The sequence below is a fragment of the Saccopteryx leptura genome, chromosome 2 (assembly GCF_036850995.1).
Source record: "Saccopteryx leptura isolate mSacLep1 chromosome 2, mSacLep1_pri_phased_curated, whole genome shotgun sequence".
Classification (NCBI taxonomy): domain Eukaryota; kingdom Metazoa; phylum Chordata; class Mammalia; order Chiroptera; family Emballonuridae; genus Saccopteryx; species Saccopteryx leptura.
Window position 1 is genome coordinate 158,023,726 of NC_089504.1, and position 144,179 is coordinate 158,167,904.

Consider the following 144,179-nt stretch of genomic DNA (forward strand, 5'->3'; position numbering starts at 1 on the left):
CAGGCTACAAGGATTTTCAACACACATTAATATCACCTGGGCTACCGCCTCACGTGGGCAGCGTAATCTTTAACAAAGTGAGCATAATACATTTTATCTGCCCAACAGGGTACAGCTTTTCTGAGTCCAGGGAGGGGCTTCTCTGAGGGAGCTACTGAGGCTGGTGATAGGAAAGAATAACACCAACTATTGGGCAAGGACAGACTAGGGAAAAGAGCATGGTTTAATGAAAATCAATAGTGAGTTTTATTAGCAGTTACCAAATCTTTTTTTTTTCTTTTTAGTGAAAGAGACATAGACAGAGAGAAAGAGAGAAGGTGAGAAGCATCAACTTGTAGCTGCATTCACTTTAGTTGTTCATTGATTATTTCCTTTTTAATTTTTATTAATTTTTTTTTTTAAATAATTTTTTTTTTGTATTTTTTTTGTATTTTTCTGAAGCTGGAAACGGGGAGAGACAGTCAGACAGACTCCCGCATGCGCCCGACCGGGATCCACCCGGCACGCCCACCAGGGGGCGACGCTCTGCCCACCAGGGGGCGATGCTCTGCCCCTCCGGGGCGTCGCTCTGCCGCGACCAGAGCCACTCTAGCGCCTGGGGCAGAGGCCAAGGAGCCATCCCCAGCGCCCGGGCCATCTTTGCTCCAATGGAGCCTCGGCTGCGGGAGGGGAAGAGAGAGACAGAGAAGAAGAAGGGGGAGGGATGGAGAAGCAAATGAGCACTTCTCCTATGTGCCCTGGCCGGGAATCGAACCCGGGTCCCCCGCACGCCAGGCCGATGCTCTACCGCTGAGCCAACCGGCCAGGGCCATTTTTATTAATTTTTAATTTATTATGATTATATGGATTCAAATGTCCCACTAAATATAACTTCCTCACCCCCACCCCTGTATCCCTTTTTATATCCCTTCACCTCCCCTCCTCCTAACTCTCTCCCCCCTTCCCTCTAGGATTTGCTATGCTGTTATCTATATCTCTGTGTTATGTATATATAATTTCACTAATCCCTTCACCTTCTCTGATCCCATCCCCTCATCCCCCTTCCCTCTGACTGCTGTCCCTCTGCTCCCTGTGACCCAGCCTCTGCCTTTATTTCATTCCTCAGTTCACTTTGCTCATTAGATCCAGATATATGTGAGATCATATGATATTTTTCTCTTTCTGCCTGGTTTATTTCACTTAGCATAATAATCTCCAGGTCCATCCATGCCGTCACAAAAGGTAAGATTTCCTTCTCTTTCACAGACATGTAGTATTCCGTTGTGTATATGTACCACTGCTTTTTAATCTACTAGTCCACTGATGGTCATTTGGGCTGTTTCCAGATCTTGGCTATTGTAAATAATGCTGTCATAAGCATGGGGGTGCATTTCTCCTTTTGAAACAGTGCTATGGTGTTCTTAGTATATACTACTAAAAGTGGGATTGCTGGGTCAAAAGGCAGTTCCATTTTTAATTTTTTGAGGAAACCCCATACAGTTCTCCACAGTGGCTGCACCAGTCTGCATTCCCACCAGCAGTGCAGAAGGGTTCCCTTTTCTCCTCATTCTCGCCAGCACTTATTCTGTGTTGTTTTGTTGATGAGCGCCATTCTGACTGGTGTGAGGTGATATCTCATTGTGGTTTTAATTTGCATTTCTCTGATGATTAGTGATATTGAACCTTTTTTCATATGCCTATTGGCCATTTGTAGGTCCTCTTTGAAGAAGTGTCTATTCAGTTCTTTTGCTCATTTTTAAATTGGATTGTTTACCTTCCTGGTGTTGAGGTTTAGAAGTTCTTTATAAATTTTGGTTATTAACCCCTTATCAGATGTATTGACGAATATGTTCTCCCATTGTGTGGGTTGTCTTTTTATTTTGTTCATGGTGCCTTTTCCTGTGCAAAAGCTTTCAGTTTGATATAGTCCCATTTGTTCATCCTATCCTTTATTTCACTTGACCGTGTAGATAAATCAGCAAAAATATTGCTACAAGAGATATCGGAGAGTTTACTGCCTATGTTTTCTTCCAAAATGTTTATAGTTTCACGACTTACATTTAAGTCTTTTATTCATTTTGAGTTTATTTTTGTGAATGGTGTAAGTTGGTGGTCTAGTTTCATTTTTTTGCATGTACCTGTCCAATTTTCCCAACACCATTTATTAAAGAGACTGTCTTTACTCCATTGTACACTCTTACCTCCTTTGTCAAATATCAATTGACCATAAAGGTGTGGGTTTATTTCTGGATTCTCTGTTCTGTTCCATTGATCTATCATGCCTGTTCTTATGCCAGTACCAAGCTGTTTTGAGTACAATGGCCTTTTGGTATAACTTGGTATCAGGAAGTGTGATACTTCCCACTTTACTGTTCATTTTCAAGATTGCTGAGGCTACTCGTGTTCTTTTTCGGTTTCATATAAATTTTTGAAATATTTGTTCTATATCTTTGAAGTATGCCATTGGTATTTTAATAGGAATTGCATTAAATTTATAGATTGCTTTGGGTAATATAGACATTTTAATGGTGTTTATTCTTCCATGAACACAGTATGTGCTTCCACTTGTTTGTATCTTTGATTTCTTTTATCAATGTTTTATAATTTTCTGAGTACAAGTCTTTAATATCCTTAGTTAAATTTACTCTTAGATACTTAATTTTTTTGTTGTTGTTGCAATAGTGAAGGGGATTATTTTCTTAATTTCTCTTTATGACAGTTCATTGTTGGTGTATAAAAATGCCTCTGATTTCTGAATATTAATTTTATATCCTGCCACCATGCTGAATTCATTTATCAGTTCCAATAGTTTTTGACTGAGACTTTAGGGTTTTCTATGTACAGTATGATATCATCAGCAAATAATGATAGTTTTACTTTTTCTTTTCCAATTTGGATGCATTTTATTTCTTCTTCTTGTCTGATTGCTGTGGCTAGGACTTCCAGAACTATGTTGAGTAAGAGTGGTGAAAGGGGGCACCACTGCCTTGTTCCTGTTCTTAAGGAGATTGCTCTTAATTTTTGCCCATTGAGTATGATGTTGGCTGTGGGTTTGTCATAGATGGCCTTTATCATGTTGAGGTATGTTCCCTGTATTCCCACTTTGCTGAGAGTTTTGATCATAAATGGGTGCTGGATTTTATCAAATGCTTCTTCCGCATCTGTTGATATTATCATGTGATTTTTATCCTTCCTTTTGTTTATGTGATGAGTCACATTGATTGATTTGCAAATATTGTACCAGCCCTGCTTCCCCAGAATAAATCCCACTTGATCATGATGTATGATTTTTTTCATGTATTGCTGGATCTGGTTTGCTAATATTTTGTTGAGAATTTTAGAATCTAAAATCAAGAGGGATATTGGCCTATAGTTTTCTTTCTTTGTATTCTTTTTGCCTGAATTTAGAATGGGAGTTATGCTCGCCTCATAAAAGGAGCTTGGAATTCTTCCCTCCTCTTGAATTTTTTGAAATAGCTTGAGAAGGACAGGAGTTAGTTCTTCTTTGAATATTTGGTAGAATTTGCCTGTGAAGCCATCTAGCCCAGAGCTTTTGTTTGTTGGGAGTTTTTTTGATAACTGTTGTGATCTCATTTCTTGTAATTTGTCTGTTTAAGTTTTCTGATTGATTTTTGAAAGATTATATGTTTTAAGGCATTGTCCATTTCACCTAGGTAGTCTTATTTTTTTTTATACTTTTTTTTTTTGTATTTTTCTGAAGCTGGAAACGGGGAGAGACAGTCAGACAGACTCCCGCATGCGCCCAACCGGGATCCACCTGGCACGCCCACCAGGGGCAACACTCTGCCCACCAGGGGGCGATGCTCTGCCCCTCTGGGGCGTCGCTCTGCCGAGACCAGAGCCACTCTAGAGCCTGGGGCAGAGGCCAAGGAGCCATCCCCAGCGCCCGGGCCATCTTTGCTCCAATGGAGCCTCGGCTGCGGGAGGGGAAGAGAGAGACAGAGAGGAAGGGGGGGTGGAGAAGCAAATGGGTGCTTCTCCTATGTGCCCTGGCCAGGAATCGAACCCGGGTCTCCCGCACACCAGGCCGACGCTCTACCGCTGAGCCAACCGGCCAGGGCCGGTAGTCTAATTTTTTGGCATACAGTTCTTCATAGTATTTTCTTTAATCCTTTGTGTTTCTGCTGTGTCAGTTGTTACTTCTCCACTCTCATTTCTAATTTTATTTATTTGAGTCTTCTCTCTTTGTTTCTTGGTGAATCTGGTTAAAGGTTCATCAATCTTGTTTACCTTTTCAAAGAGCCAGCTCTTGGTTTCATTGATCCTCTGTATTGGTTTTTTAGCCTCTATTTCATTTATTTATACTATGATCTTTATTATTTCCTTCCTTCTACTTCCTCTGAGCTTTATTTACTGTTCTTTTTCTAGTTCTTTGAGATACAGGGCTAAATAGTTTATTTGAGATTTTTCTAGCTTCTTAAGGTTTGCCTGTAATGCTATGAACTTCCATCTCAGGACTGCTTTTGCTGTGTCCCATAAATTTTGAGTTGTTGTATGTTCATTTTCATTTGTTTCAAGGAAAGCATTTATTTCTTCCTTGATCTCATTGTTAACCCATTCATTATTTAACAATATGCTATTTAGTAACCAAGTGCTTGAGTGTTTTTCAGTTTTTCTACTGTAGTTGATTTCTAGTTTCATGCCATTGTGATCAGAGAAGATGCTTGATATGATTTCAATCTTCTTACATTTATTGAGACTCATTTTTGTGTCCTAACATGTGGTCTATCCTGGAAAATGTACCATGAGTACTTGAAAAGAATGTATATTCTGCTGCTTTAGAGTGAAGGGTTCTGAAGATATCTGTTAAATCCAGTTGATCTAGTGCAGGGGTTGGGAACTTATGGCTTGCGAGCCAAATGTGGCTCTTTTGATGGCAGCATCTGGCTCGCAGACAAATCTTAAATAAAAATAATAATAAAGTTAAAAATATAAAACATTCTCGCCTGACCTGTGGTGGCACAGTGGATACAGCATCGACCTGGAATGCTGAGGTCGCCGGTTCAAAACCCTAAGCTTGCCTGGTCAAGGTACATATGGGAGTTGATGCTTCCTGCTTCTCCCTTCTCTCTCTCTCTCTCTCTCTCTCTCTCTCTCTCATTCTCTCTCTCTCTCTCTCATCTGTGTAAAATGAATAAATAAAGTCTTAAAAAATATATAAAACATTCTCATGTATTACATCCATTCATTTCCTACCGGTCATGTTCATGGTTACGGGTGGCTAAAGCCAATCACAGCTGTCCTCTGGGACAACACCAAATTTTTATTGGATAATGCCTAATGTATATGGATCATTGTGAGGTCAAGAAGTAAACTTGCCTCCTTTTAATCAAGTAGTCAGCTAGCTAATTGCAGAAATCCTTTTGACAAAGAAGATGGCTAAAAGAAAAAATGATGAGAAGTATCGTATTTTTAGCAGGAATGGACAGAGGAATTTGCCTTTGTGGAGAGTGCAGGTTCTGCAGTGTGTCTAATATGCAATGATAAAATTGCATCGATGAAACGGTCAAATATAAAGCAGCACTTTGACACAGGCCATACTACATTTGCATTGAAATATCCAGTAGGGGACAGCAGGAAGAAAGCATGTCAAGAGCTAATGTGCAGAGTGCAAGCTAGTTAACAGCAACTCCGTGTTTGGACCCAACAAGGTGACTGGAATTCGGCTAGCTTTGCTGGTGCTTTACTTTAGCAATTGTGAGAAACAAAAAGCCATTCACAGATGGGGAGTATGCCAAAACATTCATGCTTGATGTTGCCAATAAACTTTTTGATGACTTTTTGGATAAAGACAAGATGATCAAACAAATAAAAGACATGCCTCTGTTGGCAAGAACTGTTAACGATAGTACCATTCTTATGGCAAACCAAATTGAGGCAACACAAGTAAAGGACATAAATGCAGCACCATTCTTTTCTCTCACTTTGGATGAGTCAACAGATGTAAGCCATTTATCCCAGTTCAGCGTGATTGCAAGGTATGCTGTCGGTGAGACACTATGTAAGAAAAGTCTTGCTGTTTTTCCTATGAAAGAGACAACAAGAAGGGAGGATTTATTTAAGTCTTTCACTGAGTTCACTAAAGAAAACAATCTACTGATGGATAAACTTATTTCGGTGTGTACTGATGGTGCTCCGTGCATGGTGGGGACAAACAGGATTTGTAGTGCTTCTTCATGAACAGAGAACCATCCTAATTTTCACTGCATCCTACATCAGGAGGTGCTTTGTGCTCAGATGTGTGGCGAGCAGCTTGGTGAGGTGATGTCGCTGTTCATTCGGGTGGTCAACTTTATGGTTGCCTGAGCTTTAAATGATCATCAGTTTTAAACACTGCTGGATGAAGTTCAGAATAATTATTCTGGTCTGCTTCTGCACAGCAATGTGCATTGGTTGTCAAGAAGGAAGGTGCTCAGCCGTTTCACGGCTTGTCTGAGCGAAATCCAGACTTTTTTTGAAATAAAAAACGTCGAGCATCCTGAGTTAGGTAACACAGAGTGCCTCCTGAAGTTCTACTATCTCGTGGACATGACTGAACATCTGAACCAGCTCAATGTGAAAATGCAAGGCATTGGAAATACAGTCTTATCCCTTCAACAAGCAGTGTTTGCATCTGAAAACAAGCAGAACTCTTTATCGCCGACATTGAAACAGGTTGTTCACTACACTTTGCTAAACTGGGAGAGTTTAAAGATGCATGCACAGCAAGTGACCCTGCTCAACATCTTGATCTCCAGCTGCTAGCGGGCTTCGCATCTAATCTCCTGCAGTCATTCAGAGTGCACTTTGGAGAATTTCATGAGTGCACTTATGTTATTAAGTTCATCACACATCCACACGAGTGTGCAGTGGACAGTGCTGACCTGAGTGAGTTACATCCCCAGTGTCTCCGTCAGAGATTTTGAGCTATAAGCTGCTGACCGGAAGGCCTCAGACATGTCAGTGAATAAGTTCAAGTCACTGAATGAAGATTTGAAAAGACTTGCACGACAGCAAGCAGAGTTGGAGAGCAAACACAAGTGAGGAGGAGAAATGAAAAAACTTCAACCCGCAGACCAGCTGATTGTCAAAACTTGGAACGCGCTTCCTGTCACATACCACACACTGCAGCATGTGAGTATTGCTGTACTGACAATGTTTGGCTCTATGTATGCAGGTGAGCAGTCTTTCTCACATCTAAAGAACGTTAAGACCAACCTATGATCACGTTTAACGATGGAAGTCTCAATGCCTGCATGAAGCTTAACCTCACCACGTATCAACCAGACTACAAAGCCATCAGCAGAACCATGCAGCACCAGAAGTCACATTAATGGTAAGAAGTACTTTATTCATCATTTGTTAGCAACAGCATAACAACGTTATTAAAAAGAATTCAGAGACTTATTGTACTTTCAAAGTGTTGGTCTTACATAAAATGCACACATTTACTTGTATTTAGTGTTAAATATATTGTATGGCTCTCATGGAATTACATTTTAAAATATGTGGTGTTCATTGCTCTCTCAGCCAAAATTGTTCCCTACCCCTGATCTCGTGTGTCCTTTAAGTCTGCTGTTTCTTTGTTAATTTTTTTTCTTGGGGATCTATCCAGCGATGTTAATGGGGTATTGAAATCCCCTACTACTATAGTATTACTGTTGATTTTGCCCTTTATGTCCATCAAAATTTGCTTTATATATTTAGGTGCTCCTATATTAGGTGCATAGATATTTATAATGGTTATATATTCCTGTTGGATTGTTCCTTTCATCATTATTTAGTGACCTTCTTTATCCCTTACTATAGCCTTTGTTTTAAAGTCAATTTTGTCAGATATAAATATTACTACCCCAGCTATTTTTTCATTTCCATTTGCGTGAAATACTTTTTTCCATCTCTTCACTTTTAGTCTATGTGTATCTTTTGTTCTGAGGTGGGTCTCTTGTGGACAGAGTATGTACGGGTCCTGTTTTCTTAATTATGCAGCTACCCTATATCTTTTGATGGGAGCATTTACATTTAAGATTATTATTGATATGTAGTTGTTTATGTCATTTTATTCTGTAAATCTACATTCCTCCTTTACACAATCCCCTCCCTTTTGTTCTGATTACAACAGGCCCTTTAACATTTCTTGCAGCATTGGTTTGGTTATAATGAATTCCTTGAATTTGGGTTTTTTTTTTGTCTGGGAAGCTTTTTATTTTTCCTTAAATTTTAAACAATATCCCTGCTGCATATAGAAGTCTTGGTTATAGGCTCTTGTTCTGCTTACTTTGAATATTTCTTGCCATTCCATTCTGGCCTCAAATGTTTCTGTTCAAAAGTTGGGTGTCATCCATTTGGGTGCTCCTTTGTAGGTGATTGACTGATTTTCTCTTGCAGCTTTTAGTACTCTTTCTTTATCTCTTAGCTTTGGTATTTTAATTATGACATGTCTTGGTGTAGGTCTCTTTGGGTTCCTCTTTAAATGGAATTTTCTGTGCTTCTTGAACTTGTGTGACTTTTTTCTTCATCAATTTATGGAAATTTTTAGCTATGATTTCTTCAAACAGGTTCTCTATTCGTTGTTCATTCTCTTCTCCTTCAGGAATCCATATGATGCGGATATTGTTTTTCTTCATGTTGTCACAGAGCTCTCTTAGAGTATCCTCAGACTTTTTGATTCTCTTTTCTTTTTGCTGCTCTGCTTCTGTACTTTTTTTTTATCTTGTCTTCTAAATCACTGATTCAATCCTCTGCTTCATCCAGCCTGCTTTTAATTCCTTCTAGTGTAGTCTTCATTTCTGATATTGTATTTGTCATTTCTGACTGGTTCTTTTTTATAATTTCAATGTCCTTTTTGATGCTTGTTATCTCTTTATTTAGGTGCTCATTATGTCCATCCATTATTGCTCTAAGATTTTGAGCATCCTAACAGTCATTTTTTTTTTAAGATTTTATTTATTGATTTGAGAGAATGAAAATGGTAGGGCAGAGGAGCTAGAAGCATCAACTTGTAATTGCTTCTTGCATGTGCCTTGACCTGACAAGCCCAGAGTTTTGAACCAGCGATCTCAGCATTCCAGGTCAATGCTTTATCCACTGTGCCACCACAGGTCAGGCACAGTCATTATTTTAAACTCTGCATCCGGTAACTTGGTTATTTTCATCTCATTCAGTTCTTTTTCTGGGGATTTCTCTTGTTGATTCATTTGGATTGCATTTCTCTGTCTTCCCATTTTGTCTGTGTATAGACTTCTCCTCTGGGTGTGTTCTTTGTGTAGCTAGCTGAGTCTAGGGTTGGTGTTGTCTGCCTCCAATTTTCAGTTGTGTTTCTAGGTTTTCTTGGGTTGGCATCAGCTGTTATTTGTAATCTGCTGTAGGTTACTTATCTGCTATCACTGTTCTTTTTGCTATTTGTGTTAGCGTTTTTTGTTTTTGTTTTTGTTTTTGTTTTTTTATTTCTGAAGCTGGAAACGGGGAGAGACAGTCAGACAGACTCCCGCATGCGCCCAACCGGGATCCACCCGGCACGCCCACCAGGGGCGATGCTCTGCCCACCAGGGGGCGATGCTCTGCCCCTCTGGGGCGTCGCTTTGCTGCGACCAGAGCCATTCTAGCGCCTGGGGCAGAGGCCAAGGAGCCATCCCCAGCGCCCGGGCCATCTTTGCTCCAATGGAGCCTTGGCTGCGGGAGGGGAAGAGAGAGACAGAGAGGAAGGAGGGGGTGGGGGGTGGAGAAGCAAATGGGCACTTCTCCTATGTGCCCTGGCCAGGAATCGAACCCGGGTCCCCCGCACACCAGGCCGATGCTCTACCGCTGAGCCAACCAGCCAGGGCTTGTGTGAGTGTTTTTTATGTCTAAGCTGGGTTAGGTGTGAGGAACCTTTCCTTAAGCTACCACTCTAACAAGGGTTGTTAGGTCCTGAACTGATGCTCTGTGTATCTGGCCACTGGATGTGCTTGCCCTGGACCTCCCTGACTGAAGCCTGGCGCAAATCAATGGGGGTCACTGCCTATGGCTGGCTCTTATCAACCTTTTTGGAGCTACAGGTGATCCAGATCTTGTGGCAGCCTCTGCTGGGCCCAGGTGCTGTTGTAAATATCAGCTGCATTCCTAGGCTAGCTTTTATCTTCTCTTGGCCTCGGGGAAGTTTCTTTGAACTTTCTGCTGCCTCTTATTGCTGGCTACATGTTGGGCTCAGTACTGTAATTCAGTGACTAGGTACAGTATTGGATGTGGCTTGCCTCTTAACCTTAGGTGTCATTCTATCCAGACTTTTTATTTATTTTATTTTTTTCTTTTTTTTAGCACTCAGAAGGGAGTGGCCACAGGGGTCCAGCGGGTGTTGCTTCTGTGCTCCCAATGTGTGGTCTGTCCACTGGACTGCTGTCACCACTGATGCTGCCTTGGGCGTTTTGACTTGGGCACTGCAGGCACCAGCCCACCTTCGCTGCTGCTGCAGCTTTTGCTCACACCCGCCTGTTTGGACCACCTCCACAGTCATCCTGACCTCCATTACTGCGAATAGGCTTGCACACATGCGCTCAGGCCACAGTCACAGCCTCTGAAGCTTCCACCTTAGTGGGCTGGCTTGCTTGTGCCTGCTTGGACCACTTCTGAGGTGCACTGGCCTCCACTGCCTCCAAGGGTGGTCCCGTGTGTGAGCTCGGACCTCTGCAGCAGCTTCTGTGGCTTCTGCCTCCACAGGCAGGCCCATGCATGCTCATTTGGACAATCCTGGCCCCCGCAGCTGCACCTTGCCACCGCCAGCCTGCCTATCCCCGGCGAGCACTCAGCAGCATGGGGGGGGGGTGTAGTTCAGACTTCATCACTCACTACCTGTGTCCCTAACATGCTGCTTGCCTCTAAGTGACTCTTTGTTCTAACTGAAGCAGGAGAGCCTCTGGTGGGCAGGGTAATTTCTTCCCTTTGCTGGTGCTGCTGTGTTGTAAGGTACCAAAAAGCTGCAAATTAATATTAATATTCTAGGAGAAAAGGTCAAGCTTTCCTCTCTTTTCTTTGGAAAATGAAGGAAAAGGAATGTGGAGGTCTCCTGACTTACAAGGATGACTAGGGTCATTTGGTTTTAAGTTCTCTGAAGGGATTAAGGTTATCTGAAAAACTCCTTTGCAATAAGAGACAAGATTTAACATACCTCCCTACACTGATCCTAGCTCTCCCTCCCTTCCAGGAATCTGAGATTAATATGTACCTCTGGGAAAAGGAGGAGAGATAGATACTAAAGGGATTTTTGAATGACTGATTGTATTACCTTGAAAGTTTTAATGTTTCTTGTAAATCCCCTAGACCAGGGGTAGTGAACTTTTTTATACCTACTGCCCACTTTTGTATCTCTGTTAGTAGTAAAATTTTCTAACTGCCCACTGGTTCCACAGTAATGGTGATTTATAAAGTAGGGAAGTAACTTTACTTTATAAAATTTATAAAGCAGAGTTATAGCAAGTTAAAGCATATAATCATAATTATTTACTGTTGGGCAGATAAAATATATTATGCTCACTTTGTTAAAGATGGCGCTGCCCACGTGAAGGCCATCACCCAGGTGATATTAATGTGTGTTGGGGGCTGGCTGTGGGCAGGCAGAACCCTTGTAGCCTAGGGCTTGGTTTTGGGATTAAGCCTTTCCCACCCTTTTTGATGTGGGGTGGTACAATCCCATCATGTCTCTGATAAGTGACTTTGTATTAGAGACTTCCCTATTTTGTATATTAGATTAAAGGTTTGGATTTCTACACTATAAAATAGGAGCAGAACAGGAACTTGCTCTCTCTTGGTTCCTGAGATTAACATTAGAGGAGAGAGCAGAGAGGAGAGCAGAGAAAGGCCACATGGAGGAGGCCAGGAGAAGCAGCCAAGATGGCGGAGTGTTGAGTGAGAAGCCAGTTTGTGCAGAATTTGTGCAGGGAGAAGGAAGGAGATGGGGAACAGAGGTGAATAAATCTGGTGAGCTAGAAACCTTTGATTCTAGGAAACTCAGATAAGTCAGTAGCTTTGTGAGCATTGAATATGAGTGGGTTTAGGAGCCCAGTGTGTGTTTTTACTTGCCCATTGGGTGCAAGCTAGGATTAAAGATGATGGCCCACCAGTTCTTGGCTCCATTGTTTTATTACCATCTGTCCAAATCTAATGCAAACCTGCATGGGCCAGGCAGCTGTGATGGTTGCCCTGGCAACGGGCTTCACACTTGTTAATGATTGTATCATGCTCTCATGCCCCCCAACATGTATGTGGTCAAAGGGTATATAACCAGCCCCTGAAATATACTCAGCATGCATGATTTGGGCCTGCTATGCCCCGTGTCAGCTATATGCACTGGCATATTTAACAAATTTCCTCCTTTATTAAAACTCTTCAAAATTCATCTGGACTGAGTGTCTCTACGTGGACTCAATGAAGTGAGGTACAGTGCCTTTCAGAATCTGGGGTATAATACTTTATAACAGCTGCTACCAGAAAAAAAATGTTCATTTTAGATTTGGAGAGTGATTCAGTCCAGGTGTTAGGGTGGCCATCCCTCAAAGTGTCTCCCTCTATGCCTCCAAGACCACACTCTTCCCTAGCAACTCCAGACTTCCCAGCTCTTCCCGTTCCCAGAGCCCCAGGCAGGTGGCTGTGATCTAGGCTCTCCGTCTCCCTTTAAGACAGAGCCTGGGTCTAAGAGTTCTGTCTCCTTCTCTCAAACAGTATCTAGGCTCCTTTCTCAGCCAAATACAGTCCATAGGCCTCTTCCAGGTTACAGGGATCTAGGCTGGACTCTGGTTCTAGGGATGATGACCCACAACTCATCAGGCAACCTCTCCACCACAAGAGTCCCTCTGGGCTGCTGCTAGTTCCCGGGAGTGGGGCAGCCTTTTCTGCATCTCCACCTTTCCTACCAGTCTCAGTTTGGGTTCTTTGGTGGTCCTTGGCTATAGAATCCTCTTTGTTTAGTCCAAAGTTGGTCTTTCAAGATGACTGTTCTCGGCGGCAAGATGGCGATGGTGTAGGCCAGGGGTCGGGAGACTTTTTAGCTGAGAGAGCCTTGAACACCACATATTTGAAGATGTAATTCCATGAGAGCCATACAACAACCCATGTACGTTACGCATTATCCAATAAAAATTTGGTGTTGTCTTGGAGGACAGCTGTGATTGGCTCCAGCCACCTGCAGCCATGAACATGAGTGGTAGGAAATGAATAGATTGTGATACATGAGAATGTTTTATATTTTTAACATTATTATTTTTTTTAATTAAAGATCTGTCTGTGAGCCAGATGCAGCCATCAAAAGAGCCACATCTGGCTCGGGAGCCATAAGTTCCTGACCCCTGGTGTAGGCAGACGTACCAACTTCCAACTCCCAGAACCAAAGTGGATTACAACTTAATTTTAAGAACCAGGAAAACCAACTTTGAACTAAACTAAGAGGACTCTTCAACTAAGGAACACTGAAGAAGCCACTTTGAGACTGGTAGGAAAAGCAGAAATGTGGAGAGAGCTGCTCAGCTCCCCAGAGTGAACGGCAGCCCGGAGAGACTCACGTGGCAGGAAAAGAGTTTATTGGAGAGGGGAGGGACCTGAGCCCCAGGAACAAAGCCCCATCCTGCAGCCCCATAGCCTAGAAGAGGCGTATGGACAGTATTTAGCTGCAAAACAAGTCAGGATACTGTTTGTGAGAAAGAAACAGTTTTCTCAGACTCAGGATTCTTCTTAAAGGGACCGCAGAGAAAACCTCTTTCACAACCACCACCTGGGGCTCCAGGGGACAGGAGAGAGGAGAGGACTGGAGTAACAGGAAGAGAGTGTAATCTAGAAGGCACAGGGAGAAACACTTTGAGGGACAGTCACCCTAACCCCTGGGCTGTGTCACTCCCCAAATCTGAAGAGAATATTTCCTCTGGAACCAGCAATACCAGCAAAGGGAAGTAGGACACCAGCCAAACAAGCTCTCTTGCGGCACTCAGAGCAGAGCTGCTTAGAAGGAGCGAGCTTTCAGGACTAAAGTATGCAGTGTTAGGGTCTGACCTGCAGCACCCCACCCACACTGCTGAGGGCTTGCTGGAGGGTGGGAGATGGCAAGACATGAAATGAAAGTGCAGTTCCATTGGTAGGGCTGGCCATGCCTGAGGCCCAGGGTGAGCTTAGTCTAGCCTGGCAAGGGTGGAGGGGATTCTTGAAAGCGGTCCAGCTCGGCTGTGGGCCTCCTGCAACCCTGCCTGCAGGGGAAGGGCGGGAACCCGGGAATGGGTGGAGATCTGCCATTAAGCAAGGGCACACAGGTGCCCAGCCTTGCCCAACCTGTGGAGTTGAGGCTTGTGGCCCTACATGGAGCAGCTCTGCCCGCGGGAGGGGGGAAAAAGCCAAGGAAAAGGCAAAGATCTGAAGCTGAACATGTGCCCGCAGCCAGCCTGGCCCGCAGAGCCAAGGTTTGCGGCTCAAGGCGTGAGCCAGCTTTGACTGCCATGGCGGGGCATAAGCCCGGGAACAGGCGGAGACCCGCAGCTGAGCAAAGGTGCTCACCCTTGCCCTTGGTGCTGATGCTTGTGGCCCATGCGCAGCGCGCAACCCCACCCATGGGGGCGGGTTGAACGCTGAGACCGGCTCAGGCTTGTAGAGCCGGGCATGTGATCACAGCCTATCCTGTAGAGGAGAGGAGGAAACCGCAGTGACAGCCGCAGCAGGCCGGCACTGGCAACGCCCATACCCAAATGCCCTAGGCAGCGGCAGAGGGGGTGGCAGGCCTGAAGGCAGACCACACCTAGGGAATACAGAGGTCACATCCATTGGACTCCAGTGGCCAAACCCTTCTTATACCCAGACAAAATGGGCAGGCAGAGAAATGCAACCCAAATGAATCAAGAGAAAGCCCCAGAAAAGAACCCGAATGAGTCAGATATAACCAAATTACTGGATGCAGAGTTTAAAATAATGATTGTTAGGATGTTCGAAGAGCTTAGAACAACAATAGATGGTCATTACGAACACCTAAATAAAGACATAGCAAATATAAAAAAGGAAATTAAAATAATAAAAAAGAATAAGTTAGAAATGATGACTACAATGTCAGAATTGAAGACCACAATAGAAGGAATTAAAAGCAGGATGGATGAAGCTGAAGATTGAATCAGCGAGTTAAAGGACAAGATAAACGAAGGCACGGAAGCAGAGCAGAAAAAAAAAAAAAGAGACTCATAAAGTCTGAGGAAACTTTAAGAGAGCTCTGTGACAACATGAAGAGAAATAACATCTGCATCATAGAGGTTCCTGAAGAAGAAGAGAATAGGAATAGAAACTTTGTTCAATCAAATCATAGCTGAAAACTTTCTTAAATTGAGGCAGGAAAATGTCTCATGTTCAAGAAGCACAGAGAACTTCATTAAAGAGAAACCCAAAGAAATCTACATCAAGACACATCATAATTAAAATACCAAAGCTAAATGATAAAGAGAAAATATTAAAAGCTGCTAGAGAAAAAAAGGCTATCACCTACAAAGGAGCCCCCATAAGAATGACATCCAACTTCTCAACAGAAACACTTGAGGCCAGAAGAGAATGGCAAGAAATATTCAAAGTAAAGCAGAACAAGAACCTACAATTAAGATTAGTTTATCCAGCAAGGCTATCATTTAAAAGTGAAAAAGAAATAAAAAGCTTCCCAGACAAAAAAAACAAACAAAAACAAAACTCAAGAAATTCACTACAACCAAACCAATGCTGCAAGAAATGCTAAGGGGCCTGTTGTAAACAGACCAAAGGGGGAAGACAATATAGCAAAAGAGAAATACAGCTTTAAAGAATAAAATGGCAATACACAACTACATATCAATAATAACCTTAAATGTAAATGGATTAAATGAAACAAACAAAAGACATAGAGTAGCTGCATGGATAAGAAAACACAACCCTTACATATGCTGTCTACAAAAGACACTCCTTAAAACAAAAGATGCAGATAGACTGAAGGTAAAAGGATGGAAAAAAATATTTCATGCAAATGAAAATGAAAAATAGCTGGGTAGCAATTCTTATATCAGACAAAATGGACTTTAAAACAAAGGCGATAGTAAGAAATAAAGAAAGTCACTACATAATGATAAAGGGAGCAATCCAACAGGAAAATATAACCATTATAAATATATATGCACTTAATATAGGAGCACCTAAATATATAAAGCAGACTTTGATGGATATAAAGGGCGAGATCAACGGCAATACTATAATAGTAGGGGATTTCAATATCCCACTAACATCACTAAATAGATCCTCCAGAAAGAAAATTAACAAAGAAACAGCAGACTTAAAGGACACACTAGATCAACTCGATTTAATAGATATCTTCAGAACCTTTCACCCTAAAGCAGCAAAATATATATCCTTTTCCAGTGTTCACGGTACATTCTCTAGGATAGACCACACGTTAGGGCACAGAAGCAATCTCAACAAATTTAAGAAGATTGAAATTATATCAAGCATTTTCTCTAATCACAATGGCATGAAACTAGAAATCAACCACAACAGAAAAACTGAAAAATACTCAAACACTTAGAAACTAAATAGCATGTTATTAACAAGAAATGGGGGTAGCCTGACCAGGCGGTGGCGCAGTGGATAGAGCATCGGACTGGGATGCCGAGGACCCAGGTTCGGACCCTGAGGTCACCAGCTTGAGTGTGGGCTCATATGACTTGAGCAAAAAGCTCAAGCTTGGTGCCAAGGTCGCTGGCTCAAGCAAGGTGTTACTCAGTCTGCTGAAGGCCCGTGATCAGGGCACATGTGAGAAAGCAATCAATGAACAACTAAGGTGTTGCAACAAAAAACTGATGATTGATGCTTCTCGTCTCTCTCTGTTCCTGTCTGTCTGTCCCTCTCTCTGACTCTCTCTCTCTCTGTGTCCCTGTAAAAAAAAAAAAAAAAAGAAAAAAGAAAAGAAAAGAAATGGGTTAACAATGAGATCAAAGAAGAAATAAAAAAATTTCTAGAAACAAATGATAATGAGCATACATCAACTCAATATTTATGGAACACAGCAAAAGCAGTACTGAGAGGGAAGTTCATAGCATTACAGGCATACCTTAAGAAGCTAGAAAAAGCTCAAATAAACAACTTAACACTGCATCTAAAAGAACTAGAAAAAGACAGCAAGTAAAGCCCAGGGATAGTAGAAGGAAGGAAATAATAAAGATCAGAGTGGAAATGAATGACATAGAGGCTAAAGAAACAATAGAAAGGATCAATGAAACCAGGAGCTGGTTCTTTGGAAAGGTAAACAAGAGAGAGGACTCAAATCAAATTAGAACTGAGAGTGGAGAAATAACAACTGACACAACAGAAATAAAAAATATTGTAAGAAAATACTATAAAGAACTGTATGCCAAAAACTAGACATGCTAGATAAAATGGACAAATTCCTTGAAACATACACTCTTCCAAAAATCAATCTGGAAGAATCAGAAAACCTTAACAGACTGATTACAAGAAATGAAATCGAAACAGTTATCAAAAAACTCCCAACAATGAAAAATCCTGGGTCTGATGGCTTCACAAGTGAATTCTACCAAATATTCAAAGAAGAACTAACTCTTATCCTTCTCAAGCTATTTCAAAAAATTTAAGAGGAAGGAAGACTTCCAAGCTCCTTTTATGAAGTGAGCATAATTCTGATCCCAAAACCAGGCAAAGACAACAAACACAAAAAAAATTATAGGCCAACAATATCCTTGATGAGTATAGATGCTAAAATCCTCAACAAAATATTAGCAAACCGAATCCAGCAATATATGAAAAAAAATCATACACCATGATCAAGTGGGATTTATTCTGGGGAGGCAAGGCTGGTACAATATTCGTAAATCAATCAATGTGATTCATCACATAAACAAAAAGAAGGAGAAAAACCATATGATAATTTCAATAGATGCAGAAGAAGCATTTGATAAAATCCACCACCCATTCATGATAAAAACTCTCGGCAAAGTGAAAATACAAGGAACATACCTCAACATGATAAAGGCCGTCTATGACAAACCCACAGCCAATATCATACTCAATGGGCAAAAATTAAAAGCAATCCCCTTAAGATCAGGAACAAGGCAGGGGTGCCCCCTTTCACCACTCTTATTCAACATAGTTCTGGAAGTCCTAGCCACAGCAATCAGACAAGAAAAAGAAATAAAAGGCATCCAAACTGGAAAAGAAGAAGTAAAACTATCATTATTTGCAGATGATATGATATTGTATATAGAAAACCCTAAAGTCTCAGTCAAAAAACTACTGAACCTCATAAGTGAATTCAGCAAGGTGGCAGGATATAAAATTAATACTCAGAAATCAGAGACATTTTTATACACCAACAATGAACTTTCAGAAAGAGAAATTAAGGAAACAATCCCCTTCACTATTGCAACCAAAAAAATAAAGTACCTAGGAGTAAATTTAACTAAGGAGATTAAAGACTTATACTCAGAAAATTATAAAACATTGATAAAAGAAATCAACGAAGATAGAAACAAGTGGAAGCATATACTGTGCTCGTGGTTAGGAAGAATAAACATCATTAAAATGTTTATAGTACCCAAAGAAATTTATAAATTCAATGCAATACCAAATAAAATACTAATGACATCCTTCAAAGATATAGAACACATATTCCAAAAATTTATATGGAACCAAAAAAGAACACGAATAGTCTCAGCAATCTTGAAAAGGAAGAATAAAGTGGGAGGTATCACACTTCCTGATATCAAATTATACTACAAGGCCACTGTACTCAAAACAGCCTGGTACTGGCATAAGAACAGGCATATAGATCAATGGAACAGAGAACCCAGAAATAAACCCACACCTTTATGGACAACTGATATTTGGCAAAGAAGGTAAGAGCATACAATGGAGTGAAGACAGCCTCTTTAATAAATGGTGTTGGAAAAATTGAACATCTACCTGCAAAAAAATGAAACTAGACCACCAACTTACACCATTCACCAAAATAAATCAAAATGGATAAAAGACTTAAATGTAAGCCGTGTAACCATAAGCATCTTAGAAGAAAACATAGGCAGTAAGCTCTCTGACATCTCTCGCAGCAATATATTTGCCAATGTATCTCCACAGGCAAATGAAATAAAAGACAGGATAAACAAATGGGACTATATCAAACTAAAAAGCTTTTGTACAGCTAAAGACAATAAAAAAATAAAAAGACAAACTACACAATGGGAGAACATATTCGATAATATATCTAATAAGGGGTTAATAACCAAAATTTATAAAGAACTTCTAAAACAACACCAGGAAGACAAACAATCCAATAAAAAAATAGACAAAAGAGCCTGGCCTGTGGTGGCACAGTGAATAAAGCATTGACCTGGAATGCTGAGGTCACTGGTTTGAAACCCTGGACTTGCCGGGTCAAGGCACTTCTTTTTATTCTCTCCCCCCCCCCACACCAAAAATCAATAAATAAAATCTTTAAAAAAATGGGCAAAAGAAATAAACAGACACTTCTCCAAAGAGGACATACAACTGGCCAAAGGCATATGAAAAAATTCTCACCATCACTAATCATTAAAGAAATGCAAATTAAAACCCAATGAGATATCACCTCACACCAGTCAGAATGGCGCTCATCAACAAAACAACACAGAATAAGTGCTGGAGAGGATGTGGAGAAAAGGGAACCCTATTGCACTGCTGGTGGGAATGCAGACTGGTGCAGCCACTGTGAAAAACAGTATGGAAATTCCTCAAAAATTTAAAAATTGAACTGCCTTTTGACCCAGCTATCCCACTTTTAGGAATATACCTTAAGAACAACATAGCACTGTTCCAAAAGGAGAAATGCTTCCCATGTATGGCAGCATTGTTCACAATAGCTAAGATCTGGAAACAGCCCAAGTGTCCATAAGTGGACGAGTGGATTAAAAAGCTTTGGTACATATATACTATGGAATACTACTCAGCCATACGAAATGATGACATCGGATCATTTACAACAACGTGGATGGACCTTGATAACATTATACTGAGTGAAATAAGTAAATCAGAAAAAACTATGAACTATATGATTCCATACATAGATGGGACATAAAAATGAGACTCAGAGACATGGACAAGCGTGTGGTGGTTACTGGAGGGGGGGGAGGAAGGAGTAGGAGGGGGTGGGGGGAGGGGAGGGGCACAAAGAAAACCAGATAGAAGATAGAAGGTGACGGAAGACAATTGGACTTTGGGTGAGGGGTATGCAACATAATCAAATGTCAAAATAACCTGGAGATGTTTTCTCTGAACATATGTACCCTGATTTATCAATTTCACCCCATTAAAATTAATAATAAAAATAAAAGAAAGCTAGTAAAAAAAAGGTGACTGTTCTCAAATTTTAGTTGTAATTCACTTTAGTTCTGGGATGTGGGAGTTGGAACGTCCGCCTACTCCAGGAGTAGTCAATCTTTTTATACCTACTGCCCACTTTTGTATCTCTGTTAGTAGTAAAATTTTCTTACCACCCACAGGTTCCACAGTAATGGTGATTTGTAAAGTAGGGAAGTAACTTTACTTTATAAAATTTATAAAGCAGAGTTACAGCAAGTTAATTCATATAATAATAATTACTTACCAAGTACTTTATGTCAGATTTTTGCTAAGTTTGGCAGAATAAATCTTTATAAAACAACTTACTATAGTTAAATCTATCTTTTTATTTATACTTTGGTTGCTCCACTACTGCCCACCATGAAAGCTGGAACGCCTACTAGTGGGCGGTAGGGACCAGGTTGACTACCACTGGCCTACTTTATGGCTGTCTTGTCTCTCCCCCCCTCTGCTTCTTCTTATGCTCAATCCTCTGCTCCTGCATACCCTTATTGGGTTGCTTCCAGAGTCTCTCGCTCAGACTCTTGGAAATCCCTGCTCCAACAATCTTTAGATCAGGCTCGAAATATAGGAGAAACAATAAATGGCTTTGCCTGTTTTCCTGTGGTAGAAAGGTGGGACAATTAAGGGAATGTAGTGAAAAAGCATAAACCTCTTCGTTTTAAAACTTGGAAAGAATTTAAACTTGCTTGTGCTCAGTATGGGCCTACTGCCCCTTTAACACTTGGTTTATTAGATACTGTTAGTGCAAAGGCTCTTCTCCCAAATGACTGGAAGAAGATTGCTCTTGCCTGTCTCTCTGAGGGTGATTATCTGGTATGGAAATCAGACTTTTATGAAAATGCTGCTGAGCAGGATGAGAGAAACTGGCAAGAGCAGGTTGTCGTTACTGCTGATATGTTAACTGCTGGAGAAGGACAATATGGCCATATGGTGGCTCAATTAGAGTATCAACTAATTACTTATCAAATGATTAACCAGATAGCCACACAGGCATGGAAATGTCTGCCTACTATAAGGGCCAAAACAAAGAAATTGAGCAAAAGTAGGCAAGGTGCTGATGAGCCATTCCAAGAATTTATTTCACAGCTGATTCAGGCAGTTGAAAGAGTGAATAGTGGTAGACAAAAAGGTAGGAAGGATTTTAGTAAAACAGCATATGAAAATGCTAATTCTGTTTGCCAGGCTACACTTTGGCCTCACCACAAACAGTTCCTCCTTGTTGCATTCTTCTGTGGGTCCTTTGTTCTTCAGGGCACGTGTGTCGCGTCATTTGTAGGCAAGCGTATACTTCAGTAAGAAATCTATGTTGAAGGAGTTCTTTGTGGATTTAAAATAATGTGACGACTAGGTGGTGGTGGGGTTTCAGTGCTATTTTGAGATGCAACTTCAGCCATGTTTTTGAGACTGGAAATAGTAAAGGATGGAGGGGACTGTAACCACAACCATGATTCAGTCAGTTGTTTTACTGTGCAGACAGCTCTGTAGAAGAGATTCTTACTGTTCTATTGACAACCTCCGTGTACTCAAATTATATACTACTATGGGAAAAACAGTTTCTTAAACATTATAACATTAGAGTCATGTAGTATTTAAATGCCACTTGCCCACAACTACCTTGGGGAGGGCACTTTGAAGAAGAGAGTAGGATAAAGAAAGGGAGGGTGGAAGAAGAGCAAGATAGGAACCGAGGTGTATTCTGTCTGCTCTGAAATCCAAAGTGTACGGAGAATTGAAGGCACGTAGTATTATACTCATTGTTTCTCAGCTTTGCTCAAGACTGGCATGTGGGCAAAGGCTTGTGCAGGGACAAGGTGGGAATGCCTGCGAGAGAACATGTGAGCAAGTCCACTGAGAGAACAGCTCATACGAAAGCCGTGTGCCTGATGCCATCATGTCAAATGACCATGATGGGAGTCTGCTTTATGAAGTTGTGTTGGAGCTGATCTTTGAAAGAAGAGAGGTTTATCGTAACAATAGGGCACAGGGGCACAGTCTGGAAGGGGGATAGCCATGAGCTTCAGAAGTGATCCTGCGTAGGTAGCATATGAAGGACCTGGGTTAGACGGGCTGGGAGTGGGTTGGGAGGGCCGTGGGAAACCACACTTCTCAGGACTCAATACTGCACGTGATTAAAGCACCACTGAAGAATTTTAAACAAGAAAGCAATGTAATTGAAATTTTTATTTAGTTCTATTTATTTTCTAGATACTGTGTTTGTGAAGTACAAACTTGAAAGCAGGAATATCAGAAATGGTTTTATGATCCATTGCAGAAAATGATGACCCAAATGAAAAGAGATTTGGGGAATATAGAGGTGGGGGCCATGGAAGGGTGACCCAAGCCCTATGCAACAGCAGGGCTGGAACCGTGGGCACGGGAGAAGGCCGTTCCGCAAGGTGTATAACTTCTAAACAGAAAAGAGCACAAGCCAACATACAGATTATGGTTGAGTGTTTAATTCTGTATAGTGGACACACGATGATGACGTTCTCTTTAAAAGGTAATGTAATTTTTCCCTTTTTGTCTTTCCAGAAATGCCTTGCCTTGCAGAATATGATGACGGCTTATGGTATAGAGCAAAGATTGTCTCCATTAAAGAATTTAATCCTCTGGCCATCCTGGTTCAGTTTGTGGATTACGGATCAACTAAAAAGCTGTCGACAAAGAGGTCCAAAAAAGTCAACTTATTTGAATTAAGATTCTTAGTTTTCTTTTGATTGGTTTATACTAATTAATGGGAAGATTTTGCCTCTTAAAATATTTTAAAGCTGTTCGTATACTGGGAATATTTTAATGTAGGTTTTTTATTGTGGTAAAACATACAAACCTAAACATAAAGCTTAACCATTCTAGCCATTTTTAAGTATACAGTTAATTGGCATTGAATATATTTACAGTGTTGTGTAACCACTGCCACTGTCCACTTTCAGAACTTCTCATAAATCCCCAACAGAAACTGTGCCCATTAAACAGCAGCATTCCAGTCTTGTCCCTCAGCTCCTGACACCGGACTCGAGCTCGTATTAGCATAACCATACAATAGTTGTGCTTTATTGTCTGAATTAGTTTACTTAATGTTTTCAGGGTTCATCCAGTTGTTGCATGTATAAGAATTTCATTATTTTTCTAGATAGTATGCCATTGTGTGTATACACCACATTTTGTTCATTCATCTGTTGATGGACACTTGGGTTATTTTCATCTGTTAGCTGTTGTGAATACTGCTGCACTGAACATGTTCAAGTAGCTTTTGGAGTCCCTGCTTTCTGTTGTTTTAGGTGTATGCTTAGAAGTGGGACTGCTGGATCATACAGTAATTCTGTCTAATTTTTTGAGGATTGCCAAACTTTCTTAACAGACACATCATTTTACATCCCCACAGCAATGCACAAGGTTCAGTTTCTGCACATCCTTGCCAATGCTTTTTTGGGGAGGTGTAGGGGGATGTTGTTGTTATTTATAAAATCTTTTTAAATTGAAGTAAAATACATGCATCACAAATTTACTCTTTTTTTTTTTTTGCTGCTTTTTTTTAATAAATTTTTATTAATTTTAATGGGGTGACATCAATAAATCAGGGTAAATATATTCAAAGAAAACATGTCCAGGTTATCCCGTCATTCAATTATGTTGCATACCCATCACCCAAAGTCAGGTTGTCCTCCGTCACCTTCTATCTAGTTTTCTTTGTGCCCCTCCCCCTCCCCCTTCCCCTCTCCCTCCTTCCTCCCCCCATAACCACCACACTCTGTCCATGTCCCTTATCTCATTTTTATGTCCCACCTACGTATGGAATCATACAGTTTTTGGTTTTTTCTGATTTACTTATTTCACTTCATATAATGTTATCAAAATCCCACCATTTTGATGTAAATGATCCAATGTCATCATTTCTTATGGCTGAGTAGTATTCCATAGTGTATATGTGCCACATCTTCTTTATCCAGTCTTCTATTGATGGGCTTTTTGGTTGTTTCCATGTCTTGGCCACTGTGAACAATGCTGCAATGAACATGGGGCTACATGTGTCTTTACGTATCAATGTCTCTGAGTTTTTTGGGTATATACCCAGTAGAGGGATTGCTGGGTCATAAGGTAGTTTTCTATTTGCAGTTTTTTGAAGAACCACCATACCTTCTTCCATAATGGTTGTACTACTTTACATTCTCACCAACAGTGAATGAGGGTTCCTTTTTCTCCACAGCCTATCCAACATTTACTATTACCTGTCTTGTTGATAATAGCTAATCTAACAGGTGTGAGGTAGTATCTCATTATAGTTTTGATTTGCATTTCTCTAATGACTAATGAAGATGAGCATCTTTTCATATATCTGTTGGCTATTTGTATTTCTTCCTGGGAGAAGTGTCTGTTCATGTACTCTTCCCATTTTTTTACTGGATTGTTTGTTTGTTTGTTGTTGAGTTTTATGAGTTCTTTGTATATTAGGCCCTTATCTGAGCTGTTTGAAAATATCATTTCCCATTTATTTGGCTGTCTGTTTATTTTGTTGCCAGTTTCTTTTGCTGAGCAAAACTTCTTAGTCTGATGTAGTCCCATTCATTTATCTTTGCCTTCACTTCTCTTGCCTTTGGAGTCAAATTCATAAAATGCTCTTTAAAACCCAGGTCCATGAGTTTAGTACCTATGTCTTCTTCTATGTACTTTATTGTTTCAGGTCTTATATTTAGGTCTTTGATCCATTTTGAATTAATTTTAGTACAAGGGGACAAGCTGTAGTAGAGTTTCATTCTTTTGCATGTGGCTTTCCAGTTTTCCCAGTACCATTTGTTGAAGAGGCTTTCTTTTCTCCATTGTGTGTTGTTGGCCCCTTTATCAAAAATTATTTGACCATATATATGTGGTTTTATCTCTGGACTTTCTATTCTGTTCCATTGGTCTGAGTGTCTATTTTTCTGCCAATACCATGCTGTTTTGATTGTCGTGGCCCTATAATATAGTTTGAAGTCAGGTATTGTAATGCCCCCAGCTTCATTCTTTTTCCTTAGGATTGCTTTGGCTATTCGGGATTTTTTATAGTTCCATATAAATCTGATGATTTTTTTTGTTCCATTTCTTTAAAAAATGTCATCACAATTTTGATGGGAATTGCATTAAATTTATAAATTGCTTTAGGTAATATGGCCATTTTGATTATATTTATTCTTCCTATCCAAAAACAAGGAATATTTTTCCATCTTATTGTATCTTTTTCAATTTCCCTTAACAATGCTTTGTAGTTTTTGTTATATAGGTCCTTTACATTCTTTGTTATGTATATTCCTAGGTATTTTATTTTTTTTGTTGCAATTGTGAAGGGATTATTTTTTTGAGTTCATTTTCTAATATTTCATTGTTGGCATATAGAAAAGCTATGGACTTTTGTATATTAATTTTGTATCCTGTGACCTTACTGTATTGGTTTATTGTTTCTAGTAATCTTTTTGTGGAGTCTTTGGTGTTTTCGATGTATAAGATCATATCATCTGCAAAAAGTGAAACCTTTACTTCTTCTTTTTCAATATGGATGCCTTTTATTTCATTCTCTTGTCTGATTGCTCTGGCCAGAACTTCTAGCACCATGTTAAATAAGAGTGGAGAGAGTGGACAACCCTGTCTTGTTCCTGATTTAAGGGGGGAAAGTCCTCAGTTTTAGGCCATTTAATATGATATTGGCTGATGGTTTATCATATATGGCCTTTATCATGTTGAGATATTTTCCTTCTATACCCATTTTATTGAGTGTCTTAAACATAAAGTTGTGTTGTATTTTATCGAATGCCTTTTGTGCATCTATTAATAAGATTATCTTGTTTTTGTTCTTTGTTTTGTTATATGGTGTATTACGTTAACCGTTTTACATATATTGAACCATCCTTGAGATTCTGGGATGAATGCCACTTGATCATGATGTATTATTTTTTTAATATGTTGTTGTATTCGGTTTGCCAGTATTTTGTTTAGTATTTTAGCATCTGTATTCATTAGAGATATTGGTCTGTAGTTTTCTTTTTTTGTGCCGTCCTTGCCTGGTTTTGGTATGAGGGTTATGTTGGCCTCATAAAATGTGTTTGGAAATATTGCTTCTTCTTCAATTTTTTGGAAGACTTTGAGTAGAATAGGAATGAAGTCTTCTTTGAATGTTTGATAGAATTCACTAGTATAACCATCTGGGTCTGGACTTTTATTTTGGGGGAGGTTTTTAATAGTTTTTTCTATTTCCTCCCTGCTAATTGGTCTGTTTAGGCTTTCTGCTTCTTCATGACTCAGTCTAGGAAGGTTGTATTGTTCTAGGAATTTATCCATTTCTTCTATTTGGTGGCATATAGTTTTTTGTAGTATTCTACAATAATTCTTTGTATATCTATGATGTCTGTGGTGATTTCTCCTCTTTCATTTTAGATTTTGTTTATATGAGTCCTTCTCTTTTTTCCTTAGTGAGTCTTGCCAAGGGTTTGTCAATTTTGTTGATCTTTTCAAAGAACCAGCTCCTTGTTTTATTAATTTTTTCTATAGTTTTTCTGATTTCTATTTCATTTATTTCTACACTGATTTTTATTATTTCCTTTCTTCAGCTGGTTTTGAGTTGTCTTTGTTTTTCTTTTTCTAGTTCCTTAAGGTGTGAAGTTAAGTGGTTTACTTGGGCTCTCTCTTGTTTGTTCATATAGGCCTGAAGTGATATGAACTTCCCTCTTATTACTGCTTTTGCTGCATCCCTGAGTTTCTCATATGTCATTTTCATTTGTCTGTATATATCTTTTGATCTCTGTGCTTATTTCTTCTTTGACCCATTCATTTTTTTAAATTATGATGTTTAGTTTCCACATTTTTGTGGGTTTTTTCCCTCTTTTTTGCAGTTGAATTCTAGTTTCAAGGCTTTATGATCAGAAAATATGCTTGGTACAATTTCGATTTTTCTGAATTTGCTGATGTTATTTTTGTGGCCCAACATATGGTCAATTCTTGAGAATGTTCCATGTACACTAGAGAAAAATGTATACTCTGTCGCTTTGGGATGAAATGTCCTGTAGATGTCTATCATATCCAGGTTCTCTAGTGTTTCGTCTAAGGCCAATATATCTTTATAAATTTTCTGTTTGGATGAATGATCTAGAGCCATCAGCGGTGTATTAGTTCTCCAAGGATGATTGTATTTTTGTCAGTTTTTGTTTTAAAGTCAGTAAATAGCTGTCATATATTTTGGTGTTCCTTGGTTTGGTGCATACATATTAAGAATTGTTATGTCTTCTTGATTCAGTGTTCCCTGAATCATTATGAAATGACCATTTTGTCTCTGAGTACTTTTGGTGTCTTGTAGTCAGCATTATTAGATATGAGTATATTGCTACACCTTTTTTTGGATGTTATTTGCTTGGAGTATTGTTTTCTAGCCTTTCACTTTGAATTTGTTTTTATTTTTGTTGCTTAAATGTGTTTCTTATAGGCAGCATACAGTTGGTTTTCTTTTTTAATCCATTCTGCTACTCTGTGTCTTTTTTTAAATTTTTTTATTTATTCATTCATTTTAGAGAGGAGAGGGAGAGACACAGAGAGAGAGAGGATAGACAGAGAGAAGGGGGGAGGAGCTGGAAGCATCAACTCCTATATGTGCCTTGACCAGGCAAGCCCAGGGTTTCGAACCAGCAACGTCAGCATTTCCAGGTCAACGCTTTATCCACTGCGCCACCACAGGTCAGGCTACTCTGTGTCTTTTTATTGGTGAGTTCAATCCATTTACATTTAGTGTAATTATTGACACCTGTGGGTTCCCTATTGCCATTTTATAAATTATTTTCTGTTACTTTTGTATCTTGTTTGATTCTTCTCTTTCATTTTTCTATCACTTGTTTTGGTTTGTATTCCATATGTCTTTCTTCTGTTGCTACCTTTTTTAAGTCATGTGCTTCTGTGGTGGTTTTTTCAAGGGTGGTTACCATTAAGTAATGAAAAGGGTATCTACCATATTCATTGTAGTACCCTATCTTATGGGTGTTTCTGCACTCCATCGTCCTTTGCTACTGTTAATTTCTGTCCTCTCCCTTTTTTATGTTTTTGTTGTCACAGTTTAAATTTGGTTTTATTGTGCTCTTGGTGGAGCTTTTACTTGTGGTTTTGTTTTGTTTTGTTCTTTGTATCTGGTTGGAAACCCCCCTTTAGTATTTCCTGGAGTGCGGGTTTTCTGATGATAAATTCCCTCATCTTTTCTGTATTTGTGAATGTTTTTATTTCTCCATATTTGAAGGATAGCTTTGATTGGTACAGTATTCTTGGCTGAAAGTTCCTCTCTTTCAGGACTTTAAATATTGGGGTCCACTGTCTTCTAGCTTGTAGAGTTTCTGCTGAGAAATCTGATGATAATCTAATAGGCCTTCCTTTATATGTTGTATTCTTCTTTTCCCTGGCTGCCTTGAAAATTTTTTCTTTGTCTTTGGTTTGTGCCAATTTCATTGTGATGTGCCTTGGAGTAGGTTTGTTGTGGTTAAGAAAACTCAGTGTTCGGTTTGCTTCTTGAATTTGAGGCTTTAGTTCTTTCCACAGCCTTGGGAAGTACTCGTCTATTATTTGTTTGAATATATTCTCCATTCCATTTTCTCTCTCTTCTCCCTCTGATATACCTATTATTCTTATGTTATTCTTTTTGATGGAGTCAGACAATTTCTGTAGGGCTTTCTCATTTTTTTAATTTTTGAGTCTCTCTCTTCTTCTCTCTGTTGTGCCTGAAGTTGCTTGTCTTCTATGTCACTAATCCTACTTTCTATCTGGCCTGTTCTATTAGCTAAGCTTATTACCTCATTTTTTAGTTCATGAATTGAGTTTATCATCTCTGTTTGATTTTTTTTTTCACTTTTCTGAAACTAGAAACCGGGAGAGACAGTCAGACAGACTCATGCATGCGCCCGACTGGGATCCACCTGACACGCCCACCAGGGGGCGACGCTCTGCCCACCAGGGGGCGATGCTCTGCCCCTCCGGGTCATCGCTCTGCCGCAACCAGAGCCACTCTAGCGCCTGGGGCAGAGGCCAAGGAGCCATCCCCAGCGCCCGGGCCATCTTTGCTCCAATGGAGCCTCGGCTGCAGGAGGGGAAGAGAGAGTAAGGAGAGGGGGAGGGGTGGAGAAGCAAATGGGCACTTCTCTGTGCCCTGGCTGGCAATCGAACCCTGGACCTCCACACGCCAGGCTGACGCTCTACCACTGAGCCAATTGGCCAGGGCCTGTTTGATTTGTTTTTATAGTTTCAATTTCCTTGGTAATATATTCTTTGTGTTCATTGTTTTCTGAGCTCCCTAAATTGCCTTTCTGTGTTTTCTTGTATATCTCTGAGTATTTTTAGGATTTATATTTTAATTTCTCTGTCATTTAACTCCAAAGTTTTCAATATATTAAATTTTTTCTCCATAGATTTTTCCACATCTATCGGTGGTACTTCATTATTTTTTGTATACATGATATTTGATTTATTTTTTTTTAATGGCATCTGAGGGTGGTCTTGTTGATAGCACTAATGATAATTAATAAAGAATAAAAAGTAAAAAAAATGGAAAAAATTTTTGAAAAAGAAATAATAAAATAATTTATTATTTCCCCTTTTTTTTCCTTCTCTTCCCCTCCTCTCCCCTCCTCCTTGGGAAAATATCATGATGAACTGTGAATTATATTATGCTAAGTGGAACAAAAACTGCCTATAACAGAGGGCCTGAGTTGGGAGTAAGTGTTCAAGGGGCAAAAAGGGAGGTAGGGACCCACAAAATGCAAAAAAAGAAAAAATTTGGGTCAAGTATAAAATGATTTGCTTGTAAGTGATGGTCGACTAGGAGATATAATTAGAGGGATAAGAGGGAAACAGCAGAAAAGGAAAAAAAAATACTATTGTATTAAGTGGAGCAAAAACTAGATAGAATGGAGAGCCGGGGTTGGGAGGAATGCTAATGAGTTAAAACGCAAAATAAAAAGCACCTAAAGTGCCACACACACAAAAAAAATTTGAGTTCCAAATAAATAATGTGTTCATGATTGAGGATTGAATGAGAGGAAAAGTAAAAGGAGAAAAGAAGAAACTAACAGAGAGGGAGAAAAAAGAAAAAGGGGAAAAGGAAAAGAAGAAAAAAGAAAAAAAACAAAAAGAGAGAGAATTAAGGGTTTTGGAGTGTAACCCTCATGAAGAGAAAGAAAAAAGAAAAGAAAACAAATGGGAAATGTAACACTTATGGGTAGTGTAGTTCAAGAAGAAGAAAAAATAAGACGGGCAGAGAAAAAAAGGACCAAGGTGGAGGAAAAAGAAATAATAAGGGCAAGAAGATGAAAGAAACAAAAAATATATAGTGGAACAAGTTATAAAATCTGTGGATTTTTCTTGATTTTGAGAGGTTAACTTATTCCTTTTTCTTTCCTCTCCCTCTTTCTGGTCAGTGACTCTGTACCCCAGGCTCTGCCCCTGTGGCACGCATAGGTAGGGATTTGCAGTTGATGAGACTCTACGGCAATGTCATATATTTGGCTTCAGTCTCGTTGGTAGGCAAGGCTTGTTAGCATTTGCAGGTTCCGACAATGAGAGAGTCCATTTTCCTGGAGCCTCTCTCCTAGTCTCTCCTTCCTGAATTAGCAGCCTGATGATCCAGCTATGAGGCTGCTGCTGCCTCTGCCTAGGAGTAAGAGGCTCAAAGAGCTGGCAACTCCCCACTCTATCCCCACCCAACGCAGGGCTCTGGGTAAGGCTCTGTCAGTCAGAGCCGCCAGCGTAATCAGGCGGGACTGGGAGCCAACTGCTCTCAAGGTGACTTTCTATGAGCCTCCAGGCCTGTTCAGCATGCCTAGCAGTCTGCGGGACCACTCTCCCCAGGCTTTTTGCACTTTGTAACCTGTTTTGGCTGGGAAGAAGGTGCCCTAGTTGCTGCCTGCAGTACAGGAGGTCTTAACAGCTGCCAAGTCTCTCTTTTTAGTGTATATCCCTGAGTATGAAAGTTCTGCCAATCAGAAGTTGCCCCCACCCCTTTAGCAAGAGGCACTAAAAAATATCACACCTCTTGTCTTAGATCGCTGAACCGAGAGAGATCTTGTCAGAGCTGTGAAGGTCAGTGGGGAGGTGAGCAGACTGTGGGTTAAGCCAATTTCAGCGATTGGATCCACCGATCTGCTTCAGAAAGGATTGCAAGCTGCCGACGCGCCCCTCCCCCAACGCTTGATTGTTAGCTTGAATGGCTGGGTGAGGTGCCCCGCCCGCCCAGAGAAGGCGTAGGGAAGTTTGCTTTGGTGCACTCCCCGCGCACCACTGGCAGCTGCTGCTCGTCCATCTTTGCTGGGGACCGGAGCGGGCATTAGCTCGCGAGGGCTGAGTCGCGGCAGGCATACTCTTTCCTCGGCTTGAACGTCTGTGCCGCAGCCTAGCTTCCTCTACGCCCTTAGCCCCCCTGACTCTATCTCAGTTCCAAGTGAAAGCAGCCTTTGCTCAGGTTAGTGAGGAAGGTGGAGTGTTCCTTTCTCTGTCTTATTTCCTTCAGGGTTGATTATATTTAGTCAATTTTTCGCTCGATCATAACTTCGTTTTCAGTGTATGGGACTCCCAGATGCTCCAAGGATAGATTTTTCTGTCTCTGGTTGATGAACTTGTTGAAATTTTGGGGAGATCTGTCAGTCGTGCTCCTCACGGTGCCATTTCTCTGACATCACTCAAATTTACTCTTAACCATTTTAAAATATGTAGTTACGTGGTGTTAACTTACTTCCATTGTTCTGCAACCAATCTCCAGTAGTCTTTTCATTTTGCAAAACTGAAACTCTGTACCCATTACAAAAAAATTCCCACCCCTCCCTCATCCAGCCCCCAACAGCCAGCATTCTCCCGTGTTATGAATTTGACTGTCGTAGGTATCTGAGTATTGGACATTTGTGACTGGCGTGTTTTACTGAGCATGTTCTCAAGGTTCATCCAAGTTGTAGCATGTGTCAGAATTTGTTCCTTTTTAAGGCTGAAGTATATATATACTACTACAGTTAACGTATTCACTCATCACTCGGTGGGTACTTGGGTTGATTCCACCTTTTGGCTATTGTGAATAATGCTGTTATAGGTGTACAGAAAACACATTTTTAGACAAAATTTTTTTATTGGGGTGACACTGATTAATAAAATTATACAGGCTTCAGGCGTAGTACAGACATCTCTTTAAGACCATGCTTTCAGTTCTTTTGGGTATGTACCCAAGAAGTGCAATTGCTGGGTCATATGCTCATCCTATTTTTAGTATTTGGAGGACCCACCAAACTGGTTTCCATAGGATCTGTACCATTTAAAACTCCCAAAGTGTCCAAGGGCTCCAGTTTCTCTCCACATCCTCACCAACACTTATTTTCTGTGTGATAGTGGCCATCCTAATGGATGTGAGGTGGCATCTCATTGTGGCTTTGATTTGCATTTCCCTACTGATTAGTGATGCTGGGAATCTTTTCATGTGTTTGTTGGCCATTCATATATCTTCTTAGAGAGAGTGAGGCAGGGAGAGACAGAGACAGGAACATCGAGCTGTTCCTGTATAAGCCCTGACTAGGGATCAAACAAAATGTCTAATTTTTAATGTGTATTTCCTCATTCTGTAGGTTGCCTTTTCACTCCTTTGTGTCCTTCGCTGCTTTTAATTTGACGTAGTTTATTTTTTTCTCATTGCCCGTGCTTTTGGTGTCATAGCCCAGAAATCATTGCCAAATCCAAATTTCCCATTTTACAGTTATAGTTACTAGAGAAATTTAATTGTAACATTCTGAACAACTTAAGGATTTCTTTTGTGACAGACTACGTCAGATCCCTCTTCAATTTATGCAGTATCCGGCCCAAGCCATAAAGGTTCTATTGGCAGGGTTTAAACATCCCGTAAAAGATTCCAGAAAGACAAGAATAACATACTGTCGCAAATGGAGCATGGAAGCATTATGGACAATGATATAGACTGTCTTCAAGGAAAACAACTCTATGCTTCTTCCATGGTAAATATGTCTTAATTTGCCAAAATCCGTTTGAAGCTATTTCTAGGGTCCCTATTAACTTTTTTTTTAAGTGAGCGAGAGAGAAAGAGAGAAAGAGAGAGAGACAGACACAGGCAGTCAGGAAGGGAGATGGGAAGTATCAACTCATGGTTGCATCACTTTAGTTGTTCATTGATTGCTTTTCATATGTGCCTTGACTGGGCACTCCAACCGAGCCAGCGACCCCTTGCTCAAGCCAGCGACCTTGGCCTTCAAGTCAACAACAATGGGGTCATATCTGTGATCTCATGCTCAAGCCAGCGACCCTGCACTCAAGCTGGTGACCTCGGGGTTTCGAACCTCGGACCTCAACATCCCAAGTTGACGTTCTATCCACAACTGACATTCTATCTGCACAACCACCAGTCAGGCTAGGGTCCCGATTAACTTTCTAAAGTGCTTCTATACAACTCCAGGTGCAAAAATGCTTTAACTAAAGTATATAATGTTGTAAATACTAGAGGATTAATTTCTAGTCTTGTTAAAACGTCTTAGTGATGTCACAACTAAGATAAAAGTAATGAAGTTAGTCTCCTGTAATCAAAGAACTTTGTCAATGAGGGAAACATGTCAACCACTAATTCGTGAGGTGAAATGAAGTCAGTCCTATGAAAGGGATAGGTAACTTTGGAGCGGTGCCAGAAGCAGGAATGACGGGGGTACAGTGTTAGGTCCCCTTAGTAGGCACTCCAGTACTTACAGTGACGGACAGGAGAGGGCCTTTGTGCTTTCCCCTAGCAGATGAGCAGGAAAGGTCAATCATAGAAAGGCTGCAATGACACTAATGTCACAGCTATACTGATTTGGTGCAGCATACGTGATGCAGCAGAACCTATATCCTAACAAGACTAGGGATCTGTGGTATAAACGTGCTTTCTCCTTCAGAGCTCAGAGTGTCACAAAGGGGAGCCACAGGCAGAACCCAGGCTGCACCCGTGTATTATATAGTGCAGTGAATTAATATTGGAAAACTTGACCAAAAAAAATTCTGTACTTCTGACTTCTGAGTATTATAAAATCTAAGGACCCTCGCCCTCCCTTCCAAATGGCAGTCAGCTGGAGAGGTGTGGCAGCCCCTTCAGATGACAAATTCTCTTTGCTATCCCAACCCTCACACTGCTGTCTCAGCACAGCCTGTCCTGATTTGGGAACCCAAGATTTTGGGATTCAAATGAGCTTTGAATGAAAACAGTGCTGTTACGAGAGAGCCTTTTGAAAACCTGGGTAAGTGCCTGGTGCCTGTGTGTGCAGAATGGTGTAAATAGCTGCACCCAGTTTCACTCAAGCCTCTGACAGGAAATACAGACAGGTCAAGTAAGTGTTCTTACAGACACACATTTATTCACCTCTGTGAAGAACAAACATTCAATATTTAGTCAGTTTCTGCTTGATGTGTAGAATGGAAATGAATTTTAACAGGGATAGTAGTATTTAAAGCCTGCTGGCTCACTCTAGGAAAACTGGAGAAGAGTTACATTTTAACTAAAGTAGGAGGGTGGAAAGAATGTAGGTTAGCAGGAAACCATCACATACCTTTGAAAGTATAGTATAAATTATAAATAAGCTTGCAAATGCCTTTTCCGTCCCACCAGATATAGGCAGCAAAGACATTATTGCATTTTCCTGACAACAGTATCTTAATTTTAGGCTCAGGCACCAGAACAAACAGTGACATTATATGAAGATAAAACGTTACCCAGTTCATATGTCATTAGTAGAAATGGGGCTTGCAGACCTAGATGAATGATGTAAGTGTGACTTCTTGTTTACCTGTGTAGTTGGCATAAAGCAGGTGACTAAGATAGCCGAGATTAATGCTAAGTCACCCATAAAAACAGCTTTGGACTTTGCTCAATTTCTCAAAAGAATGACAACAGAGCTCAACAAGAATCTCTGCTCGATTTCTTCTTCATAAGCCTGCTCACCAGAGTGCCAGCAGCAGGGGTTCCCTAAGTGTAAGAGGGCTTGGAGTGGCTCGCACGACCACCCCCGTGCCAGCTAGTTCTGGGGTAAGGAAAGCAGAAGCAACAGGCGCTTTACTGAAGCACACAACAGTATGGGATGCGTCTGCACTGCGGGATAATCGTCCCAGTAACTTGGGTATCCACGTACTTGGGTATCCAGCTGTCTTTGTCCAGTCACATACTGTAACAAGTGATTCAGGAACTACATTAGATTTGAACATTAAGGTTTAATTAATACACATTTTGTTTTTCAGGTTTACCACCCACCCAGAAGAAAGTTTTCTGTTGTATGTTGACCGTTTCAGGTTTTTCTTGACTTGTTCTGCAATAATGCTAGCCCTTTTCTCTTTTCCCCTTACATGTTGAACACTGTTAGAAATTGTTTGAAAAATAGTTAATATTTGCTTTCAAAATTTTTTGCCTTCCTATAATTTTAAAATACTTTATACCCATAGGTGGAAAAACCATTTTAGTTCATTTGTAATGAATGTATATCAGCTTAAGAAATAAGATATTATCAGTAGTTATAGGCAACTGTAGTATCGCTTCCCCAATCATTCTCTTCCCTGTAGAAGTGAACACTACCATGAATCGGAGTTTACCATTCTTATGTAGGTCTTAATAATTTTTACTGTCTATGATGCACCCATAAACAAGACAGTGTTGCTCTGTGTAACTTTTTCATGTGCGCAGTTCACAATTAATTACCTTTACTTTTCGTATCTTATTTCCACTGTTTTCCCGTACTGGTAAACATAGTTGTTTTCTTTACTTTCACTGTTACACCATCTGTGCACGTAATTTATTCTATTTCTAGATATTTTTAGCTTGTTGACAATTTTTTCTCAGTTACAAGTATTATTCTGTAGGAACCCTTGTGTCCATGTGAGAGCTTTTCCGGTGTATATACCTCGTAGTACAAGGTGATGGGCCATTCCTTTCTGAAAAGGGTTTTACCAGTTTGCTCCATCACCAGTATTTGCTTGCCAACACGTGGTGTGGCCAAACCATTATTTGCCGTATATACAACTAGGTATAAAAAGGTAGCCCGTTATAGTCACTTGTTTATTCACGTCCCTTTCCATTTCTCTGTGCAGTTGTTTGCAGTCATCTTACTGAATTGTAGGACTCTCTATATTCAGATGTTAACCCTTTGTAGGTATATGTATCTTTTCCTAGCCTGTGGCTTATCACTCATTTTTGTGGCACCTTTAGACAAACAAACTTCACTCATTTATTAACCTTTTAAGGTCTGTGCTTTCCATGTCTCATTTTAAAATCCTTCCCTATCCTGAGGTAATATATATAACCTTATTTTCTTTAAAAAGTTTTAAACTTCATACTCAGTTCTTAAATCACCTGAAATTAAAACTTAAGTTTTTTAAAAATTGAGTCATTGCCAACACTATTGTCATGCCGCACTCGTGGGTGGCTTGCCCTTCCTTCAAGGACATCTTGCTTCTGTCAGCCGGCCGTCTCCTCCAGGTACCTGTGGCTGATCAGCTATGCCCCCTTCATTCTCAAGTGTCTCATTTTCACCAGGTGACAGCGTCACCTTAATTTGTAACTGCTGTCTTCTCACTGTGAGTTTATCTGTATTCTTAGAATAAATTCCACCTGTTTTTACCTTCCCATCCAATTACAATTAAAGAACTTCTGTAATAGATAAAATGCTTTAACTTTAATAGTACTTAGGCTGACTAATACTTTGAATGATAAAATTCTTACTCCTTGAATAAAATTTCTGTGCAAGTTCTTGTTCTATGGCTGATACCTGATGGAAAAGTTATGCCAGATTATATTTCTTATACTAGTTTTTTGTTGTTGATGTTTTTGTTTTAGTGAGAGGAGGGGAGGCATAGACAGACTTCCACATGCCCCCCGACTGCAATCCATCCTGCAAGCCCAGTAGGGAACGATGCTCTGTCCATCTGGGGCTGTTGCTCCATTGCTTGGCAATAGCCACTTTTTTAGCTCCTGAGGCAGAAGCGACAGAGCCATCCTCAGTGCCTGAGGCCAACTCACTCAAACCAATAGAGCCATGGCTGCAGGGGTGGGGGGTTGAAGGGAGAGGGGTGCAGACTGGGAATTGAACTGGGACATCCTGCTTTTTATAAGGATCTCCAACCAATAATGTACCCACTTATTTTTAATGTCTTTAAGTTTAATGTCTTTAAGTAATACTTTCTTTACGTGTTTAGCTGTAAAAGACAGAGTAGGTGAATTAAAAATGAAAGCTGTCCTTGTGCATTTTGAACATTATAAAAAGTTATAAATTTCATTTTATATTCCAAACATAATCTTGTCCATTTACAGACACACACACACAACATATAAATTAAACCACAAAATCCACAAGAAAGGTACATTTTTTAAGCAAGAAAATCAAGTTAGTGTTATTTCCTGATTAGTCACATACAGGATCATTACAATTTTGTATCCATTAGAACATTGCCATCCTTGTCTTTAACTCTTACTCGACCAAATGTGTATTTTGTTTCTTGATGACCGTTTGCATAAACAGTTTTCACAGTGCCATCTGGATACTCCCGTCTCTTGAACTGCGCAGTGTGCAGTTCTCTCTGTCCGTTAGTAAACTCGATGATTTTGCTGCCATCTCTGTAAATTTAAAATAGAATTTAATTTCCTGTCTTTTTCTCTGCAAAAAACCTTCTTTGCAAATTCTTCCAGTGTTCCTGCTGTCGATGGGTAAGCCCAATGATCAGATTAGCACTTACATTTACCCATAAAACAGTGTTGTTTTTTTTTAAATAAGTTGATGCTTTCACCACAAAATGCACAGGTTTCTTTGTTTTTCTAAATGTATGTGTGTTCTGCCTCTAAAAAACTTAGGCACTGTATTAAAATATGGCTTTCAGTTATTCTTGTCATAAAGTTAAAACCCACCTGAGTGCTTATTTGCATCAGGCTGGAGAAGGGAAAGCATGATCAGACTCGAGGCCAGTTAGGAGCCAAATATGGGAAACATTTAATACCATATTAACTAAGAGTGTTTGTGTGTCTGGGACATCCACACTGGACCCAAAACACAGGGCTGTGAGTGCAGATGAAGCAAAACTGGCCAGGAGTGAGCAGCACCTGGAGATAGAGAAATCCATGGAGTTCCTCTTCTTGTTTTTACTACTTCTGTGGAAAACTTCAAACATTCAAAGTATAATGTACACATAAGATTTCTCTCCAGTTTGAGAACAAAATGCTGTGTATTAAATAAGTACCAGATAAAGTACCAGACACATTAAGGGGAAAACATCATCATCACCGAAAGAAGTTCCTACATTATTTGAATTAGTGTCTCTACTTATTCATTGTGGCCAAGTTTATATCACAGAAGCCAAGTTACTGGGTGCTTAACTATCACTCTAGGACAGGAAGGGTGACAGACCTTCACCATGGTTTGAATTAAAATGGTGACAGAAGATGCTCATCACTGTGGACTGAAGAAGTCGCTTGAAGAAGGACACTCAAGGATAAAGAAGGTTGTTGATTTTAAAGGGGGGTCAGGGTGGCCAAGGAGTTCTTACAAGCTAGACAGGAAGGTCAAGAAAATGAAAGCATAAACAAGAGAGAGAGTCCAACTCAAACACAGTAGCCATTGTTCGATTATCCTTAAAAGTGACAAGGCAGCTTTTCCTTCTGTGTCTCATTCACTATTTTCAAATTTCACCAAGTTTCTAAGTCCTTGCCACTCTCCTTTCCTGCAGTGCTCTATAGACTCCTTTCATATCTCAAAGCGAAAGACTGTATTTTAGTACCTGTTTCTCTCAGACTACCAATAGTTCTAATTCCAAAATGCTAAGAACACTCTCAGCTACTCTTTCTTTGCTCACTTCTAAACTCACTGAAATTTTCAGTGATTTGTGCAAACATTTTAAGACTTTAAAAATTCAAATAATGAACCATGAAAACTGGAAAAACTAGAAGCAAATTGAACAGGTGTCATACCGTTGTATTCTCACAATGGTGCCGTCTGGGAAAATGCTTTCTTCTTGTCCATCAGCAAATAAATTTTTGACAGTCTGGTCAGGAAATGTGATTTCTTTCCTTCCATCTGGGAAATGTTTTTCTGTTTTAAAAAGGTTACTATAAATATTTTATTTTTAAAGGAAGGGCAGAATTTAATAAGAGGGTGGGGCTAGTTTTTACCTATCTGTCCACTTGAGAAGTGCAGGACTTCTAGTCCCTCAGGGTAAGTGGTGTGAATGGTCTGGGCAGCTGCGTAGTAGTAGATCTGTAAAGACAGAGTCACTGGGGCTTTGCTTCAGAGACGCTTATTCTACGGAGAAAACCAGCCCCGAGGAAACCTACCACTCTCTCATCTGGCATGACTCGCTTCACATCACCATTGAAGAACGTGATAGTGACAGTCTTCCCATCTGCACTCACTTCTTTTTGAGTTCCATTTGGAAACAATATAACACGGCACCCATCCTTCTTAATCTTTTCTATCTACAAGAAAGAAAATATCAGTATATAAGATCTCTCCCTGAGACCACATGACAAAAATATCCCTCATTCTCTTCTTTTCCTGATTGCCTACCTTGAAGTTTTTCATAATAAACGTAAAACATTCTCTCAGGAGAGAAAATTAATAAACACATAACAATCAACTTCAAGTATCAACACATCACCATCCTTCTGTCACTTTTCCCCCAAACAAACCTTTTGATGGAGTTCTTTAAAGCAAACTGCAGACACCACGTATAAACACTTCAACAGATATCTATAATTAAAGGATTTTTATTAACAGAACCAAATCATTCTCACCCCTATCATTCCTTCATCATATCGTAACCATCCAGTTTTCCCTAAATTCACACACAAAAAAGGATTTTTATAGTTCATTTTAATCAGGATCAAAACCAGGTCCACACACACTTAGTTGATGTCTCTTAAATCTCAATTTTTAACAGTCACGTCCTGTTCCCCCTTTTTAATATCAACTGTTGAAGGAACTGTGTCACTGACCATATAAAAAAAACCATGTTCCAGGACTGGCAGATTGCTTTCCCATGATGGTATCATCTAACAGTTCTCATAACCCCTATATTTCTTACAAAAACTAGTAGTGAGATCTAGAAGCTTGATCAACTTCCAGTTGAGTTATTCTGACAAAAAGACATTGTAGGTGCTGCTGTGAGCTTCCCATGGCCACCTGTTCAGAAGTTCCGTATGCAGTGCCTCTGGCCACACCAGTCAGTTCTACCAGGAACCCATCAACCTTTTACCTAGGGTTTCAGGAGGGGCTGATGACTGCTGCCTAAATCCTTTCCTTCACTAGAGGCTGCGGTCTGACGGGTCCCTGTTTTCTCACTCCCTTTCTGTCTCAGCTGGAATTGTCCCACAACAGAAAATCTTTCCTCGTCAACAGTATGTTACCCTAACACAGAGTTTGCACAGGAAAAGTCTACCTACTACTTCATTTTGACTTGCTCTTTGTCCCTTCTTGTTACTCAAGAATGGACTATGGCCTTTTAATTTCAATTAAAATGGATGAGATTAGGGTACTTGGAAAAATAAGTTTTCTATAAACCCGAGGAAGAAATTCCCTGATCATCTCCCCAGTAACAAACCCTATTTATGTCCCTTCCCTTCTCAATTCCCCCTTTGAGCTGGAACACCCAGCAGGCAGCAGCTTTCACGCTCAAAGCCTTCCCTAGGGATGGGGAGACCCTGCAGGCTGACCCGGGGACAGGCACCTGCTCCGGGCCCTGTACTCGGGAAGGCTGCGGGCGGCCGGGGGGTAAGGCTTTCCTCACCACGTGAGGCTTGCAGCTGTGTACGGAAGAAAAGGAAAGGTTTGGACAAAGGGACAGTATTCTTCCTTTTGCTGCACCTCTAAACTAGAAATGGAAACTAATGCATGTTGTATATTGAGCATTTTTAGAGGAGTTCAAAGATTCAAGCCAAGGTTATGCCCCAAAGTAGTCACATTCTTAAGCCCCCATCAACAGTCTTAAAGATCAATTATTTTAGAATCTAAGTGTTTCAACTCTATTTTAACCCATGTTTATTTTTTATAGTATTCTCTTTATATATTTGATTCTAACCTTTCCATCAGGATGACTGCTTTCTCCCTGAATTTCTTCTTTTTCCTCTTCTTCTTCTTCCTCTTTATATTCAGGATCTGGGAAATCCACTGATACAGGGTGCTCCCTGGGTGAGGCGGTCTGTAAAGACAAGGGGGTATCAGCTGTCCTGAAGGACATGTAATAACATTCAGGCCACTAAAATTTAAACTTCCTATATTTTCCCATGTATAAGTTGCACCTTTTTCCTGAAAAATTTGGGGTCTCACAACTGGGTGTGTCTTATACAGTAGTTGTAGGATTTTTTACTTGCATTTCATCCTTTTTTGTGCTTATTTTTGCACTTGTTGAAGATAGTGATTCGTCATCAGACACAGATAAGGACAAGCTAATGGATACGAGTTTTGACAGTGATGAGTTGTATAAATTTTATGAATAAAACTTGAATTCAATAACTTTATGTAATACATGTAATACATTTTTTTCAAATTTCAGGCCCCCAAATTAAGGTGTGTCTTATACATGGGAGTGTCTTATACATGAGGAAGTACAGTGTATCCATAAAGTCATGGGTGCACTTTTGACCAGTCACAGGAAAGCAACAAAAGATGACAGAAATATGAAATCTGCACCAAATAAAAGGAAAACTCTCCCAGTTTCATACCTATTCAGTGCAGTTCGATGTGGGCTCACACACAGATTTTTTAGGGCTCCTTAGGTAGCTATCCCGTATAGCCTCTACAGACTCGTCACTGACTGATGGCCTACCAGAACAGGGTTTCTCCACCAAACTGCCAGTTTCCTTCAACTGCTTATCTCACCCAGTAATGTTATTCCTATGTGGTGGTGCTTCATTATAAACGCACCGATATTCACATTGCACTTTGGTCACGGATTCGAATTTAGCGAGCCACAGAACACACTGAACTTTCCTCTGTACCGTCCACATCTCAACTGGCATGGCCGTGGGCTGCTCTGCTGTATATATGGTATTACGTCATCATCTGCGCATGCACACATGCTGCCACATCATCCTACAGAACCTGGGAGGATTTTCCTTTTATTTGGTGCAAATTTCACATTTCTATCATTTTTTGTTACTTTCTTGTGACTGGTCAAAAGTGCACCATGACTTTACGGACACACTGTATAGTACTTCCAAAAGACAGTTTCTACTATTATTGTATAGGATCTATGGCTAGTGTTTGGTGTTAAATAGAAATGATATATACAATTCTAAGTAAAAAGCCTCCTTAGAAACTTACATCAGTTACTTGAATTTAAACCTGAGTCATCTATAATACATTTGAATATATAAAAATATAAAGATATTTACTTGTCCTGTATTTGAACTGCATAAGTCACAAGAAGGCACAGATGGGGATCTCTGAGATGGATTGCCTGTTAGAATATAATTGTCAGAGTTAGTTTTTTGTTTTTTAAAGTGACAGGAGGGGAGATAGACAGACCAGGATCAACCTGGCAACCTCAGTCTGGAGTCGATGCTCATATCAACCAAGCTATCCAAGGTGCCCCGGGCCAAATCTTGAATCAATCAAGCCACTGGCTGTGGGAGTGGAAGAGAAAGAGAAGGGGAAGGGGAAGAGGAAGCAAAGCAGATGGTCACTTCTTATGTGTGCCCTGACTGGGGATCGAACCCGGAACTTCCACATGCTGGCTGACAATCTACCCACTGAGCAAACAGCCAGGGCCAGAGTTAGTATTAATATTTAACTGAAAGTTTTAGAGGGGTGAACATACAATACAGAGTTCAGAGATGTGTTGTAAACTTGGGCACCTAAAACCAGTGTAATTATGTTAATCAGGGTCACCCTAATAAATTCAATAAAAAGAAAAAAAGCTGAAGAATAAAATCAAGTAAATTAATCCAACAGTCTTTCTTAAAAAAAAAAAAAAGAAACATTTAAACTAACAATATGGTCAGAGTAATAATGGCAGTGAGAGATAACCTTGATGTTGAAATTTCAACAAACTGAGTAGCTATAAAAAGGAAAAGAACCCAAGCTGGCCTCACAGGCTTGCCTGAAAAGATCTGCATGTGGAATCGACTAAAGGCAGAAGGGTGGACAAGGGTGGCAGAAGATAAGACGCACTTGCAGTCAGGATCCAGAGAGGAGAGAAACCTGGACTGCCTAGGATTTGTCTGCCAGATCTCTGGGGATGAGAGAACCCCAGTGACTGGGTTTTCTGCCAGTAGGAGCAGAGAGTTTGAGGGCCAGTTAAGGAGATACAGCTGCGACAGAACAAGGGGTCACGGCCAGTGTTTCCGCAGGCAGCCGGCAAGCTCACACTTGGCACAGAGACAGAGAAAAACAAAGTGCAGCCCCCCCCCCCCCCCGCCCAGACTCCATATCCTCATGTGGTATGGATACTGGCAAAGACATAACCAACAGCTAGTTAGTTCTACAGGGCCACTCTTTCCCCTGTTGAGATGTGGAAAGGATTGCCCAGAGAAATAAGATCACCTTGCTAAAGCAGTAAAGACCCACTCAGCACAACTGCAGCGCTACCTCCATCACTGCAACAGCAACATCTCAGCAGAGGTCAGCCTGGGAATTTCACAGAGCTAAATCTTGTAATCTACTGCTACCTACTGGAAGAAAAGAAAAAACCTCTTGGAAGTGAAAAATGATTTTTCCTTTGAAATTTGTGTTTTAATTTTTTTACTTTATTTTTTTTGTGTTGTTGTTTTGTTTTTGATTATTTAGGAGGGTTCTTTGTTTTTTGAGGTTTTTCTCTTTTTATTATTTTTTTTCTATTCTTTTTAAAAATATTTTTGTAGGTGTTCTTAGTTTGATTTCTTAACACTATCACTCTCAAATGCAATCAAGGCAGAAGAAAACTAACATGATGGCTATCCAAGAGACACAGAGCAGAAAGAAAATGAAAAATCTGCAGAAAGCAATCTCAACCACATGGAAACCTTGGAATTAAATGAGCGAATTCAAAGTTGAAGTTCTGAAAAATATTCAATGAGATATGAGAAAACATGGATAGGCAATTTAATGAACTCAGAAAAAAAATTAATGAACAAAAATGAATACTTCATCGAAGAGAATGAACTTTAAAAACAGATGAAGAACTCAATATATGAATTGATAAATGAGTTAGGAAGTTTAGCTAATAAAACAGACCAGATCAAGGAGAGAATCACTGACATCGAAGACAGTCTACTAGAGATGCTATAGAGATAAGAGAGACTCACAAATTTACTGTTTTTAACTTTTTAAAAATTCATTTCAGCAAGATAGAAAGGGAGGGAGGAGAGAGAGAGAAAAAGAGAGAGAGACAGGCACATCAAGCTGTTCCTGTATGTGCCCTGACGGGATCAAACCAGCAACCTCTTCAGGATGACGACGCTCTAACCAACTGAGCTATCTGGACAGGTCAAGAGAGATTCACCAATTTTTTAAAAAGAGAGCACTAAGAGAATTGTCTGACTCCATCAGAAAGAGCCCTATAGGAATAATGGGTATATCAGAACAAGATGAGAGGGAGAAGGAAATGGAGAGCCTATTCAAACAAATAATTGATGAGAAATTCACAAGGCTATGGAAGGAGTTAGATTCTTGAATCCAAGAAGCAAACAGAACACCTAGTTACCTAAACCCAGACATATCTTCTCTGGCACATTGTAATAAAAATGTCAAAAATCAATGACAAAGAAAAAATCCTCAAGGCAGCTAGCCAGAAGAGAGTGGACACAAACATTCAAAGTACTGAAAGAGAAGAATCACCAACAAAAAATACTGTATCCATCAGAGTTGTCCCTCAAATATGAAGGACAAATAACTCCTCCAGACAGACAGAAGCTGAGGGCATTTACCACCAGAAAATCCCCACCGCAGGAAAATACTCAAGGGGGTTATTCTACCTGATACAAAGAACAAAACAGCATAAAACTAGAAGCAAAAGCTCCAACAAGGTTAAAATATAAACAACAATGACATAAAAGGGGAGAGGACAAAGCTCTGAAGTAGCTAAGGAGAATGGAGTTTAGAAGCACTCATAAGACAAAGGACTCGTATATAAAACTTTTTTCTCAACAACTTAATGGTAACCACTCATGAAGAAAACAAAACTGAAACACATTATGTAAAAAATAGAGGGAAGAAGCATAGAATACCACCAAACAAAAAACAACGGACTGAAACACAAAAGAACCAAAATAGACACAGAGCTGCTAGAAAACAAAACATAAAATGGCTATAGGAAATCCTCAAGTGTCAGTAACTACCCTAAATGTACCAATAAATACACTAAACTCACCAATAAAGAGGCACAGAGTGGCAGATTGGATCAAAAACCAAAACCAGCTATATGTTGCCTTCAGTGGACATATCTAAGCTGCAGGGACAAAAGTAGACTCAAAGTGAAAGGTTGGAAACAATTCTCCAAGCAAATAATACCTAAAGCAAGCGTGGCCGTACTAATATCTGACAGTGCTGACTTCAAGACAGCAAAGGTAACAAGAGACAAAGATGGCCTGACCAGGTGGTGGTGCAGTGGATAGAGTGTCAGACTAGGATGCGGAAGACCCAGGTTTGAGACCCCGAGTCTCCAACTTGAGCGCAGGCTCATCTGGTTGGAGCAAAAGCTTACTGGCTTGAGCCCAAGGTCGCTGGGTCGAGCAAGGGGTTACTTGGTCTGCTGAATGCCCGCGGTCAAGTCACATATGAGAAAGCAATCAATGAACAGCTAAGGTGTTGCAATACGCAACGAAAAACTAATGATTGATGCTTCTCATCTCTCTGTTCCTGTCTGTCTGTCCCTGTCTATCCCTCTCCCTGACTCTCTGTCTCTGTAAAAACAAAAAAAGAGACAAAGATGGACATTTTATAATGATAAAGGAGACACTATCTCAAGAACACATCACGCTTCTTAATATCTGTCCACCAAATCAGAAAGCACCAAAAAGAAGGGTGCTGTCCCTGCAAGGCCTTTAAATGACCCTTGGTGTGGGACCCAGGCGCCTGCACCTGGAGGGGCCCACACCTGATCCACAGGGAAGCTCGGATGATGGGACCCCAGTCAGTGAATCCCTCCAGAGCCCAATCTATGGGCCTGGGCCTCAGCCTTCTCAGACCCCTGGGGAATAGGGTGGGTCACCCGCCAAGCCCAACACCAATGGCACCACAGTGGTCGGGGATCACACAAAGCCTGATGAGTTTTCTGACTGTAATCAACTGTGCATGGCCCTGCTGACCATGGGAGCACCACAGGGGAGCTGCAGCTGCTTGCTGGGAAGGTGCTTGCCTGACGCTCCAGGGCACTCGATATAAGCAGGGTCACACAACCAGAGTCATGCAAGCAGGGTCCAGGGCTCTCTGGCCAATGCTGTGGAGATGCCCCTAGTTTGTGGCTGCCCTGACCCCACACTGCCCACACAGAAGACACCAGAGTCATTTCTAGGGACCAATGCAGCTCTTGTCGGCCTGGGCTCTGCTAACTTGGCTGGACCCCACACTGCCAGGAGCCAAGGCCTCCAACCCCTTCCTGCTCGGGGTAGGTAGGCTTGGCCACTGGCTCCTCTGTCACCAACGCTTTCCATCCCACAACCCCTGCTACACTCAACTGGAAAGAGCTCCAGCTCAGCTCTGGGCCTCTGGGCCCAGGGTGCCACCAACATACATCTCTCCCCTGGGCAGGGGCCCAGGCTTGCTCCTGTTGATGTCCCCAGGCCCTCTGGCACCCAACACTAACCCCCTTACTCTTATCAGCCAGGGGGGAGGGCGCTTGGCCTGCCGGTTCCCCTCTGCTCCCAGGGACAGCAGTGTTGTGAGTGCATGTGAAGTAGGCCCCAGCACTCTCCCTCCTGGGGCCACTCACACTGCACCTCTTCCCACCCCCCCACGGCCTCCCAAGGAGAAACTGGATGTGGGGGAGGGGAGGCTGCCCGCCAGAGGAGGAGCCTTCCTGGGCATTAGAAAGGAAGGGACAGCTGTGCCCTGTGCCCCAGTACCCCTCCTCCGACTTCTAGCCCCTCAATCAATGTTGGAGCTTCCTCCATCCCACACACCCTCGGTGAATCCTTTTTGATGATTTTGGCAACTTCAGGAATAAATGGTGATTCTCATGGGCGTTCCCAAAATAAATAAAAGCAAAAAGATCGTACAAGTTCTTACCTTGTGTGGGCAAATTATTTTTCTTGTATTTTTCTATGTGGGTTCCTGAAGAATTTTGAATCTTTTGAATTCGAACTAATAAATTCTATAGTAGGAGGTAATCAAATATAAAATTAGTGTTAGTCTACCTATTAGTATATCGAATGAAACTAACAGAACTCAGATTGCAATTAGAATGTTTTAAGTTTGTTCATTTAAGTTTTTTTTCATTTATCACTATAGATTAGTAAATAACATACACACTCTCTCTGTCTCTCTCTACCTCTGGAAATAGATTCATTCCTCAAGGTAAGGGCATAACCGACAATGTAAAAAGTCTTCTGTGACTATGACCAGATTACCCAGAGGAGAGGGCAGAAACTCATGGTCACTATCAGCAAAACCCCTTTCCTTGGTCTCTCCGGTGAATGCTTCCCCTCAACATCTTGCCCTAACTAAGCCCTAGCTCCTACTGGGAAGACTGTCCACCACTGTCCCTAGCAAGGATGGAGGTTTCTTGCCCTTAGAGTTCACTACCCTACATTTAGAGATAGGGCATATTATGTCCTCCTTGCTCCCCATCACTGCTTCCGAGTAAATTTTTCTCTCCTCCCTACCCACCCCACCCAGCTCCGAGTCTCACGGCCAGTACTCACCCACCATGTACCCCTCCTTGCCAGATGATACTCCAATGCCATAGCTTCGGCTTCCTGACCTACTCTCCCTCCAATCTCAAATTCTAAAGCTAGTTGTTATCATACTGCAACTATCAATAACTGTTCCATTTCAAAACGTTTAAATCCAGAATGTGAGGTTCTACAAAATAATGAGCCTGCTCTATTCAAAAAGCAAGTGGCATGTAGTGCAAGTAATTAGGAGTAAGATGCCACGATTTCTGCAATTACCTTCAAATGGTCCAGCAAAATACATACACTCAATAGACAAAACGTTAACAGTGGTTCAATCTAGGCAAGTATTCCCATGTTCATCAGACTTCTTTTAAATGCCTCTGTCTGAGAAGCTTCTGTAATAAAATGTTTGAGGAGGTGGGGAGGATTCCACTTTCTGACTGCCATACCTTACCCTTCAACTCATTCCTCTGACACCCTAACTCCAGCAATGCTTATACCATACAGGGTCCAAGTCATTGATCCCTGTGATCTATGTCCTGATCAACCTTGCAGGCTATGCCCTTCTTAAACAGGTTAAGTTCATAGGTCACTGACCCTGTCAACTTCCAAGACCTTCTCTCTCTTTGTGGTATTCCCCACCGATGACCACACCTCTCCTAAAACAATCTGTCCACCAACCGACACCCAAAAAGCCAAACAAGAACAAAATAATGTAAATAATGTAAGCCATTCTTACTGAAAGTAATGCTCTTTGACCTACCTGGGCCCTCAACACAGCCCAGGACTCAGACTACACTTCCCAGTCGCTTGGTTTTCCTCTCTCAGACAACCATTTCATGCTTGCGCCCATGTTCTCTGTCCCCATTCTCAGCCAATGGCTGTGCTTCCCGCTTCCCTGAGAAAGTGAAAGTGTCGGAGGGTGAGGGACCCTCCTACCAAGTGGTACCACATACCTAGCTCTCAGCCTGGGTCCAGACCTCAGACCTGTTGTTGGACTCAATCTGCTCATCCCTGGACAAGGCCAGCCCTCTATTCATTCCCTAAATCCCACCTCCCCTCACTTATGAACAATTATTCAACAACTCTCCTCTCCCCCTTTCTCCTGGACCTTTTTCCTCTTGACTGAACCAATTCTACCAATATACTATCACTTGTTAATTTTGCATCTCAAAAACAAAAACAACTTCTACAGCCATTCTCCCTTCTCTTTACGTTTACAGCAAAACTTTTCCACACAGCTCTCATATTCTGTCTGAAACTTCTCCCCATTCTCTCTTATCCAGTTGGGCTTTTATCTTGGACATGTCTCTGCTTGGTAAATCCAATAACCAACTTCAGTCCTCGACTGACTTAGCAGCAGCCTTTCATGCTGTTGGCCACACTCTGCTCCTTGAGGTCCTTTCGCAACGTGGCGCTCGGGACTCCACGCTGGTCTCCATTCCTTCCTACTCCCTGGTTGTTTGTTCCTGCCCCCCAGCTTCTCACACTCTGGCTCAGTAGCCGGACCTCTTCACTTATAGCCTCGGTCAAATCTCCCACCCCAAGGCATCACCACACATTCTGATGACCCAAAACTTCCAGCTCCGACCTGATTTCTCCTGATATATGCATAACTGCCCAGTGAACATCTCCACCTGATGTCAAGGCATTTCAAGTTCACCTTGTCTGCACCTGAGCTCCTAAGGCCCATGGTCCCGAGCAATATGTGGTGTCTTCTTGTGGACTCTCCTAACAAATGGAAACTCTCATATTAAGCAAAAAAACCTGCACTAAACTGGGAAGCCATTCCTGACTCCTTTCTTGCTGTCACACCCCCTATCTAGTTCATCAGTAAGTCCCCCCTACTTCTCACCTCTCAATGCCACTCCCCCTGTCTAAGCCACTATCATCTGTGGTCTGAATTACTGAAACAATACCCCCTGGTGTTTCTGAATGGGCCCATACTACATCTCAAGTCTATTATTTTTCTTTTTTAAATTGATTTTAGCGAGAGAGGAAGGGAGGGAGAGAGAGACAGGAACACGGATCTATTCCTGTTATGTGCCCTGACCAGGGTTCGAACCAGCAACCTCTGTCCTTCAGATGACACTCTAACCAACTGAGCTATCCAGCCAGGCCTCAAATCTATTCTTAAGTCTACAGAAGAGAGAGTAAGTTCACCAAAACAAAGGATTAGGCCAACCCAAGGGCTCCCCATTGCACTCAGAAAAAAAGCCCAAACGCTCACAGAAACTATTAAAGCCTTAAGAAATCTGTACCCTTTGTCGTATCTCTGATTTTATCTCCTATAGCAGTGGTCCCCAACTTTTTTGGGCCATGGACCGGTTTAATGTCAGAAAATATTTTCACGGACCAGCCTCTAGGGTGGGAGGGATAAATGTATCACGTGACTGAGACAAGTGTCAAGAGTGAGTCTTAGACGGATGTAACAGAGGGAATCTGGTCATTTTAAAAAAATAAAACATTGTTCAGACTTAAATATAAATAAAACAGAAATAATGTAAGTTATTTATTCTTTCTCTGCAGACCAGTACCAAATGGCCCACGGATTGGGGACCACTGTCCTACAGCACTCCCCACTCACTCTGCTCCAGCTTTATAGTAAGTCCTACTTGGTAAGTTCTGCAGCTTTAAGTGAAATGATGTATGATAAGAGCAATTTTATCAGGCTAATTGACATAAGTTCCTAAGCATCAACTTTATAACAAAGTTATACTATCCGAGGATCTGCTGTACCAGTCCCTGACCTTGTTCAGCCTCAGGCCTTCCAAGCAGACAGCCTCTAGGCCCAGGGCTCCTGTGCCTGCTCTTCTCTTCATCCAGTTCTCGCCTGGCTTAGCTCTCTTCTTCAGCTGTTATTCAAATGTCACTTGCTCAGTTAAGGCCTTCCCTGGCCATCCTACCTAAAACTACAACACCCCACTTTCCCCCTCCTTGCTGTTTCTTAGTTTCCACCACTGTGTCACACACCATAAACTTTATTTACCTATCTTATTTATAGTCTTTCTCCCATCACTGGAATATTAAGTTCTAAGAGGCTAAGGGCATTTCCCAGTTTTGTTTATTGCTTTATCTGCAGTGCCTAAAAGCAGTGCCTGGCTAATCCGAGTTGTAATCAGAGGTGAATGAAACACCAATTACTTAATTCAGATGGGTCACACACACGACTCTCTGCAAACACTTCTCTTAGCCTGTTTTAACTGAGATTGTCTGCCTACTGTGTGTAGTAATCCCTGTATAAGAATATAGAGATGCATTTGAAAACTTTTTGTATAGCAATACTCAAAAAATGTTTTTAATTGTGATAAAGTATATAAAACAACATTTACCATCTTAACCAGGTTAAAGTGCACAGGTCAGTAGTATTAAGTACATTCATACTGTCATGCAAACATCACCACCAGTCATCCACAGAACTCTTCTTCAACTTGCAAAACAGCAACTCTATCCCCATTCAACACTAACCTCTCATTCTCCCCTCCCCGCAGCCCTAGCAACCGCCCTCTACCTTCTGTCTCTACAAATCTGACTGCTCAAATATTTAACATCTCCCCATAAGTCGACAAAGCCACTGGTCTCCACACCTACCGTGGCCCCCTCGTTCTTCATGGTGGTCCCACAGGGACCCATCTTGGTGCTGCCCTCAGCGGCTTCCACTTTCTTCCAAGCATCGAGTCGGAATCTTTCCATCACTTTTATTTCTTCCCGGAGGTCTGTGTTCTCTCTGATCAACATTTCTATCTGGCTTCTAAGACGGCCATGTGTACTTGACCATTTTGCTTCCTTTCGTTTCAGATCTTCCTGTAAATCTGCTACCTGCTGTTTCAAAGCCTGCCCTCCCACAAAAAAAAAAAAAAAAAAAAATTACTAGAATTAAAACAATGCAATAGGAGGAGATAGAACAGCTAGCCTAGCACAGAGAACCAAAATGGGAAGGCTCAGTCACATTTCGATAACAATGGGATTTTCAGAAAAGGGAATAGGGCTTCAGGTGAGAGTCTCCCTTCATACCATTAGCAAAACTAACTCCAAGAATCAGGAGGAGGAGGCAGACACCACTTAGGAGTTCACTGAAATAACATGGCCATGAGATAATAAAGGTTTAAATTAAGATATTAATTGAAATAGAAGAGATAAATGGGAGATATCTATGAAGAAAAAAATCAATAGGAATTACTTAACTAAAGGAAAAAAAGCTGATGCCTGACCAGGCATGGCGCAGTGGATAGAGTATTGACTGGGATGCAGAGGACTCAGGTTTGAAACCCTGAGGTCACCGGCTTGAGCACGGGCACATCTGGTTTGAGCACAGCTCACCAGCTTGAGCCCAAGGTTGCTGGCTTGAGTAAGGGGTTACTTGGTCTGCTGTAGCCCCCCTTCCCCGTCAAGGCACATATGAGAAAGCAATCAACGAACAACTAAGGTGCCACAACGAAGAATGTATGCTTCTCATCTCTCTCCCTTCCTGTCTGTCTGTCCCTGTCTCTGTCTCTCTCTGTCTCCGTCACACACACACACACACACACACAATGGAAAAAGAGATGAGGTAAAGGGAAGGATAAATGATTCAAAGTCAAAACAATCAGCCCTGAAAACTGACTCTATTGAGAATTTATAAGAAATGGTTATAAATGGTATAGAAGGTTTTAGAAAAATGATTTAAAAAAATTTTTATTTTATTTTTTGTGACAGAGACAGAAAGAGACAGAAAGAGGGACAGATAGGGGCAGACAGACAGGATGGGAGATCCTGGAAATGTCTAGAAGCAATCTGCAACCGTACAAGAGAAATAAAGATCAATGTCCTAACTAAGGCGAGATGGTCAGCCAGCTCCACGCATATATACATGCAAGTTCTGGGGAGTGACAGGAAGCTGAGGAAAGGAGTGGAGACCAGAGCAAGAAGCATTCCCACCCCCCGCCTGAGAGCCCATTCAGCTATGAGACTGAAGGCAATGAGAATCCTGACTGCCTCATTAACACGCACAGATGACCTGACATCCATCTATGCTCACATAAACCTCACAAAGGACAACTGAGTACTGCTCCAGTGAATACATGAATGATAAGAGAGTGAAATTGCCTTATTGCTGACATGGAGAAAGTTATAGTGGTCTCAATAGAAGGTCAAACCTGCCACAACATTCCCTTAAGAGAGAGCCTAATCCACAGCAAGACTCTGTCTTCAATCCTGTGAAGTCTGAGAGAGGGGAGGAAGCTGCAGAGGAAAAGTTTGAAACTAGCAGAAGTGGGTTCATGAGGTTTAAGAAAAGAAGCCCTCTTCAAAACATAAAAGTACAAGGTGAAGCAGCAAGTTATCCAGAAGGCACAGCTACAATAATTCACAAAAAGTGATTACACTCAACAACAGATTTTCAATGTAGGCAAAACATTCTTATATTGGAAGAAGATGCCATCTAGTACTTCTATAGCTAGAGGGGAGAAGTCAATGCTTGGCTTCAAAGCTTCCAAGGACAGGCTGACTCTGCTGTTAGGGGCTAAGGCAGCCAGTGACTTTAAATTGAAGCCAACGCCCATTTACCGTTCCAAAAATCCCAGAGCCCTTAAGAATTATGCTAAATCTACTCTGTCTGTGCTCTATAAATGGAACAGCAGAACCTGAGTGACAGCACAACTGTTGAAAACATAGTTTACTGAATATTTTAAGCCTATTGTTGAGACCACTGCTCACAAAAATATTCCTGCCTTGGCCAGCTGGCTCAGTGCTAGAGCATTAGCCTGACGTGTGGATGTCCTGGGTTCAATTCCTAGTCAGGACACACAGGAGAGGCGCCCATCTGCTTCTCCACCCCCTCTACTCCCTCTTCCCCTCCTGCAGCCATGGCTCAATTGGAAAGAGTTGGCCCCAGGCACTGAGGAAAGCTCCATGGCCTCCACGCTAAGAGGAGCTCGGTTGCTGAGCAATGGAGCAACACCCCAGGTGGGCAGAGCATCACCCCCTAGTGAGCTTGTCAGGTGGATCCCAGTGGGGGTGCATGCAGGAGTCTGTCTCTCTGCTTCCCCTCCTCTCACTGAATTAAAAAAAAATTCCTTTCACAATATTACTGCTCGTTGCCATGCACTTGGTCACTCAAGAGCTCAGAGATGTACAACGGGAGTAATGCTGTTTTCACACCTACTAACATAACATTCATTCTGCAGCCCATGGATCAAGGATTTAAGAAGTTGTTTCCATAAGGCTATAGCATCCATAGACAGTGGTTCCACTGATGTATCTAAGTAAACTAAATTGAAAACCTTCTGGGAAGGATCTACTATTCAAGATGTCATTAAGAACATTTGTGATTCATGGGAAGAGGTCAAAATATTAACAATCACAGTAGCTGGAAAGAAGTTGATTCCAACCCTGATGGATGACTTTGAGGGGTTCCAGACTTCCATGGAGGAAGTAACCGCAGATGTGGAATAGCAAGAGAACTAGGGTTAGAAGTGCAGCCACTGAAGATGTGACTGAATTGCTGCACTCTCATGCTAAGGGTTGCTTCTTAAGGATGAGCAAAGACAGTAGTTTCTTGATGTGGAATCTACTCTTGGTGAAGAAGCTGTGAAGATGTTAAAACGACAAGGGATTTAGAATATTACATCAACTTAGTTAATAAAGCAGTTGCAGAGTTTGAGAAAACTGACTCCAATTATGAAAGAAGTTCTACTGGGGGTAAAATGCTATTAAAGAGCATACAGCATAGCATGTTACAGAGAAATCATTGAGAAAGGCAGAATCAGTCAACACAGCAAACCTCACTGTTGTCCTATTTTTGCCACACCAACCCTGGTCTTCAGAAACCAACACCCTGATCAGTCAGCAGCCATAAGCACTGAGGCAAGAACCTCATCAGCAAAAAGATAACAACTTGCTGAAGGCTGGTTGGCACTTTTTAGCAATAAAGTACCAAAATATTCATGTGACTAGCTTTATTGCAATATTTGCTTTATTGAGGTGACCTAGAACCGAACCCACATTATCTCTGAGTATGCCTGTACCATCTCTTTAATAATTTTATTATTATTTTTTTTTAGCAATAGAGATAGAGAAACAGACAGACAGGAAGGAGAAAGAGATAAGAAGCATCAACTTGTAGTTGCAGCACCTTAGTTGTTCATTGATTGCTTCTCATACTGTTCCTTGACCAGGGGGCTACAGTGACCCCTTGCTCAAGCCAGCAACCTTGGGCTCATGTTAAGCCAGCCTCCCCCGCACTCAGGTTGGTGAGCCCACACTCAACCCAGCAGCCTTGAGTTTTCGAACCTGGGTCTTCCGAGTCCCAGGTCGATGCTCTCTCCACTGCTGTGCCAATACCTGGTCAGGCCATCTCTTCAATCTTTTAATGATTTAAAAAGTGGAAGCGTATCAATAAAAAAAGTGTATCATTTTCAATTAAATATATACCTGTTTTTAAAGTATGTATCTGCATAGTAGAGGTAGAAAGAAGGAAATACAGGAAACTATGAATAAGCCATGTAATTTAAGAAAGAGGAGGAACTGTACCAACAACAGAAAAAAATAATGAACATCCATGATTACACACAACACCACATAATTAGAAAAGTGTCCAATACCTAAATCAACACTACAAAGCAGAAAGAGGGTTCAAGAAAAACTTGAAAATTATGAGTCTCAACTCCTAAAGAGGAAAGCTAACTTATCAACTCTCCAGATGAGTCCTATGCATTAACACTGTCTAGAACTTTCTGCAACAATGAATGTGTCCTGGACCTGCACTGTCCAGTGTGACAGCTACCAGTCACACAATAGCTACTGAGCACTTGAAATGTGGTTAATGCCACTGAGAAACTGAATTTTTCGTTTTATTTAATTTCAATTAACTTAGATTTAAATAGACACACGTGGCTAATGACTAGCTGACTTGAAAGAACAGGCTTAGAGAATAAGAAGATACACGGTTTGAAAGGCACAAGATGTTGCAATCAAGTAAAATCTACATGTTATACTCATCAAAGTTAAGTAGAACTACAATAAGAAAGCTGGTCTGCTATGGTTTAAATCACACTGGAAGAATCTCAGCTATGACAGAGAAAGGAAAGTGAGAGAAATCAAGCTTACAATCTTGGGTAATCTAAGAAGGTTGGTTTTCTTTCCTGCTAGGTACTGTAAGGTTTTATTTTATATTTTTTAAATTTTATTTTAGTGAGAGGAGGGGAGGCAGAGACAGACTCCCGCATGACCCCCAACTGGGATCCACCTGGCAAGCCCACTAGGGGACGATGCTCTGCCCATCTGGGGCCCTTGCTCTGTTGCAACCAGAGCCATTTTTTAGCACCTGATGTGGAGGCCATGGAGCCATCCTTAGCACTTGGGGCAAACTCGCTCTAATCAAGCCTTGGCTGCAGGAGGGAAGAAGAAAGAAAAGGAGAAAGAAAGAGAGAGAAAGAGAAGTGGGAGGGGAAGGGGTGGAGAAACAGATGGGCGTTTCTCCTGTGTGCCCTGACCGGGAATCGAACCTGGGACATCCACACACCAGGCCAACACTCTACCACTCAGCCAACTGGCCAGGGCCTGTAACATTTTCATAACATAGCAAAGTATTAAATCAAGTATTGGTCTACTTCTAGGAGACTCAGGAACAATAAAAATGAAATGACAAGCCCATTATTCAGATATTTTAGAATAGGTTATGGTTTTAAATTTAGTGAAAAGTTTATTATAGCTGAATTTGATTTTAACTATTGTTAAAAGTATTTGAAGTAGTCACAAAAAAATCATGCTAAATTTATATTATAGATTATAATAAGAAATTCAAGTAAGTTTAATATCAATTTTTAATCTTTTACAGGGAAAAAAACAAAAACACTCTTATAACTGCTAGTAGAATTAAAAACGGAAATGATATTTATGAAGGGATAATCTGGCAGTATCTATGAATGTACATATCAGCCCCTTCAACCTACAAATGTTAATTCCAGGGATTTATCCTACATATATACTTGAATATATAAGCTGCCCAGGGACAAGGATGAATTTGTTTTGTTCACTCCTGTACTCTCAGCACATGCCTGCTACACCACAGGTATTTGATAACCACATGTTGAATGACTAAGTAGTTAGTAGAAGAATGATTGTGAAGTAATGTCTGTACAAGATTATTCAGGACAGAACTCTTTATAGAGAGAAAAAGAACAGAAACAACATAAATGTTTACTTCAGTAAATTCTATTTCAGTGGTATATAATGCAATTCTATTCAATGGTAAAATAAAGAAGGAAGAAGCTCTTTATGTTAAGATATGTAATGATTTTGGTAAACTACCATTAATTATTTTAAAATTAGGACTATATATGGATTTATTTAGAATTTCTCCAGAAAGATATAAGAGATTGGCAACACTGGTTGTAACAAGTGAGGAAAATTGGGTACCAGAGCAGAGGTGACAGGGAGATTTTACTGCACATTCTCTTTTTGAAATAAAAATTTTAGTACATTGTTAAAATCTAAGAGATTTAATAAACCAAACATTAACCAAAACATGGCATATGTTTCTCCCAAGAAAAGTAAAAAAAAGAAAAGAAAGAATTAAAGCCCCACATGACATGGCATGTAATAGCCTAATCCAGTGGTTTTCAAAGTGTGCGTGAGGGTGCACTGGTGTGCCCTAGAAGATTTCCAGGTGCGCCCTATGGTATTCCAGAGAAATATGTGCCTGTTGGGGACCAAAACAATAAACAGGGTTTTTGGAGTTTAGATTTTTGGGGGACAGAGGTGTGGGGAATTGGCTGTAAGCTGACAGTCTGCCCAACCCCCCACCTCACTTGCCTGATTAGGTTGCAAAAGGCTGTTAAGCTGTGGTGCTGGATTGTTTACACTACCCCCCATGTTCCCCGGAAAGACTGGAGGCAAGTTTCTTCTATCCTTTGTTTGGTGTAAAGTTAAGATGATATGTATGGTGGGGGTTTTGGATTGATGATTAAACATAAGGAATTGTCTCTTGAAGCCTATTGGATTTCTATAAAAAAAGAATATGTGGCAATATCTAAAAAAGCTTTGAACATTTGACTATAATTTTCAACATCCTATTTATGTGAATTAGGATTTTCTACCCTCAACAAAATTAAGAGTAAAAAGACAGGAATTCGTCAATGTATTGATGAGGAAATGAGAGTTTGCCTTTCAAATATATGCCCAAACACTGAAGAAATCGCTAGGACACATTAGGCTCACGTTTCTCATAAACACAAGAATGAAAAAACTTAACACATTTGGGACCTGCTGAATTTACTAAATCTTACTAAAAATTATCTATCTATATATAAAAAGATAACTTTTTTGTTGTTTTTTTTATTTTTTAACCCCTCTTTTTTATGAATTCTAAAAAGCATAACTCAAAAAATGAGCCCTGGCCGGTTGGCTCAGTGGTACAGCGTCGGCCTGACGTGCGGAAGTCCTGGGTTCGATTCCCGGCCAGGGCACACAGGAGAAGTGCCCGTCTGCTTTTCCACCCCTCCCCGCTTCTTCTCTGTCTCTCTCTTCCCCTCCTGCAGCCAAGGCTCCATTGGAGCAAAGCTGGCCCGGGTGCTGAGGATGGCTCTGTGGCCTCTGCCACAGGCGCTAGAATAGCTCTGGTTGCAACAGAGCAAAGCCCCAGATGGGTAGGTAGAGCATCGCCCCCTGGTGGGCATGCCGGGTGGATACCAGTCGGGCGCATGCAGGAATCTGTCTGCCTACCTCCCCGTTTCCAACTTCAGAAAAAAAAAAATGTAAAAAATTTTTTTTAATGTTAGAATAAATTTAACTTTGTTGTATTTATTTCGTTTAATTTTCATAAAAGCATGCTTGGACTTTATATATTTTTTTAATATTTGACTTAATTATTATAACATATTTCTCAGAAATTTGTATATAGTGTGCCTACAATTATTTGCAGAATTTTAAATGCACCCCAACTTCAAAAAGTTTGAGAATCACTGGCGTAAGCTATAGGTGGTATGGATGAGATTGTTCAAAGATGGTATACTACAGAAAGAAAAAAGCAAAGGATGGAACTCAAAAATTCTGGTATTTAAAATGTGGAGCGGGCCCTGGTGGATTAGTTCAGTTGGTTAGAGCATGGTCCCAATATGCCAAGATTGAGGGTTCAAGCCCCAGTCAGGGCACATACAAAAAAAACGATGAATACATAAATAAGTAAAATAATAAACTGACATTTCTCTCTCTCCCCTAACCCTCTCTGAAAAAAAAAATCAATAAAACATGGAAGTAGAAGATGAGTTTGCATTTTATGCTATCAGCAAAGTCTAGCCATTCAAAATTTCTTTTGGTAAACGGAAGGTTTTCTTTTGATAAAGTCCAATATCCACTTTTTTCTTTTATACTTAGTTCTTTGTCTTCTCTTGAAATCTTTGCATGTCAATTTCATGAATATATTTACCTACATTTTTTTCTGTAGTCTAGCTAGAAATGCATTAGTTCTTTTTAAGTACTACATTCCTCTGATCATGTCTATTTCTAACTTGGAAATGAACAGGACTGATAATTTGGCCTATGATTTTATAATTTTTAGAATTTAACACCTATTTAGTATATGGGCCTTAAATTTTTATAAATGAACAAAACTAACAGCATTGGTTATGTGGTAAATCAAACAAATTAACACAATATTATACTAGGAAACTCCTAACTCCTGGCTTATTAATTCATTCATGTCATTATAGCTTTTTCTGGTTTCGAAGCCTAATTTAGTAAGAGAATATTTTACTCTTTAAAAGTCAAACTACAAAAGATGTTCCTGATGCAGTCTCAGATACTGTAATTTGTTGAGCCACTGGATAAATATTGATACCCAATATCTCTTTGACACATCAAATAACTCTAAACTTCTTACAAGACTGTCATCTTTACTAATTGATATGAGTATATAAGTATTAGTGTACCTGTATTTCTTCACGTTCCTTTTTATCTGGAAAATTTCTTGCAACTGTAGTATACTTTTCAAAAACTTTGCGTTTATTTTGTAGCTTCCGCATTTCCTCCTTTTTAAATTCTTTTATTTGAGCCAACTCGTTTGCTTTCTGTTGTTCAAAATCTGAAATTTCTTTCCTAAAATGACCAAACCATGTTATCTAAGGGGATTATCTAAGGGGATCATCTCAATATAATAATCCAGATGTGGCAGCAAAATGGAATACCAGTAACAGCCTGGAAATGAGGAGCTGCTAGTCTTGGTGAGTCCGTCCTCAATCCATGGCAATGAAGTAAGAGCCAGTTCACTCAGTACAGCACCCCTCAACAAGCACCCACTGTGCACTTACAAGGCAGGCATTACACTAGAGGAACCCCAGAGAAAAAACAAAACACCCTTACTCCCATGAAGCTTGCTACATCTGTCCCTACATCAGAGGGACAGGCAATAATAGAACAAATAAGTAAAATACATGGAACATTAGATGTATTAAGAAAGAAAATTAACAAGGAATGAGATTAGGGAATATCAGGATAGGAAAATAAATTATGGATGGGGTCATCTTGCTTAAACAATATTTGAAGTAAAACCTGAAGAAAGTGAGAGAATAGCCATGAGGATATTTGGACAAAGCAGTTCAGGCAGAGGGAACACACCACATGCAAAAACCCTGAGGTAGAACATGCCTGATATGTTCACAGAACACCGAAGCAGCCAGTGGGGCTAAAACAGTGAGCAAGAGACAGGAAAGAGAAAAGTAAACCAAGGGCCAGATAATTAGGGTCTTACAGACCACTTGAGGACTTTGGTGTTTAGCTGTGGAGGACACTGATCAGAGGGATAGTCACAACCCAGGTACATTCTCCATTCTGTGTTAAGGACGGAAGAAGAGGGACATCAGCAAAATGGTAAAATAGAGGCCCTGGCTCACATCATCCCACATACACACCAATCTGACAGCCATCCATGAATACAAGTGCGTTTGGGGAAGTGATAGGATTCAGATAGGAGGTTGGGAAACCCTGGTGAAGCCTTAAGATCAGGACAGCCACTTAGAGAAGGCAGGCCCATGCCCCAGTGGAAGACTTACCAAACATGGTCCTTGATCCAGAATGAAATCAGCCTAGGCCCTCTAAACTCAGTCCCAGCTCCATTCGCCAAAGGACTCAGGAAGAGCCACACCTATCTGTGCACCCCAATAACAGGCCACAGTCTTCAGTCCCAGCTACAGACCCTGAAACAGCCCTGCAGCATGGCGCCAGCCTGCAATGCTGTGGTACTGGAGGCAGTCCTGCCCACCCAGGGGCCCAGCAGGAAGATACCCAGAAATCCGGAGGGAGCCACACCCATCCTTACCCCTGGGAACAGATCCCTGCCTGCAGACTCAACAGTGGACTCAGAAGTTGCCCCGTGACGAAGCTGCAGCCCCACTTGACTGGGGATCCAAAAGCAATCCTGTCCAGCCAGAGATCTGGCAGGAATCATGGCCCCTACACCCCTGATAACAGGCCTTCCAACCGTGGACTCCACTGTGGACCCAGAAGCAGCCACATGATCTGGCTATAACCCCACTCAACTAGGATCCTGAAGGCAGACTCATCAGTCCAAGGATTCAGCAGGACAAGGTGAAGACCTGCCAAATCCAATCTGTAAAAACAGGGAGAGGTATTTGCTCTTTTAAAGGCAAGGACATCAACCAAGGCTACACGGATCATGAAAAATCAGGCAAACATGACATCACCAAAAGAAACTAATAAAGCTCCAGTTACAATCCCCCCAAAATTAGAGCTCTACAAATTGCCTGAGGAAGAAATCAAAACAATTGTTTCAGGAAGCTCACCAAGCTACAACATAGCACAGATGCACAACCCAACAAAATCAGAACAACACATGAAACAAAATGAGAAGTTCAACAAAGAAAAACCACAGAAAATAACCAAACAGCAATTCAAGAGCTGAGAATACATGGATGAAGTAAAAAAAAAAAAAAAAAAAAAAAAAAAAAAAAATGCAACAGAAACCTTCAACAGAAGACTCAATCAAGCAGAAGACAAAAAAATCTGTAAACTGAAGACAGATAATTTGAAGTTAGAGTCAGAGGAGAAAAAAAATGAAGAAAGCCTACAGGATTTATGGAACACTAAAGAATGGTTGAGTCTCAGGAGGAAAAACACAACACACAAAATAAATCCTTAGCTAGACTAAGAAAAAAGAGGTAAGACTCAAATAAATATCATAAATGAAAGGAGACACTACAACAGCTGACTCAAATAAAAAAGATCTTATTATGAACAATTATAATCCAAAAAAATTGAATAACCTAGAAAGGATGAATTTCTAGAAACATACAACCTACCAAAACTAAATCTAGAAGAAATAGAAAGCCCGAACTGACCAACAATATATATACTGAATCAGTAAAAATCTCCCAACAAAGAAAAGTCTAGGACCAGATGGTTTCACAGGTAAATTCTACCAAACATTCAAAGAACTAATACCAATTATTCTTAAACTGACAAAAAAGAATAAGAAGCACTTCCAAACTAATTTTATGAAACTAACATCACTGATACCAATACCAAAGACACCACAAAAAAAGAAAAACAAGCCAACACCCCTGATGAACACAGATGTAAAAACTCTCTGTAAATAATAGCAAAGCAAATTCAACAGTACATTAGAAGGATTATATAGGATGACCAAGTGGTATGCATCATTCAAATAAATGCAAGGTTGGCTCAACATAAGTAAATCATTTTCTCTGATGTAAACTGGTGTAGCCACTGTGGAAAACAGTATGCCGTTCCTCAAAACAGTAATTACCATAGGACCCAGCAATTCCATACTGTGTATATATTCAAAAGAATTAAAAGCAGAAACTTGAATAAATACTAATACACCAATGATAACAGTATTATTATTCACAATAACCAAAAGGTAGAAATAACTCAAATGCCAGCTGCAAGACAAGGAATGCTGAATTGCCAGCAACCACTAGAACAGGGGTCCCCAAACTATGGCCCCGCAGGCCGCATTCGGCCCCCTGATACCATTTATCTGGCTCCCACTGCACTTCCAGAAGGGGCACCTCTTTCATTGGTGGTCAGTGAGAGGAGCATAGTTCCCATTGAAATACTGGTCAGTTTGTTGATTTAAATTTACTTGTTCTTTATTTTAAATATTGTATTTGTTCCCGTTTTGTTTTTTTACTTTAAAATAAGATATGTGCAGTGTGCATAGGGATTTGTTCATAGTTTTTTCTATAGTCCAGCCCTCCAATGGTCTGAGGGACAGTGAACTGGCCCCCTGTGTAAAAAGTTTGGGGACCCCTGCACTAGAAGATTGGAGAAAAAGCATGGCTCTGCTAACACCATGAGAGAATAAATTTGTGTGTTTTAAGCCACCCTGTTTGTATGTACTTTTCTTTTTAAGATTTTTTATTTATTAATTTTTAGAGAGAGGGAAGGGTGAGAGAGAGAGAGGGAGAGAAATATCGATTTGCTCTTCCACCCATTCATAAATAATCATTAGTTGATTCTGTATGTGCCCTGACCAGGAATCAAACCCACAACACTGGCATATTGAATGACACCCTGATCAACCTCAACCAGGGCCTGTGTGTACGTGATTACAGCAGGCCTAAGAAATGAATATACTAACCAATGTAGTACTTGAATTCATAACCCCAAATCGCTTTTCAAATTTTGATTTATAATCTCATCACCAAAAATAATTCCCCTTTTAACATACCTTTGACCACTATGGGTCATTTTATATAGTTAAAAAATTTATACAGCCAGACAAGGAGGTGGCACAGTGGATAGAGCATCGCCCTGGAATGCTGAGGATCCAGGTTCAAAACCCTGAGGTCGCTGGCTTGAGCCTGGGCTTATCTAGCTTGAGCACATAATTGCCAGCTTGAGTGTGAGATCATAAACATGACGCCAGAGTCACTAGTTTAAGCCCAAAGGTTGCTGGCCCAAAGTTGCTGGCCTGAGCCTAAGGTCACTAGCTTGAGCAAGGGGTCACTGACTTGGCTGAAACCCCCCGGTCAACGCACATATGAGAAAGCAATCAATGAATAACTATGGTGCCACAACTATGAGAGATGCTTCTCATCTCTCTCTTTTCCTATCTGTCTGTCACCATCTGTTGTATCTCCCCCTCTCTCCCGCTTAAAAAAAAAAATTTCATACATGGTACCAATTTCATTTCCATTTATATACTGGGTAGATAAAAACTGATTTCAATATTTTGGATATCATCTTAAAGATACTAACTGAATCAATGTATGTATATTTTTTCCCAACTTCCAAATGCAAACTTACCTGAGTTTTTCCAAAGCACTTTCTCGTTCAATGCGAAGTTTAGTTAAAGATGTGTTCTCAGCTTTAAATTTTTCTATTTCCGTTTCCAATTCATTAACTTTCTTTCTCAAAACTTCAGATCGAGCACGGTCACCTATAAAATAGACCATAAATACTGAACTTCACAAGAGGCCTTTAGCAGCAAAAACAATAGCTAGCTATTAACACTAGAGCCAAAAATATAGTAACTATCCCATTAAAATAAACATGTAGTAATGTTTCTAATAAAAACATTTTCTTCAATTTTATTGGCCTACCTTTCCTGAAGAAACCAGTCTAAATTTAGGAAAAAATCAAATTATTCTACCTCAAAAGAGTTTCAATATGACAATGGATTAACATTATATGTAAAAAAAAAAAAATTCAAATAAATTTATAATGGCCAGTATATAAAAATAGTTTAAGGGTCCTGGCCAGTTGGCTCAGTGGTAGGGCCTTGCACTTGGATATCCTGGGTTCAATTCCTGGTCAGGGCACACAAAAGAAGTACCCATCTGCTTCTCCACCCCTCCCCCTCTTGCTTCTCTTTCTCTCTCTCTCTCTCTCTCTCTTCTCCTCCCCTCCTGCAGCCTTGGCTCAAATAAAGGCATTTGGTCCCAGGCACTGAGAATGGATCCACGGCCTCTGCCTCAGGTGCTAAAAAATGGCTCCTGTTGCAACGGAGCAAGGGTCCCAGATGGGCAGAGCCCTATTGGGCTTGCCAGGTTGGTCCCGGTTGGGGTGCATGTGGGAGTCTGTCTCCGCCTCCCCTCCTCTCACTAAAATAAAAAGAAAAAAATTGCTTAAAAATGTAATTAAGTTGTAGATATATAAAGCACTAATTGATACCAAAAAGCAAAGTTTACCCTTCACTAACCAAAGAGATATGAATTAAAACTTTTTCCCAATATCAGTTTCCTATTTACGAGAACAAAACATCCAATGCTTCTGTCACTCAACTACCCTTTTGGAAATTATATCTGATTTATATCACAAGGCTAAAACACACATATCTACCCTTTGACCCTACTTCTAAAAATCTAGTTAAAAATAATCGTGTAAAATCTTAGTTTTGCACAAAAATATGCATTGCGATGGAATTTTATTAGTAAAAAATTGTCCAACATTAAAAAAAAATACTGAATAAAATTAAATTCATTCATATAATGCTATGCAACCATTATTTAAAGTACAGAGAGTTAATGATATAGCCAATACATGTTATACACCTGGTCAAAAAGAATGATGCAAGCTAGAATATATGCCTCTACAATATTTAAAATACACAGGAAAAACTACTGAAACAAAATATCCCAAAATGGTATCCCATAGGTAACTTTGGGTAGTTCAGTTACACACGGTTTTGCTTCTATTAATATATGTATTTTTTATTTTTATTTATTGATTTTACAGGGAGGAGGGATGGGGGAGCGAGAAGTATCAACTCATAGTTGCTACATTTTAGTTGTTCACTGATTGCTTGCCCTATGTGCCTTGACCAGGCAAGCCCAGGGTTTCAACAGTGACCTCAGTGTTCCAGGTCAACAATTCATCCACTGCGCCACCACAGGTCAGACAACTTCTATACTTTTAAAAAGTTCCAACCCTGGCCGGTTGGCTCAGCAGTAGAGTGACAGCTGGCATGTGGAAGCCCTGGGTTCAATTCTTGGTCAGGGCACACAGGAGAAGCGACCATCTGCTTTTCCACCCCACCATCTCCCCTCTCTCTCTAGTTCTCTTTTCCCTTACTGCAGCCATGGTTCGATTGGAGCAAGCTGGCCCTGGGCACTGAGGATGGCTCTGTGGCCTCATCTCAGGTGCTAAAATATATTGGTTGCCAAGCAGAGGAGCAGTAGCCCCAGATGGGCAGACCATCACCTGGCAGGGCTTTTGCCAGGTGGAGTCCAGTCTGGGTGAATGAGGAATTTGGTTTTTTTGACTCCTGGTCTCTCATTTAATGAAAAAAAAAAAAAAACCCAGAAAAAAACAAAAACTTCCATCCAGAACATTCAGTGGCACAGTGGATAGAGCGTTGGACTGGGACACAAAGGACCCAGGTTAGAAACCCCAAGGTTGCCGGCTTGATCATAGGCTCACCAGCTTAAGTGTGGGGTCACTGGCTTGAACATGGGGTCATAGACATGACACCATAGTCGTTGGCTTGAGCTTAAAGGTCGCTTGGCTTGAAGCCCAAGAATGCTGGCTTAAGCTAGGGGTCACTCGTTCTGCTGTAGCCCCCCAGTCAAGGCACTTATGAAAATGCAGTCAATGAACAACTATGATGCTGCAACAAAGAATTAATGCTTCTCATCTCTCTCCCTTCCTGTCTGTCTGTCTCTCCGTCAGTGTAAAAAAAAAACAAAAACCTTCAAAAAATTTTACAAAACCTACTTATAAATTCAGAATATATTTTATGATAGCTTGCTATAATTTATATTATAAAACACCTATGCTTTGAAAGCATTCAGAGTTTGTAATATAACATGAAATAATAGAAGTTTTTCCCCCAAACTGATTGATTTTAGAGAGACAGAGGGAGAAAAAGATAAAGAGAAGCATTCATTTGTTGTTCCACTATGTTGGAATTCATTGGTTACTTCCCATGTGTGCCCTGACCAGGGATCAACCTTGGTGTTTCCTTAACTAACTGAGCTAACCAGCCAGGGTGTGAAAAGAGTTTTTCAATATAGGTTTAAAAAGTTGATCACTTCAACTAAATACTGTACAGCCATTAAACAAAACAAGACAGATGTATGTGTTAGAACAATCTTCAATATATTACAAGCAAGATGCAGAATGTTATATAAAAAGGCATGTTTTCACTTGCATAGTTAGGAAATTACACACTAATACATATCCATTCATATGCATGGAATGTTTTCAGCATACACAAATTAAATGGGAATGCTGTTCCCTCTAGGAAAGGGAAGTAGGAGCCCAGATCTGGGGGAAGAAGGAAACTTGAATTATACTATATTTCTTCTTGGTTATATTTAACAGATTAATGCATGAGATAGTAAAAAATAAAAAAAAATTAAGTTAAAAAATGGTCAACAAAATAAAATGTGCAAAGCCCTGGCCGGTTGGCTCAGCAATAGAGTGTTGGCCTGGCATGTGGAAGTCCTGGGTTCGATTCCCAGCCTGGGCACACAGGAGAAGTGCCCAGCTGCTTCTCCACCCCTCCCCCTCTCCTTCCTCTCTGTCTTTCTCTTCCCCTCCCGCAGCCAAGGCTCCATTGGAGCAAAGTTGGCCCGGGCACTGAGGACGGCTCCATGGCCTCCACCTCAGGCACTAGAATGGCTCTGGTTGCAGTGGAGCCACGCCCCAGATGGGCAAAGCATCGGCCCTCTAGTGGGCATGCCAGGTGGATCCTGGTGGGGCACATGCAGGAGTATGTCTCTGCCTTCCTGCTTCTCACTTCAAAAATATATAAATGTTATGAATTTCTTCACAGTTTGGACTCACGAGGCAAAAGACACACCAAATTTAAATGACCGGCAGAGGGCTGAAACTCTTATGCGAATCAGCTCTGAGAAACAGCGCCACAACATATTTATTGAGCTCCAAAAGCCAGAACTCAACAGTTAAAACTAGAAAGTTACACAAGCCTTATTTCCCATTCGTTTCATCCCCAACGCTGCATGTCTACTGATTCTGTTCATGAACAAGGACACAAGAAGAGTCAGAGTCTCAGGGCTTATTAATTACAAAGGACATCTGGTTTTTGGAGGTATTCCTCTAAGAATCCTGTGCACATGCATTCAAGTAACCCTAGCCATCGTCTCTGCATGGCCAATATACTCCAAGATCTCTTGTCTCCACTTAACCCTTGCTCTGCAGTTAACTGCCGTTTATATTGGTGCAGAGTCGTCTCCTACATACAAAAAAATTAAAAATTAAGTGTGCAAGAAAGAAAGCATGCACACACAAAGTTTACTCCACAGTAACACAAACTATAAACTGGGTACTCCCTGGTTGTAAAAGAAACTTAAATAAATGTTATCTCATTTTGTAACAAAGTGGTTAATTTGAAAGCCTTAAGCTCTAGCTGGGTAGCTCCTGTGATTAGAGTGTAGCCTCAATTAGCAAAGGTGGATGGCTCGATCCCTGATCAGGGCACATACAGAAGCTGATCGATGTTTCTATCTCTCTCTCTCCCTTCCTCTCTCTGTAAAATCAATAAAGAAAACTAAAAATTTTTCTTAGTCAAGTCTTAATAAGACACAGGCTTAAGTTTGAAATATCTGAAATCACAATTCATTCAAAGCTCTTATAAAAGTGATTGTTATTTAGACCCACAAACAAACTTTTAATAAATCAAATCACCTACATTAGACTACTACTGAGCAACCAGAAAGGTTAGAATTTTAAGCATTCTGACAACATACCAATAAAATAAATGTTAGATTTATATATTTTAGAATGCTCTGACTTACCAGGGGATTGGTCCTGAACACTTAGCATAGGTTCATTTCCTGAGTGTGAATCGGATTTTGATTTTGGTTTTGGTTTCAAAGAAGGGAAGAATTTCATCATCAGATCTGATGTAGGAGGAGGACTTGTGTCTCTGCTGGATTGGCTCACATCTTCTTTTTTGACAAGTACAACCTTCCCTTTTATTGTTTTGTCCAGTATACACATTTCACTCTTATTAGAGTCGGTTCTCTGGGGAGTTCCATAAATGGCTTCATTCCCAAGAATAACACCATGTGTATATGAATTCTCTTCAAGATCAGTCCAAGTTCTTTCATCATCAAAGTCAATTTTACTCACACTTAGAGATGTGGATCTTCTTGAGGATTCGGCACCTCTGTTTCTCAAGCTTTCAGTTACGATAGATTCATCACTACTATAATCTTTATCAGACAAATCTAAATCCACATCTCTCCTTTTTTCAACTTGAGTCCCAGGGTTCCTAAAAGGTCCCTTCTCATCACAGACTTGTGGACTGTCTTCTCTGTTGCTCAAGCCCCTTTCGTTACCCTCCGATGGTGGTTTTGTGGTGATGCTGCACTGCTCCTCAGAGTAAGAGCGACAGTCTCTGTTTATTGTACCAGCATCGCTTGCATTCCACTTCATCTGATCTTCACACGGGCTCATCTGGAACGCTGTTTTACTAACTTTACAAGATGGTCCATCATGTAGCAACATTGAATTCAGCTGCCTGGGTGCAACCTTACACTCACCCTCATTTTCACATACAGCATGAAATGGACGCTCATGTTGGTGACACTGCCTGATGGGACCCCAGGGCGTCACCTTTTGCTGCTGCACAGCTTTGACAGGGGTAGAAGACAGCCGGTGACCTTTGATCATCTGCTGGTCCCTTTCTAAGATCTTCAGTACAAATGAGGAATTGCTGGAAAATGATATTTCATCAGCAGCTTGTTCTAAAAACAAAAATTCATCTAATTCCAAATTTTCCTTTTCCTTTTCTTGTTCCCAATTCTCTAACGTTTTCTGAAGAGAAGCGTCAAGAGGAGATCCTGACTCTCTCAAGGCCTCACTTACCGGGCTCTTAGAAGCCATACAACCGACCAGCCCTGTCGAAAGGGGATGTTTGTCTTTAACTTGTGTGTTATTCCAGACTTTGCAAACAATGTCAAAAGGTTTTGTGCACTCAGGTACATTTTCTTTATTATTAGCTTCTACTTTCTTTTCTAATTTGATTGGGTCTCGAAATTGTCTATCACATTTCTTCCCTGCCAATAATTTCGATCCTAATGGAAAGAGACCTTTCCTCTTATTATTACGAAGCACTTTTGGGTTCTGACTGAGTGTGACAGAACCACTCTTTGCTCTAGCATTATTGTTCTTTTTAGCAGGAGGGTTCTCTGTATAAGATTCTTTATTTATAAGAGCAGTTTTCCACTGGAATTGTCTGTCTATTTTAAGCACATGTTGGTCCTCTGAAATGCTCTGGTCAGTCACTGGTTTACTGTCCCTTCCTTTCTGAAACTTAGATTTAGCATTAGTAAATCTAGCTAAACCTTCTCCTCGTTTTAAGAATGGCTGTTTTGGTTTTGCTTTGATTAGCAATGATCCTTCCACTTCCTACAATAAAGAATAATATTTTAATTAACTCTGGTACATTTAAAGCAAATTATACACAAATCTTTAGTCGCAGGTAATTTAATCAAATAGTAGCGATGCTGACCCTTAGCTGTTTCTGTTTCAATTCTTGTTCTTCCAACTGAATTTGTTCTTCCAAGTACTCTTCAAATGTCTGTTTCCTTTCTCTGATAGCACCTTTAATAGGCCTAATGAAAAAAACAAAGTTATTTAATATACAAATTATGATGTGAATCATTTACACTGCGTCTGATACAAACATTCCTGACTATACTGAAAACCTTTTTCAAAATCACACGACCCCTTTTTGAAAATATAATGAAAGCAACAATCCCACTCCATCTCCCAAAATACAGAAATATACAATACTGTACATGATTTGGGAAAAGCCCTTCTAAAGTCAGTATGTTAACCTTTTTTTTTTTATTAAGTTAGAGGCAGGGAGGCAGACAGATTCCCACATGTGCCCCTACCAAGATCTACCCAGCAAGTCCCTTACGGGGCAATGTTCTGCCCATCTGGGGTCACAGCCCCACTGCTTGGGCACCCGAGCTATACTTCCTGAGGGGAGGCCATGGGGCGAACCTCAGCATCCAGGGCCAATTTACTTGAACCATTTGAGCCTTGGCTGCGAGAGGGGAAGAGAGAGATAGAGAGAAAGAAGAGGGAGAGGGGTGGAGAGCAGATGGGTGCTTCTCCTGTGTGCCCTGGCTGGGAATTGAACCCAAAACTTCCACATGCCAGGCTGATGCTCAACCGCTTAGCCAACTGGCCAGGGCCTATCTGTAGACCTTAGATTAACTTTTAAAATAACATGTTTATTACATAACTTTAAAAAATATTTCATCCCGGCCCTGGCCGGTTGGCTCAGTGGTAGAGCGTCGGCCTGGCGTGCGGAAGTCCCGGGTTCGATACCCGGCCAGGGCACACAGGAGAAGCGCCCATCTGCTTCTCCACCCCTTCCCCTCTCCTTCCTCTCTGTCTCTCTCTTCCCCTCCCGCAGCCAAGGCTCCGTTAGAGCAAAGATGGCCCGGGTGCTGGGGATGGCTCCTTGGCCTCTGCCCCAGGCGCTAGAGTGGCTCTGGTCATAACAGAGCAACGCCTGGGAGGGGCAGAGCATCGCCCCCTGGTGGGCAGAGCTTCGCCCCTGGTGGGCGTGCCAGGTGGATCCCGGTCGGGTGCATGCGGGAGTCTGTCTGACTATCTCTCCCCGTTTCCAGCTTCAGAAAAATACCAAAAAAAAAAAAAAATTTCATCCCTGGTCAGGCAGCTAAGTTGGTTAGAGCGTCATCCCAATATGCCAAGGTTGCGGGTTCAATCCCTGATCAGGGCCCATACAAGAATCAATCAATGAATACATAAAAAAGTGGAACAAGTCGATGTCTCTCTCTCTTCTCTTCCTCTCTCTCTAAAATCAGTAAGTAAAGTTTTTGCCTGAACTAGGTGACGGCTCAGTGGATAGAGTGTCGACCTGAGACATTGAGGACCCAGGCTCAAAACCCCAAGGTCTCCTCTGACTTGAGCATGGGCTCACCAGCTTGAGCAAGGGGTCATCAGCTTGAGTGTAGAATCATAGACATGACCCCATGGTCACCAGCCTGAACCCAAAGGTCACTGGCTTGAGCAAGGGTTCACTCACTCATCTGGAGCCCCCCAGTCAAGGCACATATGAGAAGCAATCAATGAACAACTAAGGAGCCACAGCAACAAATTGATGCTTCTCATCTCTCCTTTTCTATCTGTCTGTCCCTATCTGTCCCTCTCTCTGACTCTCTGTCTATGAAAAAAAAAAGTTTCTTAATATAAATAAAGCAACAAATGTCACTTACCTGTTAGTAAAATATTTCAAATGTTTAAACAAATAATAAACAACATCAATATTGGTATTTTATCGGTCATAAAATACTTCAATTCTATTACCAGACTTTACAATTTTAAATTACAAATACTGACACCCAAAGTGAGATTCCAATATTTTCTTTTTTTTATAAATTTATTTTTTATTTTTCTTTTATAGTGACAGAGAGAGAATCAGAGAGAGGGATAGATAGGAACAGAGAGAGATGAGAAGCATCAATCATTAGTTTTTCGTTGGGACACCTTAGTTGTTCATTGTTTTCTCATATGTGCCTTGACCATGGGGCTACAGCAGACTGAGTAACCCCTTGCTCGAGCCAGCGACCTTGGGTCCAAGCTGGTGAGCTCTGCTCCAAGCAGTTGAGTCTGTGCTCAAGCTGGTGACCTCGGGGTCTCAAACCTGGGTCCTCCGCATCCGAGTCTGACACTCTATCCACTGTGCCACCGCCTTGTCAGGCGAGATTCCAATATTTAGTTTGTTTTACCCTCTCCAAAATAAGATTAACCTAACTATTTGAGAGATTAATTTTATCCAGATAATTCTGGTAGGTGTAAAACCTTCACTCAGTTTTTCCAAGACAATGTCAAAGTCACTTAAACTGATATATCTCCCCAACCTCTTCCTGTTGCTGACAGTATGTATGTGATAAGTTGTATCTTCACCTTTACATGTAAAAGCATCTTTAAGCAAAAATAAGAAAACTAAGGATCTTTCAAACGAAGGTTAATGTTATGGGAAAAAAAGTGTGAGCTTTTCTAAAAAGACTAGAGTTAAAAATAAATGCAATCCATGATTGAATTCTGTTGGTTTTTTTAAACTTTTTAAAATATATTTTAATATATTAAATAATAATGGCTTGCTATTAAATTATAACATTTTTTACTCCTTTTAACATGGATGATACCTTTCTTCAATATTAACCACTTCTGAGGAATCACCAATTTTTTTTAAGCTCATGTCATTTCCTTCCTGTATCTGGTCTGTTATTTTCTCCCAATATGGTAAAATACCTTCACCTAGGATAAAAATGAGAAACAATTTAGTTCAAAAAAAGCAGATTAAAATCTTAAAACTTCAGAATTTTACAAGTAAAGTATGCCAAAGATTTCAGAACTCTATAAGATTTTTTTTAAAAAAACCCGAGAAAACCTTAATGACAATACATTCTTCAAAAGGTTAATGTTATGGGAAAAAAAGTGTGAGCTTTTCTAAAAAGACTAGAGTTAAAAATAAATGCAATCCATGACTGAATTCTGTTGGTTTTTTTAAACTTTTTTTTAATATATTTTTTTAAGACTTTCTTCATTTTAGAGAGAGAGAGAGAGAGACAGCAAGAGTGAGAGAGAGAGAGAAAGCGGGGGAGGAGCAGGAAGCATCAACTCCCATAAGTGCCTTGACCAGGCAAACCCAGGGTTTTGAACCAGTGACCTCAGCATTCCAGATTGACGTTTTATCCACCAAGACACGCAATTTTTTTTTTTTAACTTTCAAAAGGATTTTGGAATAATTGGTGGAATTCTAAAATGAATTTGAATACTAAAGTATTATTAACATACCTAGGTATAGCTATAACAAAATGTCTGCATATTACTTGCAATGAAATGACACAACAAATTATATATCGACATAACTAAAAATATAAGTATTTGCCCTGGCTGGTTGGCTCAGTGGATAGAGTGTCGGCCTGGCGTGAAGACATCCTGGGTTCAATTCCCAGTCAGAAAAAAACAGGAGAAACACCTATCTACTTCTCCTCCCCTCCCCCTTCTCTCTCTCTTCCTCTCCCCCACTCACAACCAGTGGCTCGACTGATTCGAGCACTGGCCCCAGATGGGGGTTGTCGGGTGGATCTGGCCCGAGTGCATGCAGGAGTCTGTCTATCTCCCCTCCTCTCACCTAAAAAAAGAATAATAAAAGTATCTATATATGTAGACAAATATAGCAGAACATTAACTATTAAATATAGGTGGTGGAGCCTGACCAGGCGGTGGCGCAGTGGATAGAGCATCAGACTGGGATGCAGAAGACCCAGGTTCGAGACCCCGAGGTCGCCAGCTTGAGTGAGGGCTCATCTGGTTTGAGCAAAAAGCCCACCAGCTTGAACCCAAGGTCGCTGGCTCCAGCAAGGGGTTACTCGGTCTGCTGAAGGCCCACGGTCAAGGCACATATGAGAAAGGAATCAATGAACAACTAGGTGTTGCAATGCACAATGAAAAACTAATGATTGACGCTTCTCATCTCTCTTCATTCCTGTCTGTCTGTCCCTGTCTATCCCTTTCTCTGATTCACTCTGTCTCTGTAAAAAATAAATAAATAAAATTTAAATATAGGTGGTGGATAAATTGGCAACCATTGCAGTGGTCTTTCAAGTTTTCTAGATGTTTGATATTTTCCAAACTAAAAGATTAGGTAGGAGGTGTACTGTTCAAAAAGAAGAGAAAGACATTTGACCATTCATGCCTGACCAGTGGAGGCACAGTGGATAAAGTGTCGGTACAGAATGCTGGGGTAGCTGGTTTGAATGGGGGAATCGTCCACATGGTCCCAGAGCTCGCCGGCTTGAGCCCATAGGTCACTGGCTTGAAGCCCAAAGTCACTTGTTTGAGCAAGAGGTCACTGGCTCAGCTTGAGCCGCCTAGTCAAAGCACATACGAGAAGCAATGAAGAACTAAAGTGACACAATCACGAGTTGATGACTCTCCTCCTTTCTCTCTCTCTCTCTCAAAAAAAAAAAAAGACATTTGACCATTCCATACAAGGAACAAGAAATTACTCTAATTAGGAGTAATTCCTAATTAGAGCCTCAGTAGTAAGCATAGACACCTCTTGTTGTATTATCTGTATTTTTCTATAACTCAGCTCAAAAGAATAGATTCTTAAAAACTGGAAATTAAATTAAAACTTAAAATGCTGGAAACAACTTAGCACTTCACAAAGAACATTAGATAATAATCTTACTTGACTATCATAATGATGAAATCATTAAAATTGATTATGGGGGGGAACACACAATATAGTGCAGAGACGTGCTGTAGAATTGGGCACCTGAAACCTGTATAATTTTGTTATCCAGTGTCACCCCAATAAAAGTTAAAAAAAATTATGGTTATAAACACTACAGAATGTACCATAAGCATTTCCCATGTGGAGTGGGGAAAGAACACAATTTATGATACAATATTCTAAAATTACAAAATGTGAATGAGAGAGCAGAAAAAAATATACCAGAAATCACGTGAGCGCTCATGACTTTAGAGCACCAGACAGTGATGCCTGTTCTATGGCAGCAACGTGCTGGGCACCAGGAAAGAGGTATGGCAACGACAAATTGAGTGTCTGGACTAGGGTGGATTTTTTTTATGAGTAAATCCCATCACCAGCCTTATCCTCATCCTTCAGATCTTCTATCAAATGGCCCACCGCCACACACATTTCAAATCAACCTCAAACTATTTCTAAGCTCTCAAAGAAAAATAGTACAACAGAACTTTTTTCCTTCCTTTTCGAAGTTCCTATGCTACTATGCAAGATTTGAAATCAGCATGAGCACTGAGCGTGTTCTTGGAAAGTCACAAATTCTGTGTCCAACTCTTCATCCAATTCAGGCTCAGTAGCTATGCAGCATTATTGGACTTCACAATTAAAGCCGAGGGGACAGAAAAGAAATGCATAAAGAACTCTTCTTGTCTCAGGAAAACTTGGTACACTCTTGGTTAAGTGCAGAAGTGAGAAATGCATATAAGTAACTCACCTTTAGGATGGTTATGGTTTTCTTCCTTCAAATCACTTTTTTTCACAAGTACTTCTTGATATTGTGCCCCATAAAATAAATTAGAAGCACCATTTTTTGAAGTCAAGACAAAATCTTGATTAGTTTTACAGAAGTTGCTTTGTTCACTGGACAAAATGTTGGAAGTGTACGTGTTTTCTTGGGTTTGATTCTGGTAGGGTTTGGGTTTCTCTATAGTGGCGGAACTTCCTGAAGATCTGTACTTCTGGCTCTGATCATCAGACAGCAGAGCTAAACCTTGCAATTAAGAAAATCAACAAACTGATGTCTCTCTACAACATTTTTACTTCTGCCCATTAGTGACCCCCACCACAAAGTTTTCTGCACAGTGATAAAAGTATTATTTTCCTTCTTATTAGGAAACTGTGTTTAACAAAATAAAAATTTTTAAAGTTCCAAGTGACCCTTGAATAATGTTGACTGAGCCCATATTTACACTATGATTCACGTGCAGACAGTGTGTACAAGGCAGAGCTACAGCAGAGCCTGGCTCTGTAAGGCACAACTCACGCACCAATTGTGAGAAGCACTCCTGCTGTCCTCAGCTCTGCAGCCCCACAACAAACACAAACAGCTTCAATGCAGATAGTTACAAATGAGCTGAACTGTTCCTAATGGTAATGCTCTAATGTCACAGCATATAAAGTACCTTTCCTTCAGATTATCTTTGACATTTTGGTACCTCAGGTGATGGAATTATTAGTGATTTTTTCAGTTTTATACTTTTCTGTAGTTTCTAAAATTTCCTGTATTATTCTTCTCCTGTTTTGTTTCTTAAGTCTCAGCTTTTAAAATAATGCAACAAACAGAAATACCCCTTGTATATACCTTTTGGAGAGTAAATGGCAATACTAGCTATCCTGCCAGCTGTACCAGCCCCTTCAAATCCTGCTACCACCTTTCTGTTCTCCATAATCATCTCAACTAAATTTAGAAGTGAAGACATAGGGAAAGTATTTTCTAAAACAGCCATGGTTATGCCCTTTATCTACCTCACCCTAACCTATAAATAAAACTGGACATCAGGTAGATCCTCATTGAATATAAGGTTCAACTTCCCTTCCTTTATAACATTTTTGTTTGTTTGTTTGTTTTATTGATTTGAGAGAGACACAGGGACAGAAAGGGAGAGAGATGAGAAGCATCAACTTGTAGTTGCATCACTTCAGTTGTTCATTGATTGCTTCTCATATATGCCTTGACTGGGGGGTGGGGGCTCAACCCAAGCCAGTGACCCCTTGCTCAAGCCAGCGACCATGGGCTTCAAGCCAGTGACTATGGTATTACATCCATGATCCCATTTTCAAACTGGTAACCTCACGGTCAAGCTGGCAACCTCAGGGTTTCAGATCTGGGACCTCAGCATTCAGGTCGGTGCTCCATGCAATGCACCACCACCAGTCAGGCCACTCTCTCCATTTACGTATTGTTGACTAATGGTCATCCTACTTCAACCTGAACATATCACTGATAAAAGAGCAATATCCCAAAGCAGTTCTCAAATTGAAGTCTATAAATCCCTGGAGGTCTCCAAGACTCTTTCAGGGCATCGGGCACCAACTCAAAACTATTTTAATAAAACATTAAGATCATATTTTCCTGTTTCACTGTGCTGACATAGGCACTGACAGCCCAAAAACAAAATGGGCCCTAGCTAGGTAGGTAGCTCAGTTGGTTAGAGTCGTCATCCTGATACACCAAGGTTGTGGGTTCAATCTCTGACTGGGGTGCATGCAAGAGGCAACCAATCAATGCACACCTAGGTGGAGCAACAAAATGATGCTTCTCTCTCTCTCTCTCTCTCTCTCAATTCAATTAAGAAAAAGTATTTTCAAAGCAGGTGCCATCAGTCACTGTACTCATCATCACCATGCACTCACAGTTCTAAAAAAAAAAAGGTTTTTCCATATGGTCGTTCTGGGTTCAATTCCTAGTCAGGGCACATAGGAGAAGCAACCATCTGCTCCTCTACCGTCCTCTCCCCATCTCTCCCTCCTCTCCTTTTTCAGCCAGTGGCTCAATTGGTTGGAGCATGGCCCCAGTCATTGAGGGATAGCTCAGTTCATCTGAGTGTGTCAGCCTCAGGCACTAAAAATAGCTCAGTTGATTCAAGCATTGGCCCAAGATGGTGGCTGCCAGGTGGATCCCAGTCAGGACACAAGCTGGAGTCCAACTCATTATCTCCCGTCCTCTCAACTAAAAAAAAAAAAGTTCTTTTTAAACATTAAGAGATTTTTTTTTTTTTTTACAGAGACAGAGAGAGTCAGAGAAAGGGATAGATAGGGACAGACAAACAGGAATGGAGAGAGATGAGAAGCATCAATCATCAGTTTTTCGTTGCGACACCTGAGCTGTTCATCGATTGCTTTCTCATATGTGCCTTGACCATGGGCCTTCAGCAGACCGAGTAACCCCTTGCTCGAGCCAGCGACCTTGGGTCCAAGTTGGTGAGCTTTGCTCAAACCAGATGAGCCCACACTCAAGCTGGCGACCTCGGGGTCTTGAACCTGGGTCCTCGGCATCCCAGTCCGACACCCTATCCACTGCACCAGCGCCTGGTCAGGCAAGACAGACTGTTTTAAATGGATAAAAATGTTCAAATTTTTTTTTTGAGCCACTCCACCAAGAAATTCTTCCTACACATGCACTGGTGGGCATCCACCCACAAAAGCAAGCGGTTCCTAGAAAGCAATCTACTCTGCACCTGCATGAAGAATTAACTATGTAAGCCAGATCCCCTGCAGAAGTTCAGGGAGCCATTTTTTTTTAAATATTTCCATTGATTTGGGGGTGGAGAGAGAAACACTGATCTGTTGTTCCACTTATTTACATATTCATTGGTTGATTCCCATATGTGCCCTAACCAGGGATCAAACCCACAACCTTGGTGTATTGGGACAACACTCTAACCAACTGAGCTCCCCGGCCAGAGCCATATTCTTCCAGCTCTTTCCCTTACTCCTTTCCCTCTACTTTGCTCTCAGTAAATCCCTTCCTTTGCATCTGTTTCACCTCCTCTCGTATTATCTTGGGGGAAGGAGGTGAAGAACCCCGTTGTCGGTGACATCTAAACCATTCTTCATTTGCTGTACTCCTCATCCCCACCATTCCCGGAGTCCCACCCAGCCACACTCATTTGCTAATGTCTTTTCTTCTTTGTATTCTCAATACCCATGCCATCTCTGAACACAACAGGCACTGTCCTGAATCAGTGTCTGTTCAAAGGTAGCAGCAAGCACAGATACTGGTTTTCAAACTGTGGGAAACAATCCATTAATCATTCTATTATCAGATGCAACAAACCATGACTGGCACTTTTTTTGACATAGAACAGAATAAACAATTTAGAAAATCTCCTTACTATATGTCAGGCACATTAATAAAGAGTGATTTATAACATTTCTTTGAAATTATGAGTCATGATTTAAAATGTTTTTGTTACTATGAAGTATGGTCAACAAACTCTCAAGACAACTGCTCTACAAACACTTCAACAGGCTTTTTCTAGATAGGCAAACCATTCCATTAACTGATTGAGCAGACAACAAAAGAATCCTGTCACCTACTAAAGAGAAACTTTATTTTTTATTTATTCATTTTAGAGAGAGAAAGACAGAGAGGGGAGAGGAGCAAGAAGCATCAACTTCCATATGTGCCTTGACCGGGCAAGCCCAAGTTTTCAAACCAGTGACCTCAGCATTCCAGGTTGACACTTTATCCACTGTGCCACCACAGGTCAGGCAGAAAATGTTGAAAACCGAAAAGCCAACAGAATTTTTGCAGTTTAGATTTTGAGGGGACAGAGGTGTGGGGAATTGGCTATAACTGACAATCTCTCCAACCTCCCACCTCACTTGCCTGATTAGGTTGCAAAAGGCTGTTAAGCTGTGGTGCTGGATTGTTTACACTACCCCCCATATTCCCCGGAAAGACTGGAGGCAAGTGTCTTCTATCTTTTGTTTTGTGAAGATGTTATATATGGTGGGGTTTTCTGCACTTGGTAAAATTCTTGGGTTGCCTTGGAAATGTGATCAGAGATCTCTGATTTGCTAATGGCCTCACTTTGCCCTATAAATAAAGCAGGAAGTGGGTGTGGAGCATGCTCTGTTCTTGCCATCAGCATTGCAGAGCCCTCCCAAACCCATCCTTTTACTTTAAGCATATTTTCTTAATTCCGCACCATTCCCACTCAGGATCTGGAATTACTAGCCATGCTGGTTTGCGGCAAGAAAATATTCTTGGTATGGTTCTTTAGCTGAGTAGAGGGGCTACTACACATATTCACCTCTATGATCCAGAGCAGTTTTTCATTCATCAAACAATGATTGTAAATCTGGAGTCCTAGGCCAACTTTGGTTCTAGATCTTTTATTCTCCTAGGTCTTCTTTAATATCATTTTATAAATAAATGTCACTAAGCAGGACATGGATGCTCCAAAATGGCACAGCTTTCACTTGTCCCTATTACACCACCAGCCTCTCAGTCTCCATAGCCCCTAAAAGAACCGGAGTTTGGGTGTGGCCAGTTGGTTCAGCAGTAGAGCGTTGGCCCAGCATGTAGAAGTCCCAGGTTCGATTCCCAGTCAGGGCACACAGGAGAAGCGACTATCTGCTTCTCTCCCCCTCTCCTTTCTTTCTCTCTCTCTCTCTTTTCCACTCCTGTAGCCATGGCTCGATTCAAACAAGTTGGCCCCAGGCACTGAGGATGGTCTCACCTCAGGCTCTGAAATAGCTCGGTCGCTGACCGGAGCAGCGGCCCCACATGAGCAGAGCAGAGCCCCATAGAGGGCTTGCCAGGTGGATCCTGGTTGGGGCACATGCAGGAGTCTGTCTCTCTGCCTCTCCGCCTCTAAGTAAAAGACAGAAAAAAAAAACAAAGAAAAAAGAAAAGAAAAAAAAAACTGGAGTTTGCAACATATGATAGAGAAATTATAGAAATAACCTGTCAAACAACTCAAGGTAAGAAATGTGTATAAACTGTCTATGACTGTATTTATAACTCTATGTAAGCAAAAGATACCTGGGAATGTGTGCTGCCCAGACACCAGAGTGAGCACCTTCTCTTGTTCTTCCATGAGCCTTTGCAGCTGCTCCAACTGCTGCCTCTTCAGTTGTTCCTGCTTCTTCTGTTGCACCTCTTTCAGCTTTTTTAACATAAAGTTAACTTGATTAAACTAACTTTACATTTCTTTATGGACTCTCACTACTTACATTTACCTTAATCTCTCCCATGTCCCTTTTTATATCTTCCCTAATAAAAAGTTTCAAAGAGGTATATTTAAGTATAGGGGGTCCTCGGATTATGACAGTCTCTACATACAATGTTTCGAGTTTACAACACTCACTCTCATAAAAACTTAAAATAATTGAGACATGAGTGTTTTGCCTTACAGATTATGTGGGCGAAATAGTTTGGTTGCATGCAGCAGAAGAACAGCAACATGGCTTATGAGTGAGGGAGTTGGCGTTTCCCGTACGCTCTCACCTCCGCCATTTTGGACTTTTAAAAGCGCAAGTGTTCCATTTGTTTTGCTTTGGTGACTTTTTGGCCCTTATCATGGCTCCTTAATGAAAGTCAGTGTCTTCAGATGATAGTGCTTTGAAGAAGAGGAAAGTCATCACGATGGATGTCACAGAGCTACTATCCCATGGAGAGGAGCTGTCTGCTGAGGACCTCATTCAGCTGGAGAAGCAGCTGACTGAAGAGGAAGAGATAGAAACCTCTGCAGAACCCAAAAGATTTACAACCAAAGGTTTAGCAGAAGGTTTTTCTATGGTAGAGGATGGGCTGACAAAATTTCAGGTTGAGGACCCCAGCGGTGATAAATTCAGTAAGGTCTACAGAGCTGTATGGATGCCTTGCAATGCTACAGGCAGACTTTGGAAGAGAAGAAGTCATCAACTTCTGGACTAGCCTGGAACAATTCTTAAGCAGGTAGAGAGGCTTGCCACAGATCCTGTGCCCTCTACATCATCTACTTCTTGAGATGAAACACCTGTAGTACAGGTAGAATCATCTCCAGCATCTCCTGCCCATTACATAGACAATCCTGATTCACCTGACCCAGTATCTCCAGCACCTTCTGCAGGTTCTCCTGCCTCTCCAGCTCCCTCCCCCCAATAGGTCTCTCTCTCCCACCTTCCAATGCCCCTTCCAGTGTGCAAGCCAACCACAGGAATAAAAGTAAGGAATTCTTTTACACTCATTTTTTGTCATTTTTTTTGTTACTATAGTACAGTGTAAAGTACAGTATATTTATGTCCTTTTCCTTTTTCTGTGGCTAAGTTGTATTTTTATGTTCTCGATTATGATTTTACAACTGTGTTAGGATAAGTAAGTGACTTAGGCTAGGGTATGCTTCAACTTAAAACAAAATTCGTGTCACATCACTGTCGTAGTAACAGAACTATGTCATAACCCAAGGAACCCCTCTATATCTGCCACCAAAACTCTTAAATATAATTTTTATGATGGAAACCATACTGACTCTCTCAACTAAGAAACAGAAACAGTCATAAAAATACTTTGATTCTTAAAATAGAATAAGTAGTCAGTACATTTAATGGTCAACTTTTTCCCCAATACTGGATCAACAATTTCTAATTTTTTGATCAAATGAGGTTGAAACTTGAAGAAATTAACTTACAGTGTTATATGTATGCCATACATATTAAATATGCTTTAATGTTTCACATTAGACAAAAGGCAAAATTTGGTATTTTGAGGATTTCACGGTAAAGGAGAAGAAACAAAAGGACCTGAAACTGGTCATTTTCATCATAAACAAAAACCTACAATAACACAAATACATATTAGGCCAAGTCCTATTGTACCTGTTCAAGCTTTTTAAAAAGTGGGTCTTTATAAGTCGCTTCTTTGACTTCACTCCCAGGTTCTGAGATCAAGTCACTTTTGTTATCTCCCCAGTGTTCAGGAGCATCCTGACATGCCACTGGTTGTGGTCCCTCTTTAGGCAAAGGAAAGCCTGCCTGTGTGTCAGATTTATCTGACTGTAGTCTGTAAGGGCTGTTAGACTCCAACTTCTGTTCCTCACAAAGTGAATCTTCTTCACTTATACAGCTGAAGCTATTAGAAAAATGTGTGGCTTTAACAGGAGAGCATGCAGAAATGTTCACATTTGCTCGCTTCTCTTCATCTGCTTCCAAAATAGGAAATCCATGATTTAATATGACTCCAGCCCGGGAAGGATTGGTCATCCACTGGGGTAGGAAGTTCTGCCCAGTATGTAACTCTGAAGAGGTTGGCATCAGGAACATTTTAGTCCAATTTTCTACTATATTTAAATAACATAAAAGCTAGCAGCTATTAATTTCCAACACCTGTAGAAGAAAGCCAACAAAAAGTATTAAAGATATTCTACCTGAACCTCGACCCAACACAAAAATCTACTGAGGCCCTGGCTGGTTGGCTCAGTGGTAGAGCATCAGCCTGGCGTGCAGAAGTCCCGGGTTTGATTCCCGGCCAGGGCACACAGGAGAAGCGCCCATCTGCTTCTCCACCCCTCCCCCTCTCCTTCCTCTCTGTCTCTCTCTTCCCCTCCTACAGCCGAGGCTCCACTGGAGCAAAGATGGCCCGGGCGCTGGGGATGGCTCCTTGGCCTCTGCCCCAGGCGCTAGAGTGGCTCTGGTCGCAACAGAGCGACACCCCAGATGGGCAGAGCATCGCCCCCTGGTGGGCAGAGCGTCGCCCCCTGGTGGGCGTGCCGGGTGGATCCCGGTTGGGTGCATGCGGGAGTCTGTCTGACTGTCTCTCCCCGTTTCCGGCTTCAGAAGAAAAAAAAAAAATCTACTGAATATTTCAAATGCAAAGAACTTTAACTAACATAGAAATTGGGCATTAAGCTTCATGTTTTTTAAAGTCTTAAATATCCAAATTAAGTGGATCAAATACCTAAGTTCCCTTCTGACCCAATCATTCTGATGATTTTATAGAAGTGCTAGATCGGCTGACCTAAAACTATGGGAGCTAAACCATCTTCTGAGTTATTCTTTTTTTTTTTTTTTTTTTTTTTTTAATTTAGTGAAAGGAGAGGAGGCAGAGACAGACTACTACATGTGCCCCAACCAGGATCCACCCAGCAAGCCTACCAGCGGGCGATGCTTTGCCCATCTGAGGCCCTTGATCCGTTACAACCAGAGCTATTTTTTAGCGCCTGAGGAGGACATAATGAAGTCATCCTCAGTGCCAGTGGCCAACTCACTCTAATCGAGCCAGGGCTGCAGGAGGAGGGGAAGAGAGAGACAGAAACAAGAGGGGGAGGAATGGAGAAGCAGATGGGTGCTTCTCCTGTGTGCCCTAACCGGGAATTAAACCCAGGACATCCGCACACTGGGCGGACACTCTACCACTGAGGAAACTGGCCAGGGCCTCTGAGTTATTTAATACCCAAAGGAAAACAGCTACTCTCAATATCAGACACCCACATTAAGTACTTTCATGCTTCTAGCCCTAGTACAACATTGCTTCCTTACCCTACTGGCAAACCCATGTTCTCCCTAATTCAAGAACAAACCTTACCACTCCCCCAAGGCTTTACTTGGCACTGTTTCCCATTGCCCCTTACTCTCTCATCTCCCTAACCCCTCATTCACCAGTCAGTCCCTCATCTGTATTCCTAAAGATCCTTGCCATCACTATTCTGGCATTCACCCCATTATTATTGGTATTTTACTTGTGTGTTCATAATCTACCCAGATGTAAATTCCTTGAAGATATCTACGTATTCACTCACCACTGCCTAGCACCATCTATTCCCAGCAGATAGGAAAAACTTGATAAATGTTTGCTAAAGTTAAGTTAAAATTAAATAACTAAGACTGTATTATTGAAAACAAATTCAGTATTATCAAGTATTACACTGCTCACAAAAATTAAGGAATCAGGAAACATGCAGCTACTCCAGTACTTTCAGCCTTTTGTATAGTGCATTTCCACCAATGAAATAAAAGTTGGTTTTGCATCTCATTTGCATAATCAAACAACTTTCTTTGACTTGTCGTTTGCTTTTCTGATATTCTTGTTTAATAAAAAAAAAAATCAAATGTTTCCTTTTTTATTGCTTCATATTCATTTTGAAATAACCCCTAATTTTTGTGAGTAGTATGTTTGACCCTGACTGGTTGGTTCAGTGGATAGCACATCAGCCCAGTGTGCAGAAGTCCCAGGGTCAATCCCCAGTTAAGGCACACAGGAGAATCAACCATCTGCTTCTCCTCCTCCCCCTCTTCCCCTCTCACAGCCAGTAGCTCAATTAGTTCAAGCATCGGTCCCAGGCACTGAGGATAACTCGGCTGGTCCGAGCATCAGTCCCAGACAGGGATTGCTGTGTGGATCCCAATCAGGGAACATGCAAAGTTGGTCTCACTATCTCCACTCTTCTCACTTAAAAAAATAGTAACAAGACAAAAAAAATAAAAATAAAGTATTATCTGTGTTCATTCGATGTTCAACAATAAAAATTACATTGCTTCACTGGACAGCTACTCTATATAAATCATACTCTAAAATAACTAATTTTTTAGTGTAACTCCATCACTGTGCAATAAATATAAACGGGACATCGCAAAGAACATAAGCTGCTCCTCCTTTGTATGTCTGATTTTTCTTAACAAGCACTTATTTTCTTTCTCTATAGCAGATACTGTTTTGGGATGGGTATACAGCAGTTATTAAAACACACACACATAAAAGTAAATTATACAATATGTTAAGTAGTAAAAAGTGCTAAGGAGAAAAATAAAAGCCATGTGGGGAAGACTGCATGTTTAGATAGGGTGAATAGTCCTCATTTTGAGGATAAAATTAAAAATCTGGTAGAGGATTCAGAAGGGGGAGGAAATAAGCCAGGCAGATATAATCTCACTTATATGTGGAATCTAATGAACAAAGTGAACTGAGGAACAGAATAGAGGCAGAGGTGGGGTTATAGGGAGCAGAGGGACAGCTGTCAGAGGGAAGGGGAAGGAGGCGATGGGGCCAGAGAAAGTGAAGGGATTAGGGAAATTATATATACATAACACAGAGATACAGATAACAGGACAGCAAATTCTAGAGCAGGAACCTATGGCTCAGGAGCCAGATGTGGCTCTTTTGATGACTGCATCTGGCTCGCAGACAAACCTTTAATAAAAATAATAATAACGTTAAGAATATAAAACATTCTCATGTATTACAATCCATTCATTTCCTACCGCTCATATTCATGATTGCGGGTGGCTGGAGCCAATCACAGCTGTCCTCCAGGACAACACCAAATTTTTATTGGATAATGCCTAACGTACATGGGTCGTTGTGAGGTAAGGAAGTAAATTTCCCTCCTTTTAATCAAGCAGTCAGCTAGCTAATTGCAGAAGCCCTTTTGATGAAGGAGATGGCTAAAAGATAAAAAGATGAGTATCGTACTTTTCAGCAGGAATGGACAGAGGAAATCACCTTAGTGGAGAGAGCAGGTTCTGTAGTGTGTCTAACATGCAATGATAAAATTGCATCGATGAAACAATCAAATACAAAGCAGCATTTCGACACATGCCATACTACATCTGCATCGAAATATCCAGCGGGGGACAGCAGGAAGAAAGCATGTCAAGAGCTACTGTGCAGAGTGCAAGCTAGTCAGCAGCAACTCCGTGTTTTGACCCAACAAGGTGACTGGAATTTGGCTAGCTTTGCTGGTGCTTTAGTAACTGTGAGAAACGGAAAGCCATTCACAGATGGGGAGTATGCCAAAACATTCATGCTTAATGTTGCCAATAAACTTTTTGATGACTTTTTGGATAAAGACAAGATGGTCAAACGAATAAAAGACATGCCTCCGTCGGCAAGAACTGTTCACGATCGTACCATCATGATGGCAAATCAAATTGAGGCAACACAAGTGAAGGACATAAATGCAGCACCATTCTTTTCTCTCACTTTGAATGAGTCAACAGATGTAAGCCATTTATCCCAGTTCAGCGTGATTGCAAGGTATGCTGTCAGTGACACACTATATGAGGAAAGTCTTGCTGTTTTGCCTATGAAAGAGACAACAAGAGGGGAGGATTTACTCAAGTCTTTCACTGAGTTCACTAAAGAAAACAATCTACTGATGGATAAACTTATTTCGGTGTGTACTGATGGTGCTCCATGCATGGTGGGAAAAAACAGATTTGTAGTGCTTCTTCATGAACATGAAAAGACACCCATCCTAAGTTTTCACTGCATCCTACATCAGGAGGCACTTTGTGCTCAGATGTGTGGCGAGCAGCTTGGTGAGGTGATGTCGCTGGTCATTCGGGTGGTCAACTTTATTGTTGCCCAAGCTTTAAATGATCACCAGTTTAAAACACTGCTGGATGAAGTTGGGAATAATTATCCTGGTCTGCTTCTGCACAGCAAAGTGCATTGGTTGTCAAGACGGAGGTGCTCAGCCGTTTCGCAGCTTGTCTGAGCAAAATCCAGACTTTTCTTGAAATGAAAAATGTTGAGCATCCTGAGTTAGGTAACACTGAGTGGCTCCTGAAGTTCTACTATCTCGTGGACATGACTGAACATCTGAACCAGCTCAATGTGAAAATGCAAGGCATTGGAAATACAGTCTTATCCCTTCAACAAGCAGTGTTTGCATCTGAAAACAAGCAGAACTCTTCATCACCGACATTGAAACAGGTTGTTCACTACACTTTGCTAAACTGGGAGAGTTTAAAGATGCATGCACAGCAAGTGACCCTGCTCAACATCTTGATCTCCAGCTGCTAGCGGGCTTCGCATCTAATCTCCTGCAGTCATTCAAAGCACACTTTGGAGAATTTCGTGAATGCACTCATTTTTTTAAATTCATCACATATCCACATGAGTGTGCAGTGGACAGTGCCGACCTGAGTTACATCCCCGATGTCTTCGTCAGAGATTTTGAGCTACAAGCTGCTGACCTGAAGGCCTCAGACATGTGGGTGAATTAAGTTCAAGTCACTGAATGAAGATTTGGAAAGACTTGCATGACAGCAAACAGAGTTTGCAAGCAAACACAAGTGGGGAGAAATGAAAAAACTTCAACCCGCGGACCAGCTGATTGTCAAAACTTGAAACATGCTTCCCGTCACATACCACACACTGTAGCGTGTGAGTATTGCTGTACTGACAATGTTTGGTTCTACGTATGCATGTGAGCAGTCTTTTTCACATCTAAAGAATGTTAAGACCAACCTACGATCACATTTAACAGATGGAAGTCTCAACGCCTGCATGAAGCTTAACCTCACCACGTATCAACCAGACTACAAAGCCATCAGCAAAACCATGCAGCACCAGAAGTCGCATTAATGGTAAGAAGTACGTTATTCATCATTGGTTAGCGACAGCATAACAACGTTGTTAAAAAGAATTCAGAGACTTATTGTACTTTAAAAGTGTTGGTCTTACATAAAATGCACACATTTACTTGTATTTAGTGTTAAACATATTGTATGGCTCTCATGGAATAACATTTAAAAATATGTGGCATTCATGGCTCTCTCAGCCAAAAAGGTTCCCAATCCCTGTCCTAGAGGGAAGAGGGGAGGGGGTTAGGGGAGGGGGGAGAGGGGTATAAATAGGAACACGAGGGTGGAGGGTGAGGGTGATACATTCAGTGGGACACTTGAATGCATGTAAACACAATAAATTAAAATTAATAAAAAATTTTAAAAAAGAAAAGAAAAATATATTAAAAAATCTAGTAGAGGAGAAGGAGTGAGTAATGCAGCTAAGAACAGTGGAATAAAACTTAGGCACCCAAACTTCAAAACCTTCATCTGCAAGATGCCCCCCCACTAATGCCCATTCCTCCAGAATCCCACCAATTCTCACACCACCAGCAAAATCTCCTATTTTCCTTAACCTCTTCTTTCATCTTCCTGAGAACATGTCTTCTTATGGTGCCAATACCCTTGTACCACTGAGCATGGAAGTGGAGAATGTGTTTTCCTTCCTGTTACTTTTTGTTTCTAGACTATTTGCCCTCCTACCATAGAAAGCACCCAGTTTGGACCTTCCTTTCAGCTATCTTCCAGTAATTCACCAAAATGACTAACACAAAGGGAAAAAGGAGAGGTACCCAATATATGTTCTCTAGACCTTTTAGAAAACATGGAGTTGTTCCTTTGGCCACATACATGTGAATCTACAAGAAAGATAATATTGTAGACATGAAGGGAATGGGTATTGTACAAAAAGCAACCTCCCACAAATGTTACTATGGCAAAACTAGAAGAGTCTACAATGTCACCCATCATATGTAAACAAACAAGGGCAAGGTCTTTGTCAAGAGAATTATGGTAATCTACATATTGAGCATATTAAGTACTCAAAGAGCTAAGATAGCTATCTGAAACATGTGAAGGAAAATGACCAGAACAGGAAGAAAACCTAAGAGAATGCTGCCTAGCTTCAACTGATGCACCAGCCTGCTCCACCCAGAGAAGCACACTTTATGAGAACCAATGGAATGGCGCCTGACCTGCTGGAACCCATTCCCTATGAAGTCATGGCATAAGTGTAAAAAAGTAAAAGCCCCTTGTACTGTTTTTAAAAAAAGGCACTTGAAGTGACGTCAGAGAAATGGCATCGTGAGGGGTGCTCCCGATATCTCCCCTTGAAATTTCAACAAATTCAACAACTAAAGACAGAGAAAAGAATCTCAGGAGCACCTGACATATACACACACCAGACAAAGGTATGATTGGGTGAAAAGGTGGCTGAATATATAATCCACTCTGAAGGAAATAAGACAGAAAACGGAGTTTTTCGCTTTCCTCACTGATCTGAGGAAGGGGTGCTTTCTTCTGGAGCCAAACAAAGCGGAGGGTCTGAGGCAGAGGGAGGAAACTGGATGAGGGTGGATAATCAAGCAGAAGGAAGAACACGCTAGCTCTGTCTGATTGCGGAGGAGGGGCACGCTCCAGCGGCAGGCTCTGACAAAGGTTACCGGTGCAGTGTGCCTGCGGGAGCCGGCGCTGGCACCAGCAGCTTTGTGCGCTCCGGCTCTGCAATCACGGGTGGTGTGCAAGTGGCTCCACCTGGCACCACTGGCATGGGAGTGCACGCATGTGGGCTGGAGGGCTTAGCCTGAAATTATCAGCAACAGACATCTGCGTGGGCTATTGCCAGCATCTTTGTGCATTCCCAGCTCCACCACCGCCAGCACAGGAAGTGCGCAAGGGCCGGGTCCCTAGGCCTGGTACTGCTCAGGCGGGGCACCTTCACAGGGCCTATACAGGCTTCAAAGCACATTCCTGCATTCCTGGCTCTGACTGAGATCACAGACGCTGTGTGCCCAAGTGGGCAGATGCAAGTCTCTGTGTGCACTGAAGGCGTAGGGGCTGGGTGCGCACATGGCTTGCTGCGGGCTACCAGTGTACAAGGGAGAAGCCTGTGGAGATTAGATCCTTGGAACATTGAGGCATACTAAACATGCTCGGGGCCTTTAGAAAGGTGCCTGATCTGCAATCGGCTCCCAGTCCGCGGCATGCTGAGACGTGCTAGACCTGCCCGCTGGCCCTTAGAAAGGCCCCATATCCGAAATTGGCTCCCAGCCGTGCCTGCTCTTGCTGGTGGCTCTGGTTGGCACAGCCTTACCCAGAACTGTGCTTTGAACGGTACTGCAAGAAGGACCTAGCTGCTCTTAGAGCCTCTTGCTCTGCAAGCAGTGGCTGGGGCAAAACTCAAAGCTAAGTCCCCAGGCTGTCTGCTCAAGTGAGAGAGACATAGGGAGAGGCACCTGGAAAACTGAGACTCCCACTAGCAGAGCCTCCAAGCCCTAACGAGCCCCGCCTACCAATGGGTCTGAGGCCCAGCCTACATCATTGCCATAGCAACACAACAGCAAACCTCTGCTCAAGAGCCCATAGAAGCAAAACCTGTAGTACAGTACTACCTACCAAGAAAAAGGAAGAAGCTACCTCTCAAAACTAGGAAAAGCCTGACCAGGTGGTGGCACAGTGGATAGAGCGTCGGACTGGGATGCAGAGGACCCAGGTTTGAGACCCTGAGGTCGCCAGATTGAGTGCGGGCTCATCTGGTTTGAGCAAAAGCCCACCAGCTTGAACCCAAGGTCGCTGGCTCCAGCAGGGGGTTACTTGGTCTGCTGAAGGCCCGTGGTCAAGGCACATGTGAGAAAGCAATCAATGAACAACTAAGGTGTTGCAACGCACAATGAAAAACTAATGACTGATGCCTCTCATCTCTCTCTGTTCCTGTCTGTTTGTCCCTGTTTATACCTCTCTCTGACTCACTCTCTGTTTCTGTAAAAAAATTAATTAATTAATTAATTTTTAAAAACTAGGAAAAAATTATATTTTTATAACTTTTCCCCCCACTTTGGTCATTTTATCTTCTTTCCTTTTTATTCCTGCCTTTTCCTTTTGACCTTCATTATCCATAGTTGTTACATTTTTCATTCTTGTTTTTTTATTAGGGTTTCATTTCAAAAACTTTTACTTTTTTTTCTCTCATTCAATAGTAATTTATCAACAAATTATTACAATATATTTTGGATTCATATTTTTCTTTGTGGCATTTTGCATGTTTTTTACTTCATTTTTTATCTCTTTTGTCATTTTTCCTCAGTTCCTGATTCTTGTTCTCTGCAGTTTTTGTTCCACTTCTCATTACAGAATTTTTATTTTTTCACTGTATCTTTTCCATTTTTATTTAAATTTTTTAAATCGTCTCTTATTAGTGATATTAACAATACCACTCTCAAATGCCATTAAGGAAAAATAAATCAAATATCATGGATACAAAAGGCAGCGATGTAGCTCAGACAGATGGTGAAAAATCTCTAGAAAAAAATTCAATTGCTTGGAAACTTTGGAGTTAAATGACAGAGAATTAAAAATTGAAGTCCCAAAAATACTCAGGGAAATACAAGAAAGCACAGAAAGGCAATTTAGAGAGCTCAAAAAACAATTTAATGAACAAAAAGTAATTCACCAAGGAAACTGAAACCATAAAAAGGAACCAAACAGAGATGAAAACCTCAATTCATGAACTGAAAAACGAGGTAACAAACTTAGCTAATAGAACAGGACAGATGGAGGAGAGAATTAGTGATATAGAAGACAGACAACTAGAGGCACTACAGAGAGGAAAGAGACTCACGAATTTAAAACAAATGAGAAAGCCCTGCAGGAATTGTCTGACTCCATCAGAAAGAGCAACATAAGACTAATGTGCACATCAGGAGAAGAGAGAGAAAATGGAATGGAAAACATATTCAAACAAATAATCGATAAGAACTTCCCAAGCTTGTGGAAAGAATTAGAGCCTCAAATCCAGAAGCAAACAGAACACCGAGTTACCTTAACCCAAATAGACCTACTACAAGACCCATCGTAATGAAATTATCACAAACCAATGACAAAGAAAAAATCCTCAAGGCAGCCAGGGAAAAGAAGAATACAACATATAAAGGAAGGTCCATTAGGCTATTGTCAGATTTCTCAGCAGAAACTCTACAAGCCAGAAGAGAGTGGACCCCAAAATTTAAAGTACTGAAAGAGAGGAACTTCTAGCCAAGAATACTATGTCCATCAAAGCTATCCTTCAAATACAAAGGAGAAATAAGTACATTCAGATATAGCAAAGATGAGGGAATTTATCACCAGAAAACCCCCATTTCAGGAAATACTAAAGGGAGTTATCTGACCAGATACAAAGAACAAAACAAAACAAAATCAAAAGTAAAAACTCCAACAAGATCACAATAAAAACAAGATTAATCTGTAACAACAAAAACAGAAAGGGAGAGGACAAAGATTAACAGAGGCAAAGGAGGATGGAGTGCAGAAGCACTCATGAGATAATATACTACAATGAATATGACACATGAAAATGTTCAAAAGAAAATGTTAATTATGTACAATGAATATGATACATATCCTTTTTATTAGCTAATGGTAACCACCCCTGAAAAAAGTCACTACAGAATCATATGGCTTAAAAAAAGAAGAAACAGAGGAAAGAATCATATGGAATACAACCAAACAAAAACAAATGACAGAAAAACAAAAGAAAAGAACCAAACAAGATACAGAGCTACCAGAAAGCAATATATAAAATGGCAATAGGAAACCCTCAAGTGTCAATAACTACATTAAATGTAAATGAATTGTCGGCCTAGCGTGCGGAGGACCCGGGTTCGATTCCCGGCCAGAGCACATAGGAGAAGCACCCATTTGCTTCTCCACCCCTCTGCCGTGCCTTCCTCTCTGTCTCTCTCTTCCCCTCCCGCAGCCGAGGCTCCATTGGAGCAAAGATGGCCCGGGCGCTGGGGATGGCTCTGTGGCCTCTGCCCCAGGCGCTAGAGTGGCTCTGGTCGCAACATGGCGATGCCCAGGAGGGTCGCAACATGGCGACGCCCAGGATGGGCAGAGCATCGCCCCCTGGTGGACAGAGCACTGCCCTTGGTGGGCGTGCCGGGTGGATCCCGGTCGGGCGCATGCGGGAGTCTGTCTGACTGTCTCTCCCTGTTTCCAGCTTCAGAAAAATGCAAAAAAAAAAAAAAAAAAAAAAAAAAAAAGTAAATGAATTGAACTCACCAATAAAAAGACACAGAGAAGCAGAGTGGATCAAAAGAAAAATCCAACTGTATGCTGCCTTCAAGAAACACATCTAAACTACAAGAATAAAAACAAAGTCAAAGTGAAAGGTTGGAAAATGATTCTCCAAGCAAATAACATCCAAAGAAAAGCAGGTATAGCCATACTCATATCTAACAATGCTGACTACAAGACAGTAAAGGTAATCAGAGACAAAAACGGTCATTTCATAATGATAAAGGGGACATTGAATCAAGAAGACATAACATTTCTTAGTATATATGCACCAAACCAAGGAGCAGCAAAGTATAAGGTCTACCGGAAAGTTCTGTCCGTTTCTATCACAAGTTTTGACACGTAAGCACGTTTATTTGGCGCATGTGTGCCTCTCTATTTTTATCACTTAATGTATACATACTGACGTAGCAAATTAACTAAAACAAAGTTGATTCACATTATTCTTATGTGTGAGGTGATAGTGTACCCATGGCTACTGATAAAGTTCATTTACGCCACTGTAATTTTTACGAATTTCAACAAGGAAGAAATGCTACAGAAGCATGTCTGTCGCATCCACCATATTTCCTGGACTTAGCACCCTCGGACTATCACTTGTTTTTGTCCTTACAAAATTTTTTGAAGGGCAAAAAATTCAAAAATGAAGAAGATATCAAACAAGCACTAGTTTAATTTTTCGCATCAAAAGATAAAACATTTTTCAAAAATGGGATATACAAATTGCCCTCACGCTGGCAAGAAATCATTAATAATAATGGCAATTATATTATTTAATAAAGTTTATTGATGGTAAGAGAAATTTGTATTTTGTTTTATTCCAAAAAACAAACAGAACTTTCCAGTAGACCTTATATATAAGACATTTACTAACTGATCTAAAAATAAAAACTGACAAAAAAATACAATCATACTTGGAGACCTCAATACACTGCTGATGGCTCTAGATCATTCATCCAAACAGAAAATCACTAAAGAAATATAGGCCTTGCCCTGGCCAGTTGGCTCAGCGGTAGAGTGTTGGCCTGGCGTGCGGGGGACCCGGGTTCGATTCCCGGCCAGGGCACACAGGAGAAGCGCCCATCTGCTTCTCCACCCCTCCCCCTCTCCTTCCTCTCTGTCTCTCTCTTCCCCTCCCGCAGCCAAGGCTCCATTGGAGAAAAGATGGCCCAGGCGCTAGGGATGGCTCCTTGGCTTCTGCCCCAGGCGCTGGAGTGGCTCTGGTCGCGGCAGAGCGATGCCCCGGAGGGGCAGAGCATCGCCCCGTGGTGGGCAGAGCTTCGCCCCTGGTGGGTGTGCCAGGTGGATCCCGGTTGGGCGCATGCGGGAGTCTGTCTGACTGTCTCTCCCTGTTTCCAGCTTCAGAAAAAAAAAGAAAGAAATATAGGCCTTAAACGAAACACTAGAACAACTGGATATGACAGACATCTACAGGACACTTCATCCCAGAATGCCAGAGTATACATTTTTCTCCAGTGTACATGGAACATTCTCAAGAATTGACCATGTGTTGGCCCACAAAACTAACATCAACAAATTCAGAAAGATTGAAATAATACCAAGCATATGCTCTGACCATAAAGCTTTGAAATTAGAATTCAACTTCAAAAAAGAAGTAAACAAACCCACAACAATGTGGAAATTAAACAACATACTCCTAAAAAACGACTGGGTCGAAGAAGAAATAAAAGCAGAGATCAAAAGAGATATATAGACAAACAAAAATAACAATAAGACCTATCAGAATCTCTGGAATGCAGCAAAAGTAGTAATAAGAGGGAAATTCATATCACTACTGGCTTATATGAACAAACAAAAGAGAGCCCAAGTAAAAAACTTAACATCTTAACATCACATCTTAAGGAACTAGAAAAAACAAAAAACAAAGGCTACCCAAAACCAGCAGAAGAAAGGAAATAATAAAAATCAAAGCAGAAATAAATGAAATAGAGAACAGAAAAACTATAGAAGAAAAAATCAATAAAACAAGGAGCTGGTTCTTTGAAAAGATCAACAAAATTGACAAACCCTTGGCAAGACTTACTAAGGAAAAAAGAGAAAGGACTCATATAAATAAAACCCCAAATGAAAGAGAAGAAATCACCCCAGATATCATAGATATACAGAGAATTATAGTAGAATACTATGAAAAACTATATGCTACCAAATTCAACAATCTAGAAGAAATGGATAAATTTCTAGACTACAATCTTCCTAGACTGAGTTACAAGGAAGTAGATAGCCTAAACAAACCTATAAGCAAGGAGAAAATTTTAAAAACTATAAAAAACTTCCCCCAAAATAAAAGTCCAGGGCCAGACGGCTATACTAGTGAGTTCTATCAAACATTCAAAGCCTTGGATCCTATTCTACTCAAAGTCTCCCAAAAAATTGAAGAAGAAGCAATACTTCCAAACACATTTTATGAGGCCAACATAACCCTTATGTCAAAACCTGGCAAGGACAACACAAAAAAAGAAAAATACAGACCAATATCTCTAATGAATACAGATGCTAAAATACTAAACAAAAATACTAGCAACTCGAATACAAGAACACATTAAAAAAATAATTCATTGTGTTCAAGTGGGATTCATCCTGGAATCACAAGGATGGTTCAACATACGTAAAACAGTTAACATAATACACCATATCAACAAAACAAGAACAAAAACCATATGATCCTATCAATAGATGCAGAAAAGGTACTGGATAAAATACACATCATTTTATGTTTAAAACACTCAACAAAAGGAAAAGATCTCAACATAATAAAGGCCATTTATGACAAACCATCAGCTAACATCATATTAAATGGCAAAACACTGAAAACTTTTCCTCTAAAATTAGGAACAGGACAAGGCTGTCCACTCTCTACATTCTTATTCAACATAGTGCTGGAAGCTCTAGCCAGAGCAATCAGACAAGAGAAATAAATAAAAGGCATTCATATTGGGAAAGAAGTAAAGGTTTCACTTTTTGTAGATGATATGATCCTATACATCGAAAACCCCAAAGACTCCACAGAAAGAGTATTAGAAACAATAAACCAATACAGTAAGGTTGCATGATACAAAATTAATATACAAAAGTCTACTGCCTTTCTATATGCCAACAATGAAACTTCAGAAAATGAACTAAAAAAAATAATCCCTTTTACGCTTGCAACAAAAATAACAAAATACCTAGGAATAAACAAAACAAAGAATGTAAAGGACCTATATAACGAAAACTACAAAACATTGTTTAAGGTTAATCGAAAAAGATACAATGAAATGAAAAAATATTCCTTGTTCTTGGATAGGAAGAATAAATATAGTTAAAATGACCATATTACCCAAAGCAATATACAAATTTAATGTAATTCCCATCAAAATTCCAATGTTATTTTTTAAAGAAATGGAACAAAAAATCATCAGGTTTATATGAAACTATAAAAAACCCCGGATAGCCAAAGCAATCCTAAGGAAAAAGAACGAAGCTGGGGCATTACAAAATACCAGACTTCAAATTATATTATAGAGCCACAACAATCAAAACAGCATGGTACTGGCAGAAAAATAGACACACAGACCAATGGAACAAAATAGAGCCCAGAAATGCAAATCAAAACTACAATGAGATACCACTTCACACCTATTAGATTAGCTATTATCAACAAGACAGGTAACAAGTGTTGGAGAGGCTGTGGAGAAAGAGGAACCCTCATCCACTGTTGGTGGGAATGTACAGTACAACCATTATGAAAGAAAGTATGGTGGTACCTCAAAAAATTAAGAATAGAACTACCATATGCCCCCGCAATCCTTCTACTGGGTATATCCTTCCAAAACTTAAAAACATTGCTAGGTAAAGACACATGCAGCCCCATGTTCATTGCAGCATTGTTCACAGTGGCCAAAACATGGAAACAACCAAAAAGCCCTTCAACAGATGACTGGATAAACAAGATGTAGTACATATATACTATGGAATACTACTCAGCCATAAGAAATGATGACATAGGATGATTTATGACAACATAGATGGACCTTGATATTATACTGAGTGAAATAAGTAAATCAGAAAAAAACTAAGAACTATATGATTCCATACCTAAGTGGGACACAAAATTGAGACTCATGGACATGGATAAGAGTGCAGTCGTTACCAGGGGAAGGGAGGAGGGGGTGAAGGGAGGGGCATAACGAAAATCAAATAAAAGGTAAGGGAGGATTATTTGACTTTGGGTGATGGTTATACAGTATAATCAAATGTCAAAATGATCTGGAGATGTTTTCTCTGAATCTATGTACTCTAGTTGATCAATGACACCCTGTTAAAATTGTCTAAATAAAATTTTTTAAAAAGGCACTCAATTTTGAACCTCATTATGATCAGACTATATAACCTACTATTCCTCCTTTACAATCTACAAAACCTCCAGAAGTCACTGAGATCTTCTTTTCTATTCCTTAAAAGTTTCTAGCTGAGCCACTGGAAGAGTTGGCAGTCACTGAAATGGGGAAAACTGGGGATGAAACAGGTTTGGGGGAATGAGAGGCCAGAGATGAATTAGGATCATCATGCAGATAGCTGGACACACAAGAATGTAATTCATGGACAAGGCCAAGGATATGAAGCACAAATGTGGGTATCCCCAGCATGTAGATGATATTTAAATACCCTGGATGAAACCACTAAGGCAATGAGGGTAGACAAAAAAAGAAATTTAAAAAAATGTAGTGTCCTTTAAAGCTAAGCAAAAGAAGTGTTCAAGGAATAAAGGGCTATGTTAACGCTGTTACAGATGAAGGGTGAGGAGAACTGAGTAAAGCATAGGTCATGATAACTTCAATGAGAGGAGCTGAAGAGAGGAGGCAAAAGCCTGAAGGGGGAGGATACATGAAAGAATAAGAAACTGGAGACAATGAATATAGCTCTTTCCAGTAGTTTTGTTAAAATGGGCAGGAAATAAATAGATCAGTAGCTGCACAGTGAAGCAAGGGGAAGAGAGATATTTTTGTAACAGAAAAAATAAAAGCACATTTGTAAGCTGATGAGAATGGAGAGGGGAGACCAGCCATAGCCATGTCTTTGAGAGGACAGCTGAGGGATCTAGTACTAAAGTGGAATGACATCTCACACTGTTTTACAGAAATAATTTTAAACTTTATAATATATAACAGACTTTATAATATAGACAATACAACTACATATATATACATATATATATATAAACCAAAAGGAAATAAAAAATGGCAATTTGAAGGCAAACAAGCATGTATATATAAATATTTAGCCTCATACCTAGTGTCTGAAAAACACAAACATCCCAAAGACATAGAAAAAGAAATACAGATGCCTAAACATTACCATTTTTCACATACTCAGTTGACAAAGATTAAAACCTAGCAACACTCAGTACAGAAAAGAGGAACTCTTTCATAAAGTATTAGGTACAACCTTTTGTAGGGCAATTTGACAATATCTACCCAAACTGTAAATGCATAGAAACTTCTGACTCAGTAATTTCACATCTAGGTATTTTGTGCTGTATCACATTTGTAATAAATTAAAATTAACCTAATGTCCATTAACGGGGGCCCAGCTAATAATCGTATTCATATTAGGCAGCCATTAAAGAGAAAAAGCAAATTCATTAACTGCTGATATGGAAGTACTAAATATACCCAAGATATACTCATAACTGACAAAAGCAAAGTGTAGAGCAGTGTATAAGAGAAAGACAAAAAATACAATTACAGCCCTGGCCAGCTAGCTCAGTGGTAGAGCGTTGGCCTGGCATGTGGAAGTCCCGGGTTTGATTCCCAGTCAGGGCACACAGGAGAAGCACCCATCCGCTTCTCCACCCTTCCCCCTTCTCCTTTTTCTTTCTCTTTCTCTTCCCCTCCTGCAGTCAAGGCTCCATTGGACCAAAGTTGGCCTGGGCGCTGAGGATGGCTCCATGGCCTCCTCCTCAGGTGCTAGAATGGCTCCGGTTGCAACAGAGCATCGCCCCCTGGTGGACATGCCAGGTAGATCCTGGTTGGGCGGGGAGTCTGTCTCTGCCTCCTCTCTTCTCACTTGAGAAAAATACAAAAAAAAACACAAAAAACCCAAAAAACAAAAAACAATTTCATAGACCTGTGCTCTGCAATATGGTAGCCCTGAGTCAAGAGTGACTACTGAGCACTTGAAGTGTGGCTAATGTGACCGAAGAACTAAAAGACAGATGGTGTCATTTTATTAGGTCAAAAAATCCGAATTTAATGGAATTTTAAAACGAGACGGGTTTTCCTTGTCCTTCATTGCATTGTATAACACACATTAAAAACATTTGTGCTCCCAAATGAGACAAACAGTACTTGACTTGTGTCAGTTCTGTGAACATGAAGCAAATGATTCAAGACTTGCATAGCCAGGTGGTAAATGAATATGCATGTAAATTAATAGAGTTATGTGACAAATATAACAATGGAGAACAAGGGTAGTACAGCCTCGGGAGCAAAATTACCTTGAGCAAATGTAAAAACGTCTTTATATGTCAAGTATGTGGTTTTCCAAAGAGACTTCATACAAATGTTAACAGGCATGTCGGTATCAGACATGCCCCCAAATTTTCCTCATGTTTGTGATGACTGTGGGAAAGGCTTTTCTGGTACATTAGAATATCCCAACCATTTAAATTCACATTTATCTGAAGAGATCTACTTATGTCAATACTGTGAATATTCAATAGGATAAACTGAAAATGTTAAAATTCACGTAGACTTCAAACGTTCGACTGACTTATCTCACAAATGTAATGACCACTTTTTGAGGTTTGGAAATGAAGTAACTATTTGGTCACCTTGCCAGTCTATGAGACAAGTTAATGATTTTCTTTTAACTTCCATAATGTTTAATATAAAAGAATAAACATGTGTTTTTTGGAGAAGTTAAAAGAAAACACTTATGCTCTGTTTTCTAATCGGGAGAAAGAGACACACTCAGTTAATTTAAGACCACCTTTAGATCGTGACGAGTAACGAGCTGGTGGAGGTGATGATTTATCATTCTCTCACAATGCACCTCCCGAAAGCCGCGACTCCGCAGCAGCTCTGACGACAAAGACCTGACCGGAGCGCTGGAGACCGACGCTCGCGGAGGACAGGAAGCAGCCGCTGTCCACTCGCCCCTCGGCAAACTGCGTCCTCGCGCTAACAGCACCTTGAAGTAGGGGCAGGACCTCGGCGGTGAGGCACGCAGGCTTCCGGCGAACCCCTCAGCGTGGACCAGGTGACGGCCACCGCCGACAGCGTCGGGCGCCAGAGCCGTCCTCCCGCAGTCGCAGACCCTTTCAGGCACCAAGAGGGGAGCCTCCCAGCTTCGCTCACGTATCACCTCTCGGACAATCCGGCCTACTAATCCAATCAAACCGCGCCAAAGTTGCCGCCGAATTTACAAAACAGCCGCCACAATCCCTGCCGCTGGGCGGAGCCCCGCCCCTAAACCGAGGACTGCAGGGAAGTGTAGTCCCCACTGGCCGCCCTGCCGCTGCGCGCGCCGCTCCCGGGCTCGTTCAAACTACCTCTCCCGAGAGCCATCGCAGTGACGGCCGTTACCTAGCAAGTTCCGGGTGGAGCGGGGTAGGCGGCACTAACCCCGGACCAACAAAGGAAGGAGAATTTATTAAAGCTGGCGGAGCAGGTGAGCCTTGTAGGTCCAAAACACGGGCTCTCTAAATTTGACTTTCTTACAGGTTATATACATGTGATTTCTTTGTTTAAGGTTTCCCAGGATTCGGGAGAGGGGAGGGAAAGCTTTGGTGGGGTCAGCAAGAGGGAAGGGGTTGCCAGATCACTGGCCATAGTTATATACAGAGCCTGCTATTCTTGCTTTTTATTGTGACTATGGGATGTAGTTAATTTCTCACTGGCTGACTCTGGTTACCCCTCTGCTGGCTCCTTTCCCTTGTATTCTTTTCGTTTCTTCTCAGGGAAGAGGGGGCCTGCCTCCTCAGGCAGAGTGTGACTTAATATTTAGAAAAAGGCAGTTGGCCACACTTTTTTTTTATTTTATCACTTTTTATTTTTTAATTTTAATCGACATATAGTATTACATAAGACATACACCCCAGTGATTAGACATTAAATAACTTACTAAGTGGTCACCCCAATAAATCTCATACCTATCTGACACCAGACATAGTTGTTAGAATATTATTGACTACATTCCCTATGCTATATTTTATAGCCCCAAGACTATTCTGTGAAAACCAATTTGTACTTCGTAATCCCTTTGTGCTAGGCGGTTAGACAGATATGAGCAGAATAAGGACTGTGGGCCAACTACAGAAAGTCACCAGTGCAGAAAAGCCCCGGGTGCCTAGCAACTGGGAAAATTGAGACTAGCCCCCAGAATGAATTTTCCTCACCCAGAATAACGCTGGTCCTGTGGTTTAGATCCCCTGTTTTATATCATTTGCCAAGCAGTTTGGTTCAAGCCCTCCCCTGACCCTTCTTCACTTGACATGTTGCTAGTTGTTAGACCACCTTAGAAAGGGAACAAACAAGGAGGAGGGAGAATAGCACTTAAGCATTTGAAATGTAGAAAAGAAAGGCTCTTGGCATAGGTAACTTTAAAGGCTCTTAGCATAAGTAACTTTATTTTAGCTTTTCCCTATCCTGAACTCTAAATGACCCCAGAACTTACTTTTTCTAAAACTCCCTACCCCCAGGCTTGGGGCTAGTTTCGCCAAATTGCAGATATCAGGGCTTGTAAATCCTGGAATATTTAGAAATGTATTTTTAGGCGTACAAAAATTTATTACTACTGTGTCTTCATCTTCAAAACTTAAATGATCTTAGTTTTTAGAAATGTTTTTCCTTAAATTGATTCTATAGCTAAACATCATAAAAAAGTAAGTAAAATTTAATGAGCTTGTTAGAAAGATTAATAAATGTATTTTATTGCTTTTGTACCATGCTTTGCTAGGCTCCTTCTCCTCTCTATACTGCCACAAACCAGCGCAACCCATAATGAAATATAGAAAAGAAAGGCTCTTAGCATGAGTAATTTTTGGCAGAACTTACTTTCTCTGAAACAGAGACTTTTAGCGGAACTTACTGTTTCGAAAAGACTCCCTACTCCTGGCCTCGAGGTTGGTTTCCCAGGCTGTGGCCTTGGATAGTTCCACAAGGTTGCAGATGTCCTGGAATGTTTCTCCCTGAGTTAATCTTATATAGATAAACATTGCAAGAGAGCTTGTTTCACTGTTTTGTTTTACTGCTATGCTTCCTCTCCTCCCCATTCCCCAATCAGTATGTAATTTTTTCTTTAAAACCTAGCCCCAAACGGTGTTTGGGGACACATTGATTTGAAGATTTAAGGTCTCCATGTGGTCACCATCTTTAAAATAAAGACCCCTTAATTTGGCTACTTATTTGGTGTGGCAAAAATGTCTGTTTCTCGCTGTTCCGATACAACATTTTGGAGGCCCCAGTGAGATTTATGTCCTCTGGACACATTTGTCTTTGCCACACACACAAGCGGGGCTGCCGACCTCCTCGGCCTGACTGCCGAGACTGGAAACCTAGCAGGGGAGGCACCACCTGAGATGTTCCAGGGCCCCACTGGTCTTTTCTTTCTGGCCAACAATCAGCCGTGGACAATCAGCATGCCCATCCACCCATTTGGAGTCATCAGGAAAGCCTCTGGAGGTGAGTAGAGCAAATTTGCAATTTGCTCAATCTGTAATCTGTCTGTGGCTAGCCATCTGTAACTCCGGGTCTTCAGAGTAAAGACAAAATAATAAAGCAAAAGCAAAGAATGAGATCTCGGCTGGAGCAAAATCAGAGAGAAAGCCTTGGAAATAAAGGTCCTCCATCCATTGCAGAATGCAGAAAGGAGATTCCAAAGAGGAACCAAACCAGGAGATATTCAAGATAGCTTGAAGATCGAGGATCACACGTGATCGTACTCACACAATAGGCTCTCCAGGGCCAAGACGTTGGCGGAGAGTAATCTGAAGTCTGTTTTGGTAGAAGAGTCCTGGGACATGTTTAGATTTGCTCTCTTATATGTTTACCTTCTGCTTCTTTTGTCACTTTCATTTATTTTTACAAGCTATCTTGCAGAATTTCCAAGGCTTTCTCTCTGATTTTGCTCCAGCCGAGATCTCATTCTTTGCTTTTGCTTTATTATTTTGTCTTTACTCTGAAGACCCGGAGTGAATGGTGTGTGAATGAGGAGCTCTGGTGCCTGCACTTGAGTTTCCAGTTTGTGGCTCCATGATGAATAACTACGGAGTTCGAGTGGGCCCCAACCTGCAGTTCTGTGGTGATCCTCATATGGCTTAGGGTGGTATCAGATACTCTCTGATCCAAGTCGGGGCTTTATACTGACCCACCAATGCTAAGAGGTGCCTAAGTTCCCGCAAAGGATGTGGCCAGGCAGGCACCTGAGTGGCTTCTCATGGGGCACCCCTTCCCTTGTATGTCAAACTTGGTCTGAAAGCTCTCTGTCCTTTGGTTCTCCAGGGTATGATCCAACGGTGAACATTTTAGAAAACTGGCACAAACCTCGGTTCTTGATCCTTTTCATGATCTTGGGAAGCTCATTTGTACTTATATTGTTTGTAACAATGGGAGAAGAGCAAAATAAGAGTCAAACTCCTTAAGTGTATGCTTAAGAATTTCAAATTAGATTTTCTGATGATTATGGTATGAAATTTAGCAGGGAGAGACTTTGAACTCTTTGTGAACTAGAATGGTCATCCTTTAGGGTAAAGTGGCCAAAACAGGGCTCATTATATCCTAGAGATGTCAGAGCTGTGTAGAATGTATTAGCTAAGCCCTAGGGCCACCCAGACCAGTTCCCATATATAGATCAGAGGAATCCCCTTCCCTGGCTGAAAGGCTGCACAGTCAGAGATGGTCATTGTGTTTTGCTAGCAACAGCCCCAAAATCAGAAAAGAAGGCCCCTGTTTTACAAGCGGTTCAGGGAGATTCAGAATTGCCCCCTCCATATCTTCCTCCTCTGTCGGCTCCACTCGCCTCAGAAAGCCCAGAGCCAACACCAATACAGACTAGGAGGCAAGAAGAGAAAAAGGAAGAAGAATCCCTCTTACCCTTAAGAGAAGCTCCATTAGCAGAGGGGAGGGAATGAGACGAGCCTTATCTTGTTTACATCCCTTTTTCCTCTAGTGACTTGTATATTGGAAGGCTCAGAATCACCCTTTCTCAGAGGAAGCTTCAGGCTCTAACAGGACTGTTGGAATCTGTGCTGTACACACATCGCCCCACTTGGGACACTTGCCAGCAGCTTTTAGTCACCTTGTTCACTACTGAGGAAAGAGAAAGAATCAAATCAGAGGCAAGAAAAGCTATCATGCTGGGGAGAAACAGCTCTGAGGAGGACAAGGTGGTCCTGACTGTCCGGCCTAAATGAGACACCACAGCAGGACAGGAAGCTTTGAACATTCTTGACCAGTTTCTGTTAGCCAGGATCAGGAGATCTGCTAAGAAACCTATGAACTTATCTAAGGTGTCAGAAGTTATTCAGGGTCCTCTGGAGATTTCTGCAGCTTTCTTAGACTGCAAGAAGCTTAAAAGGTCTATACACCTCTAGACCCTGAGGCACCAGAAAATGCTAGGGCAGTTAACTTGGCTTTTGTGTTTCAGTCAGTTCCAGATATTAGGAGGAAGCTACAAAAATTAGAAGGCTTCCCAGGGATGGTACTTTCCTAATTGTTAGAAGTAGCTCAGAAAGTTTAGAATAATAGAGACACCCTCAAGGAGAAACAGACTAAGAAGATGACTAAGGTAGTTGTAGCTGGGGTTTTTTGTTTGTTTGGTTTTTTTAGCTGTTTTAGAATACCGGAATAAAAAGAAAGGGAACCAAAAGGAAAGCCTGAGTTAAGAAAAAAAATCAATGTGCTTATTATAAAGAAGAAGGACATTGGAGGAAAGACTGTCCAAAGCTGAAAGGAAAGTCACAGCTGACCCCAAGAGTTCTTAATCTTAAGGAGGACTGATGGGGCCGGGGCTCCATATCTGTTAGCCCCCAGGAGCCCAAGGTAACATTACAAGTAGGGGCCTACCCGGCAGACTTCCTCATTGACACCAGAGTTTCTCACTCTGCTTTGTTCTCACTGCCCTCCTCGGAGACTCTCAGGGGAGCAAGTACCCATACAAAGTGCTACCGGGAATTCAATTCTTTGTCCACGGACTTCGTGGCAGACTGTCAATTTAGGAAACAATACTGTCACCCATTCCTTTTTTTTTTTTTTTTTTTTTTTATTCATTATAGAGAGGGAAGAGAGAAAGAGAGAGAGAGAGAAGGGGGGAGGAGCAGGAAGCATCAACTCCCATATGTGCCTTGACCAGGCAAACCCAGGGTTTTGAACCAGCAACCTCAGCATTTCCAGGTTGACGCTTTATCCACTGTGCCACCACAGGTCAGGCTGTCACCCATTCCTTTTTGGTCATTTCAGACTGTCCTTATCCTTTACTTAGAAAAGACTTGTTAAGAAAACTAAAGGCTACCATCTCTTTTAGTCATAACTCTGCAGAATTCCATGCTAACGCTGATAACTAGGTGCAGCTTATGGTTACTTGCCCTTTGTCAGAGGCATATTTATTAAACTTAGATACTAAAGAAGAAAAAAATGTTTCAAATAACTATTTAACAGACTTACAGCATAGATTCCCTTCAGTTTGGGTGGAAACCAGCCCACCAGGGCGTGCAAAGCATCAAGCCCCCATAGCTGTTCAGCTCACTGCAAGTGTCGTCCCCATATGGGTGAATCAGTACCCTTTGTCAAGGGAAGCAAAAAGGGAATATCCCCCCATATTAAGAGACTGATAGAAGCTAGTATTCTGTTCCTTGTCAATCCCAATAGAATACTCCTTTACTGCCTGTCCAGAAGCCAGGCACCAACTTATGGGAAGTAAATAAGTGGATTGAGACAATACACTCAATTGTGCCTAACTCCTACACACTTTTAAGCCTGTTGTCACCCAGACTTGAAATTTTACACAGTCTTAGATTTGAAAGATGCTTTCTTCAGTATTCCCCTGGCCCCTGCAAGTCAGCCCATCTTTGCCTTTGAATGGAATGACCCAGAGGCAGGCATTTCAGGACAACTAACCTGGACCACAGGGCTTCAGGAATTCACCGACCTTCTTTGATAAGGCATTACATCAGGACCTGCTCACCTTCCACCAGGAACATCTGGAGTGCATGCTGCTGCAGTACGTAGATGATTTACTTCTAGCTATGGAAACAGAAATAAGCTGCTGGACAGCCACTGAGGTACTTTCACAAACACTGCAATCTCTGGGGTACAGAGTTTCAGCTAAGAAGGCACTACTCTGCACCTCCAAGGTGACCTATGTAGGCTACTACATTGAGGCCAGGAAGCATACTCTCTCCTCCAGTCATATAGAGGCGATCCTTTGGATCCCAACCCCCTCTAGCAAGAGACAAGTCCGAGAATGTCTCGGATCAGTTGGATACTACAGGTTATGGATCCCTAGGTTTGCAGAGATAAACAAGCCTTTATACTCCTGTACAGCAGGAACCCAAGAGTTAATTTAGACAGATAACACGAAGCTTTTGAAACCCTCAAAAAGGCCCTCACTGAGGCCCCTGCCCTAACTTTGTCAGACATTACAAAGCCTTTCCAGCTCTTTGTTCATGAAAGCAAAAGAATTGTGAGAGGGGTTTTGACCCAAATGCTAGGTCCATGGTGCAGGCCTATCTATCGCTTACCTCTTCAAGCGGCTAGACCTGTTGCATCTGGATGGCCAAACTGTCTCAGAGCCATAGCGGCCACTGCCATATTAGTAAGAAAGGCAGATAAGTAGACTATAGAGCAAGAATTGTTCCTGACAACCCCACATGCAGTAGAGACTTTACTTAGAGGAACTTTAAAAAGGTAGATGTCTAATTCTAGAATCACACAGTATCAGGCTCTGCTCATTGACCAGCCTCTCATTAAGTTTGCCAGATGCAGGCTATCAACCCAGCAAGCCTGATGCCTGACAAGGACCCAAGCATTCCCTTGCATGACTGCTCTGAAGTGCTAGACTGTTCAAACTGCAAGACCAGACCTTACTGATGTACTCCTACCTAGTACGGAAGAGCAGCTATTCACAGATGGCGCAGTTTTGTCCTATATGGGGTTTGACATGCTGGAGCAGCTGTAGTGACTCCTAATGAGAACATATGGGCCCCAGCCTTGCCCCATGGCACCTCAGCTCAGCAGGCAGAACTTATCCCTCTCACCCAGAAATTAAGGTGGGCCAAAAGAAAGGTCAGTATTTATACTGACAGTAGGTATGCTTTTGCCACTGCCCATGTTCATGCAGCAATCTATAAGGAGAGAGGATTTCTGATGTCTGCTGGTAAGGGCATTAAAAACAAAGGAGAAATTTTAGCCTTACTAGAAGCCATTTGGTTACCAGAGACTGTAGCCCTTATTCATTGCCCAGGACACCAGAAAGGGGACTTAATAGGCAAAAGGAAATCAGGCAGCTGATCAGGCAGCCAAAGAAGTAGCCCTAAAGCCAATAAGGCCTCTAGAAATCCTAGTGACTTTATGAGAATGCTTGTTGCCAGAGACATCTTTTTATAACCAACTGGAGGAGGATTTTGCTAAAAGAAAAGGAATGTCTAGAAATAAAGAAAGGTGGCTAGAGTTACCAGATGAAAGATCATTCTTACCTGAAGCCCTAGGCAGAGAGATTATCAGCCAGCTACATCAAGCTACTCATTTAGGCCAAACCAAGCTAATAGAATTATTTAAGAAAAATTACTATTTGCCAGGCTTAGAATCTATTGCAGAAAGCATACTGTCCAAGAGTTTAGTTTGTGCTCAAGTAAACTCTAAACAAAAAAGAGAAGTTGTAAAGAGAAATAGCGACAGAGGAGCTTTCCCAGGTGAACATTGGGAGATAGATTTTACTGAAGTAAAGCCACCAGCACAGGGATATAAGTACCTATTAGTTTTTACTGACACCTTTTCAGGATGGGTAGAAGCTTTCCCTACTAGAAATCAGACAGCAGTAACAGTTGTTAAGAAATTGTTGTATGAAATTATTCCCAGATTTAGCTTGCCCATTAATATTAGGTCTGATAGTGGGCCTGCATTTGTGTCCCAGATCTCACAGATAGTGGGAAAGGCACTCAGTATTAATTAGAAATTACATTGTGCTTACAGGCCTCAGAGTCTGGGACAAGTCAAAAGAATGAACTGAACTCTGAAAGAAGTCCTGTCTAATTCATTTTAGAGACAGGTGAAAACTGGGTCAGTCTTCCCTTTGCTATTTTGAAAGCATGATGCACCCCCACTGGGCAGGATTCATCCCCTATAAAATGTATTAGGCAGGGCAACATCCCTTCTCCCTAAGCTCCCTTGGAGACTCCCTTGTAGATGGTGCCAATGGATCCCACCAACCCCTGTAAGCTGACCCTAAGAAGGACAACATGCCCTGCTCCAGCCACAAATCGGAAGCTGGCTGGTCTACTTACGGAAGAAGCCTGAGGAATCTTGCTGTTGGACTCCTTATAATTGATCTTTGGAAAGGGGAGAGGCTAGGGTCAGGGGAATGCCAGAGCAAGTCGTCTTAAGGTTTAATGCATGTGCCGCTGTGGGTCATGCACAAGGGGGGTATAGGTCCCTTCACTAGGTGAGGATCTACAAGGTAAATAAAAAGAATATATATGCTTATAGCTACCCCTGTAGAGTAACCTGTGAATATTAGTCATGTGTTTGACAGGCTACTTGGGGGGAGGACACCTCCAAAAGGAAGTATATTTAAAAAACAAAAAGAGCCCTGGCCGGTTGGCTCAGTGGTAGAGCGTCGGCCTGGCGTGTGAGGGGTCCCGGGTTCGATTCCCAACCCCGGGCACACAGGAGAGGCGCCCATCTGCTTCTCCACCCCTTCCCCTCTCCTTCCTCTCTGTCTCTCTCTTCCCCTCCCGCAGCGAGGCTCCATTGGAGCAAAGATGGCCCGGGCGCTGGGGATGGCTCCTTGGCCTCTGCCCCAGGTGCTAGAGTGGCTCTGGTCGCAACAGAGCGATGCCCCGGAGGGGCAGAGCATCGCCCCCTGGTGGGCAGAGCGTCGCCCCCTGGTGGGCGTGCGGGTGGATCCCGGTCAGGCGCATGCGGGAGTCTGTCTGACTGTCTCTCCCCGTTTCCAGCTTCAGAAAAATACAAAAAACAAACAAACAAACAAAAAAACCCAAAAAGAATTATTACTAGCTTGGTTGTCACTGAAGGTTAAGGTTTTTAGAAATTAAGAGTTCTGATTAATTAGAAAGAAATTGTATAGTTTTAATAATAAAAAGTACAAGGTATAGAAATGCTTTTGAAAGAAAAGGGAGAAAGTAAGTTGTTATGAAAGCTAGTTATTTCTGAATAGTAAAAAGGGTTTATGTAAGTTGCAGAAGGTTTGTGCAGGTTGTAAGAGGTTTGTACAAAAGAAAAAGAACAGGTTTGCAGAACAGAATAAGCCTCTATTGTGTATTCTAATATATGTTATGCCTCAAGTTTATTTGTATAAAGGGAATGAAAGAAGGCTATTAATGCAACCACCTAACATGTTGTCTTGTTGGAAATGAGTCCCAGTTCTTGTCCCCTTATTAGAACTAGCATTAATCGGAATGGCTGCAATTGGGACTATGGCCTTAGTAAAAGAAATACAAATAGGGAGATTAAGTAGTCTAATCAATGATGATTTAAAAAATTTAAAGCAATCTATCTACAAGATAGAAACACAGGTAAATTTCTTAGCTGAAATAGTTTTACAAAATAGAAAAGGCTTAGACTTACTTTTCCTTCAACAAGGTAGCTTAATGTCAGCATTAGGAGAAACTTGTTGTTTCTATGCTAATAATTCTAGTATAATTAAAGAAAGTCTATCTTTAGTTAGGACAAACATAGAAAAGAGAAAAAAAATTTAAATAATCGGAGAATTCGTTCCAGAGAATGTTTAATTAGTCACCGTAGCTATCCTATTGTCTGTGGCGATTGGTCCTCTTACTTTAACTTTATCTTGTCTGATATTAGGACTGTGTTTAATTAATTTTACAACAAAGGTTGTTCAAAAAAGGATAAACTCTATCAGATTAATGGTAATCAGAAGTCAATATATACTATACAAGAAGACAGCAATGAAAATGAATCAAAGATTTGATTAAAATTTAATTAAAACCAGTAGAGAATGAAATATAGAAAAGAAAGGCTCTTAGCATGAGTAATTTTTGGCAGAACTTATACTTTCTCTGAAACAGAGACTTTTAGCGGAACTTACTGTTTCGAAAAGACTCCCTACTCCTGGCCTCGAGGTTGGTTTCCCAGGCTGTGGCCTTGGATAGCTCCACAAGGTCACAGATGTTCTGGAATGTTTCTCCCTGAGTTAATCTCATAGATAAACATTGCAAGAGAGCTTGTTTCACTGTTTTGTTTTACTGCTATGCTTCCTCTCCTCCCCATTCCCCAATCAGTATGTATTTTTTTCTTTAAAACCTAGCCCCAAACGGTGTTTGGGACCACATTGATTTCAAGACTTAAGGTCTCCGTGTGGTCACTGACGTTAAAATAAAGACCCCTTAATTTGACTACTTAATTGGTGTGGCAAAATGTCTGTTTCTCGCTGTTCCAATACAGCAGTAATTGTCCAGGTCCTGAGGGAGAACAGTGAGAGATTAAGAAATAAGAACAGGCCCTGGCCAGTTGGCTCAGTGGTAGAGTGTCGGCCTGGCGTGCAGGGGTCCGGGGTTCGATTCCTGGCCAGGGCACACAGGAGAAGCGCCCATCTGCTTCTCCACCCCTCCCCCTCTCCTTCCTCTCTGTCTCTCTCTTCCCCTCCCGCAGCGAGGCCCCATTGGAGCAAAGATGGCCCCGGCGCTGGGGATGGTTCCTTGGCCTCTGCCCCAGGTGCTAGAGTGGCTTGGTCGCGACAGAGCGACGCCCCGGAGGGCAGAGTATCACCCCCTGGTGGGCAGAGCATCGCCCCTGGTGAGCCTGCCGGGTGGATCCCGGTCAGGCGCATGCGGGAGTCTGTCTGTCTCTCCCCGTTTCCAGCTTCAGAAAAAAAAAAAAAAAAAAGGAGAAATAAGAACAGCCCAAAAAAAAAAAAAAAAAGCCTGACCTGTGGTGGCGCAGTGGATAAAGTGTCAACCTGGAAATGCTGAGGTCGCCGGTTCGAAACCCTGGGCTTGCCTGGTCAAGGCACATATGGGAGTTGATGCTTCCAGCTCCTCTCCCCTTCTCTCTCTCTGTCTCTCTCTCCTCTCTAACATGAATTAAAAAAAAAAAAAAAAAAAAAAAAAGAACAGCCCTGGCCGGTTGGCTCAGTGGTAGAGCATCAGCCTGGCGTGCAGTCCTGGGTTCGATTCCCGGCCAGGGCACACAGGAGAAGCGCCCATCTGCTTCTCTACCCCTCCCCCTCTCCTTCCTCTCTGTCTCTCTCTTCCCCTTCTGCAGCCGAGGCTCCATTGGAGCAAAAATGGCCCAGGCGCTGGGGATGGCTCTTTGGCCTCTGCCCCAGGCGCTAGAGGGGCTCTGGTCGCAACAGAGCGACGCCCTGGAGGGGCAGAGCATCACCCCCTGGTGGGCAGAGCGTCGCCCCCTGGTGGGCATGCCGGGTGGATCCCGGTCAGGCACATGTGGGAGTCTGTCTGACTGTCTCTCCCTGTTTCCAGCTTCAGAAAAATACAAAAAAAAACAAGGAAGGAAGGAAGGAAGGAAGGAAGGAAGGAAGGAAGGAAGGAAGGAAGGAAAAAGGAAAGAAAGAAAGAAAAAGAAAGAACAGAAAGAAAAGGATGGAATCAGGAGGCCTCATGTAGGCTGATGGTATACAGGAAAAAAGGAGCCAAAACCCCCGCCAGCTTTATTATATAGTGCAGGAAACAAATCCATTTGTAAAATAAGGAAGTTTCTGGTACAAAGTCACATATCTAAGGTATAAATGGGAATCCTCATAAGAGTGCGCCAACCCCCACCATGCAACAGGCAAATGTGTGGAGAAGAGCTTAGTCTTAAAAAGGGTGTGGGGAAGATCTCAGTCTTGAACTAAGCCAGTGGTTCACAAAGTGTGCGCCAGGGTGCACTGGTGCACCCTAGAAGATTTCCAGGTGCACCCTGTGGTATTCCGGAGAAATATGTGCCTGTGACCAAAAAACCAACAGGGTTATTGGGGTTTAGATTTTGGGGTGACAGAGGTGTGGGGAATTGGTTGTAAGCTGACAGTCTGCCCAACCCCCCACCTCACTTGCCTGATTAGGTTGCAAAAGGCTGTTAAGCTATGGTGCTGGATTGTTTACACTACCCCCCATGTTCCCTGGAAAGACTGGAGTCAAGTTTCTTCTACCCTTTGTTTGGTGTAAAGTTAAGATGATATGTATGATGGGGGTTTTCTGCACTTGGTAAAATTCTTGGGTTGCTTTGGAAACATGATCAAAGATCTCATTGATTTGCTAATGGCCCACTTTGCCCTATAAATAAAGCAAGATGCGGTTTTTGGGTGCACTTTGTTCTTGCCAGCAGCAATTGCAAGGCCCTCCCAACCCCGTTTTTTCTTAATTCCACACCATTCCCACTCAGGACCTGGAATTACTAGCTGCGCTGGTTTGTGGCATGTGCCCAGATATAAAAATAAATATAGTTGTATACCATTTCATTATGGAAATACCGCTCTTTTTGTTAACAAATCATTATATTTATTACTAACATCATTATTTTACTTTTAGATAAATACACCCAAATGATATCGATAGATTTCTCAAAAAGAAGCATGATATTGAAGAATCTGATTCTGGAAGTGAGCAAAAGTTAAGTGTAAATAAAATAGGACTTGAAAGCTGACGGGCAGAATTTAATTTATAGCATTTTCCATCACTTAACACTGAACAATATGATTGGATTAGAAACCCATTCATGGAAGCTTCAAATGATTTTAGTTTAACATTAACAGAGGAAGAAGAACTGGCAGCTATATCCACTGATCATGGACTGATGATTAAACATAAGGAATTGTCTGTTGAAGCCTTTTGGATTTCTATAAAAGAAGAATATGTAGCAATATCTAAAAAAGCTTTGAACATTTTACTATAATTTTCAACATCCTATTTATGTGAATTAGGATTTTCTACACTCAACATAATTAAGAGTAAAAAGAGGAATTCTTCAATGTATTGATGAGGAAATGAGAGTTTGCCTTTCAAATATATGCCCAAACATTGAAGAAATTGCTAGGACACATCAGGCTCATGTTTCTCATAAACACAAGAATGAGAAAACTTAACACATTTGTGACGGGACCTGATGAATTTACTAAATCTTACTAAGAATATTTCTATATATATAAAGATAACTTTTTAGTCTTTTTTTATTTTCTAACCCCTCTTTTTTACAAATTCTAAAAAGTATAACAAAAAATATAACATAAAAATATTTTTTAAGCCTGACCAGGCGGTGGCGCAGTGGATAGAGCGTTGAACTGGGATGCAGAGGACCCAGGTTCGAGACCCTGAGGTCGCCAGCTTGAGCTCAGCTCATCTGGTTTGAGCAAAAGCTCACCAGCTTGACCCCAGGGTCGCTGGCTCGAGCAACGGGTTACTCGGTCTGCTTAAGGCCCACGGTCAGGGCACATATGAGAGGGTAATCAATGAACTACTAAGGTGCCACAACGAAAAACTGATGATTGAGCCTGACCTGTGGTGGTGCAGTGGATAAAGCATCGACCTGGAAATGCTGAGGTCGCCGGTTCGAAACCCTGGGCTTGCTTGGTCAAGACACATATGGGAGTTGATGCTTCCAGCTCCTCCCCCCTTCTCTCGCTCTGTCTCTCCTCTCTTTCTGTCTCTCTCTCTAAAATGAATTTTAAAAAAAAATTTTAAAAAACTGATGATTGATGCTTCACATCTCTCTGCGTTCCTGTCTGTCCCTATCTATTCCTCTCTGTCTCTAAATAAATAAATAAATAAATAAATAAATAAATAAATAAATAAATAAAATCTTTAAAATATATATATATATATATTGTATTTTTCTGAAGCTGGAAACGGGGAGAGACAGACAGACAGACTCCCACATGCACCCGACCGGGATCCACCCAGCATGTCCACCAGGGGCGACGCTCTGCCCACCAGGGGGCGATGCTCTGCCCCTCTGGGGCATTGCTCTGCCGTGACCAGAGCCACTCTAGCACCTGGGGCAGAGGCCAAGGAGCCATCCCCAGCACCCGGGCCATCTTTGCTCCAATGGAGCCTTGGCTGCGGGAGGGGAAGAGAGAGACAGAGAGAAAGGAGGGGGGGTGGAGAAGCAAATGGGCGCTTCTCCTATGTGCCCTGGCCGGGAATCGAACCTGGGTCCCTCGCATGCCAGGCTGACGCTCTACCGCTAAGCCAACCGGCCAGGGCTATATATATATATATATATATATATATTTTTTTTTTAAATAAATTTTTATTTGAATGGGGTGACATCAATAAATCAGGGTACATACATTCAAAGAAAACATTTCCAGGTTATCTTGTCATTTAGTTCTGTTGCATACCCATCACCCGAAGCGAGATCATCCTCCGCCACCCTCTATCCAGTTCTCTCTGTACCCCTCCCCCTCCCCCTCTCCCTCCTTCCCTCCCCCCACCTCCCCATAGCCACCACACTCCTGTCCATGCCTCTTAGTCTCGCTTTTATGTCCCACCAATGTATGGAATCCTGCAGTTCCTGTTTTTTTCTGATTCGCTTATTTCACCCCGCACAATGCTACCAAGACTCCACCATTCCTCTGTAAGTGATCCAATGTCACCATTTCTCCTAGCTGAATAATATACCATGGTGTATATGTGCCCCATCTTCTTCATCCAGTCCTCTATTTTTTTTTTTACAGTGATTAAAAGCCTTTAAGCAAACCCTTGGCCAATACAGCAAGAATCCCTAAAAGAGTAGTGTCCTTAACATGTTCCCCAAGTCCAAGGTGGCCCCATCACCATGCCAAATCCCTGAAACATGCAACCCAACCACAGTTCAGTCTGTTAGGAGCTGTCACAGGGAGCAGGAGTCCAGGAAAGTTCCCCACAGGAAAAGTCCGCATGGCACTGGAATTGTTGTCACCATTCTATATTTTGCAGCTCATGTCTAAGTCCCAATGACCGCTGCTTCTAGCTGGTAATGATTCAGGTAGACTGGAAAAAGCCATTTGCAGCATGCGTGGATATGAAGCTTCTGTTCTCCTCTGCCTGGAGAGTTGAGACCAGGTAGCTTTTTCCTGGAGCTCTGTGACTGTGGCCTGGTAAAGAGAACCTTGGGATACACTAAGCTGGGTGGCAAAGGTAAATTCATAATACAAGTTGGCTAAAGGAGGAAAGAGAGCTCTAAATTAGGAGTAGGTCCCAGCCTGAAATATGAGTGGGGCATTGAGGTAGGAGGGATAAAGGAAACACTATATATTAAGCAAAGCAGCAGAAAATAGGACTATCAACACCCACAACAGAGATCTTTGAGGGAAGAATAAAAAACCTGACTATTCAGGCAAAACATAGTTAAGTGGCTATTTTTTTTAATGTCAGAATAAATTTAATTTTGTTGTATTTATCTCATTTAATTACCATAAAGTATGCTTGGACTTTATTTTTTTTTATATATATTTGACTTAATTATTATAACATATTTCTCAGAAATTTGTATATAGTGCACCTACAATTATTTGTAGGATTTTATTTTTTTATTTTTACATTTTTATTTATTCATTTTAGAGAGGAGAGAGAGAAGGGTGAGGAGCAGGAAGTATCGACTCCTATATGTGCCTTGACCAGGCAAGCCCAGGGTTTCGAACCGGCAACCTCAGCATTCCAGGTTGACGCTTTATCCACTGTGCCACCACAGGTCAGGCTATTTGTAGGATTTTAAATGCGGCCGACATCAAAAACTTTGAGAACCACTGAACTAAGCCCTAGGCTATAAGGTTTTTTTCAGCTTACAGCCTGTCTCTTACACTATATCCCAATCATTATGAATTTTGTTTTTAAAAGCTAACCCAAGCTGGGTTTGGGGCCGTGAGTTCTTTGGAATGCTATTTACTTGCTGGTCGCCAGCTTTTGCAATAAGGACTCCTTAATTTGACTACTTAATTGTGTAGCAAACATCTGTTTCTTGCTGTTCCAATATAACACATTAATCCCCCAAGACAATGAGGTGCTGACCCCCATGATATGCATCTATGTGTCAGTTGTGTTTCAGCTCCAGGCCCAGAGAAGCAACAAAACCAGACAAGTGATGTAAGGTATTTTCTGCCGAGGAAAAAAGAAGGGCATAGCCAACCAAGTGTGGACTAAAAGCTTTATTCAGAGCACATCCCGGGCGAAGTTCACTGGTCCCGAGACAGGGGCCAGAGAAGTTGCACAGCCTCCCCCACCTGGAGGGGGTAATTTATAGCGTTGGTATGGGGGTGGCAGGTTGATATGATGTGGCAAAATTTCATTGGCTGACAGTCGTTCTTTTTCAAAGTGCTCCTGGGCTGTTTCTTTTGGCAGGCATGGATGTGGGTGGTTCCAGCCAAAGTCCCCACACCTGGTTCCTCACATGACCTTCCCCCATTGCCAACCAACCTCACATTCTGACCTTTTATGTTAGATAGGGGTGCCGCTATTCATCGGGCTACTTCCTGCTAGTTAGGGGCATCATGGGGAAGGGAGGTCAGAAGGTGGTGGCTCTGAGGGGAGTTGCGTATATGGGTGTAGGAGCATCTGGTTGACCATGACTCAAGAAACCTCGCTGATGCGGCCCTGTAAGAATTTTTTAAAAGGAGCAAACATGAGTAATAATGCTGATAATTAGAAGAGGACCTAGGAGAGGGGCAACCCAGGTGAGGATGAGTGACTGCCATCAGGAGTTAAGCAGGATACAGGAAGAGAGAGATCCTTGTGCAGTTTCTCTTGCAGATGGTTGAGGACATTGATGTTTTCTTCCGCCAGGCTAGTCTCATTGATATAGTAACACAGGGGTCGGGGACCTTTTTGGCTGAGAGAGCCATGAACGCCACATATTTTAAAATGTAATTCTGTGAGAGCATACAATGACCCATCGAGACCAGTTGTTTTATTGGATAATGCCTAACGTAACCATGTACGTTAGGCATTATCCAATAAAAATTTGGTGTTGTCCCAGAAAGCTGTGATTGGCTCCAGCCACCCTCAACCATGAACATGAGCTGTAGAAAATGAATGGATTGTAATACATGAGAATGTTTTATATTTTTAACATTATTTATTTTATTATTAATTTGTCTGCGAGCCAGATGAAGCCATCAAAAGAGCCACATCTGGCTTGTGAGCCATAGGTTCCTGACCCCTGTAGTAACAGCATTGCTCCCTGCTTTAGTTCACTTCTGGCGGCAGGTTTCCTGTCTGGGAGGGACAGGAGTAACAGGAAGATCTGCAGGGCCCAACCTTTTGGTGAGCTGAAGATGGGGTCAGTGGTTCCCAATGCCAGCCGTCCTGCATGGGGGCAAGCTTGAAGCGAGAGACATGGTACCAAGATGTTTGCCCTAGGAGCTTGGCTGCAGTAGGAGTGGTCAATATTACTGTATGGGGTCCCATCCACTTGGGCTGCAGGGAGCCGGGCTAGAGCTCCCTCAGAAGAACCGTGGCTCCTGGCTGGAGGGGGACCGCTGGGTGTGCTTCATCTGGACCCCCTATGAAAGGAAGGGTCTGGTCCGCGTGACCCCTGAGAAGATGGCGGAATAAGGATAGAAAGGGGAGGTATGTGGCAAGAGGAGGGGGGTTGACAGGTAAGTTGTGATTGATTAGGAATGATCTACCATAAACCAGCTCAAAGGGGCTGAGTCCAGTGGGGTTTCGCGGGGTTGCTCTGATTTTGATGAGAGCCAGGGGGAGGAGGTTTGGCCAGGAGAGCCTGGTCTCGATGGAAAGTTTGGTTAGTTGACCCTTCAGGATGCCATGGGCCCTTTCCACCTTACCCAACGATTGAGGGTGATAGGGTATGTGGAGTCTCCAGGTGATGTTGAGAGAGGTGGCAACCTGCTGGACTATTTGGGCAGTGAAGTCCGGGCCGTTGTCTGACTGGATGGTAGTCGGCAGTCCAAACCGCAGGATGATGTTTTCAACAAGAATGGAGGCAACAGTGTCTGCTGTCTCTCGGGAGGTTGGAAAGGTTTCTATCCACTCTGAAAAGGTATCAACAAAAGTTAAGAGATAACAGACTTTTTGGGAGGGGGCATATGAGTGAAGTCGATTTACCAATCCTGTCCTGGCACGTGCCCCCTCAGTTGATGTCTGGGGAAGCGGGGACGGAGTCCCTCTTGTGTAGAGGCTTTGGAACAGATAGTGCATGCTGCGTGTACTTTTTTGATAGTCTGCTGGAGGCCTGGGAAGAAAAAGAGTGGTTGTAAGAATTGATAGAGAGCTTTTGGCCCTGTATGTAAGGAACAGTGGATATCAGAAAGGAGAGTTTTAGCCTGTTCTTGTGGTAAGGCAATTCTATCTCCGAGAAATATCCATCCCTGGTTGTACACGTCCCCATCTTTTCTGAGGAGGGTCTGTTCTTCCTCAGGAGTGTAGGAAGGTTTCAAGGAGGTGGAGAGAAACATGAGAGGAGTGGGGGAGGTCCCCATGGTGAGGTTTCGAGCCACCGTGTCGGCCCGAGCATTTCCCAAGGCCACCGGGTCCTGAGAGGTTTGATGGCCCCTACAATGTACCACAGCCACCTCAGCGGGAAGCTGTAATGCCTGCAAAAGTTTAGAAATGACGGTAGCATTGATTATGGGGAAGCCCTTGGTAGTGAGGAAGCCCCTTTCCTTCCAGAGGGCAGAGTGGCTGTGGGTGAGAAGAAAAGCATATTTAGAGTCAGTATATATGGTTACGCATTTTCCCTGGACCAGAGTGAGTGCCCGCGTGAGGGCAATTAGCTCTGCTTTCTGGGAAGTGGTGCCCTCCGGCAGCTGTTGAGCTTCTAGGGTGGAGGAGGTGGTGACCACCGCGTAGGCCGCCTGTCGTCATCTGTCGGGTCCCTGTGTTGAGCTCTCATCTACAAAGAGTATTAGATCTGAATCTTTTAAAGTAGAATCTGATAATCCATCTCGAGGTCTGTTGAGGAAATCTATTAGCTCTGTACGAGAGTGGGTAGGTTCCGATGTGTCATTGGAGCTGGCAGTAGAGTAGCTGGGTTGAGTCGGGGAGAGGGCAAAAGAGTGACTGAAGGGTTTTCAATAAACAGGAGGTGAAATTCTTGTAGGCGGAAGGACCCAATAGAGAAAGAGATTTGTGCAAAAGAAGGTCGGTGAGCCTGTGGGAGGAGAAGATAGTGATGGGTTGGGAAAGGGTGAGTTTAGTAGCTTCCTTGGTGATTTCAGCTGCCGAGCCCAGTGCCCGGAGGTAGGGCTGCCAGCCTTTGATGGTGGTGTCTAATTGTTTAGGGAGATATGCCACAGGGCGGTATGTAGGCCCCACAGGTTGAGTCAGTACTCCACTTGCATTACCGTGCTTTTCATCAGTGAAAATGTGGAATGGGTGTCTGGGGTCAGGTAAAGCTAGAGGGGGAGAGAAGATGAGGGCATCTCGAAGGGTAGAGAAGGCCCTTTTGACGGCGTTGGGGGATGTGAGAGGTCCCTGGGAGTCTCTTTTGCAGCTTCATAGAGGGGTTTGGCTAAGAGAGCAAAATTAGGAATCCAGTGTCTAAAGAAGCCTATCAGACCAAGGAAAGAAAGAATTTGATCCATGATGGTAGGTGGCTGGAGACTGCAGAGGGTCTGAGTTCGATCTAGGGAGAGACCTCGAGTGGTAGGGGTTAAGGCGATGCCCAGACAGACTATGGACTGAGAGTGAAGTTGAGCCTTAGTAGAGGAGATATGATATCCCTTCACAGTGAGGAAGAAGAGTGGTGGTGTGTTTCCTTGAGGCAGACAGGGAGGGGCTGCAGAGCAGTAGGTCATCTACATATTGTAAGAGAGTACTAGTTTCAAGATTACATGCAGCTAGATCCTGAGCTAGCACCTGTCCAAACAGGTGTGGGCTGTCCCTGAACCTCTGGGGCAGGACAGTTCACATAAGCTATTGGGTTGCGTTAGTGTCTGGGTCAGTCCAAGTAAAGGCAAACAAAAAGTAAGAGTCAGGGTGTAGAGGAATGGTAAAGAAGGCATCCTTGCCTGACCAGGCGGTGGCGCAGTGGATACAGCGTCAGACTGGGATGCCGAGGACCCAGGTTCAAGACCCCGAGGGCGCCAGCTTGAGCACGGGCTCATCTGGTTTGAGCAAAAGCTCACCAGCTTGAACCCAAGGTCGCTGGCTCGAGCAACGGGTTACTCGGTCTGCTGAAGGTCAGTGGTCAAGGCACGTATGAGAAAGCAATCAATGAACAACTAAGGTGTCACAATGCGCAACGAAAAACTAATGATTGATGCTTCTCATCTCTCTGTTCCTGTCTGCCTGTCCCTGTCTATCCCTCTCTCTGACTCTCTGTCTCTGTAAAAAAAAAAAAAAAAAAAAAAAGACGGCATCCTTGAGGTCTAGGACTGTGAAGTGAGTAGTGTCTGAGGGAATGTGTGACAGTAATGTGTAAAGATTAGGGACTACTGGATGGAGGGGAACTACCGCCTCATTGATTAGGTGTAAGTCTTGTACGAGGCGATAAGCCCCTGAAGGTTTTCAAACAGGAAGGATGGGGGTATTACAGGGAGAGTCTGTGGGGATGAGTAAGCCTTGGTTCAAGAGACAGGTAATTATAGGTTTAAGGCCCTGGTGGTGACTTGCTGAAATAGGGAATTAGGGCCTAGATGGGAATTGGGAGGGATTCTTCAAGTGGATGTGAACGGGTGGGTGGAGGGTAGCTACTGCAGGGGTAGAAGTGTCCCAGACTTGAGGGTTGACAATATCTGGTAGAATAGGGGGTGTGATCGGTTTAGGGTAATCTATGGTAGTGGGGGAGCCTTCAGTCAGGAGTGGTAGGAGTAGGTGGGAAGATGCTGTCAGCTAGATAGTGGCTCCAAGACTTTGTAGAATGTCCCAACCGAGAATGGCTACAGGGCATGATGGCATAACTAAGAAAGAGTATGAAAAGTGAATTCCGTCCAAACTGCATGTCAGGGGTGGCGTGCGAAGGGGAAAAAAAGGAGTCCCATCCACTCCCATAACCAAGACCTGTGAGGGAACTAGAGGTTCAGAGTTGTGATGGCAAAACAGAGAAGGTAGCCCCCATGTTTACAAGAAATGAGATGGACTTACCCGCTATCTGCAGCATTACCCTGAGCTCCTCAAGGGTGATGGGGTTCTTTGAGTCCGGGCCGCGTCAGTCGTCCATGAGGCTGAAGAGTTCAAGTGATGGGCCCACCTGGCTGGCTTGGCCTCCCATTTGGGTGGCTTGTCCTTTGTGTGGAAGCACCGAGGAAGAGCCTGTTACCCAAAGGGAGCAATCACTTGGCCAGTGACCAGGCCGCTTGCAGTCAGGGCAGGGTTTAGTGGGCAGCCTAATGCAGGGGCACTGCTGGGCCCAGTGACCCTCCTTGCCACATTTAAAGCAAGCTCCTGGTAGGGTTCCTCTTTGCAGCCCTGACTTGGGTGGGCACCTCCTATGCCTTTCCCCTGTTGATCTGCTGGCCTCAGGGCTGCCACAAGAACCTGGGTTTGGAGAGTTACCTTTTGCTGCATGCGGGCCTGGCGAACAGCCTCAGCCTTTTCCTCCCGACCATTAAAAACTTTAAATGCCATCTTCATCAGGTCTCAGGGGATTGAAGGCTGAGAATAAGAGGAGGGGGGCTCCTGGGGGAGCCCAGCACCCAGATCCGGCTGGAAATGCCAGAGCCAGAGGCAGGACCGGGCCAGGCCTTCCTGCAAGAAGACCAGTGCTAGGCCACGGTGTCAGGAGCCCTGCAAACCCGCATGAGGGCCAATGGCCGGGGGAGGGCAGCCTGATGGGGGAGGAGCTTAAGAACTCAGTGGAGAAGGGAGGTGCTCCTGGCCGACAGGGGAGGGGACTTCCTGGAAGGAAGAGACCCCCGTGGGTTGGGCAGGAGGGGGAGAGAGTTCCTCAAGGGGGACAGCAAAGAAGGAAAGATCAGGAGCTGAGGGTTTAGCTGAGGTTTCACTGGCCAAAAGGACCTGCACCATGGAGCAGGCAGCACAGAGATTAAGACGAGAGCGCAAATACCAGAAGCCCTGAATGTGAGGGATCTCCAACCATTTCCCAGTTCACTGCTAATAGAAATCGATGAGGGTGTTAAAATCAAAAGTCCCTTCAGGAGGCCACCTGATTTGATTATCCAGTGGGTATTGTAGCCCAGCCATGGTGGAGAAGATCAGTTTCTTCTTCTTTAAGGAGGGAGAGATTCCAGATAAGGCACCCCAGGGATGTTTTTTGAGCCAGGTTTAGATTCCTGTGCCCCTATGGCTGCCCTCAGCCTTGGAGTGATCAGAGATGAGAATTGGCGTTCCGCAACTCAATCTCTGGCCACAGGATGGTCAGGTAGAGTGGGAGTGTTTGGGACGTCTCCATGGGCACACATGCACTTGGAATGGATAGGAGGTCCCTGACGCAGCTGTGATTATGGACAGGGAGTCTCAGAGGCGGAAAGAACTGAGGGGAGGCTGGAGACAAGGGACTTACCACACCATGTGCCAAAGTGTGTGGGAGGTTGGAGGTCCTGTTCTTCCTCAGAAAGGAAGGGGAGAGGAGCGGCCCCCATGAGCTTCAAGCTCCTCCCGGGTTTTGGCACCAAATGTAAGGTATTTCCTGCCTAGGAAGAAAGAAGGGTGTAGCCACTAAGTGTAGACTAGCAAAAGCTTTATTTAGAACGCTCCTGGGTGAGGTTCACTGGTCCACAAGACAGGGGACAGGGAAGTTGTGCAGCCTCCCCTGCCCGGGGGTTATTTATAGTGTTGGTATGGTGGTGGCAGGTCGATATGATGTGACGAAATTTCATTGGCTGACAGTCATTCTTTTTCAAAGTGCTCCTGGGCCATTTCTTTTGGTGGGCATGAATGTGCATGGTTCCAGCCAAGGTCCCCAGACCTGGTTCCTCACGTGACTTTCCCCCATTGCCAACAGACCTCACAAGTGACACCATGGCTGACATCAGGACTGGCTGCATTGATAATGATCCCCTGCCTGGCACCTACCAATCAGTGGAAATAATGACACTGAAAAAATACCTGAAAGGCTGATGAATATTCTTCCCTAAAATACTGATCCCTTAAAAGCCCTTAGAATAGAGGATTCACCACACCCTCCCCCTCAGGAGCATGCCCAAACTCTTCCTGTTCCCCCTTTTCTTTTTACTTGGCACCTTGCCTTTACCTTTCTCCTAAGCTCCAAGGGTTCTTCTTTTGCCTTTGTAACTTGTTTTATGGGCCCATTTCTTCTACAGCTCATTTTTTCTGTATCTGTGACTTTCTAAACCTTCTCTTACAGTTTGAGTCTTGCCTCTAAACTCTTTCTTAGCCAGAGCTCAAGTACTGAGGTTGCTAAACTGAGGTCCCATCTTACTCCACTAGTCTAACATCTGGTGCCATTTTTGCTGCCAACATATTCCCCTTTTACACTTGTAAAGCCAGTAGCTAGGGCCACCATCACAGCAGCCCGGCCTATGCAGGTTCGCATTGGATTTGGACAGTCGGCAAAGGAACAATGGAGCCAAAAACTGGTGGGCCATCATCTTTAATCCTAGCTTGCACCCGGCGGGCAAGTAAAAACACTCACTGGGCTCCAAAACCCACTCACATTCAGCGCTCACAAAGCTACTGACTTATCCGAGTTTCCTAGAATCAAAGGTTTCTAGCTCACCAGATTATTCACCTCTGTTCCCCATCTCCTTCCTTCTCCCTGCACACACTCTGCACAAACTGGCTTCTCCCTCAACACTCTGCCATCTTGGCTGCTTCACCTGGCCTCCTCCACATGGCCTTTCTCTGCTCTCTTCTCTCTGCTCTCCTCTCTAATACTAATAATCCCAGGAACCAAGAGAGAGCAAGCTCCTGGTCTGCCCCCATTTTATAGTATAGAAATCAAAACCTTTAATCCAATATACAAAATAGGGAAGCCTCTAATACAGCGGTTCTCAACCTGTGGGTCTCGACCCCGGCAGGGGTCAAACGACCAAAACACAGGGGTCGCCTAAAGCCATTAGAACCGCTGCTCTAATACAGTCACTTATCTGAGGCATAATTGGATTGCACCCCCCCCATCAAAAAGGGTGGGAAAGGCTTAGTCCCAAAACCAAGCCCCAGGCTATAAGGATCCTGCTTGTCCACGGCCTGCCCCCAACACACATTAATATCACCTGGGCGACGGCTTTGCCATCTTTAACAAAGTGAGCATAATATATTTTATCTGCCCCACAACACCCATCATCTCAACCCCCTTCCCATCTAGTAATCCTTAAAATGTTCTCTGTATTTATGCATCTGTTTCTGTTCAGCTTGTTTGTTTGATTTCTAAATTCACTTGTTAATAGATGTGTATTTATTGCCATTTTATTGTTCATATTTTTATCTTCTTCTTAAAGAAGACCTTTCAACATTTCATGTAATACTGGTTTGATGGTGATAAATCCCTATAGCTTTTTCTTGTCTGGGAAGCTCTTTATCTGTCCTTCAATTCTAAATGATAGCTTTGCTGGGTAGAGTGATATTGGTTATAGGTCGTTGCTTTCCAACACTTTGAATATTTCTTGCTACTCCCTTCTGGACTTCAAAGTTTCTCTTGAGAAGTGAGCTGACAATCTTGTGGGAGCTTCTTATAGTAACTAACTGCTTTTTCTCTTGCTGCTTTTAAGATCTCTCATTGTTGGCCCTGACCAGTTGGCCCAGTAGTAGAGCATTAGCCAGGTGTGTGGATGTTAGGAAAATGAGTTTCTAAAATTTGTATATTTTTGAGTTTGCTCAATTTTATTGTTAAAAAATGGCAGTGGGCAGCCACATGTGTGCTTGCTCTCAGACCAGGGCAGTTGATTGCAAATTGCATTCCTCCTAGGAGGGGCCGTTGTTTTGCTAATGTTTTCTGGAGGAGGGGTCTTTGTGGGCCCAGGTAATTTTTGCAGGGAGATAGAGAATGCAGAGTGCTGGAGAAGATGCCAGTTTTAGCAGAGGAAGAGAAGGAGTGCAGATGTGGAACTGGAGCTGAAGGGCTTTGGGAGCTTCACTGAGGCTGGTGGGGACCTTTGATTAAAGGAGGAACTGGAGAAGATGCTCCGGGTTGTGGAACTGGAGAATGCGTCAAGGATTTGGGTGGTCTGAATGAGAGGGAAGAGGTCTTCCCTGTGTGTTTCTCATCCGCTGGTGCAAGACTTTAATAAAAGAATGGCCCACCATTCTTTTATTAAACCTGCATGGCCATGATGATGGCCACCACTGGCCTTACAGTGGATGTCCCAGGTTTGATCCCAGTCAGGACACACAGGAGAAGTGACCATCTCCTTCTCTACCCCATCTCTCTCTCTCCATCTCTCTCTCTCTCTCTCTCTCTCTCTCTCTCTCTCCCCCTCCCACAGCCATGACTTGGTTGGTTCAAGCGCATTGGCCCCGGGCACTGAGGATGGTTACATGGATTCTCCTCAGTTGCTAAAAATAGCTTGGTTGCAAGCATGACCCTAGATTGACAGAGCATTGGCCCCAGACAGGGTTGCCGGGTGGATCCTGGTCAGGGTGCGTGCAGGAATTGTCTCTGCCTCCCCTCCTTTCACTTGAAAAAGAAGAAAAAATAGTAATAAAATTTAAAAAAGAGAAAGAAAATTATAGGCCAATATCCCTGATGAATATAGATGCTAAAATCCTCAACAAAATATTAGCAAACCAGATCCAGCAATACATTAAAAAAGATCATACACCATGATCAAGTGGGATTTATTCCAGGGATACAAGTTCAGTACAATATTTGCAAATTAATAAATGTAATATATCATATAAACAAAATGCGGGGTCAAAACCATGTGATCTGATCAACTGATACAGGGAAAGCATTTGATAAAATCTAGCATTGATAAAAAAAAAACAAAAAACTCTTAGCAAAGTGAGAATAGAAAGAACATACCTCAATAAAGACTGTATATGGCCTGACCAGGCGGTGGCGCAGTGGATAGAGCATCTGACTGGGATGCAGAGGACCCAGGTTCGAGACCCCAAGGTCGCTAGCTTGAGCGCGGGCTCATCTGGTTTGAGCAAAAGCCCACCAGCTTGAATCTAAGGTCGCTGGCTCCAGCAGGGGGGGGTTACTCTGTCTGCTGAAGGCCTGCGGTCAAGGCACATATGAGAAAGCAATCAATGAACAACTAAGGTGTTGCAATGCACAATGAAAAACTAATGATTGATGCTTCTCATCTATCTCCGTTCCTGTCTGTCTGTCCCTGTCTATCCCTCTCTCTGACTCACTATCTGTCTCTGTAAAAAAAAAAAAAAAAAAAAAAAAAAAAAGACTGTATATGACAAAACCACAGCCAATGGGCAAAACTACAAGTGGTTTCCTTAAGATCAGGAACAAGACAGGGATCTCATCAATAAATCAACAAACAAGTGTTGGCAAGGATATGGAGAAAAGGGATCCCTTGTGCAATGCTGGTGGGAATGGAGATTGGTGCAGTCACTACAGAAAGTGGTATGAAGTTACCTCAAAAATTAAAAATGGTACTGCCTTATGACCCATAAATTCTACCTCTGGGAATTTATCCTAAGAATCCTGAAACACTAATTTGAAAGAATATTTGCACCTCTGTGTTCATTGCAGCATTATTTACAATAGCCAAGATTTGGATACAGCCCAAGTGCCCATCAGTAGATGAGTGGATAAAAAAGCTGTGGTATAATCTGACCAGGTAGTGGTGCAGTGGCTAGAGCATCAGTTAACTGGGACACTGAGGACCCAGCTTTGAAACTCCAAGGCCATAGGCTTGAGTGTGTACAAGCTCACCAGCTTGAGCGTGGGATCATAGATATAACCCCATAGTTGCTGGCTTGAGCAAGGGGTAACTGGCTTGGATGAAGCCCCCACCTCCACCCCAGTCAAGGCACATATGAGAAAGTAATCAATGAACAACTAAAAGTGCCACAGCTACAAGTTGCTTCTCTCTCTACCTTCCTGTCTATCTCTCCCTGTCTGTCCTTTCCTTGTTTAAAAAAGAAAAAAAGCTGTGGTATATTTACACAATGGAATACTAATCAGCTCTAAATCTTTTGTAACAGCATGGATGAACCTTGAGTGAAATAAGTGAAATAAGCCAGTCAGAGACAAGTATCATATGATTTCAATCATATGTGGAATCTAATGAAAATAAACTAACAAATGAAATAGAAATAGATTTATAGATATGGAGAACAGACTGACAGCTGTCAGAGAGGATGGGTTTTGAAGGCTGGGTGAAAGAAATGAAGGGATTAAGGGGGAAAAACTTCATAGACACAGACAACGGTATGGTGATTACAAGAGGAAATGAGGGAAATAGAAGAAGGCAAAGGAGGAATAAATGGTGATGAAAAGAGACTTCACTTTGGTGGTTGTAAAGTCAGTATACACGGTCACTATCACAGCTGCCTGACCCATGCAGGTTTGCATTAGATTCGGACAGACAGTAATGAAACAATGGAGCCAAGAACTGGTGGGCCATTAGCTTTAATCCTAGCTTGCACCCGGCGGGCAAGCAAAAACACACCCTGGGCTCCAAAACCCACTCATTCAGTGCTCACAAAGCTACTCACTTATCCAAGTTTCCTAGAATCAAAGGTTTCTAGCTCACCAGCCTTATTCACCTCTGTTCCCCATCTCCTTCTCTCTGCACAAACCCTGCACAAACTGGCTTCTCACTCAGCACTCCCCCATCTTGGCTGCTTCTCCTCTCCTCCACGTGGCCTTTTTCTTTTCTTCTGTCTGCTCTCTCCTCTAATGCTAATCTCAGAAACCGAGAGAGCAAGCTTCCGGTATGCCCCACTTTATAGTGCAGAAATCAAAATCTTTAATCCAATATACAAAATAGGGAAGTCTCTAATACAAAGTCACTTATCTGAGGCATGATGGGATTCCTCATGAGAATGCACCACCCCACATCAAAAAGGGTGGGAAAGGCTTAGTCCTAAAACCAAGGATACAAGCCCCAGGATACAAGGATCCTGCCTGCCCACAGCCCACCCCCAACACACATTAATATATATACCCATCCCAAGCAATCACCTGGACAATGGGCTTCCATGTGGGCAGCGCCATCTTTAACAAAGTGAGCTCCACCCAACAGTGGTGAACACACAATACAATATATAGATGATATAGATTATAGAATTGTACACCTGGAACCTATACAATTTAATTAATCAGTGCTACCCCAGTACATTTTTTAAAATCTTCCCTAAATCAAGGCGGGTTTTTTTTAATGTTTATTGTTGATGAGGAAACCAAAGACCAAGACATCAAAGATTAAACAACTATTTAAGATGCTCTACGACTCAGAGATATGGACAAGAATGTGATGGTAATGGAGAGTGGGGTGGGGGGGGGAGAGGGGGCGAGGACAGAGAGAGAGGGGGTGGAGGGGAGGGGAGAGGCACAAAGAACACCAGATAGAAGGTGATGGAAGACAATTTGACTTTGGGTGAGGGGTATGCAACATAATCAAATGTCAAAATAATCTGGAGATGTTTTCTCGGAACATATGTACCCTGATTTATCAATGTCACCACATTAAAATTAATAAAAATAAGATTTTAAAAAAGATGCTCTACAAGGACTCAAATCCTTTTCACTTATTTCTGAAAGTCTCATCTTTTTTCTTAAAACATTGTGTATCCAAAGAGAGAGAGAGAGAGAGAGAGAGAGAGGAACATCGAGCTGCTCCTGTAAGTGCCCTGACTAAAGAATGAAACTGGCAACCTCCACACTCTGGGACAATGCTCCAACCAACTGAGCTATTCAGCCAGAGCTTAATGTTTTGTTTTGGTTTTTTATTGATTGATTGATTGGTTTTTAGGGGAGAGAGAAAGGAGGGGGGGAGGGAAGCATTCACTTGTTGTTCCACCCAGTTGTGCATTGTTTGAGTGCTTCCCGTGTGTGCCCTGACCTGGGATCAAATCTGCAATCTTGTCATGTTGGGACATTCCTCTTACCTGACTGAGCTAACCAGCCAGAGCCAATATATCAATATATATTTTTAATGTGGTACATAGTAGCACATTGCTTGTTGGTTGGATAAATGGTTCTTTACCACACTCAAGACTTTCTTGGCTGTTAATATTCTAATATATGAATTTACTTGTAGCCCAGGTAGTGCTCAAACTGGCTCACTAAGCTTGAAGAGTCCTCAAAATCCATCAGGCTATAGGAGTGGAGGGGAGGCACTTTCAACTTCTAACTGCTTCACAGTGAAAGGTTCAACCTCGTCAGCTACTCTTATCCTGTTGCATCTTCAAGTATTGCTGTAGAGAAAAATTAGACAAAGAGCTCCCATACAGAGGTCTTAACCACTAATTAGCCATTCTGAGACAATTCTTTATGCCATCATAGGAAGCACTGTAATATAATGGTTAGGAGCCCATGCTTAGGAGTCAGGCAGGCCAAGAATCAAATCCCACAACTTACTGAGAGCTTTGTAGTCTATAGCACTCACCTTTTCAGAAACTCAGTCTTCTACAAAATGGTAATGACAATAAAACCTACTCAGATTACATGGAAAACTATTAAATTGAAAGAATATATAACAAAACACCTACCATATAGTAAAAATGTAATGAACAAGAAGAGGTGTTTCTATTTTTTTAAGCTACTTTGAGGTATGATTGACACAAAAAAACCCATACATATTCAATATATATAACTTGATGAATTTGGAGATAACTAATCCCCCATGAAACCATCACCCCAATCTGTACGAAAATGGCCAGAGATTAAATGCTGCCCTCAAACAAGTCTTTGGTGTGGGCTTTGGATCACCAAGTCCTGCAGGGGCAGAACGCTGCCCCAGAAAGCACTGATCAGATTGTTTAGAGGAAGCAGCTGATTCCCATAGCCATTTTCAGCATACCTGAAAAGTATTAGTTAATCATCCTTCTCTTCATCTGAATCCATGCTCTGCTAATTTAACCCAGGCTCTGCTAATTTGCTTGATGATTAAAGAAAAAGAAATACGATGAGGCTGTAGAGATCTGGGCTCTCAGTCCTAGAGGTTAGGAGTCCTCTGTACCCATCTTTTCTTTATGTTGTGTCTTGTGTGTTTTTTCTTAAGTCCTGCAGCACCTTCCTTTCGTGCACCCCCACTGCCGAGCTGGTCTCAGCAACTGGTGCCTGAACAGGGACCTGATTGAAAGAGGGATTGCCAGAGAGATAAATAAAGTAAGGAGATAACTGCTGGACCCCGAGGGGAAATAGAGGCCTCAGTTCAGTTCAGCACAGGAAAGTGGTAAGGATGTCCTCAGGAAAATACAGGGTAACAATGGGGAACAGGGACAGTGTTATGAGAAATGCCATCCTTATATCTGTCTCTTAAAACAATTGTTGAAGGCTGGTACAGCTAAAGCCAGCAAAGCAAAACTTTTAGAATTACTACAAGTAATTGTACTTGGTTCCTTACTTTAGGATGTCTAGATTAAATGACTGGGAAAAAATTTGAAAAAATTATATACTCAAGGTGTTTCAGTACCGGTTACTATCTGGCAAACTTGGACCTTAGTAAAATCTGTTTTAGAACCTTTACACACTGATGATGATGATGATGATGATGATGATGATGATGATGATGAAGAATTTGAGGATATTAAATACACTGAGCCTGAAAGTGCTCCAAAGGTTGACAAATCTTCGCCATCTGCTCCTTTCGTTGATTTTGTGGGACTTTTGCCGCCCCCTCCATCACCTGCTTTTGAACCTAGGGAGTTTCCATCACAGTTATCGGCTCTTCAGAAAGGAATATTACAGGCCCATAGAGATAATTTGGGTGCAATACATGACTTTTCCATTAACAGTTACAGAGAGAGTGGCTCCTGGGGTAGAGCCCTGAAATCCTAATAGTGTTTATGAATTCACTCATGAGTCAATTTTTAAAAAAATACTGAAGGGCCTGACCAGGCGGTGGTGCAGTGGATAGAGCGTCGGACTGGGATGTGGAGGATCCCAGTTTGAGACCCCGAGGTCGCCAGCTTGAGTGCAGGCTCATCTGGTTTGAGCAAGGTTCACCAGCTTGAGCCCAAGGTCACTGGCTGGAGCAAGGGGTCACTCGGTCTGCTGTAGCCCCACGGTCAAGGCACATATGAGAAATCAATCAGTGAACAACTAAGGAGCAGCAACAAAGAACTGATGTTTCTCATCTCTCTCCCTTCCTATCTGTCTGTCCCTCTCTCTAACTCTCTCTCTCTCTCTCTCTCTCTCTCTCTGTCTCTGCCACAAAAATAAAATAAAAATTACAAAAAAATACTGAAGGAATTAAAATGAGCTGTACAACAATATGGGAACTAATTCTCCACTTACGGCCTGATTCAGGGTCTTGCTGAAGGTTCTTGCTTAATTCCTGTTGACTGGAACACTGGCTTGAACTGTTTTGAGTTCTGGGGAATTTCTGCAATTTAAGACTTGGTGGTATGACCATGCTGAAACTCAGGATGCACGTAACAACATTCCTATTTCCTTGGTGGGCTCTGGAGCATGGGCAGGTGTCCCAAATCAACTTCCTATGAACGATCAGGCCATTGCCCAAATTAGGAAATGTTGCTTGAGAGCTTGAGACAAAATTGAATCTAGGGGACAAGCAGCGGTCTCTTTTCAAAAGGTATTGCAAGGACCAAAGGAGCCCTATACTGAATGTATGGCCCAGCTCCAAGAGGGTATTAGAAAACAAATTACCAATGTTGAAGCTGCTGATACTTGACTCTAAGAGAGGAAAAGTCAAGCCCCCTACACCTCCTCCCTGAGAAGGAAGAAACGAGAATGCAAGGGAGAGGAGCCTGCAGAGGCAACTGAGTCAGCTAGTCATAGTTTAACCACTTCCTATAGTTCTCTGGAAGGACAGGCGCCACTTGCTACACAGAGCAAAGAAGATAGAACTTACTGAAAACCCCTTCCTCTTTTCTTCTCTTAAAAGCCTTTAAGAGACAATGTTTACATAACTTAATTAAAAATTCCAACACTTGCCTGACCAGGCGGTGGTGCAGTGGATAGAGTGTCAGACTGGGATGCAGAGGACCCAGGTTCAAGACCCCGAGGTCGCCAACTTGAGCGCAGGCTCAACTGGTTTGAGCAAAAAGCTCACCAGCTTGGACCCAAGGTCGCTGGCTCCAGCAAGGGGTTACTCGGTCTGCTGAAGGCCCGCGGTCAAGGCACATGTGAGAAAGCAATCAATGAAAAACTAAGGTGTTGCAACATGCAATGAAAAACTAATGATTGATGCTTCTCATCTCTCTCTGTTCCTGTCTGTCTGTCCCTGTCTATCCCTCTCTCTGACTCACTCTCTGTCTCTGTAAAAAAAAAAAAAAACTATAGGAAAAAAAAAATTCCAACACTTATCCACTGACTCACCCTCCCATCCTGGAGTCATGAGAGTGACACATACCTCTAGACAAAGGGATCATGAGCCCCTTGCATGAAAACCTGTATTTTGTAAATGGTATATAAGATGTAAGAAAATCAACTTCGAGGAGCACATGTCTTTGGAGCTTCTAGCCTCACGTGCTCTGCTGGCTTTTAATAAATTTTTTCTTCCTCTAATAAAGGTATCTGAGTGTCTACCCTCCATCAGGTTGCTTCCTGCTACAGATTTTGGTGTGTTGGCCGGGAAGCAAGGAGGAAAGACACCTGCATTTGGCAGACTTTGTGTACCTCACTAGGGAGCCCTCACACTGTCCTGTAGATGTGCCTGCTGAGTGCGCACTGGGAGTTTTCCTGTATGGATGCCTCACGGGGAAGAAGGAGGAATTCCCATCTGCTGGTCCCAACAAGATTCAGATAACAGGAATAGAGAAGAGGGTGTGTCTGAAGCATGGTAAGGCATAGCGAGCAAGGGAAGCTAGCTAAGGTCCTGCCCCACTGGGCATAAGGGAGGCCTGATCACCTGCCAGAGCAGGGGTTAGGAACCTTTTTGGCTGAGAAAGCCATGAATGCCACATATTTTAAAATGTAATTTTGTGAGAGCCACACAATGACCTGTGTACTTTACACATTATCCAATAAAAATTTGGTGTTGTCCTGGAGGACAGCTGTGATTGGCTCCAACCCGCAACCATGATCATGAGCAGTAGGAAATGAATGGATTGTAATACATGAGAATGTTTTATATTTTTAATGTTATTACTCTTTTTATTAAAGATTTGCCTGTAGCCATCAAAAGAGCCATATCTGGCTCGCGAGCCATAGGTTCCCGACCCCTGCTCCAGAGAGTCACAAGTTGCCCTCTGTAGGTTAGGAGCGGTGACTATACACAGTCTCCACAGGTGTGGGGAATGGGCCCCACGCAAGGGTTAGGAGTGGTAACTTGTCACCCTCCATGGGTTAGGAGTGGTGACTTGTCGACCTCTACTGGTGTGTAGAAGGTTGTGTGAAAGAGAGTGAGTGCAGAGTGAATGAGACAGACACCAGGAGAGGGTTCCAAATCTCTCCCACAGGGCCAAAGTGTTGGGTCTTGAACCGCAGTTCCTTAGGGCACCTCGTACGGTGAGGAGGCAGAATTGCGTGCTGATGGTTTATATCAGCCTGCCATAGCCAAGAGGTCCTGCCATTCCTGCAAGGGGAGCAGCTGGTGATGGACTGAAGCAAGTGAAGTCCCTTCCAAATTTCCCTACCCTTCCCCAATTCCTTTGTGTGGCATGATTGCTATCTGTCATGAGAGGCATGGGAGGTTCACAGGGGAAACCCACTCCTTTAGCTACGATGGTCAAGAATTTTAAGAAAGGGTTCTCAGGACATTATGGGGTTATTATGTCCCCAAGGAAATTGAGGACCTTGTATGAACTAGAATGGCCCACTTTTGGGGTAGGATGGTCACCAGAAGGAAGCTTGAATAAGTCTGTTCTACAGAATGTATGGCAGGCAGTCACTAGAGATCCAGGCCACCCTGACCAGTTTCCCTGCATAGACACTTGGCTTACACTAGTTTTGCACCCTCCCCCTTGGCTTAGAGGTCAGGTCTCTACAGTATTAACAGTGAAGTGTTCCACCAGACCCAGAGAGCCATTGCAGCAGCCAAGGACAGAAATTTTAACCCTTAGTGAACCAGAAGAAGCAGAAACTCTGGCTACCCCATCTTATGTGCCAGCAAGGCTCTACCCATCCATACTGGACTCTCTGTCCACTCCAGAGACTGCTACTGACTCAGACCCATCATTGCCAGGTTTATCAAGTCCCAGCATAAGCTCACCTGAGCTGGAGGTGACTCCCACTACCCAGTCAAAATTTGGTCCAGGCTCTCCTCCCCTAGCTGGGAGGTTATGCTAAAAAACAATGCCTGGTATGCAGATTCCTCTGAGAGAAGTGAGAAACACAGTGATAAATGAGCAAGGGAATATAGTGGAATAGCAGGTGTTGGTGTATCAACCTTTCACCACCACCAACCTTCTCATTTGGAAGCACCACACTCCCTCTTATATAGAAAAGGCTTAGGCTCTAATAGATCTCATGCAATCCATATTCCAGATCCACAATCCTACACGAGCAGATTGCCATCAATTACTCCTCACTCTGTTCAACACAGGAAAGACACTGGATAATACAGGAAGCATAAATGGCTAGAGGAGAATGCTCCTGAGGAACACCAGAATCCCCAGGAATATGCAAGGGTCCAGATGCCAGAAGACAATCCTAAGTGGGATCTGGATGAAGAGGAGGGCTTGAGATGGCTCAGGAGATATAGAGAGGCTCTCCTCTAAGGCTTACAGAAGGGAAGGCAGAAGGCCACGAATATCAACAAGGTGGCAGAATCTGATTTGCAGAGGAAGGAAGAAAGTCTGGGTGACTTTTATGAGAGATTGTGTGAGACCTACAGAATCTATACCCCTTGGGCCCAGGGAATCCAGAGAACCAAAGAATGGTTAATATGGCCTTTGTCTGCCACAGTGCAGGACATATAAAAAAGAAACTCCAGAAATTAGAAAGCTTTGCAGGAATGACCATATCCCAACTAATGAAGTAGCTAATAACGTCTATGTGAATAGGGAGATTGCAAGCAGAAAGGAGGATGGGTGCGGAATGCAGAAAAAGGCAGAATTCATAGAGGCAGCTCTTCAACAGAAGGGAAAAGAAAAATCTTCCCCATTTGAAAAAGGGATGAGAACAGGCAAGGGCAAGAAAGGGCAGTCAGGCAGAGCTCCCCTGCAGCGTGATCAGAGTGCCATCAGCTGGGGAACCGGTCATTGGAAAAATCAATGTCCCAACCGGGACAAGGGGGAAGCATGTCTGCCAGCTGCCTCCCAAGGGGAAGGCACCTCATTCAACATAGCTGGGGAGTCTCTCTTGGCCTGAGGGCGACTGGACTCGGGGGGGGCCCCACTGAGTCTATGGTCCGCATGGAGGTAGGAGGCCAGAAGATGGACTTCCTGATTGATACAGGGGCTGAACACTCAGTGGTGACGTGGCCAGTAGTGCCACTCTCCACCCGTCGAGTGGACATTATAGGAGCTACAGGAACACAGGCCAAAAAGGCATTCTATCTTCCCCGTAAATGTACAATAGGAGGTCATGAAGTTATGCATCAGTTTTTATACATGCCTGACTGTCCAGTGCCCTTATTAGGATGTGATCTGCTGAGCAAATTAAAGGCTACTATATCTTCTGCTGACAATGGCCGGCTGGACTTATAGGTGCCTAAGCCCAGGCTTGTTCTCACTCTAACTGTTCCTAGAGAGGAGGAGTGGAAGATTTTTGCTACTGAATCTGGGCAGCCACCAAGCCAAAAACTGACTCAAAAATACCCCAGGGTCTGGGCTGAAGAACTCCCCCACCCAGGCTGGCAATAAACTAAGTGCCAGTGAAGATAGAGTTAAAATAAAGTTAAGATACCTGTTAGTCAAAAACAATACTTGATTTCAAGAGGGCCTTGGAAGGAATCCAGGTGCACTTACAGAGGTTCAAGGAGCAGGGCATATTATCCCATACCAGTCACCCTGGAATACAGTGGTACCTTGACACACGAGCACTTTAAATCATGAGGAATTAGAGAGACGAGCAGTCACTCACAGGACTTTTTGCTTTAAGTCACAAGCGGATATTTGAATCATGAATGTTGGGCAGATGAGTTTGTAAAATTTGTGATTTTTGAGTTTGCTCACTTTTATTGTTAAAAATGGTGCTGGCAGCCATCTGTGAAATTGCTAATTACCTTCCTGCTTGGGAAGGGCCATTGTTATGATAATGTCTCCTCCCCTCCACCAGCGTCTTCTCCTGACCTTGAAGAGAAATACTTCATAAACTAGTTTATTTCTTTACATTCTCTCTTATTATGTATACATATATATATATATTTGTTATTTATAAAGTACATCTTATTTAAAAGCATATAAAACAAAAAATTCATGTGGTTTTTGGGGGCCAAAACAGATTAATTGCATTTTCATTAATTTAAATAGAGAAATTCAATTTGACACATGAGCAAATTGAGTTACAAGCTCAGCCATGAAACGAATTAAACTCCTGTGTCAAGGTAACACTGTACTCCTTTGCTCCCTGTCAGAAAACTGGGAACCAATGATTATCAGCTAGTACAGGGCTTAAGGGTTGTAAATGAAGCAGTAGTGACTCTGCACCTGACAGTGCCAAATCCTTACACACTACTAACTCTCCTCCCTGCTCAAGTCTCATGGTTCACTTGCTTGGACTTAAAAGATGCCTTCTTTAGTATAAGACTGGCTCCTGAAAGCTGTAAGCTATTTGCTTTCCAATGGGAGGACCCAGCCACAGGGGTAAAGGCACAGTACACTTGGACTAGGGCTGGAAGGGTTCAAGACCTCCCCCACCATCTTTGGGGAGGCCCTCACTCAGGACCTCCAGAGGTTTCCTGCTTCTGTATGTGGATAACCTGTTGCTGGGTCATGAGACTCTCCAAGGATGTGCTCAAGAAATGAACGCACTTCTACATCATCTAAGAACAGATATTGAGGAAGAAGGCCCAGGTCTGCAAAACGCAAGTAAAATATTGTACTTGGGATTCATTCTCCAGCAGGGGGAGAGGAGGCTAGGAGTAGAACAGAAACAGGTTATTCAGAACATCCCAACCCCCACCACAAGGAGACAAGTTAGAGAGTTTCTGGGTGCAGTAGGATTCTGCCGTTTATAGATCCTTAATTTTGCAGTATTGGCAAAGCCCCTCTATGAAGTTACAAAGGGGGAGAAAAAGAGCCCATGAACTGGGGACCAGAATAGAACTATGCTTTTTGGACTCTTAAAAAGGAATTACAAGTTGCCCCAGCGCTAGGTCGTCCTAACCTAGTGAAACTTTTTGTGCTGTATGTCTCAGAGAGGAGTAAGACAGCAGTGGGTGTACTAACCCAGGACTTGGAGTCATGACCCAGACCGGTAGCTTACCTCTCCAAGCACCTAGAAGGTGTTGCAAATGGCTGGCCACCATGCTTGAGAGCCCTAGCAGCCACAGCTGTCCTGTACAAGAGGCAGACAAATTAACTTTAGAACAAGACCTAAAGGTGTGGGTGCCACCTGCTGTAGTGACTCTGATGAATGCCAAAGGACATCTCTGGCTCACTAATGGCCACCTCACTAAGTACCAGAGCTTATTATGTGAAAACCCAAGACTAGTAATAGAGGTGTGTACCACTCTAAATCCAAGACACTGCTCCCAGTGAATGAGGGAAAGCCGTAGCACAGTTACTTGGAAGTACTTGACTCAGTATACTCCAGCCTGCCAACTTACTGGATCAGCCCCTAAGGGAGTCTGACTGGGAGCCGTATGTGGACGGAAGCAGCTTTATCAACTCAAAAGGAGAAAGGCAGGCAGGATATGCAGTAGTGACTCTAACAGAGACTATAGAGACGCGGCCTCTACACCAAGGCACTTCTGTTCAGTGGGCAGAACTGATTGCTCTAACACAAGCCTTAAGAGCTCAGTGAAAGGAAAAGAGTGAATATCTTTACAGATTCTCGCTTTGCCTTTCTCATGCTTCAAGTACATGGGGCAATTTACAAAGAGACAGGACTCCTAACTGTTGGGGGCAAAGATCTTAAATATCCAGAAATTCTCCAGCTGATGAATGCAGTCTGGAAGCCAAAACGAGTAGCAGTGATCCACTGCCAAGGATACCAGAAGGAAGAAACAGTGGAAGCCCAGGGAAATGCCAGAGCAGATGCAGAGGCAAAGAGGGCTTCTATTCTGCCCTACTTCAAGGGTACTATAGCCCCTCTCATCCCATGGGCCCCAGAACTAGCACCCAGATATTCTGAGGAAGAGAAAAGGTGGACAGATAAAGAAGGGGCCAAAGAATTAAAGGATGGCCGAATGCAACTTCCATATGGTAGAGTTGTTCCCTACATGTTGGGGCCAGCAATAGTCCAGGCTTTGCATGCTGCCACCCATCTGGGACAAGAAAAGACCAAAAAAAAAAAAAACTGCTGAGGAGATATTTCTATATCCCTCTCTTGGCAACCCTAGCCAAGAAAATCAGCCTGCGCTGTTCAACCTGCTGTCAGAATAATGCGAAACAAGGACCTTCAGTACCCCCCAGTACTCAGTCCTATGGGGCATCCCCTTTGAGGATATACAGGTGGACTTCACTGAAATGCCCAAGAGTCAAGGTTACTAGTACCTGTTGGTGTTAGTATGCACCTACTCAGGATGGGTAGAAGCCTATCCACCCAGACTGAAAAGGCTAGAGAAGTAACAAGGGCATTGCTCAGAGAAGTTATTCCAAGATTTGAACTGCCACTCTGGATAGGCTCCAACAATGGCCCAGTCTTTGTGGCTGAGGTAGTACAGGGAACAGCTCAAGCATTGAACATCACCTGGAAGCTTCACACGGCATACAGACTTCAGAGCTCGGGAAAGGTGGAACACATGAATAGGACTCTGAAGTTAGGGCTTAGCAAATTATGTAAGGAAACAGGTCTTAGATGGGTGTAAGCTTTGCCTCTAATATTGTTTAAGGTTCGGTGCACCTCCTCCAAGAACACCGGGTATTCACCTTATGAGGTATTATTCAACAGGCCTCTTCCAATATTACGTAGCTTGCCAGGGACTTCCCGAGAATTAGGAGAAACAGAACTACATAGATAATTAGGAGCTTTAGGAGAGGTGGCTGGTACTATATCCAAGTGGGTGCTAGACAGGGCTCCAATCAGTTTGCCCCTGTCTGTCCTTTTTCTCCGGGAAACCAAGTGTGGGTCAAGGATTGGAATCCAACTCCCCTCCGAACCAGGTGGAAGGGACCCTACACGGTGATCCTGACCACTCCCACTGCTGCCAAGGTAAAAGGCATACCTGCCTTGATTCACCACAACTGGCTGAAGCCTACAGACCCAGTGGAGACAACCTCATAGACAGCAGAGACTGACCCTACAAATCCTTGTAGGTTGACTCTGAGAAGGACAACATGCCCTGCTCCAGCCACAAACCAGAAGCTGGCTGGTCCACGTACAACCAAAGCTTGAAGAAACTCGCTGTGGGGCTCCTTATAATTGAACTCTAGGAAGGGAGGGAAACTAAGGTCAAAAGAAAGCCAGAATAAGTCATCTTAAGGTTTGATGCATGTACCGCTATGAGTGATACAGAAAGGGAATGTAGGTCCCTTGGCTGAGAGAGAAGCTACAAGGTAAATTAAAATTATGTATCTGCTTATAGATACCACTATAGAATGACCTGTGATTATTGGTCATGTGTCCAATAGGCTACTTATGAAAAGGACACCTCCAAAAAGCAATATATTTTAAAAGAGGATTACTTACTACTGACTTAGTCCTCACTGAAGATTGAGGTTTTTAGAAATTAAGAATTCTGAAAAATTGGAAAGGAATTGTACGGTTTTAATGATAAAAGGTATAAGGTATAGAGGTACTTTTGAAAGGAAAAAAAAAAGTAAGTTGTGAAAGCTGGTTATATATAAATAGTAAAGAAAGTTCATGCAAGTTGAAGGTTTGTGTAAGCTGTAAAAAGTTTGTGCAAGTTATAGAAGGTTTGTTCAGGGGGAAAAAAGTGAAAAAATAAACTCCAGATAGTAGTTTTACACTATCAAAAAATCTTCCAGGACTTAAAAAAAAATGGTGAGACTCTAGTATAATAAAAAGTTCTGGAGGTCTCAAAGGGGAGAATAAGGAAGGAGAAGTCAGGGCCCCTACCTCTCCTCCTGAGGAGGAAAAAACAAGAAGAATGCAAGGGAAAGGAGCTGGCAGGGGTGGCTGAGTCAGCCAGTTATGGATTATCTACTTCCTATAGTTCTCTGAAAAGGTGCCTGGGGCCACTTGCTACCCAGATCAAAGAAGATAGAACTTATCTGAAAATCCCTTCCCCTTTTCTTTTTTTTTTACAGAGACAGAGAGTGAGTCAGAGAGAGGGATAGACAGACAAGAATGGAGAGAGATGAGAAGCATCAATCATTAGTTTTTGTTGCGACACCTTAGTTGTTCATTGATTGCTTTCTCATATGTGCCTTGGCCGTGGGCCTTCAGCAGACTGAGTAACCCCTTGCTTGAGCCAGCGACCTTGGGTCCAAGCTGGTAAGCTTTGCTCAAACTAGATGAGCCCACGCTCAAGCTGGCAACCTCGGGATCTCGAACCTGGGTCCTCCGCATCCCAGTTCAATGCTCTGTCCACTGCACCACTGCCTAGTCAGGCTTCTTAAAAGCTTTTAAGAAACAATATTTACATACCTGTATAGCCAGAAGCCACCATCATGGCCATTCACATGCAGGTTCTCATTGAATTCCGGTGGATGCTAAAGAAATGGCAGAATCAGAAGATGGTGGGCCATTCTGTTTAGTAGTGTCTCACCAGGACAGGCAAGACACAAGAAAAGCCAAGGTAAACTTTTTCCATGGAGGGCAAGAGATCAGGAAGGAGAGAAAAAGAAATTCTTCAGCACCTCCCAGTGGTGGGGGCAGAATCTCCCTTCCAGTAAACATTAGCCTAACAATGGCCCCTGCTAAGCAGGAAGGAAATCAGCCCTTTCACCTGGGCAGCGACCATTTTCAATAATAAAAACAAGCAAAATCAGAAAATACAGATTTTACAAACTTAATTTATAAAATACCTTAAGGTGTTGCAACAATTTTAATTTATAAAATACTAACAATACCTTAATTTAAAAATTTTAACACTTATTCTCTAATCCCACTTAAACTCACCCTCCTATGCTGTAGTCATGAGAGTGACTTATACCTCTGGACAAAGGGAGCACAAGCCCCTTGCATGAAAACCTGTATTCTATAAAAGGTATATAACCTGTAAGACAATCAACTTCAGGGAGTATGTGTCTTTGGAGCTACTAGTCCTGTGTGCTCTGCCGGATTTTAATAAATTCTCTTTTTCTCTAAGAAAGTTGTCTGAGTATCCTCCATTGCATCAATTCCTGCTGCTACACCCCCAACTGCCACTCCAGGTGAAACTCTCTTCACCCTCCAGGCCTACCTCAGAGGCCACTAGCTCCAGGAAGCTCTTCCCAACCCCTTTCCCAGTCTCACGATCCTTGAATCCTCATGGTGTTTTGTCTCTACCATTTGCCTGATTCTTAGGATTAATTGTTGTGCCATATTTTATCCTCCTTGCTAGAATATAAGTTCCTTAAAAGCAGAATGTACCCCCTCCCACACACATATGGACAGCTTTAAGGCCAATGGACATGCAGGTTCTCATTGGATTCAGGAAGATGGAAAAGAAACTGTGGAGCCAGAAAATAATGGAACATTCCATTTACTAAAGTCTTGTAATGGTGGATGAGCAAGCAGGCAGGGAAGACCGCTTTCCTCTCACACTGGGCTCCCAAAGCCCTGACCCCCTCCAGACTCACTCAGACTCACAGGCCCCCACAAACAAAAATCACTCTCCAGCAAAACAGGCGGCTTAACTCAAGGCTCCCAAGTCCCTCAGCACTCCTCTTGCTCTCTGTCGACATTCCAGCCAAGAGTCTGGGGGGAAAAATACCTTCTCCAGCAAACAATAGCAAACAATGGCTCCTCCCAAGGAGGAAAGCAATCTGCAATTTGCAATCTGCCACCCTGAGGGCAAGCTCCACAGCCTTTCATAGACTAACACACTGGGTGCTGCCCCAATACAAGCGAGCACACCTAAAAACATTTGTTACAAACTTGTTTGTGAACATCAGCTCAACACATCTTCAGGATACTGGATGACCCAGAAATTCTCTGTGAATGTACCTGACAATCCAGGGTACAGACACTGACCCTGAGGTCACACGGTCATGGTGGGCTAAGTAGGACACGGGAAACTGTACAGAAGACACAGCCCAGAACTGAGTGCCATCCTGGCAGACAAAGGAGGGAGGAGGAGGGCACTCAGGGTGAGGACAGGGCTCCAGGGCTGGAGGCCTTGGGACAACTTCAAGGAGGGGCTAGGATCCAAGCCTTGTGTGGTGCGACACACGCATAGTCAGAAAGGGGCAAGTTAGTCAGTGGAAACAAGAAAGAGAAGGCAAAGTGTTGGCCAAAAAAAAACCCTAAAAAACAAAACAAATAAACAAAAAACCAGAGCAGAGTCAGCTTAGGAAGAGGAAACCAGGCCGGAAGGAGGAGGGGCATGTGTCTTGAAGCCCCAGTAAACCATGGCTCCAGGGACGTCCCCCCTTGCCCAGCTAGAGCCCCTTGGCCCGTGGCCAGGCCACAGAATCATGCTCACCCTTCCTGATGGCCTGTGTAGAGTGCAGGCACTCAGCCCTCACAACAGCCAGAGTGGGCCATACCTGGACTTCGATTTCTTGTCAGCTTGGTCAAAGTGTACAGGCCCCTCCGTGGAGCTGTGCTCCAGACAGAGACCCCAGGGGGTCCCAAGCAGAGGCTCCCACAGGGCCTAGAGGAGAGGCCATTCCTGCTTCTCATTGGGCCTCTCAGTGTGGCGCCCCACCATGCTCCCACACTTCAGGAGCTGCCACAGAAGTAAGGGGTATAGTCTCCAAGGTCTCTTCTACCCATGAGCTCCAGGCCACTGAGGAGGGAGAAGCTGCCACAGAGGCCACAGTGCCCCGTAGGGTCCCCACTAGGGCACAAAGTGAGATGAGTTGGTCTGCTGACCGCCAGCTGTTTTTTGCTTTTCTGGCTAGTACAACCTCTGAAATGTTCATCATTGTTCTCCACAGCTGTGAGTGACCACAGCCCCTTTTGGTATCAGCAAGTCCCTGGGCCAACACAAAAGGAAGGTCACTTCCCACTTCAGGTCCCCCCAAAAGCACCAGGATTGTGCTCTCTCCCTGCCCACCCTCTCTCTGTGTATTTTGATGGCTTCCCAATAGCCTCTGGGACGGTTCTGTCCATGGTCTGAAGGGTCAGCCTGGAAAGAGCCAGCTGGAATAAAAGGCCTGTCCACACAGACCTGAGCCCAGCGCCACCTCTCGAGGGTCCTAAATCAACCATCAGAGCAGGCAGG

General features: G+C 42.2%; 1 protein-coding gene and 1 pseudogene across 1 annotated transcript; one reads left to right on the forward strand and one right to left on the reverse strand.

The window, feature by feature from the left end:
- Positions 1–37,293: 37,293 nt before the first annotated feature.
- CENPJ (centromere protein J) lies at positions 37,294–101,141 on the reverse strand. The gene is made up of 17 exons (XM_066369113.1): positions 100,704–101,141; positions 82,956–83,462; positions 81,142–81,265; positions 76,084–76,359; positions 73,237–73,348; positions 70,560–70,662; positions 68,839–70,456; positions 64,385–64,517; positions 60,028–60,193; positions 51,713–51,955; positions 47,514–47,598; positions 42,704–42,768; positions 41,389–41,508; positions 39,647–39,787; positions 39,485–39,569; positions 39,284–39,404; positions 37,294–37,939 (listed from the first exon to the last, which is right to left on the reverse strand). The coding sequence occupies exons 2-17, from the start codon at positions 83,397–83,399 to the stop codon at positions 37,747–37,749; spliced, it is 4,029 nt and encodes a 1,342-aa protein (XP_066225210.1). The 5' UTR covers positions 83,400–83,462; positions 100,704–101,141; the 3' UTR covers positions 37,294–37,746.
- On the forward strand, positions 89,169–89,653 carry LOC136393184 (large ribosomal subunit protein eL21-like; annotated as a pseudogene).
- Positions 101,142–144,179: the final 43,038 nt, after the last annotated feature.

Bases quoted from the DNA above. Each gene is read 5' to 3' on its own strand.
- CENPJ (XM_066369113.1), bottom strand. From the start codon at position 83,399: ATGTTCCTGATGCCAACCTCTTCAGAGTTACATACTGGGCAGAACTTC. The intron at 51,956-60,027 runs GTACACTAATAC...GTGGGAGGGCAG, and splicing joins AGGAACGTGAAGAAATACAG to GCTTTGAAACAGCAGGTAGC. The intron at 41,509-42,703 runs GTAAATATCTTT...TTGTCTTTACAG, and splicing joins GCAGTTCAAATACAGGACAA to ACCGCCTCACCCAGGGAGCA.